General features: G+C 38.6%; 1 protein-coding gene and 1 pseudogene across 8 annotated transcripts; both read left to right on the top strand.

Moving 5' to 3' along the window:
• Positions 1-4,768: 4,768 nt before the first annotated feature.
• LOC113038263 (rap guanine nucleotide exchange factor 6-like) lies at positions 4,769-79,003 on the top strand. 8 transcript variants are annotated; one of them, XM_026195551.1, is made up of 31 exons: positions 4,770-5,276; positions 15,973-16,043; positions 16,398-16,454; positions 18,621-18,704; positions 21,476-21,545; positions 24,497-24,604; positions 45,508-45,636; positions 47,491-47,668; positions 48,814-48,950; positions 50,396-50,554; positions 54,372-54,524; positions 56,279-56,443; positions 56,527-56,634; positions 57,058-57,261; positions 57,352-57,460; positions 58,977-59,220; positions 63,090-63,247; positions 64,268-64,282; positions 64,582-64,822; positions 65,831-66,217; positions 66,970-67,181; positions 68,217-68,340; positions 68,712-68,735; positions 69,478-69,695; positions 69,989-70,171; positions 72,082-72,219; positions 72,498-72,608; positions 73,440-73,614; positions 74,646-75,061; positions 76,002-76,247; positions 77,887-79,003. In XM_026195551.1, exons 1-31 carry the CDS (start codon positions 5,208-5,210, stop codon positions 77,907-77,909), a joined length of 4,716 nt encoding a protein of 1,571 aa, XP_026051336.1. In that variant the 5' UTR covers positions 4,770-5,207; the 3' UTR covers positions 77,910-79,003. The 8 variants fall into 8 exon arrangements, with proteins under 8 accessions (XP_026051341.1, XP_026051336.1, XP_026051337.1 ...); XM_026195556.1 differs by lacking the exon at positions 76,002-76,247 and having other exon boundaries at positions 4,769-5,276; XM_026195552.1 differs by lacking the exon at positions 64,268-64,282 and having other exon boundaries at positions 4,771-5,276.
• Positions 79,004-82,904: 3,901 nt separating this feature from the next.
• On the top strand, positions 82,905-94,483 carry LOC113038262 (GTPase IMAP family member 8-like; annotated as a pseudogene).
• The last annotated feature ends 27,413 nt before the right edge of the window (positions 94,484-121,896 follow it).

The following is a 121,896-nucleotide window of genomic DNA, read 5'->3' as shown; positions in this document are numbered from 1 at the left end:
GGTCTCACATCTGTCCGATCAGTGTAGTTTAGTACGCACTGGTCTCACATCTGTCTGATCAGGGTATTTTAATCACACTGGTGTCGCGTCTCTCATCGATCAGTGTAGTTTAGTACGCACTGGTCTCACATCTGTCTGATCAGGGTATTTTAATCGCACTGGTGTTGCGTCTCACATCTGTCTGATCAGGGTATTTTAATCGCACTGGTGTCGCGTCTCTCATCGATCAGTGTAGTTTAGTACGCACTGGTCTCACATCTGTCTGATCGGTGTAGTTTAGTACGCACTGGTCTCACATCTGTCCGATCGGTGTAGTTTAGTACGCACTGGTCTCACATCTGTCCGATCGGTGTAGTTTAGTACGCACTGGTCTCACATCTGTCCGATCGGTGTAGTTTAGTACGCACTGGTCTCACATCTGTCCGATCGGTGTAGTTTAGTACGCACTGGTCTCACATCTGTCCGATCAGTGTAGTTTAGTACGCACTGGTCTCACATCTGTCCGATCAGTGTAGTTTAGTACGCACTGGTCTCACATCTGTCTGATCAGGGTATTTTAATCGCACTGGTGTCGCGTCTCTCATCGATCAGTGTAGTTTAGTACGCACTGGTCTCACATCTGTCCGATCAGTGTAGTTTAGTACGCACTGGTCTCACATCTGTCTGAACAGTGTAGTTTAGTACGCACTGGTTTCACATCTGTCTGATCAGGGTAGTTTAGTCGCACTGGTGTCGCGTCTCTCATCGATCAGGGTAGTTTAGTATGCACTGGTCTCACATCTGTCCGATCAGTGTAGTTTAGTACGCACTGGTCTCACATCTGTCTGATCAGGGTATTTTAATCGCACTGGTGTCGCGTCTCTCATCGATCAGTGTAGTTTAGTACGCACTGGTCTCACATCTGTCCGATCGGTGTAGTTTAGTACGCACTGGTCTCACATCTGTCTGATCAGTGTAGTTTAGTACGCACTGGTCTCACATCTGTCCGATTGGTGTAGTTTAGTACGCACTGGTCTCACATCTGTCTGATCAGTGTAGTTTAGTACGCACTGGTCTCACATCTGTCCGATCTGTGTAGTTTAGTACGCACTGGTCTCACATCTGTCCGATCAGTGTAGTTTAGTACGCACTGGTCTCACATCTGTCCGATCAGTGTAGTTTAGTACACACTGGTATTACATCTGTCCGATCAGGGTAGTTTAGTACACACTGGTTTCACATCTGTCTGATCAGGGTATTTTAATTGAACTGGTGTCGCGTCTCTCATCGATCAGGGTAGTTTAGTACACACTGGTTTCACATCTGTCTGATCAGGGTATTTTGATTGCACTGGTATCGCGTCTCTCATCGATCAGGGTAGTTTAGTACGCACTGGTCTCACATCTGTCCGATCAGTGTAGTTTAGTACGCACTGGTCTCACATCTGTCCGATCGGTGTAGTTTAGTACGCACTGGTCTCACATCTGTCCGATCAGTGTAGTTTAGTACGCACTGGTCTCACATCTGTCCGATCAGTGTAGTTTAGTACGCGCTGGTGTCGCGTCTCTCCTCGATCAGTGTAGTTTAGTACACACTGGTCTCACATCTGTCCGATCAGTGTAGTTTAGTACACACTGGTCTCACATCTGTCCGATCAGTGTAGTTTAGTACGCACTGGTCTTACATCTGTCTGATCAGGGTAGTTTAGTACACACTGGTCTCACATCTGTCCGATCACTGTAGTTTAGTACGCACTGGTCTCACATCTGTCTGATCAGTGTAGTTTAGTACGCACTGGTCTCACATCTGTCCGATCAGTGTAGTTTAGTACGCACTGGTCTCACATCTGTCCGATCAGTGTAGTTTAGTACGCACTGGTCTCACATCTGTCCGATCAGTGTAGTTTAGTACACACTGGTATAACATCTGTCCGATCAGTGTAGTTTAGTACGCACTGGTCTCACATCTGTCCGATCAGTGTAGTTTAGTACGCACTGGTCTCACATCTGTCTGATCAGGGTATTTTAATTGAACTGGTGTCGCGTCTCTCATCGATCAGGGTAGTTTAGTACACACTGGTTTCACATCTGTCTGATCAGGGTATTTTGATTGCACTGGTGTCGCGTCTCTCATCGATCAGGGTAGTTTAGTATGCACTGGTCTCACATCTGTCCGATCAGTGTAGTTTAGTACGCACTGGTCTCACATCTGTCCGATCGGTGTAGTTTAGTACGCACTGGTCTCACATCTGTCCGATCAGTGTAGTTTAGTACGCACTGGTCTCACATCTGTCCGATCGGTGTAGTTTAGTACGCACTGGTCTCACATCTGTCCGATCAGTGTAGTTTAGTACGCACTGGTCTCACATCTGTCCGATCAGTGTAGTTTAGTACGCGCTGGTGTCGCGTCTCTCCTCGATCAGTGTAGTTTAGTACACACTGGTCTCACATCTGTCCGATCAGTGTAGTTTAGTACACACTGGTCTCACATCTGTCCGATCAGTGTAGTTTAGTACGCACTGGTCTTACATCTGTCTGATCAGGGTAGTTTAGTACACACTGGTCTCACATCTGTCCGATCAGTGTAGTTTAGTACGCACTGGTCTCACATCTGTCTGATCAGTGTAGTTTAGTATGCACTGGTCTCACATCTGTCCGATCAGTGTAGTTTAGTACGCACTGGTCTCACATCTGTCCGATCAGTGTAGTTTAGTACGCACTGGTCTCACATCTGTCCGATCAGTGTAGTTTAGTACACACTGGTATAACATCTGTCCGATCAGTGTAGTTTAGTACGCACTGGTCTCACATCTGTCCGATCAGTGTAGTTTAGTACGCACTGGTCTCACATCTGTCTGATCAGGGTATTTTAATTGAACTGGTGTCGCGTCTCTCATCGATCAGGGTAGTTTAGTACACACTGGTTTCACATCTGTCTGATCAGGGTATTTTGATTGCACTGGTGTCGCGTCTCTCATCGATCAGGGTAGTTTAGTATGCACTGGTCTCACATCTGTCCGATCAGTGTAGTTTAGTACGCACTGGTCTCACATCTGTCCGATCGGTGTAGTTTAGTACGCACTGGTCTCACATCTGTCCGATCAGTGTAGTTTAGTACGCACTGGTCTCACATCTGTCCGATCAGTGTAGTTTAGTACGCGCTGGTGTCGCGTCTCTCCTCGATCAGTGTAGTTTAGTACACACTGGTCTCACATCTGTCCGATCAGTGTAGTTTAGTACACACTGGTCTCACATCTGTCCGATCAGTGTAGTTTAGTACGCACTGGTCTTACATCTGTCTGATCAGGGTAGTTTAGTACACACTGGTCTCACATCTGTCCGATCAGTGTAGTTTAGTATGCACTGGTCTCACATCTGTCCGATCAGTGTATTTTAATCGCACTGGTGTCGCGTCTCTCATCGATCAGTGTAGTTTAGTACGCACTGGTCTCACATCTGTCCGATCGGTGTAGTTTAGTACGCACTGGTCTCACATCTGTCTGATCAGTGTAGTTTAGTACGCACTGGTCTCACATCTGTCCGATTGGTGTAGTTTAGTACGCACTGGTCTCACATCTGTCTGATCGGTGTAGTTTAGTACGCACTGGTCTCACATCTGTCCGATCTGTGTAGTTTAGTACGCACTGGTCTCACATCTGTCCGATCAGTGTAGTTTAGTACGCACTGGTCTCACATCTGTCCGATCAGTGTAGTTTAGTACACACTGGTATAACATCTGTCCGATCAGTGTAGTTTAGTACGCACTGGTCTCACATCTGTCCGATCAGTGTAGTTTAGTACGCACTGGTCTCACATCTGTCTGATCAGGGTATTTTAATTGAACTGGTGTCGCGTCTCTCATCGATCAGGGTAGTTTAGTACACACTGGTTTCACATCTGTCTGATCAGGGTATTTTGATTGCACTGGTGTCGCGTCTCTCATCGATCAGGGTAGTTTAGTATGCACTGGTCTCACATCTGTCCGATCAGTGTAGTTTAGTACGCACTGGTCTCACATCTGTCCGATCGGTGTAGTTTAGTACGCACTGGTCTCACATCTGTCCGATCAGTGTAGTTTAGTACGCACTGGTCTCACATCTGTCCGATCAGTGTAGTTTAGTACGCGCTGGTGTCGCGTCTCTCCTCGATCAGTGTAGTTTAGTACACACTGGTCTCACATCTGTCCGATCAGTGTAGTTTAGTACACACTGGTCTCACATCTGTCCGATCAGTGTAGTTTAGTACGCACTGGTCTTACATCTGTCTGATCAGGGTAGTTTAGTACACACTGGTCTCACATCTGTCCGATCAGTGTAGTTTAGTATGCACTGGTCTCACATCTGTCCGATCAGTGTAGTTTAGTACGCACTGGTTTCACATCTGTCCGATCAGTGTAGTTTAGTACGCACTGGTCTCACATCTGTCCGATCAGTGTAGTTTAGTACGCGCTGGTGTCGCGTCTCTCCTCGATCAGTGTAGTTTAGTACACACTGGTCTCACATCTGTCCGATCAGTGTAGTTTAGTACACACTGGTCTCACATCTGTCCGATCAGTGTAGTTTAGTACGCACTGGTCTTACATCTGTCTGATCAGGGTAGTTTAGTACACACTGGTCTCACATCTGTCCGATCAGTGTAGTTTAGTATGCACTGGTCTCACATCTGTCCGATCAGTGTAGTTTAGTACGCACTGGTTTCACATCTGTCCGATCAGTGTAGTTTAGTACGCACTGGTCTCACATCTGTCCGATCAGTGTAGTTTAGTACGCACTGGTGTCGCGTCTCTCATTGATCAGTGTAGTTAAGTACGCACTAGTCTCCAGCAGCAGCTCGTCATGTGAATGTTGTTGAGGCAGCTCGAGGCTAAACTGAAGTCATGGGCTGTCGCTGGACGCTTCAGTTCGGAGGATCTTATGAACCTCCGATTATTTATGATGTTTTACCGTCACGAATGGAGAAATTCGCCAGGAATGAAGGATTGTTTTTTGTCAACTTTGGCTGTTTCTGATTCGCGCTTCCCTTCAACAGCACGTTCATCAGCGATTTCACTTCACTTCACTTCGCATGCTAACCGAAGCTAACTCAAACCAGTGCCAGATTTCCCGGACTCTCCAAGGGATTCATGATGTCATCTTTTATTTTATTTAATTTCACTTTTTATATTTACTTTATTTTATCGACACACGTGAATATGTGAAGTTTTTATATCCGGAAATCAGATAGTTAATTATGAATTCCTCAGTGGATATATCGCTGAAGAAAGCGCTGAAAACTCCTCCGACACGACGAACGGCTGAGGTAAAAACACACAGAAATACTTTTTTTTCACTACAGATATGACTAAAAACCACTTTAGATTGTCTATAACTGGCGCTAAATTGTGAAATATAAGCACAATGAGGCTTATTAGTTTCGATTCATGACTCAATAAGTAGATCAGTGGTTCAAGATTCATAAACTACGTTAAGTGACTCGTGCTCGATGTTTGACCTTATATTTTTGACTGTAGCCGTTCTGTTGATTTGTTTGGGGTTTCTAAGTGATGTTTTTTATGAGGTTATAAATGTAGTACAATGACAGATGTTCTGCTCCACAGACTGATTCTCAGTGTAGTGCTTCATTGCTGTTTTTGATCAGTAAACATTAGCTCAAAGTTTGAACTTTTGAAAGAAGTTACGTTTTTCATATGTCTCTAAGTGTCTCAAATGTCTTAAATCATTTATAAATGACATAAGTCAATGAAACTTTACTGTATTACAGCTGTGCAGTCACGGGATGTGTCTTAAAACCTAGTGAGCTGACTAACTAGACATCGACTAGCATTTCAGGGTCTAAACAAACCTTTTTTACAGACTAAGTCTGGCTCACGGTGTTAAAAGCATGTTGTACGTTTGGCTTGAGTTATCTCAAATATCAGTTCAAAGTGCAAAGGTTTGTTTTATTACAGAGCTCAACAATAAGATTTATTTTCAAGCAGCCAATAATTGAGATGTTCACTTGCCCTGCCAAAATGATGACAGGGTTTCTGTGCGTCCTAAAAAAAACCTCTTAATTTGCCCTCCCACAAGTTCTTCAGTTAGAGCAGAAATTCTTAAATTCACCAAGTCATCATGGAATTAAATAATGCATGCACTGCAATAAACGAATATCATCCAAGTAAATATATCTTGATTGAAGAATCTTTACTGATAAAAAAACAGCAAATTTTTGCAGTGCAATCAGAAGGTAGAGTAAAAGTTATTTCCATTTTATAGTTGTTGGGATCAGAGCTATTCAATCCTAAAGCTATTTCTTTTAGTAAGATGTCTTGAAAGTTGTGTTTTCAGTCTTTGAAGTGTTGCTAATACAACTCAGTGTGTACTCTATAGACCAATTCAGAGTAGACGTCACAGTTAAGTCACTTGCAGCTGCGCGCATATTGGTTTCAGAAAAACACTGGGAACAAGTGGAGATAAATGGGTAAAATCCATGGAATAAGAGAAATATATATATATTTGTGCATTTTGATGTCAAGATCAGAATGCAAATAATTTTTATAGAATACTGTAGTGAAAGACGCCATTTGAAGCTAAACGCTGATGTTTAAATGGACATATTTTGGATGAAAACTGCTATGATTACTCTACTTTTTAAGCATACATTTGATTTAAACAATAGGTCTACATAATATTCACATTTCCTGTTCAATGATGTATTGTATTAGCCCTACAAACCTTACTATTAACATTTTTACATTATATTTATTTAGAATCTTGAAGTATCAGAATTTTTTATTATTATTAATCTTTTATTCCAGTTGAAAACCATCATTTTCTGGGGCTAGATAGTCTCCGCACACAAGAAACGTCATCCCTGTTTGGGATCTGTAAGACTATCCCACTATCTAACATCAAGTTCACTGAAGAACAGTCCTTATCGCTGAGTGACAAGCTCTTGTAATATGCAGAAAACATTCTCAAAAGCACATCTAATCAATGTAATCTGCAATCTTTCTAAACATAACAATTTTATACTGTATCCGTGTATCTGTAAAGGCTATTGGCTCCTGGGTTTTCTGCAACCATGATGCGCGCGCATCCTGAATGTTTACAAACCCTAAAATTGGTCTATAGAAATATCCATTTAGAGACTATTGACGTATCGTGTTCCCTTCAGTTCATTCGTTAAAAATCTTGGTCTTAAAAGATGCTTAAAAAGTTTTAAATATACCTTCATAAAAAAATGTAGGATTAAATAGTTGTTTTTTATTACAGAAAGCTGGAAATTATTATTATTATTATTATTATTTTTGTTAGAAATTTTTTTTTCCAACATTTTTGTAATTTAAAATAATTTGTTGCTTTACAAAAATCTGGACATTATCTATATTGCAACTACATCAGTTTAATAAAATGAGTGCATGCACTGGATTGATGTTTTCAAGGCCATTTTTGTTATTTTAACCAAACCTCATCTGTGTTAACCGGTTAGAAATCATGCTTTCTGTGACATATCAGCAGGATTTGCAATACGACAGAAAACCATTGCCTTTGCAATGTGCTAAAAGAGGTTTTTAGTGGCAATAAAAGGGCAGCTGGCCCAAAACTGTGCCAGCCTTGTTGTCGAGTTTGAAAAAGCAGGTCACTTCCGAGCCACTTTTGGGAAGTGAGTCGTGTGTGCTTCACCGACAGCTTTCTGCCAAGCTCATGTCTTTCTCCAGAACAGCGAGTGTGTGTTTACAGGTAGCATGCAGCGCTGTGGATGTGTGTGTTTTCTTTCTGAAGGTCTGAGTGCATTGAAAGCTGCTGATCAGAATAACAAACACAAACTGCTCCAGCTCTCGTTGCTCTGATACCAAGTTTCCAGATGGGTCCAGATGGGTGTGTGGAGTATTACGTAAGAGCAAAACAAATATTCCTTGTCTCAATTTCCATAGCATTATGCCGCCCGGCTCTCGTCCCTCAGGCTGCTTTGCCTGATGGGAGTTTGATGGTGCGCTCCGATGTAATGAACTACTAAAGACAGTGCAGACTCGAAATGCACGTTGTGGCACAAATAAACTGATCAGAATCCAGCAGCCTATTGCACAAAAGCCCTTGATGGACAGGAAATCCTCAGTGATAATGCACTCAGAAGTGCTGTCTTAGCTTAAGGGTTTTTCTGCAGATGTTTCGTTTCAATTTGTGCTAATGTTATTAGTGTGGATGGTTCAGTTTAAAGCAAGATTGTGTTTAAGTTTAGCAGGCTCTTGTGTTCGGACTGTATTTCTCAATAATACTTTTGCACGTGTAAAATGTTTTTTAATTAATAAATAAATTCCTGTTCACCTTTAACTGCCAGAAAATTGTTCATAACTTTGTATGACAAAATCAGTATGATTTTTGTCTCGTTTCTTTTGACGTGTGAGACTGAAGTTCTGAAGTTTAGCTTTAAAGCATGCAAATTAATTTAAACCGTAACACTTGTACAATTTATTAAAAAGTGTATATTTTTTTAACAAATGAGATTTAAAACAAATTATAAAGGGAAAACGTTTTAAAAAACCTTTCATTATTTTTTAGACAAAATGCTGCAAATTTCTTTGTGGAATTGAAATTCCTTATATATATATATATATATATATATATATATATATATATATATATATATATATATATATATATATATATATATATATATACAAACAGTACAATTTTAAAACCCTCCCAAATCAAATAAATAAATAATTAAAATACAAAACGGACAAAATGCATTTAAAGCAAAAACAAAATGGTCTGAAACTTTTAGTTTGATTAAAATATACTAATTAAAAGTTCTGAATGAAAAATCATTAGGATATTAAGTAAAGATCATGTTCCAAGAAGATATTTTGTACATTTCCTACCATAAATATGTCAAAACTTAATTTTTGATTAGTAATATACATTGCTAAGAACTTCATTTGAACAACTTTAAAGATGATTTTCTCAATATTTAGTTTTTTTGCTCCCTCAGATTCCAGATTTTCAAATAGTTGCATCTCAGACAAATATTGTACGATCCTAACAAACCACACATCAATGGAAAGCTGATTTATTAAAAATTAACACTTAAGACACTTAAGTTTTGTGATACAGGGTCACATATTACATTTTTTCGTTGTTCTCTTGGAAATGCACAGCTTAAGTTGACCGTAGTATCAGTTGAGTTAGGATGCAGATGTAAATGAATGTTCACACAGTGTGTATAAAAGCACTGAGTGTCTAATAGGGCCGGATGAATAATCAAAATAAAACCCAAATCGTGACACAGCTTGGTCTGATTATGAAATGGCGAAGTCTGTGTCATCCGTCAGGCTGAGGCTGTAAACTGACTCCATGTTGAGCCACAGTGTCATGAGGTCATGCATGATAAAAGACAAAACCAACAGAAGAGGACAGAGAATGAGGTCAAACCTGAAATGTTAGTTTTGCGTTGTTTTGCTCTCGAGGCATGCTGGGAATGTGCGTGGCTCTTTCTACAGAACTTTTTGATTCATCGTGGAGTTCTTATGAACCAGTTTCCCATTAACTACCTCACAGAAACTAGAAACTAATGTTACAAAAGATCTATATTTCACATTTTTGTTCATCAAAAATCCTGAAAAATAAAGTATTTTGTGTTTTCCACAAAAAAATCTAAAACGGCAAATGTTTTTTTTAGCTTTGATAATAATCAGAAATGTTTCTTGAGCAACAAATCAGTATATCAGAACGATTTCTGAAGATCATGTGACACTGAAGACTGGAGGAATGATGCTAAAAATACAGCTGCAAATCACAAAAATAAATTACATTTTACAATACATTTACACAGAACAATTATATTTAAATTCTAACAATATTTTAAAAAATTACTGTATTTTTTTTGATGAATAAATACAGCCTTAGTGAGCAGAAGAGACTTCTTTCAAAAACGTTTGAGATCAGTAAAGAAGCATCAGGTCTTCTCTGAAAGCAAAGACTCTTATTTTGAAATGGCGTTTCTCAGTGCGCTGTGATTAAAACTGAATCAGTACTGAACTAACTGTTGTGCTGCAGATTCTGTGTGAATGAAATCAGAGGTGCATTAAACACTTCTGACAGTTGGCGTGTGTTTCTAAATCTGATTCATTGTGCCTGTAACTCTTGTGTAAATGCATCAGGCAGCATGAAGATGAGTCATTTAGGCTTTAACTGAAATATCACCATCATTCATAGAGAAGTTAATAATGAGCAGAGCACTGCATCGTTACATGCATCTGTTTTAGTGCTGGATTAGCATGAGATGGTAATTGTTAGGGCTGCATGATATTGGGAAAAAATCACATTGCGATATGAAAGAAAAAAAATTATTACCAGATGAATTTAATAGCTCTATGGAAAAAAAGGAGAGTTGGTGATTGGGTCAATGAATAAATAAATATTCACCTTTTCTTTGTATTTAGCCTTCATACAAACAAGAAATGTGAAATCACTGTCAAATAAACATCTCAGACTAATCTTATTAATATTAATATCTCTAACTTCAGACTATAGGCTTTTTGAACAGTAAAATCTTTAAAGTTTTTTCATAAAATGTCTTTTGCTCACCAAGCCTGTATTTATTTGATCCAAAATACAGCAAAAACAGTAACTCTTTGAAATATTTTTACTATTTAATATAACAGTTTTCTATTTGAAAATATAATTTATTCCTGTGATTTCAAAGCTGAGCTTTAGCGTCATTACTCCAGTCACACGATCCTTCAGAAATGTTTTGCTGCTCAAGAAACATTTATTATTGTTGAAAATGGCTGAGTAGAATTTTTCAGGTTTCTTTGATGTAAAGAAAGTTCAGAAGAAAAACATTTATCTGAAATAAAAATCTTATGTAACATTCTAAATGTCTTTATCATCATTTGAAAGTAATAATTTCTATACTTAAAAAAACGCTTAAATAGTAAAAATATTTCAGATTTTTTAAGCTTTTGGTGTAGTTTGAATCAAATAAATGCAGGATTGTTGAGCAGAAGATAATTCTTTAAAACAAAAAAACATTAAAATCTTACTTAACCTTTGACTGGTAGTGTAGGCTGATTATTCTTATAGATTGACTGCGATTATGAACAATACTAAAATATGTATCGTTCAGAGGCAAGATGAAAAGAAAATACCATGTAAACCTTTCGAAAGAACAGTGATGCATGATTTTTGCTGATATCTAATGTGCCCATATTTTTTCAACTCATTTTGTCCGATGCCGATACCGATGTTTGGAAACAACACCAAGTCTCTCCAGCCCAAAAGTGATCCAAAACAGTGAATCAACTACAGAAATTACACATACACTACATCTACAGCTCACACACATAGGTGGAGTGTGTATAAGGCTGGCAATGGAGACTTGGGACAAAAATGCAACTAAATTGGACAAAAATTAATTACAAAAAACAAATTAAATCTATTACATCTGTTGCCAACAATGTGAAAATGAACAGTGTCGATTGTGGCATCAAATTAAGATCTGCTCATGTTGCACCATATTTAATTTTAGGCGTTTTTAAGGTTTCGCGCATTTTAACCAATCACGTACAATTCCGTTGAGCTTAGGAATGCAATGGCGAATCAGAGACGTTTCATTAGTCATCGCTGTAACTCATCAGTTTTGAGTGCACACGCTAAATTCTGCAAATTCTCTCATCATGAACAACAAAGTGCAGGTGCGCATAAAATTTAAGTAAGAGATTCATTTCACAGTGAATACAGCTTCAGTGATTATAAAGATAGTTTTTTTTTTGAGAGCTTAAACTCGCTTTAGATCAAAGTTAGTGCTAATGTCACCGTGGAAAGGAAACGTTATACCCTAATTATCTAATTATCAATTTCTAATGTTTTTATTAAATTGTAATCACGTTAAATACAAATTCAGTCCCATTAAACATATTTTATGAACCACCTTGTGACTCCGTATTGGTGGCTTAGAAGATCCCGTAAACTCGAAAATATGTTCGAGTTTTTTTCCAGAGTAAAAATCAAGTTTCATTACCATCTGAAATGCACTCTGACTTATATTCCAGTGACATATGAAATAATAAAATATATTTTCAAACGGCGTAGAAATATACACACATAACATATCAGTTCAGAGGGGAACTAAAATACATGTTTATCACGTTCAGAAGGTTTATAAAGGTGTTGTTTTAATTTAACTCATTGTAATAAAACAACTTCAGAACGAAATGCAATTGTGACATATATGTTTTTCCTCTCAACAGTGCATTTTTATGGGAGTTTTTTTTTTTTCAAACAAAAATAACATTTAGTATTTGGCTTTTTTTTTCTCCAGGTGACACATGAAACATAATGCTCAGTGGGTTTAACAGCCAATTTGCTTTATATTGTGTCATGAATTATATTTAGGCCTGTTGCAGCACTAAACAGCAGATGTTTTCCACAAACGCTTTCTCTGATCGAGACAGGATCAATGCTTTAATCTTAAACTATAGCACTGCAGCCTGCACACAAGACATGGTTGATGTCAAGCTGTTCTGCCCGATCCTGATCATGCAGTGCATTGTGGGAGCAGACTGTGACGAGTCTGAGCATGTAAGGAGTGTGTGGTATGCTTCTTCTGTTTCCCATGTCATTCAGCGCACTTGAGCGGTTCTTGTGCCCCGCGGCTCTGAAGCATCTGCTTCATAGTGTGTCAGAAATGTAGGTCTGTCCCGCTCTCTCTTCTCTCTGACAGTGAGCTGACACGCCACAGTCTGAGTATTTAAATGAATTAAGTATAGCAGGGTCTTTCGCTGAATTCAAGCTGGATGTCACAGCACTGGTCATGTGATCGAGACCAATCACAGATATGCTTGCCTGACGGATGAGTTGGGAAAGTCACGTGATGTGGTTTCACCATTACGTCTGCAGATGAGCAGGGATTGCGTCACTTTCCATCTTCTCCATAGAGGCGGGAAGGTTTGTGTTTCCTGTTTGGTTGAGCGTGCCCTCTTGACTTTCCATGCCACACGTCACTTTCTTTTCGCCTATTTCTCTCATTCTTCTTCTTCTGATGAAGATCAGTGCTCGCGCTCCTCACCGTGAGTGTGATTTAGTTTAACAGAAGATGAAGTCTTGATGGAAACACTATACATGACCAGCTACATTCATGCTCGCAGGGCATTCTGGGTGCTTTCTTACCGGTCCAACTTCTGCTTTCAGTGCGCTTATGTGGTTTTTCGACCTATTTTATAGTCCAGCAGGCAAAACTGGAGCTTTTTTGATTTGTGTTGGCTTTCTTTTCACAGTTAAGTGATAGTGTTTGGAAAGCTCCCGAATGATCACGCTTGTAATGCCAGTCCTTCTTTTAAAACCTGGTCTTGTGCTTTCATTACAGTTCACATATTTTCTTTCTAGCCATATATTATATACAAAAACAGGTTTATTAACAACATTTGGTTTAATCATCGAAACACAACTGTATGATCTTCTTTTAATTTAGTGTATTCATAAATCAGTTCATTCAGTGGCGAACAATATTTCTACATGTTTCGTATATAATTTACAAATTACAAATCTCTCTCTCTTTCTGTCAACTTTAAGTGCATCTTGAGTTTTACTATCATTCTGCTATTACACAGACACCGCACAGATATATATAAAAACACATATAAATTAGTGATCAAACTATACATGATTTGATTGCATTATGTACCTGTGTTTTGATATCACAGTTTCGGTACAGCAGGAGTAAAAAAACAACAACATTTCTTTTAAATTAAACAACGGTTTATTGAACAAATTGCTACAATTACAATTTTCTTTGGGATAAAAATCAACCTCAGCTTCTTCTCTAAACTATAGGGAGCCCTTTTACATCAGGTTAGCCCAAACTTAAATTAAAATACTATTTATTTTCAACTTTAATAATCAACACTCAAATTATAAACGTGTACGCAAACATGTAAATTGCACTTAATGTATTTTTTCAATTAACTTCTAAATGTTTCTATATGTTGTTGTGTATGTAATCATTTAATTTATTTAACTAATTTAGACATGTCTAACAGGTAAAGTCAAATATAATAAAGTATATAGTCTAATATTTCTCAAAATGCTCTTTTCAGGGCTTTCTCATTTCTCTTATAGAGCAATCTGTCACGCCACATCAAAGAGCGCCTTTAAAAATAAATTATGATTGTTTGGTACACATGCGTACCGAACCGAAAGACCCATACCAGAATTTATTAATATATTATATTTAGTCATTTATCAGATGCTTTTATCCAAAGCGACATACAAATGAGGACAACAGAAGCAATCAAATGTAGTATTAAAACAACTACAAACAGATCCAAAACTAAAACTGCATAAATACTACCTATACACATAAAAAAAAGAAATTAAGTAAAGATGACAAATGCATACAACAAAATTTCAAACCTTAACATTTAAATGAAAAAAAAAAAAACTATTCAAAATACTAAAGAACGAAAGGTAAAAGAGTATAATAATGATTTTAACATAAAGACACTAAGACAAACACCAAAAAAACTACTACATATGTGTACACATACACACACACACACACACACACATATATATACAAATTTATATATATATATATATATTAAGTCATTTCCATTTAGTTTGTTAAAGTATTAAAATAACTCAAATTAAATTAAATTAAAACATGATAAATAACCTATACAGACATAATTAATTCAGACATAATTTAACTGAAATTAAAATAGATAACAAATACAAATAATACGAATGAAACAACAGTAGTTTACAGTAATCCTAAAAAATAACACTGACAAACACACATGCTAAAAAAAAACTACTTATAGTAAGAAATGGTTATATATATATAGAAAAAAGCAAAATAAGAAGTAGGGAAGGGGAGAAATAAAGTGATACTCATGTGCACCATTACACCCCAATACTCAATATACACAACAGTGTAATATCTACAGTATACAATAAAAGAAAAGATGTTCTGACGACTGTATGTAGACGTAAACACACGTTTCTCTGGGAAGCAGTCTGCTTGTCTGGTGCATGCATGAGGTTACTTTAATCAATCCCTACAGTCCTGTGGCACAACAAACTCCAAGCAGAGTCCAGGATTGGTTTCATTTAGAGTCATGAGTAGATGTTGTTTTCAGTTCAGATGTTTGTTCACTTGTCCGTGTTTCTGAATGGATGTTTTGTGGTGCAGTGCACAATGGCAGCTCTGTCCAGTCATGAGCTGAAGTGTGTTACGGTGCTGGAAGAAGCGTCCTCTGTTTGCTCATGTCTGTGCTGTTTGATCGGGTTTATTTGGGCTTTGCCAGTATTTCCATGTGGAAATGATGTAATCAGATTACCTTTTCCAAGGAACCAGCAAAGTAACATAGTATTTTTTTTTAATATGGAAGACTATATCTGAGTTACTGAATTACTTAGTTTTTCCCGTGAATTGACTGACAGCCCTCCTGTTCCAGTGTTGAGAGAAATCAGGAAATCTTTTCATCATGCATTTTATAATGGCAGCTCATAAAGGTTTGTTTGAGCTGCGCCCTCTACTGTACAAACCTGAATTTACATTCTCTTCAGCCTGGCGTCTTTTTGTTAAATCTTTGGTGCGAAAGGACTTTTACATGTGCCAAAAATATAATTTTTTTTTATTTTAGAAATAAGCAATCCACCCCAGCCCACATGAGAAAACATTATGCATTTCTTTCCATAAAAAGTAACAAAGTAGTAGGGAGTAACACAGTATTGTAATGCATTACTTTTAAAAGTAACTTTCCCCAACACTAAACTTGATTTATTTAGTTGTATTTCAATATGAATATGTTTTAGAAAAGATGAGTTTCTGTAGCTAATGCACACCACTGTCTGTTTATATACACCGATATATACACCGTCATATCTTCATCACAGATACAAATAATGTCAATCCGATCAGCCGATCACAGTGTGAACGAACGGTCCTGATGCTGATCTGAGCTGAGAGAGCGTCAGGTGTCACTAATGTGTGTGTTTGTCTCGTGTAGGACCTGAACACCATCTACACTCATCTGTTCCACATGGATGTGCTGTGTCACCTCAGAGAACATCAGCTCAGGTGAGACCGACTCAACAGATCAGTAGCAGATGCATCAAATAATGCCCTCAGGAAATGAAATCGGTCAACATTAGGACATCAGAATATTAGGCCGATGTGATCACGCTTTCTTTAGTTTGGAGACCAATTCCCACTGTTAACAAATTGATTTTGCACTAATTAACTCTTAATTTCCTGTTTATTAATAGTTAGTAAGCTAGTTGTTAGTTTAGGCATAGGGTCGGATTAAGAGCTCTAACATATGATCGTGCAGAATAAGATTGGAAATCTTTGACTAATTGAATGCATCCTTGATTAACAAAAGACCAGACATCATCATCATCATCATCATCACAGCTTCTCTCTGTGTTTCAGGTCCATGTGCATGACGGCCAGGTACGAGCGCTATGATGCTAACCATGTTCTCTTCTAGTAAGTACACCTCTGCATGTTAGTAGTGTTGCTGGCACATACTGATAGAGAGCAGGTTTATCACCTTTGCCTAAAACTGAAACCATTTAAACCATTGTCATTGCTTTGTTTATGTTTCGTTTATCTACATATATCACGTATATACTTTTTTCGGTTTCTCCTTTTAAATATAGATGAATATAGACTATACAGACACTACTAAGTACTAATACTAATACATTTTTTACAAGGCATGTCACAATGTGATGCATGTGACAAACATCTTCCCAAATTCATAATGAGAATAATTTATTAATCTGCTTTTGTCAACAAAATAAAAGCTGCATCATAAATGTTAGTATTGTAATTTTACTGTTGTTCAGTAAAATAAAATAAAGTGAGACAATAATAATATTTACAACAACTTCATTAACCCTTAAAGATCTAGAACATGTGTGGGGCGCCTGACACACCTGCACTTTTCTTTGTTTTTCAGACCTATTCTAGCAGTCTGAACCAATGCCATATATCATTATGAACAGGAGAACTAACAGTTTAAGTTTAACTTATTTAGAGTCTTAATGTTTTCTCATGCAAAAATGCAAGCAACAGTTGGGTGTTTTTACTGTGTACTCAAACAGAAACTCCTAAAGTTTGGATATTTTTCTTTAGAAAGTAGTGTTCTGGGTGTTTTACACTTTACATTTTTTTTTTTTTTACCAAATAATTTTTTTTTTAAATATACCATGCGCTTTTAAGTAAAAAAACCATTTCATTAACTAACAATAGCGATGTGTCCAAAAATCATTTTAATGAGTAAAGAAAATGGAAAGAGTGTTGTATGATAACAAAACCAAACAAAACAAGTTTTTGTCTTCTTCTGAGAAATATATTTTCAATCTGAGTATGAACAATAAACACAAATTATGCAGCATATAGTAAAAACATCTGCACAAATTGTCTTCAACAATACAGTGCAAAAACAATGCAGATGATTCATAAACTACACACAAAATGAGTGAGAAGTATTCAGAGTGCAACACAAAAAATAGTGGAAACTACTTTTAGAAACGATATATTTATATAATTATTTACACATAATATAAATGATCAATCCGCTGACTATAATCTGCGTCAGAATCGATTTTACCGGGACATTGACTAGCGACCCAAGACATAAATCCCAGTGCTTTATCAGACATGTACCACTGTTTCATCCTTGGTTTGGATTTGTTTTATGTCAAAGTTCTCTGTCATGTTTTTTTTGTGCTTTTTCAGAGAGTTTTCTCATGCAAATCTGTTATTTTGTGTTTGTATTCGTGCACTTTCACTTTGTTGTATGTCATATTTCCAAAGAAATATGTTAAGTAGTAGTTCAAAAGAAAACTTATTGGTTGAATATGGGAGAGTTTGAACCAATCTGGGCTCGGGGGTGGGACTAAGCATCAACAATCATTTCTGTTTGGCTCAGAGGAACGAAAGCATTGGTTTCTTCTGACGAATCAATGTGGTCAAAATGTGATGATGTAATCATGTAGACTACGGCGCCTCTGAATATATCCAAATGAGAGAAACATGGAGAATCTGCTTTACATCACTTTTTAAAGCATTCAGATTGGATTAGCGGTTCAAAAGTTATTAAACATAAAAAAACCCAGTTATTTTTAGCCGTGGGCGGCTGTATCGGTCTTTGAGGGTTAATACATTTATTATAACATTCACACACATTTTATAACATTTATTATAACATTCACAAACAGATATTTTCTAATGTTTTAAAAGAAGCAAGGCTGCATTTATTTCTACAGTAAAAATAAATAAATAAATAAATAAATAAATAAATGCCTGATTCAAGAAGCGGGTTTCAAAAATGTATACATTTTTAAGTTACGTTGTGATTTGTTGGTATAATGTCTGCTAGAATGTAAAAAAAATTTCAGTGTCATGTAAATATTTTTAAATTGTTATTGTTTTGTAAAAATTGAAAAGCGAGACAAAGTTTTTTGGAAATTGGGGGAAATCCTTGAAAAACGGATAATAATTGGAAATTGCATGAGATTTGATCCTCACATGTAAACATCATCATTATGGTCATGATTATTGAGAATACTCCCATTATTCGTATGCATGTAAAGGTAGACTGTGGCAGTAAGATACAGCTGAAGTGTGACTGTGTTTGTGTTCCAGTGCTGACAGCATCTCCTCGTGCTGGTTCGTCCTGCTCTCGGGCTCAGTGCTGGTCAAGGAGCACATGTATCTGGCGCGGTGCTGGTATGTACCTCTCCTCACTCTTCCACACGTGTGTGAGCTGCATGCTGAGGTCATGATGTCATTGGTGTTATTTGTGTCGGCTCAAACAGCAGGAGTTTCACTTCCTCTTTACTCGATCCAGCACCAGACTTCCTGATGGTTTAGAAAGTCATCTTACTACTAAATAACAAGATTTTATTTCAGACACCATTTTTATTTCATGTGTTATTTTGAAGAAAATTGGGAGTATTTTTTTTTGTGTGTGTTTGCAAGAGTTTGACTTTTGATTAATTACTTAATAAAAGTTGTTTTTAGTTTGCGTTTTTGGCCAAGTGCTTCCTGAATTTTAAGTCCCATTTAAGCCCAGGATTTTTTTTTTGATGCATCACTATTCAAAATGTTAATTTTTTTGTGTGTTTTTTTTTTAAAGTGTTAGTGTACTTTTTTAAAAACTTTTATTCTATACATTGCGTCAAAATTGCTAAATACCCAGCTTAGCAAGTTACAAGCAAATGTAATTATTATTATTATTATTATATTTATTATTGTTGTTTCTAAGGCAGAAATGTACTACTGCTCTGAAAAATAAAATAAAAATTGTTTAATGATAAGTCAATTTATTATTTTGCTCTACACTGTTTTTACTTTAATAAAATGACTATTTATGTCTTAATTTCCTCACTTCGGAGAGATAAACCATCAAGCTTTTATTCTAGCAGTAAGACCTTTAATAGGTTTATAAATGCTTCTCATTACAAATCTGTCTAAAACGCATGAAAGCATTAAATGCTGTAATCATCTGTCCACAAAAATATTGGAAATTATATGAATATGAAAAAGTATAACTGGCATAACGGATGCAAATTAAACTCACAGCACATGTCTATATGTGACTCCGGAGAACAGAAGCGGTCTGGAGTCTCTGGGTATATTTGTAGCAATAGACAACAATACATTGTATGGGACAAAATGATTGAAAAATCATTAGGATATTAAGTAAAGATCATATTTTGTAAACTTCCTACAGTAAATATATAAAAACTTCATGTTTGATTAGTAATATGCATTGCTAAGAACTTCATCTGGACAACTTTAAAGATGATTTTTTAGCTCGCTCAGATTCCATATTTTCACAGGAGTGTTTGTGTTCATTGTGGGTGTGTTTTGTCCTGAAACAAGGGAAGTGTGTGTGTGTGTGTGCCCTGTGTGTTTGCTGACCTCTGCAGGGGTCAGGGGCAATGAGGAATGCAGAACTCATGCCGCTAGAGTTTTCCAGCTGTGTGTGTCATGAGCACAGACAGACAGGAAGCGGCCCTCACCCCTCACTACTGTGATCAGACCCCGTACACACACACACACACACGGAGACCACAGCACAGAACCGGGAAGTTTGCTCATTGATGAGCCGTTTCCCTTCAGGATTCCAGAATTCATCCTTCTCAAGTCTCAGAGCATGAAATCAGGATTTCTCAGAACTAGGAAGCTGTTCTGCCAGACAGAAGAATCTGAGTGGGAATGTTTCGGATGCTTTGAGCCGGTCTGACTGCATTGCTTTCGCTCTCTGGTTGAAGCCGATAGTTAGAAACTCTCATCTGAAACACGCCGGGCTCCTGTAGCAGCGCCTGATTCGTTCTTGAGGGTGTGAGTGAGCTGTTCGTCTCTGTCAGCACCTCGTCGACTCGTCTCTGTGAGTAACAGTGGTTTTTCTGTGACTTCTGAACTCAGATCTGTGTGTTGTGTGAGGAAGCTGTGCTCACGTGTTGTGTAGCTTAAACTGTAATCTCTGGCTGCTGGTGCTCTGTGGGTCCGGTGTCAGAGCTCTGGGTTGTCATGTACACACAGCATATGTCATAGTCAGTAGTTCATTAAGAGTGAGAACGGGACCTTAAAATGAAGTGTAAAATAGCAGCACACACTCTTCAGCAAAACACACATCATGTCTGGATGCATGCTTGCATCACAATAATAGACACCGATACTAGAGAAGGCTGGAGACGGAGGGATTCAGGAGAGTTTGCGTGAGACGACGCTGGCACTGAAGCTGCAGTACTTGTGCTCGTCCACAGAGGGGCGCGAGCGATCTCTCACTGAGAGCCGGGACGCTTCTGACAGCTTCGTGTGACAGCAGGGTTCAGTCTCGCTGGAGTGTGAAGAGATGTCAAAGCAGACCTGACCTCTGACCCCCTCTGGCTCCACTCACTCAGTGATGACGCTTCTGCACTGTGATCTGAGAGCACAAACTGAGAGATGCATTTTCAGTTTAAAAATATATTTCAGTGAGCTTTACTGCTAACAACAGCAGAGCTTGAGTTTCGGTGCAGGATTGCAGGTATTGCGCATAATTCTCACAGTTTCTGCACGCTTTTATGTGCAACATCATATTAGATCCATGCATGAGGTCTTAAAGAGACAGCAACCTAAATAAACCTGCATCAGCTCTAGTCATCAAAATTAAAACAAACAAACACAATGTTTTACTTTACATGTAATGAATCCAGAATATATTAAAGTTCCACTTTTTAAAATAAGTTACAAAACAATTACTTTTTCACAATATTCAAATTATTATTTTTTTTTTTTTGATACGCCTGTTTATTTTGGCCAGTATTTTTTTTTTTTTTTTTTGTTCTGTTACTGTGGATGGTTCTCTGACTACTGCATTGAACAACTGTTGTACTGATGACCATGTGTTTCTCTCTGGAGGGAATGAATGTGATTAAGATGTCAGTTTGAAGTGATTTATCCAGAGAGGTTCATGCTCTTATTTCCTCTCTCTGTTTCTGTCACTGCAGTTTTGGGACGCAGCGTGGAGGACGCCGAGGCTCTGAATGCATCACTTTAGAGCCGTCTGAGATGATTGTGGTGAGTGGCATGTTAGACGCATCTCCTCTTGCACCATCCATCTGCTCCGGCCTCAGACTGACTGAAACAGACGTCCAATCACAACATGCTTTCTGAATACACACAGTGCCTGATCTGGCGCTTCATCAGTGCATGTGACAACTTCCTTTTGGTTTAATTGTAAATAACATGCCGTTGAGTGTCTGAAAACATTACATTCACTAGGAATATATTTCTATAAATTTTAATTGCAGCATGATTCAAGTAACTTTTTCTTTATTAAGCCTCTATAGCTAAAGAAAATTCTATTCCAAGTGCACCACACATGAAGTCAACGTGATGTAAATGTTAAACAAATCACTTGTTAAATATCTTTGCAGAAAAGACTCATGAACTACAATTGCATCTTGTACAAACTTGTATTTTACGTATTATTTGTTTAAAAATAATATATTGAAAATGCTTTTAAAAAATACTCAAAAGTCTAGGTAATTCAAATTCAATAGGACTGAATATAATTAACTATAAATGTTCTGTAAAACAACAGCATGATGCAAACATGAAATATCACACACACATGTTTTAAAACACTTCCATGTTTTAATTTTAATAGTTAATGTCCTTTGTTTCCAGAATGTTTGCTTAATTTTCAGTAATTAAAAGATAAATAAAATTCATGTTTTATGCCTTCATTTGATAACTAGAAAAATTAAAAAACACAACAGGATTTCTGAGGGGGAAAAAACATTTCATAAATTAAGTTAAATAATTACTAATTGCTAAAACACAGAGTTAGGTAAAAATAAAACATATGATGAAGAAAAAATTGTAACACTTTAGTATAGGCTCCAATTCACACTAATAACTAGTTGCTAATTAGCATGTGTATTATTAACATATTGGCTGTTTATTAGTGCTTATAAAGTACATATAATGCATGACATCCATAATCCTACCCAATACCATAAACTTAACAACTACCTTATAAACTATTAATAAGCAGCAAATAAGGAGTTAATTGAGGCAAAAGTCATAGTTAATGGTTAGTTAATAGTGAGAATTGAACCCTAAAATAAAGTGTGACCGAAAAAATAAAACATTTCACAGGGCCCTAAACGTAATTTTTGTTGAACTTTTAATAAATTGATGTGAAAATGTATACATTTCTTGATTTTAATTAATTAGACTTGCATTTTGATTAATAAAATGTAATTTAACCTTAAAAAAAGGGGGCGGGGGGGGGGGATGAAAATGGAAAAAACTGAATTTGGAAAAAAATCTAATTTCACAGGGCCCTACGATATGCGCTCAACTGAATGAGCTATACCAAACATTAAACGTTAGAATATATCTAATATTATACCCCTATTAATTTAAGGCGGCTCAGTTGATTGGACGATGTGTTTAATGTAACAGCACTGTAGCGTTTCACAGTCTGTCTGCGTCATGAGAATATTGTGGTATAGTTTTTTACAGCCTGTTTACCCGTGTATCTCTCACACACTCATCCAGAGCCAAACACCCAGATGCATCTTTCCTGTCGTCTGTCCCCTGGATGCTTAAAGCTGTATGTCAGATTAATGGCCTGATGGATGAGCGTTCTGCTCCGACATGACATCCCGTCTCTGTCTTCACTCCATGCACCTCCTTCATAGGGAGCACTCACACTCTGACAGATTACACTCCTACATGAAGCACACAAGACTAATGGCACAATAATTGAACATTTATTAACGCCCTCAGTGCACACGTATTGACTGGATATGTCTATTTTTATTAATACGTTTCAGTAGAAACATCAGCATTCTTTCGACTCATCCACTATGTAGCATGGATTTTCTTGTGATGCATTCTGGGATTGCATTTTGTCATTTATTAATTGAAGTGCAGTCTAGGTACGCTATGGTTTGATACACACTTTAATTACACCAATTCACCCGATGAAAAAGCCTAGCTTTGTTTTACTGTCTGTCGTTAGATGAATATAGTGCAATTTTAGGATAAAATCAATATGGCAGATGCTTTTTTTCCTCCATAAAGCTAAACATTTTACAACAGCAACCACACCAGAATTTTATTTTAAAGAATTACAATAGCAAAATTTCACGTTTCCTTAAAATGCCTAAAATCAGAGCTATTTTTTATTTATTATTAATGAATATCTTCTTCTGTATTTTTGTCTTGTTTTCCAAAACCAATATCTAAACATCCTTAAATACACATACATTTACTTGAGATGCAAAATTAACATATGAGGTGTTGTTTTCTTAGAAATTAAACAAAATAAAGTGAGTTAATGCTTAAAAAAACGAATATATGTTAATATCTGTTTTCCCTTTGAATTAAGTCGATTTTTTAAGCACATTGGCAGATATTTGTTCTTGTTTAAATCATAAACTCATTTCATTTCAATCAGTTTCTCAGAAAACAAGACTTTATCTGTCATTTTCTTAAGGAATTGTATATTGATTTAAACATCTTTAAAGATTTGCAATGAAAAAGACAAAAATACTGAGGAAGAACTGAGGTTTTTATTTAGTGTATCAGAAGAGACAGCTATTTCATATTACTTATGTTTTGTTGTAAAAAAAAACCCACAAACAGCTTATGATGTGATATGCAAGTGACTGGAAACATGTTCTTAAGACACACCACCAGTGCGTGAAGTTAAACACTGGCTATATTTACAGTTTCAAACACAGCACGCTACACAAAGGGCTCACTAGGGATGTGGTGCTTCTCCTCGCAGGGGATATTTGTGTATTTACGGCTTCCTACAGGAAGCTGTGGCTCTGCTGTGTGACTCTCGCCAACTCCGTCTCTCCAGCACGACAAACGTTTGTTTCGTTCGTCCCGTGTAGCATGTAAACGGCGTCCAGATGAGTCTCCTGCGCCTCCACAGGCTCTCCGTGATCTGGAAGAACTGGATGTTCAACCAGGAGGCTGACGTCTCTGAATCTGGCTCTTTACAGGTGGAGAACGGCAGCGAGAGCGACGACGCGGCTCTGCAGGGAAACTCGCGCCGCCGCGTCCACACGGTGAACGCCGGAGGAGAGCGCCAGCTGATCGTAGACGCCACGGTAAGACGCCACACCATCATTGACTTCAGTCAGATTGATTTCTAGTGTTAGAATTGGAAATAATATGCTGAATTCAGCACGTCTGAGAAAGTTGTGTGACGTTCTCCTGGTGTTCTGGGGAGTTTCTTCTCCTGATAGCATCAGTAGCTGTCAGTTAGGCTTCTCAGTAATCGGTTGGACACACTCCTCTGTTATCTGCTGCTGGTAGTTTGTTAGCAGAGGCCGTGTAGACAGCGAAAGACTGTCATCTTGAATCTGTTGTTGTTCTCTCTGTGCTGATGTCATGTCCTGTCGAAGGTAAGCGCTCAAACTCTTGCTGTGTTCCAGTTCGCCTACTTATACTATGCCTTAAAAGTATGTCCTCTTTTGTGAAGAAAAAGTACGTGCTTTTGAGTATGTAGCAGAATAGTTAGCAAGCTTTGGGACATGCTTCTTCATCATAACTGCGTCTCTAACAGTCGCCCTGTGGTTTAGTTACGTGCGTCTGTCACTGTTTAAACAGCACTGTCACTCATCTCGTCACAGTTAACATCATCCACATTTCATTTAATACCGTACTGGAGAGAAATGAACAGGCATGTTGATCTGCCAGTCACCCGTCTATCATGACCATGAAAACTCTCCTCATATGTTTGCATAATGCATATGCATTTAAAAGTTAATGTCCAAACGTAGAAAAGTTCACAGTGTAATGCCAAATATCATTAAATAAGTATTTTTTAATCAGGTTAGACATTGATTATTTATCTCTCTGCTTGTCTGTCATTCTCGCATATCCGCCATGTTTGTAGTTTTTAAACACTTTTTAAAATGTGTGTTTGTAGTTCTGATCGAATCCTCGTCCATCGCGCAATGTGTTGCGCATCCATCCGCACTTCAAATTTTTATCTCTACTAGTAGACCATCTGGGCATATTCTTCTCTACATATTATGATTTGGGACATGCTAATTATATTTTCGAATACTATTTAGGAAGTATAGTATGGAAATTGGGACACAGCATATGTTGATTCTGTGGAAGTACTTCATGCTTGTCTCTCAGCCGGTCAGCATTCATGGGGCACATAAGCACATGTTTATTGTAAGAAAGCATGTAAGGCGACTGTGTTATATTTGAAATGCTCATTTCTAAGGCCTCTAAATGATGAGCACAATCATTGATAGCTGTTAAACCTCACAGTTTACTACATGCCTTCTGTCTTTTTGAGAGTTGGAGGCCTTTTAGTATAACTGTACAATCTTCAGCTCGTGCTTTTAATGATTTATATAAATTAACATAAAAATAACTTTGATATTGTTAGTAATATTTTAAGATGAACACCTGCTAGACTGAAGCAGCTTGGCTTTACTTGATTATAAAGACATCATTTTATTTTATTTTTAATCAGTGACTGTCAAATATGATCATCATGTTTGTTTGTTCGTCTCTTAATCATCATTGTATTGCATTGCATTGTGTTTTGATCATCAAGCTAAGCATTTAATTATCATCTTACTAAGACTTTATTGGAGGTATAGAGTGACGATTGATAATGATATCTCTTTATGTAAACATAGAGATTTCACTGATTTATATCAACATCTGCACCAAAATTGCAGCTTGGGCCTCTAAAAAAATTGAGTTTTTTTTTTCTTCTCCATATTGTCTCTATATCATACTATATGAGCCATAAGAGCCTGATGAATCAAATATAAATTTTCATCAAAACACATATGCAAACTTATTGCACACACACAGAAACACACACACACACACACACACACACGTATATATAAATATATATAGGGCTGTAAAGTGATTAAAACATTTAATCTAATTAATTACATGATGTGGTAATTAATCCAATTGGACACAAATTAATCAAACATCAAATTTGGCAGAGAAATTACTCCCAAAGGATAATTCAAAGTCGTTCAAGCATCAAATAGACATTACAACAAGTAGCTTCAGCAAAAATAATTTTATTTGATTCAACATAACATTTATTACACATACTCTTTTGGACCATGAGGGTGAGTAAATAATTAGTCAATTTTATTTTTATAGACTTGACAACATTGTCTAAAATAATAAAATATTAACTTCTTATTCACTGAACTTAGTGCTGGGCGATATATCGAATATTAGCGATAGTATCGGAAAAATTTTGACGACGATTTGCACAGCACTTGTATGATATTGTGATATTGCTTACATATACCATGTGAGGTAAATATGGGCATATGAGGTAAACGGGTAAACATATATATATTTTGTCCAGAGGTGTTGTATTTCTAAATACTTACTTTTCCTGGTCTTACAGGGTTAGTAATGCTTGTGAATGCTGTCTCAGAGTCTTAAACACTGTTAGAACGATAAAGTTTTGGTGTAAAGTGATGGATGAGGTTTATTTTATGTAAATGCCCCTCTGAATCTCCTGCGGCTCGGTTGTTTTTATTTGCATTAGTAAATGATACATGAACGCTGCAATGTTGAAGAGAAACATAAGTAAAAACAAGATACAAAAGGTGGAAAAAATCAGTAAAACAAATAATTATAATAAATTCAGTAAATAATAACAGTAAAAATTTAATTATACATGTGCTCACACATATAAACACACACACACACACACACATGTTAATCAGTAGTTTCATGTATTAATGTGTGTGTGTGTGTGTGCATGTGTTGTTGTTGTTTTTTATCATTATCATAAATCTTTTGCAAGTTTTTGGAGACTTGCACCTGATGACTTGCTGACCTCGAGTCTGCTGATGTCCCCTCTGTGATGACATTAACATTATAAATCTATTTTTAAAATCACTTCACATCACAGAAGAGTTATATTCAGTCGATTGAATGCACAAGCGTGTGTTTAGTGTATTATTGAGTGAGTGAACAGATAGGACAGGGTAGTGTGGGTTAACAAAAGGCTCAGTTGTTATGTGTAGTGAGACGGAAACATGAGAAAACAAGAGCAGAATGCAGGTTTGTGGTTCTGTGTTTCCTGTCAAGTCTGCAAGACGTCTGGGCCATCGATTGACAGTCAAGCCTCGAAGATTCACCAGACTTGCTGTGTTTCTCCAGCATCTCTTCCTCCATTTCTCATGAAGAGCTCAAGGTGTTTCCTGAACTTACAAGATCAGAAGTCTGCAGAGACGACTGTACTTCAGACTTCCTGAACCGTGTAAACAGCAGTTGTGTAACAGTAGAGTAAAGCCTCTTTCACTCTGCGATTCTCGAAAATGTGTCCTGTGATTTGTCCTGGGATGCTTTGATTTTGGTTCAGTCACATTGCAATAACCAAAAATAGCCAAACAGCAGAATAGAGAGCAACTATATGGAAAGATATAGAAATATTATATAATTCAGGGTATCCAGACTCAGCAACTATGAGTGTTTTGTCTGCTATGTGGATGTAAAAATATGTTTATTGTTTAATGTTTATATAAATGTTTAGTTTTTTTTTAGTGAATTTTTCTCGAATCCTTTTTAATAGTTAAACTCTATTTTATTAATCAAAAAGCATTTCTTATTCAAATCATAAAATGTAGAAATTTTCACATTGGTTTATTAAAAGTTTACCAAAAATTACGTTTAGGGCCCTATGAAATGTTACATTTTTTTCTCACCATATTTTTCATTGTTACCAAATTCTGTGTTTTAGCATGTCAAATTATTTGAATGCATAAAAAAACTTAATTTATTACATTTTTTCCTCAAAGTAGCCTTATGAATTTTATTTTTTTTATTTTTTTATTATGAATTAAAAAAAAATTCTGGCTATCAAATGAAGGCATAAAACATTTAATTTCATTTATCTTTTAATTATTGAATATTAGGCAAACTTAATTTTTTGGCAAACAAAGGGGGTTTACTACTAAAATTAAAACCTGGAAGAAATGTTGTGTGATTATATTCCTTAAAAAACAATCTTTGTTTCATTTTAGTAGTAGTAGTAGGATATGTACATTATACTGAAAAATAGTAATTGGAACAATGTCTTCAAATCAAACCAGACTTTTATTTTGACGTGTTGCCATGAACACCTTTACAGTTCTGTGCATGTGATATGACACTAGTTTTACTCAAATGAAACGGTCAAATGCTTATGAAGTGACTCTCGGAACAGTTTTGAGGATGTTGTTTATGTGTTTTACATCTTCATTCAGTGAGACAGCAGACGGTAAAATTACCGTGAGCGTCGTGCAATGTGTGTAATAAACAAAACACATGTCTACCCCATTCATTAACACATGCAGGATTCAGGTTTAAATCGACTACTAGTCCAAATCGCGATTTTATTTCAGTGTAATGAGCTACTTTTGATTAATTAATAAAAAATGTGACAAATTCCATGACATTTCACGTTAAACTGAATTCCGTTTTTATGGCTGGATCCCGCGATTCCGTCAGCGTTTTCTGCATTGCGGAAATCTAATGTGCCTATGCATTTATTTGATTAAAATTTCTGAAATAAAAACAGCAATACTATGAAATATTGCAATTTTCAGTTTTCTATTTAAATATATTTGTATTGTAATTTATTCCTGTGATCAAAGCTGAATTTTCATAATCGCTGTCTTCGGTGTCACATGACCCTACAGAAATCATGGTTGATTTATTGTTAATGTTTTTTGGGGTTTTTTTGGAACCCTGTTTTTTAGGGTTCTCTTATTAATAAAAAGCATAAAAACAGCATTTATATAAAATATAAATCTTTACTACCCTTCAAAAATTTGCGGTCAGTTATTTTTTTATTTCTTGTTTTGAAAGAAATTAATACTTTGATTCAGCGAGGAAATGTTAAATAAATGAAAAGAAAGATAGTAAAGACTTATATAGAAACATTTCTGTTTTGAATAAATGCTGTTCTTTTTAACTTTATTCATCAAACAGTCCTAAAAAAAGTAGGTTCCAAAAAATTTTAAGCAGCGCAACTGATTCCAACATTGATAATAAATCAGCCTATCAGAATGATTTCTGAAGATCATGTGACTCTGAAGACTGGAGTCATGATGCTGAAAATACAGCTTTGCATGACAGGAATAAATTATAATATAAAGTATATGAAAATATAAAAGTTATTTTAAATTGCTATAATGTTTCATAGTTTTTTTTTCTGTTTAGATCATGTAAATGCAGCCTTGATGAACATGCATGCACATGAAACACTTTATCAATTTGCTAATTATGAAGGAAGCACTTTGAATCAGTTTCTGCTCACAACTAAAAAAAAAGGCATAAAAACTTCATTTTCCACTAAAATATTTTAGCGCTCCAGTTTATGGAATCTCAATGCAATTATAAAACGCTGGTCGATGCATCAGTCGGTGTTTCTAATATCCTTGTATCAGAGGCGGCCCGGGGCCTTCCTTCAGTGTAATGAAGTCAGAGCGACCTTAAACTGTCAAGCTGTGCACGTCTTGTTTCCTGTGCTTGTGCTCGAGAATCAGTGTTGTAACGATTGACTGTGCTGCATGAGAAGCTTCATGTGGACTCGTGTGAGGGAGCATCTCTCTAAAGATCTACATTTAGAGGATGACATCATCCACTTACAGCAGAGGAGATCTCTCAGGATGGATGGTTTTCACTCTGCCGTGTGTGCTTTAGATCCCAGAACACTCTACAGGAATTGTGTGTGTGTGTGTGTGTGTGTGTGTGAAGAGCTGGAAGAATAGCAGGAAGTGGAGGGTGAACCCTGCAGACGGTAACTCCCTAATACTGGACATTGAGTAGATCCTGTAAAAATGGTCATTTTCCCTGGAACACAAACTTTGGAAAAACGTATTACAGTGAATGGAGTCTGATGTGTTCACACAAAATCATCATATCAGCAGTCCACACAGTTCATGTGCTGTTTTCCCAGTGTTTTTGTGAGGAAAACTTACTTAAGGAGTTAACTTACTTAACTTACTTAAGGAGCAGCGTCCAATTCTAGAACAAGTTATTTTGTTTATTATTTTATTTTTGTTTTATTTATTAATGTATTTAATATTTTATTTATGTTTGTCTGTTTAAATAATATTTTGATCTGGTTCAGTTGGACTACTCTCATGAACTCTCACGAATAAAAAATAAAAATAAAAAGTAAAAGTAAAAAATTTAATTTTAACCAGTAGCTCATTCTTTTTGGAGGCACTATGTTGTTATAACAAAATTATTATTATTATTAATAATAATAATAAACAATTTAACAATAATAAAAATAGCATTATTGGTGTTATTATCAACAAAAATAACATTATTATTATTAATAATAATATTTATCATTAATTATTATTAATTAATAATGAATCATCATTTATTCTTAATTTATTTTTAAAAAAGCAGGAACAGTGCACACACATGCAAAAATCACAATCTGTGTGGTTTTATAATTTTGATAAGATTGAAAGATTTTTCATCCTAAATATCTTTCATCACATACAGTGAAAGCTGATGAGAGCTCTGCTTGTTTACATCAGAGATCACATGCTTCTTTCACGCATTATACAGTGGTATTGTGCATTGTGACGAGTTGATGGGAAAAGAATTCTTAAAATGCAGTCTAATTCTGAATAATTTGTAATAAATAATTATTCTCTTTATTTAGAAGTGCCCATGATAACAATATAGTGCTTATTCATTACCGTGATATTTCGCATCACCGAACACTGGCACATGTCTAGTTGGACAACAGGTTTATAAATGCTTCTCTAAGTTGTTTGAAGCGTGTGGCTTTTTCAGATGCACATTATAAACGACTCAAACACAGCACTTGCAGAAATCAAGCAGCATTTACTACTGTGCATTTATATATTTAATTAAAATCACACTGTCTAATATTTGCGCCAGTTTTAAGTGCAAGTTATAATAAAAATACATTAATCTTCAGCATGACGCACACTGACTTTTGTGTTTGCTGAGAATGATCAGGGGACAATTAATATCCAGCGATGTCATCCACTTGATTGCAAAGATACTATTTAAACTGAACCGAACTGGATGATGATATTTAACTGAAAATTGAGTGCTTAGTATTGTCATTCTGCATTATTGACACAGTATGTTCCTATTTAATACTGTACAGTGCTTTGACACAATCTGTATTGTAAGGATAAAAGGAGGAGTGATGATAGTGTAAGACGAGAGAGGAACAGGCTGGACTTTGTTTTGTGTTTTGTTTCTGTTTGTGCATGACAGGGGCTTTTCTGTGTTTATTTTATTATTAACGTTTTATTTAAATGTCTGTCGGTTCCCGCCTTCTCCATCCCTTGAATCCGAACGTTTGTTACAGAGGGCTTGTTTATGCAAATGACTAACCTAGATTGCTTATTTAAAATATTCTAAGTTCATTTGAATTCATTTAACGTCATAATTTGTCACATTAATGTCATAATTTGTCACATTCGAATGAGGTTAAGAACAAATACATATGCACAAATTTTGGTTCTCCAGTGATTAAAACTGAATAAGCTCCAGTCATTTTACTGACTGCAGAAGCTTTTAATGAATTGTAAAAACATTTTGATTAGTTAACTTCATTTGATTCTGTTTTTCTCTAGTGAGCTGCTAGCGCATATTTTGATTAGCATGAAGAAGCTGATGAATACCAAGCCTGCGGGTGAGGTATTGTCTGGTGCTCTGAGTCCCACCGGCTTGTCACTGTCACTCCTTTAAAAGCCACAGAAACAGCGAGAGCCGTGGGCACACAGACAGTTACAGCACAGCATCATTAGTTACAGCACAGACGCATTAATCAGCCGTGAGACGCCGCTGTCCTCCAGCACTGATGCACTGTGTGTCTTAATGCTCGAGCCATGACACTCAACTCTTACACACTCCGTCAGACAGGAAGCACGTCCTGTGTGTCTTCTGGTTACGCTCTCTACAGCCTCACCGCAGGTCTGTTCATGTGCTCAGTAAACATGGATAAACAGGTTTGCAGTGGGATAGTTCATACAAAAAATTTCTGTTTACTCACCTTGTATAAGATTCTTAGATCTGTTTCAACATTCTTCAAAATATCTTCTTTTGAGTTCAACAGAAGAAAGAATCTAGAAAAACTTCACGGTGAGGAAATGAAAATACATTTTGGGTGAGCTATCCTTTTAAGTTTGTCACAGTTATTACTTTTGACTGGTCATATAAATAATTTAGTGGTGACAAATTATCAATCGCAATCAAAAATAAAACTTTTTGTGTACATAATGTGTGTGTGTTCTGTGTATTGTTGTCACGGTACCAAAATTTCAGTATTCGGTACCGATACCAGTGAAAATCCACGGTTCTCGGTACAAATTTCGGTACCAAAACAAAACACAAAAATATGCAAAAAATAAAATATAATAAAATATTTTTGAAAAATGAATTCCTCTCTTAGGTAACCTAAATGTTTGATCATGCATTTTATTTTTGTTTTTACAATTATGTAATTGTTGCACAATAGCTTACACAGTTAATATATATATATATATTAGGGGTGTAACGATACGCGTATTCGTATTGAACCGTTCGGTACGAGGCTTTCGGTTCGGTACGCGGTACGCATTATGTACCGAACGGTTCGTTGGACTAATTAATTAAATTTGGAAAATAAAAAAGGTGTGTGAAATATAATGTTATGCGTTCAACAAGGTAGCCCAATAACCCAAACGACGTAACAGGCAATGCCCCTGACACCCCCGAAGAAAAAAAAACACCAACTTATATGTTTATGTTAGGCTACTCAGTCAGGCGCTCGCTCACTCAGTACGCGCTGAAGGCTCGGTACGGAGCCCCGCACGTCACCTGTAGGAGAGAAAAAACATCAATCCGTGGCGACGGTTTTGCAATCCGTCCCCTCAGTTTATAAACCGTGCTCATGAATTAATAAACTGTTCACTCGGTTTAACAAATCGTACCCAGGATTAACAAACCGTGCCCACGAATTCCCAGTCCGTGCGTTTAGATAAACCGTACCCTCGGTTTTTGAATCCGTACCCACGAATTCATAATCTGTGCGCACGCTTTCGCAATCCGTTCCCTCGGATTTGAAAACTGACACGCATTTTACACTTAACAGTGAAACATGCATCTAACTCCGGCAGGTGGGGTGAGGTGGGTGGAGCTTAGTATAATAAAATCACAAAAATAAGTCTTCATGTTAAGAAAGAATTGTACACAAGCATTTCCAAAACTGTCCAAAGGTTATTTAAAAATAAAGCAATTCACAAATTATTTTATGACAAATATTTTTACTGTCTTGTACTCATTTATTTAGCCTACAAATTAAAATTATAAAAAATAACTTTATTTTTATTTGTATCATTATTATATATTATTATACAGGTTATGCATAAGAATCTTTTATCCAAAATAACTTACAAAAGAGGAAAAAATTACTCCAGAGTCAGTCACAATGCCAGGTTTATTGCACAATAATAATCAAGTGCTATTATAGATTATCAGCAATTGAACAAGATTTTAATGCGCATCTTTCTTATTAAATCTTTGTATTCCACCTCGTACTACACTTGATAGAGAATCACTTAAGACACTTTGCTGTAAACCTATTCCACATAATAATATTCAATAAAACTGTATGTTAACACGTAGGAGTTTGCTGCATGAATCCGTGAGTACGGTTTACAAATCCGAGGGAACGGATTGCGAAAGCGTGCGCACGGATTATGAATTCGTGGGTACGGATTCAAAAACCGAGGGTACGGTTTACAAAATCTAAGTGCACGGATTGGAAATTCGTGGGCACGGTTTGTTAATCCGTGGGCACGATTTGTTAAATCGAGTGAACAGTTTATGAATTCGTGAGTACGGTTTATAAACTGAGGGGACGGATTGCAAAACCGTCGCCACGGATTGATTTTTTTTCTCCTACAGGTGACGTCCCGGGCTCCGTATACGGACATCACCGCAGCGAATGGTGCATTTACGTTATAGCCGCGGATATGAGACCTTACTCTGTAGTGGAAAACGCAGGTTTTAAGAACATGCTTAATGTAATTGAGCCCCATTACAATATTCCTTCACGAGCCCATTTCAGACAGACCGTAATTCCTGCTTTGTTCCAAAAAACATAAGCCCAAATAGAGAACCAATTGAGTAAAAACACACTAAATATAAAGAGTTATAGAGTTCCATATAAAAAGAGTTACATCTTTGTATTTGTTCATAACCACTACAACAATATTACATTTAATTTAAAAAAAAAAATTTATAAGGAGCTATTTTTGTTTTATACAGTATGCTGCTAAGAAAACACCATAGAAGATGGGTAAAGAATAGCTCCATCATTGTTCAATGTAAAAAAACACATACTTTGTTAGTTTTAATAAATAAAACATTTTTTAAAAAATCAAGGAAATTTATCTGCCAATTTTTTCTTTTTGCTGTATCTAAAACGTACCGAACCGTACCGAACCGAACCGTGACATCAGTGTATTGAACCGAACCGAACCGTGAATTTTGTGAACCGTTACACCCCTAATATATATATATATATATATATATATATATATATATATATATATATATATATATATATATATATTAGGGGTGTAACGGTTCACAAAATTCACGGTTCGGTTCGATACGATACACTGATGTCACGGTTCGGTTCGGTTCGGTTCGATACGTTTTAGATACAGCAAAATGTAAAAACATCTCAACTTTTCAGAATGCCGCAAGCGCACCGCGGGTCATGTGACAAGAACCAACCAATCAGCTTCATCCTTTCCCGTAACAATGTTGAGAGCTCAGCCAAGATGAAGGAACAGCTGATCATAGTTGTATATGGATTGCAATTTTGAAATAAATTTAGTAGCAGAGCTACTGCAAGCGATTTTTAGAGCTGCAAATCCATTTATCCTTCGCTGAAATTTCCGCGTCTCATGGAGAGAGCACGTCATTGTTGCTTAGCAAAGACAGACGCCTCATGAGCGCTTCTGCCCAAGCGCTTTGGAAAGGAGGAGAAAGACGCGCTTAGCGTTTTCCATGCGTTTTTAGGCACGATATGTGAACGGCCCCTAAGGCGCTCGCTCACTCAGCACGCGCTGAAGGCTCGTTGCAAAATGTCGAATGCATTTAACAGACCAGAAATATAAGATCCTAAAATAACCAACAGGTCTGGTGTTTGGGTTGGATTCCCTGTAAGCTATAGTGTCTAAATGCTGCAGGGATAGTTTGCTGCGTGCATGTTTCTCCTTTTTTTTCGTCTTTTCCCAGATAGTACTGACGCATATATCCCAGATATTCCCGCTGGTGTTTTTTTTTTTTTTTTGTATTCCCGCTGGTGTACCCTGTCATGTTGCAGATGCGACATACCGTTGTTTTTTTATCCACCACTCTCTTGCCATCACCATTATAGCTTAAAGGGAATCCAAAGTGCACCCAAACACCAGACCTGTTGGTTATTGGAGGATCTTCTCATTTCTAGTCTGTTAAACGCATTGGCTATTTTGCAACGAGCCTTCAGCGTGTACTGAGTGAGCGAGCGCCTGCTGAGTAGCCTAACATAAACATATAAGATGGTGTTTTTTTCTTCTTCGGGAGTGTCAGGGGCGTTGCCTGTTACGTTGTTTGGGTTATTGGGCTACCTTGTTGAACGCATATCATTATATTTCTCTCTCTCTTTTTTTTTTTTTTTTTTTCAAATATAATTAAATACTCCAATGAACCGTTCGGTATACATAATGCGTACCGCGTACCGAACCGAAAGCGTCGTACCGAACGGTTCAATACGAATACGCGTATCGTTACACCCCTAATATATATATATATATATATATATATATATATATATATATATATATATATGTATATGTAAAATATTAAAGGTGCAGTGTTTTTTCCCCTGAACACCCTTTTCTGTGTGTGTGCATTTGTGATTTAAATAATAAAGAAATTATTTCAATTAATATAATAAATATGCATATTCTGGATAAATATTTGCATCTCTTGTAGCTGCAAAAAAAAGTACTTTTACATAGATGTGGAATAAAATGTAACCTGAGGTGTGATGCGTTGATGCTGTTTGCAAACTTTAAAATGAACTGCACCACCACTGCATTGCATGCCATTTCTGTGTACACTTACTGTTCCCGTTTGAAAACAGGTACATGTTGAGTGTTCATATCAAATACATACAGTGATGTAAGCGTGCAGAAAAGCCATCTTGGGATTCCGCTCTCAAGTCTTTCCCGTTACGTGCTGCGTCTCTGATTCTGATCTGTGCCTGAAGCGAACCAAACTGAGGGATGATAAGCTGCTCAGTCCTCGGGAAGCTCCATGTGCTGCGCTCCCATTGGCTGCCTCTGAAACAGATGATGTCATGTTTCAGCTTCTGAGGCGAGCAGGCATGGGATTCAGACGCACTTCCCATTACATCTTCAGAGAAGAAGCGAGAGCCTCAGTTGCAGCTGCAGCGTTTTTAATGCAGTGTTTTGCATTGTGTTCCCAGCCTGATTATAGGCTGTCTTTTCCTTATGCCACTGCAGAAGTGCACATAAAAGAGAGCAACAGATCACGGTGCACGTTCAGAAGGAATACATTTATATAATGAGCGGATTTCACCATCCGTCTCCTCCAGCAGTGATTTATGCTCCCCGTGTGTTTGTGCACAGTGGAGTTCGCAGAAGACGCTGGCTGTTGTCTGATCAATAAAGACGCTCGCGTTTCCTCTCTTCTCCTCCGCGCAGCCAATCGCTCTAATGCAGTCCCCCCATCCCACCCCACCCCTCCCAGCACAGGTGATGTCATGCTTTTCTGCCGAGCTTCTCTCCGTGCCTCTCACTCCTAGATGTGCCGTCTTCAGTGGCAGAGCGTCTAATCGATGTATGTGTCTCGAGGGAGAGTCTCCAGCCAGGGATGCACACTCGGAGGCTGGATGAAGCAGCGGGACGGACCCCAAAGCCGGATTCTGCAGTATTCCCCAGAAAGCGTCTGCATTGGGCTTGGTCTCCAGTGCAGCGCGGGACCAGAAGAGTTTTCTGCACTCCTGGAGTTGTGCTCGTGTGAAGAGGAAGTCTGTGGGGTGCTGATGGGTCTGGACGGGGTTCTGTAGGAGTGCACAGAATCGAGGGCTCATTTCTGGCGATCCCTGGTGACATGGATACTGCGTGATTCGCTCGTGCTTTGAAATCACGGCCAGGTCGAGTGTTTTTTTTATCGTTTGGATTCTCAGAGGAACTCGCTCTTGCTTTTCTCGTTCGCTGGAAAGTTTCCCTCTCTTATTGAGACATGGCTTTCCTCGTCCGCTGCTATGCCAACTGCTTGCAGCCGTGGTCCTCCAAAGTAAGTGATGTCATATACGTGGTGTCTGTTGACTGCGTGTGTGTTGATGCTTTGCTGTGGATATGCATGCGGTTTTCTTTTCTTTCTTCATGCATCTGCTGCCAGAGACAGTTCCCTGATTCTCATGAATCGGTGAAGGCTTGAATGCATCCCATTTCACAGAATATCCTGCATGCAGTCAATGTCAGAAGTCAGATGTGTAGATGACACAGTTTCACCATTTCTGAGCGTCTGATATTACTGTACGTGAACGTCTGTGTCTCTGTCATTTCTGAGTGTTTCCCAAGCACTCCTCATCTGCCATTGTTCAGTCAAACTGATAGTCCCACCCCAAACCCGCTCAAATAAACAGAACAATATTCTGAAAGCATCGCAGTCATACGATTTCACTCATCATCACGAAGTCAAGCTGCCGAAGAATAGAATGCATGTTAAGCAAAGCACACGTTCAATAAGAGAACCGATGGATTTGATTGGATGTTGAAAAGTGGGCGTGTCACACAGTGGTCATTGATTATGAATGATTATGAAGAATAATATGCTAAGTCAGATGCGTTTGTGCTCTGATGGATTTATAGAGGATCTTTCCCACCTCTGAGCCGGAGACAGAATAAATTGCATCAGAAGTTCACCAAACTCTGTTTCAACATGCAGTCAAGCCCAGACTTTACCAGCACGTGTCTGATCTGCGGTCGCTGGACACATGCAGTCTCTTCAGTGATGATTCATGACAGGAAGCCGCTCTAGTTCTGATGCTGGATGTGAATGTGTGTGACAGGTGTGTCTGCCTGGTGTTTGCCTTCATTATGAAGCTCACAGGCGTCTGTGCACATTCACTTTTCACTCAGCTGTTACTCATTCACTAATACTGTAAACACTGAGACTATTGTATGTGTTTCATGCATTTGGTAGACTAGGTCTAAAAAGAAAACTCAATCTCATAATTGACTTGCCCTTGTGTTGTCAGACCCGATCGACCTGCTTTCTTCTGTGATGCACAGATGGAGTTTAGCAGAATATAAGCAAATTATAATTCACTTTCGTTTTGTCATTGTTGAACGCAACACAATATCAACAAAATAATGTATTTTTATTGCAATCCTACATAATTAGATGATTAGATAAAAATAATCATGAAAAAAAATGCAGATACGACCTAAAGTTACTGAGACATTAGGGGCCATTGACAAAGAGCATGTTTTTTTAATTGGTATCCTAATTATATAAAATGTGGTCACATTTTAGTCTGGGGACCATTTCTCACTTTTAATAGCTAACTAACTAACTATAACTTTTACTCAATAAGCCCATAATTTGCTGCTTATTAATAGTGAGGTAGTTGTTAGATTTGCTATGGGATCATGGTCATGCAGAATAAGATATTATGTGCTTTATAAGCACTAATAAACAGCCAATATGACAGTTATATGCATGCTAATAAACAGCTAGTTAATATTAAGAACTGGCCCCTAGACTAAACTGCTATCCAAAATGTGCATAAAATTCTGCCACCAAAAAAAAGGGTCAAATCCTGGAGGGACTTTAATATAGTGAAAGGCTCTGATGACTTACATTGTCAATCTACAATGTAAGTAGTTCAAAGGTCACGTTATTTTCTAGGGCTCGCGAATCGCGATACGAATCGTATCATTGAACGGTTCTTTTTCCGTCATTTATTTCTCTTTTTGATTCTGTTTGCTGTCTTCAAACATACATTTCTTTTTCCTCTCCATTCGTGATTTACAGTTGACGTTCAGGAGGCTTGCTGTGATATGTCCAAACTGGAAGATCTCCATCATTCATAATTCATGAGTCGATAATTGGCCTTCAGCTTTGTGTCTCGGCTGCACTTTCCAGCTCCATTAGTGTCCCGGGGTCTGGCCATCTTTGAACTTGGCAGCCAACCGCCTGGCCGTGTTATTAAAGGCCTTCTGAAAGCTATTTTCCCCTCTATCCTGTTCATGGACGAGTGTCAGGGTTTAACTTCTTGAATGTCAGGTGCTTTCACGTCCTGTTGGAGGCTTTCTTCTCAAGAAGACTAGTAAGAGCCTGGACTGACAGTCTTCAGTCTATCAGCTCCGTCATATACTGTACAGCACCACATGCATTCACAGCAGTGTTAGCTCAGCAGTAGAGTTACTTTCTCATTATTTGCATGTGCTTTTAAATGTTTCATTCGCACGCTGGTCAGACCTGTGCTTTTTCTGAGCACCTGTCAAAAAGCGCCTTATTATTGAACTAAGTTATCATTTGAGCAAATACTGTCAAGATAACACAAGGTTTATATGTAGACACAGTTGGTTATGTCTAAAATTAAAGTAAACAGTTGAGAGAAAAATGTATATGTGCCTGTATATTAGCTGCATGAAGGTCTTAAAGGGACAGTACGCCTATTAAACATGCAGCCTACTGTCATTACTGTCAAGGGATAGATCCAAAAACCACTTTTGAGTGAGTAAATGGTGGTATAAATATTAAACACTATGACAAAATGAACAGACAGCTGACAGAATTTGTATTTTTGGGGTGAACTATTCCTTTAACGTTAATAAAACAACAAAACATAAAGAGAAAAATCTCTCACTGATCTTAACTGAAGAAATGTAATGCAGCTGTTTAGGAATCAATTTATATAGTGTTTTATTTTTGTATTTGTTCATTCAATTTCTTGAATGCTTCTGCTAAATACACCTAAATAAAGCACTGTTTTATTGCTATGTGTAGTTGTAATATATATCTTTGTTATTTAAAAATAATAATAGGGGAATTAGTTTGGCAGTAATGCTCAGACAACTTGCAAAATAGTAAAACCAACATGACAAAGAATTGTGATTAAAATCGTGAATTGTGATGTTTCTAAAAAACATAAAACAAAATTTGGTCGCACTCTAGAGCCCTTAATATTTACATTTTAGTCGGTTTCTCACACAAAGCTACTATATGCAGTTACATGTATGAATTTAGCAGATGCTTACATCCAGAGCAACTTCCACTGCATTGCATTCAAGGTATACATTTGATTAGTTCCATTTTTAAATAATTTTAGTTAATTTTGGTTACATTTTTCATAATTTAGTTGTGTGTTTGTGCCATTTTTATTAGCCTTGTTTGATTTCTATGTAGTTTATATATATATATATATTTTATTGCAGATTAATATCTTGTAGTACATCAAGCTAAACTTGGAAGAAAATAACAAAAACGTATACAAATAAATAATAGTAGATGGAACATGTTAGTTTTAGTTCCCCGTAATAAATACTTTCAGTACGAAGCGACTGCAGTGTAATCATGTGAAGATGGAAATCTGATACATGACTTAACAGAAATCCCATCCTGCTTGTACTTCACACATTAGGTTAGCCTCCGAGTCAGAGTCAGTCGTGATATGTGAATCCATCATTACACTTCTGTACATGCACCATTTCTTATTTACCAAGATTTTGGAGGCTCTGACCTTTGTTTTTGTTGTTTTTCCAATGGTCACGCCTTCACTCATAGATTTTCCTTCAGATCTGGTGTGTAACAGGAAGTGGAGGTAAGCTGCTCTCTCAAAGTGCAGCATTTGCCTTGACTCATAATTTAACGATGGAACAGAACGTGTCGAGGCTAATGCTGAGTGTATTGATCCCAATCGTCTAACCTTCCTGTCCACCTGACACCCTAAACCTCCCAAGATAGAGCAGCTAAAAGCTCTCAGCATCTGTTGGAATAATATTCGTTTTAAAGTCAGTTGTCTTTTGCTTGCTCTGTGAAACGACTCTACTTGTAAAGAGTGATGCTTTTGACTAAATAGTTCACAACAGCAGCAAGGCAAACTGTAAAACCCATTGCAGAAAGACAAGCCTGTTCTCATTAGGAACATGGTTTTCTCAGTTAAACATTGGCCTTCAGTTCTACTGTGTCCATTATACTCATCTGTTTCCATCAATATACGCTTGGTTTTTCGCTCATCTATAGAAGGACAGTGTTGCCTTTATAAAACCTCCACAGCAGACACATGCTGTGTGTACTCGGTGTGTTCGGGACGCATCTGTGATTCCCATCCCGAATCATTAGCTTTTGATCTTCCTAAACTTGTTGTGTGAAGGCAGATGGGATCGGATCAGCTTTGATCATGCCATTTATGCGTGACGTCATGCAGTTGATTGTGTGTTCAGGTTGGGGGTCTGACATCGAGTGTCTCTGTAAGGAAGAGCTTGTGCTTTGCTTGTGGAGCGTACGGACAGGGCAGGGTGCCATATGAATGCTCTGTTCACAGTGTTCACATGGTGTAGGTTGGCACCTTGTTTGCCCCTGGATAGCACTCTCTTAAATACAAACACACCATCTGTCCGTCTGTTGTGCCCATGCAAAAACGTTCTGGCGTGAGGAGTTGTTGTAGGTGCTTGCTGGGGTATTGCTATGCAGTTGCATAGATGTAGAAGTTGTTTTTACTGTAAAATGTAGTTTTCTTTTTCCAATAAATGAAGCCCCTTAAAGGGATGGTTCACCCAAAAATAAACATTCTGACATCATTTACACTCCCTTAATATGTTCCAAACCTGTTCGAGTTTCTTTAAAAAAGATATTTAGAATAATGTTGGTAAGCAGTTTCTGGTCCCCATTTACTCCATAGTATTTGTTTCCATACTTATCACTTAGTAAAGTAGCAGTGCATTCTCCTCATGTCTAGTGTAATACTGTGTTTAGGGGTGCTTGTGTTGGTTTGGGGAGATCAGCGTTGGTCTGGTTCGGTCAGTTTAACAGGGTTCGTACAAGGTGCTTAAAGTGCTTGAAGTACTTGAATTTGACTTTTTGAAATTTAAGTCCTGGAAAACCCTTGAAAACAGTCATATTAATGACGTGGTAATTGAAAAGTGCTTGAATTATTTAAAGGCAATATTTATGAATTTACAAAGCAATTTTGAAGTGTATATTTTTTTTCTATAAAACAAAATTAACGCTCAAAATTAACGCCTCAGCCCATCCCCCTCCTTCTACCCGCCTTATTCGTTAACTCGCTCGTTCTGACATCACTTACCTGGAGCACATTTACGAAATGGTAAAGAGTAAGACGAAGAAATGCCGGGGAACATGACATGACTTTCATGTTCTCATACTTAGAGTTGCCACAGTCATTGAATACTTTAATGTGCTGTACCTTATTTGTACCATCTTGTTTAATTTTTATTCATCTATTTTCCTTTTTTAGAATTTAAAGTAAATAAAGTATATGTTTGATAAGTGAGACCTCTGATTGTAGTCCTTGAAAATCCCCCAAATAGTGCTTGAAAAGTCCTGGAAAGTCCTGGAATTTCATTATACAGTATCTGTACGAACCCTGGTTTAATGCGTGTGCTGTGGGTCTCTCCTTTGCTGTAATAAGATTAAACATGTGCTGCATTGATCATAGCTGCATGCTGCAGGGCTCATTTATGAGTGGTAATCTATGAAAAAATATGATTTAAAATGGGGTATCAGTGATTTTATAATGTCTAAATATAAATCCAGAAGCAAAACCTATAAGTGAGTTGAATGAGCCCATTAGTGCCCCTCTTCTGCCATCTAGTGGTTATAACGGTATTATTTATATATATATATATATATATATATATATATGTGTGTATGTGTGTGTGTGTGTGTGTGTGTGTGTGTGTTTTTGCCTTTTTAGCTGTTATAGTGCCAAAATTTTCCCGATCTCAATAAAATTGTGCATGCTTTTTTGTTGTTGATTGTAAAACCCTAGGACCAGTTTCCAAAAATAAGTTTCTCAAAAAAATCAGAAATAGCCAAAAATGTACGCACTTGAACCCCTAATAATAATAATCCACACTGAATAATAACAATACCACTGTGAATCAAGCTGTTCAGAGATGCCGAAAACATGAGCTGCCCATGTGTAAATCAAAACGTTTTATAAATGAGAGTTTATGACAAATGCTTCGTCAAAGTGATATCGCACAACACACGGATAGAGACATTATGTTGTTATGAGAAGTGCAATTTTTATTTTTATTAATTCTGAAACTGTGACGGGCTGCTCAACTTGTACATGTGAACTTTATTTACACTTTAATTCAGGTAATGCAGCTTGACATTTCTGCTTTCAAACTCTCTGTCTGCCGTTTTACCCGTTTTACTGTTTTATTAAGGGAAGCATTTGCCCAGGATATTGTTTTCACTGGCATCTGAGGGCATTTTTTTATCTAATACTAAACCATCGCTATCATCAAACCTATTAAATGGTGTGGGCATCACACACACATCGTCCTGTTGAAGTGTTGGTCAGTCTGGATGTTATCTAGTCTAGACGTGAGCGTGGTGGGACGCATGAATAATTCAGTGGAGTTCCCACAAGGACAATGTCCCATAAAGCCTCTTCATAAAAACATATCTTCCTTCTTAATTACCCGCAGTGTGTATATCTTTGAGGATTACACACTGTTTATGTGAATACCATGCATCTCCATCCAGGTGAGCGTGCATCAGTGCGTCAGTGGTGTGTGAATCCTGGAGTCTGGCTCATTCATATTTAATCTCCCGTCATCATTAATTGAGGAGCAGGGGAGAGACCCTCGTGTGAGCCAGCAATTAGCAGCGCCTCTCGTTTGCCCTTATGCCTCTGTTAGGAATCACGGATGCCCTTTACACAGCTGTCCGTCCGGCTCATTCACAGGATGAAAGGCCTGACACACATGCACTCTCATCTAAAGCTCCTCTGTTTAACCCTTCATCAACCACGTGGTGATGTTACATGGAAGAATGTAAGAAAAGATGTAACACATCGTCATTTATGGTATGCATTTGATTCAAACACTTTCTGCTCTATGTGTGTGTGTGTGTGTGTGTGTGTGTGTGTTGCTTCTCTGCCCTGCTATAAATGGAAAGAGCATCAGATGATGGTGTTTATTCAAACAAACAGTGAAACACTTTTGCTCAAACACTGCAGGAAGCGAGAATGACTTTTGCATGAATTATTTTTATCCTGTCACACATTTGACTTTGAGCGATCTAATATACCTGCTTGGTGACTAAAAGTTTTTTTCATTTCATCTACATATATTATGATTAATCAGCATGTTAAGAGCATTTCTTTGTAAACAATGTTGTACTTAAAATTATTAGCAGATGGCTTTGTTAACTTTGTTTTCTATTCAAGATGAGAGCATTTGGATTATGTATATTGTTTGTTTTTAGCTATATTTTAAGCAAAATATAAAAATGACGTAAAAATTAAACCCTGAAGCTCCATACAGTCTCTTTTCTCAGTCACATGGGTATCCAAATATATATATATATATATATATATATATATATATATATATATATATATATATATATAATACACTTATAAAACATCTGATCTTAGCTTGTGATATTCATATCTAATTGGGCAACTTCTGAAACATCAGTTGCTTTGGCTCTCGGGGCCCAATATCCTTATCTTTGCTCTTTAGTATTGTTTTTTCTTTTGCAAAGCACTGCTGCTGCCCAGATAGAAACATAGAGGAAGGAAATCTAGACTGCGTTACACTGCATATCTTAATGCACAGAAATCAGATCTGATTTCTCTTTGGTTTTCTTTAAGGCGAACACTGGTCACTCATCAGCTGCACTGTAAATGATGTCCTCAATTCAGCATTTCTCACTTCCTGTCTTGTCTGCACAGCTTCCTGGTGACCTCAGCAAGATGCACCTGACAGACCACGCCCACCAGCAGATGCACATGCCGCCCAGCCAATCAGGATGCAGCATCGCCAGTGACTCGGGGAGCAGCAGCCTATCAGACATCTACCAGGTACAGCCACTTCTTCTCCTGATCACCTGAAGAGCGCTCAGTGCTCAATTTAAAAATAATTTACAATTCTGTGAGCATTTTTAATTGATCAAACCAATTATTGAATCAGTATTTTGAGCTGACAGTTTAAGTATTTAAATTGTGGAAAAATAACTTTCCCATATGGCAAAAAAATAATATTTTTTATAATATTTTTTTTTAAATAGAATAAAAAAATGTATGTGAATATATTTTTTATTTTTATAATTGTATATTTACCAATATACTTGTGTGTTTATATATTTATATATATATTTATATATATATATATATATATATATATATATATATATATATATATATATATATATAATTTTTTTTTTTTTTTGGAAAAATGACACTTTACAGTGTGTCATTAACATTAGTTAATGTATTAATTAACATGAACCAACAATGAACACTACATTTATTACACCCTTTATTAATCTTTGTTAATGTAAGTAAATAAAATAGAATTGTTCATTATCTCAGTTCACAGTGCATTAACTAAAGTTAGCAAACGCAACTTGAGATTTCAATAATGCATTAGTAAATACTGAACTGAACATTAACTAATAATAATAAAAGCTGTAGAAGTATTGTTCATGTTAACTAATGTAGTTAACTGATGATACCTAATAAACCTTATTGTAAAGTGTTACCAAACAGATATTTTAAAAGCATTCAAATATATATTATTCCCTCCGTATAGTTAAATTCAAGAAAATACATTCACGTATTTCACATTTGAAGAAAACTGTTCGCTGTCTGTAACACGCAAAAACAAATGCCACACTTGAATAAAAATAAGTAATGTGTAATAGTGCCATATGTTTTCTAATTCAGTCAGCATTTATGTTTGATAAGTTTAAATGAAAAGAAGACATCACATGGAGTCTCTGTATGAAACACACACAAGGAGCTTGTGACACGCTCTGAGTTCTGGTTCCTCTCTGACTTTCTTAGTAATTTGTGTATTTTCTGTCCTTCCTGTCTCAGCTCCGCGATCTGCAGTTCCTTTCAGACACATTTATCTTAACAAGCTGGATTTCTCAATGAAATACACAATGAAGAATTAGATTTCCACTGACAGAAGAATAAGATTTTCATAATTCTGCTCATCTGAAAATACTGAATGATATCAGTCATATATGTACATTCACTGATTATGTGCAAATGTATTTGAACGGCATAATGCATGTGATGATTTAAATACTGGTGAAATTAGATATTTGACAACACTTACAGAATCAGATTAAAGTCTGAATCCTGACAGTGAATACGAGGTTTATGATTAAATATGAATCAGATGAAAGGGAAGATGCATTAGGAGTGCGCCAACTCCCTCTGGTGTTCACATGTGAGATTTGGGAGAACAAACTGCTCTTGTGAGTTATATATCACATTGTGTGCATGCATAATGTGCATTAACATTGTCATTTTACACTGCTGACTATTCATAGGTTTGGATTAAAGAACACATGTAAAATATTTAATGTACTTAATAAATGAAATGTCTGATGTCTGTTCCAGAACAGCTTCTGTATGTTACACTCATTCCTCTTCATTACACACATGCACTATAAGCCAATAAACACACAGTCTACGAGATGCATTTTAATATCTGCAGCTCTTCACATGCAGCTCTTGACAGGAAAGCATGCAAACACAGCGCTAGAAGCAGTCAATCTCGTGAAAGTTTCTCAAAAGTCCCTTCTTCGCAGAGATTAGATTGACATTAATGAGAAAGGAAGTGCTTAATAGCAGTGAAAGCATGGGACAGAAGCCTTTCCTAAAACTGAGCAGCCGCAGCCAATGCTGTTTGTTCCTCCGCAGGCCACCGAGAGCGAGATGGGAGACGTGGATCTGTCCGGTCTGCCCGAAGCTCCTGTGGACTCGGAGGAAGAGGAGGAGGATGAAGATATCGAGCGCTCCTCCGAGGCTCTTCTGGGCAGAGATCTGGTGCGAGAGTGTTTGGAGAAGGATGCGGTGGATCGGACCGATGACGACATCGGTAACGCTCGTGCTGCTTGATGAAGAGAACAGGAAACAGGGTTTCTGTTGATATTCAGTTCACGTTCACCCTTCCACAAATTGAGGCCTAAAAAAGAGCAGAAAGTCTCAGATTGATAAAGGCTAGGCATTAAATAGTGCATGCATTGCTTAAAATTAATACCCATGAAATGAATGTCGTCTTCAGTATTTTTGCATTGTTTTCGGATTCATATATCTAAACATCCTTTAAATCGGCTGCATTTATTTGATCAGAAATACAGAAAAAAACAACACTCTGAAATATTATTGCAATTTAAAATAACAGTTTTCTATTTTAATATGCTTTAAAATATATTTTATTTTATTGATTTTTCATCAGCATCTTTACTCCAGTCTTCAGTGTCGCATGATCCTTCAGAAATCATTTTAATATGTTGATTTATTATCAATGTTGAAACAGTTGTGCTGCTTAAAAATTATTATTATTTTTTTTTTTGGAAATTGAATTTTTTCTGTATTGTTAGATGAATAAAAAGTTTTAAAAAACAGCATTTATTCAAAATATAAATATTCTGTAACCATATAAAGCACCGTTTAAAAGTCTGGGTCAGGTTTTTTTTTCATTTAAAAAAATAAATAAATGAATACTATTATTCAGCAAGGATGTGTTAAATCGATAAAAAGTAATAAAGTGATAGTTAAGACTTATTAGACTGTTAGAAAGTAATGTATTTCTATTATTAATCATTTATTAAAATATATTTGTAATTAACATTTTTATAAGCTATTAAGCTTAGACTTTATTTTTATTATTTATTTATTTATTAATTAATTAATTTTTAAACTTTGAATTATTAGTACTTCAGCTCATTGCCTGCTCTTCGGACCCTTATATTTGGAGAACATTGACGCATTGTGTTCCCTTCAAGTCATTTCTCAAACTTTCTTTACTTGGTCTCAAAAAAACTCTTTAAAAAGTTTTACATTTACTTTCATGAAACCTTAAGAAACCCTCTTTTACTGTTCTTTCTTCAAAATCAAAAATGTCACAATGCCAAACAGTGCTAAAGGAGTTCATTTACTGCGTGCACAGTAATCACTTCTTGTGTTTTTTAGTCCTAATGACAAGCAGACATCACACTTTCACTCACATGTCTCTTACAGAGCAGCTCCTGGAGTTCATGCATCAGCTGCCGGCCTTCGCTAACATGACCATGTCCGTCAGGAGGGAGCTGTGTCGGGTCATGATGTTCGAGGTGGTGGAACAGGAAGGCACCATCATTCTTCAGGACAAACAGCAGGTAGAGACATGCATGAGAGCATCACTAGTATAATACTAGTAGTGCTGGTAGCTTTCATCGATTAAATTTAAGCCTTGTTTAAATGCAGATGTATGGCATAAAAACAAATAGACGTCTATATGACGGCACCAAAACTGACCAAACATTGATCTGTGATGATCTGGCGTTCCTTTATTCGGAGATCTGTTATTTTAGACCAGGTCGGTTTATTTTTAAAGCAGATTTCATACACATAGACGTGATTAAGAGAAAGAAGCGTAGACGAGTCGGTGGTGACACTGTGTGCTTTGTTTTGTGTTAAGTTAAGCAGTCTGTCATGAAACCGAGCAATTATGTTGATAATTACTCTTTGAAGCACATCATAAATGAGTTTCAAGAGGAGCTGAGAAGGGAAGCGCACAGAGACATTTATCCGTGTTATTTGTGTGTGGACACAAATAACAAAGGTCAACAAGACAAACACACTTCTGTGCTGATGAGAAGGAGACAGAAAGACATGGAGTGGAAGGAAAGGTCAAGATATTTCAGCAGATTCACACACACACACACACACACACACACAAACACACACTGAACGGAGCAACTTTATCTTTTTGGACTGGGCGATATGGCCAAAAAATATTATCACAATGTTTATTTCCACTTGATACAATATTGATATTTAGCACGACACACATTTGTAAATAATGGGGAAGGAAATGCTTTCCATGTTCATTGTGAATGAATGTGAAGATAAACTGTTCACAATTTAATTTAGGGCCCCATGACATCTGTTTTATTACCTCCTAAATTCTGTTTTCACTTTTATTTTTTTACTGGATGATTCAATACACATTTTAAAGTGGTGTCTAATTAAATGCATTAATAAAACTTTAGTTAATCTTGTAAAATGTAACGAAAACATAATTTACAACAAGCATTGCATTTTTTTTTATTTTATCAAATAAAATGCTGCACAACCACACTGTATAACTGTATAAGTTAAATTCCTTGATTGTTTGATATTACAAGTATTATTATTATAACTTGAGATTTAGATTTTAGTATACATTGTTAATATATTTCTGTCATAATTTCTTCAAGTTAAACTGGACTTTTATTTTGACAGGTTGATGTAAAGGTCTTTCAGTTTCAGTATGTATTTGACAGTAGTTTTTCTCGAATGAAATGGTGAAGAGCTGGTGAAGTGACTCCCAGAGCAGCTGTGGAGATAATGTGTTTGAATTCGTGTGTCAGATCAAACTGAGCCATTCATTTGCACAGAGACATGCAGAGTCGCATTTATTTCTGCTGTTAGCTGAATTCTTATTGAGTTTATCATGATCCATGGAAGGCCACCTCAACTGTTGTTCACCACAATGACAGCGTCTGTAACAGCTGATCTGACATGCATAAAGCTAATTTGACGTCTGTTGTGTGATCATAGTGCACTGTTGTGTTTGCAGCTGGACCTGTGGTACGTGATCCTGAATGGTGCTGTAGAGATCAGCTATGGAGATGGCCGGATAGAGATCCTGTGCATGGGCAACAGCTTCGGGATCTCGCCGTCTCTAGACAGACAGTTCATGAACGGGGTTGTGTGCACAAAAGGAGAAGACTGCCAGGTGAGAGCAGAGCATGCATGCACGCTCATTTCTGCCACGTGAGAAGAAAATCATAACTATGCGATGCAAAGTCATGATTTTTTTAAATGCATTATAATAATAGTTTCCCTATCAACTGGTCACAGTGCATAACACCGCTAAATGCTGCGTTAAAGATGAATGCGCAGTTAGATGCACATGGCAGTACACATGAGAGATGGTCTAGATGAAAGCGCACATTCACTCTCTGACAGCAGATGGCGCTAAACAGCAGAAATACAGCTTTTACCCTGGAAACCCCGTAAACAAAACCACTGCACTGCTTTCTAAAAGCGTATAGATGCATATCGACCAAATACTTAAATATTTAGACTTAATAGGCTGTTTATTAAAAAAAAAAAAAAAAAACATTTTACTGGACTACCTAATATCTAATTGCCATTGAAAATGTTCAGATTTTTAATTGTTTGGTCAGACTTTAGGCTACATTAAGGCTCTTAATTAACATTAGCTGCCAATGAACAATTCTTCTTAATATTCATTAAACTTAAGTAATTTAAATATTTAATAACACGTTAAAATCAAAAAGTGCAACTGTGTTATTAATTGAACTAATAGCTGTATTTTTTAACATAGATTAATAACTTCACTTACAAATGTAGCTATTACTCAATATTAATTGTTAATGCATTAATTAAGATTAACGATTAATTAGATCATATTGTAAATAAAAAATTTAGACATACTAAGTTATATATATATATATACATGAATTATAAATAAATTATATTTATGTACTATGAGATATAATTATCTTGTAACTATGAGATAAAAATGGTCAGTTTTAAGATAAAGTTGAAATTATGATATACTTTGTATGATTGATGAGTCAAAACTATGACATATTAAGTCGTAATTATGAGATAAAGCTGAAATTATACTATTTCATAATTATGAAATAGAAATTATGAGTTTTATATATATATATATATATATATATATATATATATATATATATATATATATATATATATATATATATATATATATATATATATACACATGTATATGATGAATTATATCAATGTACTACGATATAATTATCTTGATGAAATGATAAAAAGTCAAAATAATGTCATATTAAATACGTGCTTCCAAACCAGTAAAGCCATCTGTGGTTCATTTTCTTTGCACACAAAACGTTTTTTAGTAGTAGCTTCGTAAAATTACGTTTAAAACTCCTGATATCTCATGGACCATTTTAACGAACGTCCTTACTATGTGCCTTGACCGTGGTAGGACCCTTGCTGTCTATGGAGGGTCAGAGAGTTCTCGTGTTTAATCAAAAATTACTTCATTTTCCTTCCAAAGATGAAAGAAGGTCTTACAGGTTCGGAACGACACGAGGATGAGAAATTAATGACAGAATTTTCATTTTTGAGTTAACTATCCCTTTAGGTTGTAATTGAGATAATGCTGAAAACATTACACACTGTCACAGTTATGAGATAAAAAGTAACAAATTTGGACAGATAAAAGACAAAATTATGACTAAAGTCGAAACTAACATAGTTGTAATTATGAATAAAAAAAAATTAATTTTCAGACAAGTCAAAATTCTATTATGACATAAAAATACAAAAGCAGGGAAGATATTTTGAAAGTCATTGGGGTCCAAACAACTTTGACATTTTGATCAACATAAGTGAATGTTCATTTTTGGGTGAACTTTCCCTTTAAATGTGCAGCACAAACCACCTTTGTGAACTTCTCATTGGTCTGCATCACAACGCACATGTTAAAAACACTCTCAGTTTCACAAACCCTCCCAGTTTCCATCAACATCCTCCTTTCTTCTTGAAATAAAATGTTTGCAGAAGTACTAACCCTCAAGTTTATCCAAACCTGAATGATTGAATAATCCTGGAAATTTTGAAGAAGCTGCATCCTAAAATCTTCTGAAATCACGTAATAGCTTAGTGTAAGGAACTGACTGAAAGTTAAATAATAAACAAGGCCATGGGAAATGCATGAACCAATAAAATCCTAACCTTGAATGCAATGCAAGTAGCTTTGGATAAAAGCGTCTGTTAAATGCATTAATGTAATGTTTTCTTTTTTCTAATGATGCATTCAGTTGCATGTTACATTACATGAAACACATATGAAATATAACACATGAAAGTGATATATTTTCAATTCAAAGTCAGTTAGTTTGCATCCCTGTATATAACTGTCAGGTGTTAAATATTTCTGTCATGAAGCGGACATCTCATACACTTGGCATCACACTGGAAATCGTGCTTAACATCTGTGAACAATTGACTTGATTGGCCATCTCAAACAGTTTGACATTGACTAGTTATTATACCTTTATTTAACCAGGAAGTCCCATTGAGATACAGAATCTCTTTTACAAGAGACACCTGGCCAAGTTAGCAGCCAAATCACAACAAATGCATACATAACAAACACCAAATTAGATTTTCACAATAAATATAAAAAATACAAATATAAAATACAATGAGACTCTTAAGAAAAACAAGAACTGTCTCCATCACAACACTCTTTACAGTAGTTTTAAATTCATTTATGGACATAAGGGGTTTCTAACTTTAGCTCTTTTTGTAGATTATTCCACCCCTAAGGCAGTTTTTCCCAATTCGGTTGTAACTCGTGGCACATTAAAAAGCAACCACTTTGAGGAGCGTAGCTGATAGGTACCAGAGCAAACAGAGAGGAGTTACAGAGGTACAGTGGAAATTTGCCAAGTATAGCTTTATAAATAAAGATATACCAGTGCTGTGGTCTACGAATTTTAAGTGATGTCCATCCAACTAAATCATAAAGAATGCAGTGATGGGTAAGAGACTTTATATTTGTTATGAATCGTAGTGATGCATGGTAAACTGAATCTACATGACGCAGGATGGAAAATGCAGCATGCATGTACATTATATCTCCATAATCAATTACAGACAGAAAAGAAATAGCTTCCACAAGTTTCTTCCTAGCACTTAAAGTAAAGCAAGATTTGTTTCTGTAATAGAAGCCGAGCTTGACTTTAAGCTTCTTAACTAAAGCAGTAATATGTTAATTGAAGGAAAGCTTATCATCTATCTATATCTCCAAGTACTTGTATGAAGACACTCTCTCAGTTGATTTCCCATCTAATGACAGAATGCAACAATTGTCGAGTAGCTGTGCTCGAGCTTTTGAGAAGACCATAACTTTGTTTTCTGTGTATTTAAAACCAATTTTAGACTCAATAATGTGTAGCCTGAAATGCAGTCTGAAGTTCCTGCACTGGGTGTAAACCACTGTATCATCAGCTTATAAATGTAATTTGGCTTGAACATCTCTATCCAAATCATTTATTAAAAATTGAAAACAGAAAGGGTCCTAGGATTGATCCTTGACTAGTGCCGGTTTCAACTTAACAACAAACAGATCAGTGCATAATAATGTCCAAGAGATAGGAATATAAAATGTTGCGGGACAGTTTATCTATATCTGATTATTGGTCATTTCCTGTTAAATGTCTTCATATTCACACTTCATTGAGTTCAATCAGAGTTGGGAGTGTCACTCAGTTCTATGGTCAGGGTCCGAATGCAAATGCCTCCTGATATAGCAACACCGCTGATTCCCTAAAATAAAGTCTCCACCTCAACTTCCTCTTGCGCCATGAGTCCGGCGCTCACGCACATCCTCTTACACACGTTGCACTGAGCGCGCTCCACTCATGAGTTGGTGCTTTGAGTATCCGTGTGTGGTGCAGACTAACCTCCTGCTCTACTATCAGTTCATTGCTCTTCCTCATGTTGTTGTGGACCAGTTTGTGTGCATCGCACAAGAGGACTACTGCCGCATCCTCAACCATGTGGAGCAGAACACGCACAAGGAGGAGGAGGAGGGCGAGATCGTTATGGTGAAGGAGCACCGAGAGCTGGACCGCAGCGGCACCAGGAAGGGCCACATCGTCATTAAGGTGAGGAAGAGTCACTCTAGTTTAGAATCGATCGTTGTTTTGGGCTGATGTTGTAAGATCTTGTCAGCTGTCAGTTTAATGCTGCTCAAAATGATGTGGCAAAAATATCAAATGACGTTTGAAAAAGAAACATCACATCGAGACACTAACCTGAGGTAAAGCCTTGGATTAGATCGCCCTTGATCACATCAGATCAGGGGTTAAAACCTGGCTTAACGTGACACTTTTTATGCTTTATCTTTATATCTGTATATTTCAGTTTCAGTACATATCTTTGAAGGCCGTGAGCTATTTCTCCATTTCAGCAGCACTTACATACAACAAACTTGTTCATAGATGTATATAACACCTGATGTACTGTATTTAACATTTTATTCCTTAAAACCTGAAGAGGATTTTTTTTTTCTGTTGACAGTATTTTTTGATCCACGGAGTGATAAATAGATGAATCCAAAATCCTCTGTGCAAAAACCTTTAATATATCAATAAAATGATACAAGAAATTTATGCAAGGAAATATATGCAAATGAATGCATGCATAATTTAATTAGATAAAGTCTCCTTTATATATTTAAACATGACATTTCTAAAACTTGTAATACAAAATGTAATGTCTTAATAAGCTGTGATTAATCAGCTGGAGAAGTACGGTGAAGTCTGGTAGTTTACCCTATTGACCCATGCTGGCTTGGGTTTCTGTGCGAGTTAAACTAGACTGGACTTTGCAGCCTGAGCGTTCCCTATTTGTCTGGAATGAAGCAGAGCTTCCCATCTTACAATGACTGCTCATAATATCCAGGGACCTTCAGTTACTCTTGATTCTAGAAGTCTATCAGACCTGGAAGACTTTGGGCCTGTAATGTTATTTCTGTCTTTATTAATGTTTGTTCATTTAATGCAGGGATTCCCTGTCAGCCAAATCATAAAAATAAGGAAAGGTTACTATTCCAATAATATAACGATTTGCATGTTTACATTTCTCTGATATCGGTTTATGGTCAAACTGACATGCAAGAATAAACAAATATAACATAAGTGTTTTAAGTGTCCCACTGCAGTTCTTACATTAAGCCAGTTTGGGAAACTCCCGGTGTAATCTAATGTTTAATGCATTTTATGATGTTATTAATGCAAATTAAATATAATCTCTTTCTCCAAGCTTTTTGATGTCAGTATGTTACATTTAATAGTAAGTAATACATTTCCTAAAATGAGTAACTTAAGCCCCTTTCACACTACCATTCCGGCAGATCTCGGCGTCAGCGCGGAAAGTGAGGAACTAACTAATTTCTGCTTCATTACAGTTTTCACATATGTTTTCATCGCGAACGTTGATCTTCCTTCAAAACAACCGGTAAAAGAGTCGCGTGATAACGCATGTCATCACTTCGACACGGCATTAGATCTGGCTTTTGTTCACACAGCGCTCATCCCGGGTTGAACCCGAAATTGTTACTAGGTCCCAGACCCGGGTTCAATGCCGGAATCAATCCCGGGACGTGGTTGCTTTCACACAGAAGGTGACCCGGCAATGTTCCGGCAATTTGCCGGGTCCGATGTGCAGTGTGAAAGGGGATTTAGAATATGTTAACAACTACAATTTTCATCATGTAATCTGTAATCAGTAACAAACTAAATCAATTTGTAACGCAGCACTGTAACAGACCTTAGCATCCGCATAGAAACCTCCCTGTCTGCAGGTTCCTGTCTGCATGCGTGCTCTCTATCATGTGCTCTTGTGTTGTTTGTATCAGGGCACACCTGAGCGTCTGATCATGCACCTGGTGGAGGAGCCGTCAGTGGTGGATCCCACTTACATTGAGGACTTCCTCCTGACGTACCGCACCTTCCTGTCCAGCCCCATGGAAGTGGGCAAGAAACTTCTGGAATGGTTCAAAGTGGACAGTCTCAGAGACACGGTCAGTATGTGTGTGCATCAGTCTCTCTGTTCCTTACAGTGTTGTTTTTGTGGTAAATAATGACATATTTTGGGATCTGGCAGGTGACGAGAATCGTGTTGTTGTGGGTAAACAATCACTTTAACGACTTTGAGGGCGATCCGGTCATGACTCAGTTCCTGGAGGACTTCGAGAAGTTACTGGACTCCTCGGTAAGTGTCGACATCAGACGAACCCAGACAGGTTTCCTACAGTCGAGTAAAAACATTGACATATCAGGGAATCCTAAAATAGGGTTTTCTAGACCTGGAAAAGTAGCAAACTTTTTGGTTGAATGAAAATATATTATAGTATATATACTCCATTTATATTATAAAAGTTACTTTTTGACCCACATAGGTAGGACTTAAGTACATCTTTCACTCAGGCACTTCAGGGGACCTTTAAAGCACAATAAAGGTTTATTAAAACCCCTTCAAGGCTAGTTATTTCACTGAGTGGCTATCTTCAAGACGCCTCTCAGGCAGCTATGTCAGTACCAGAATATTTCCAGATTAGGAGCATATGTACAGTATCATGTATAAACAAGAGTGGATATATTTCCTAAATATGCGTTTCATTGAACTGTGTCTCAGAAAATGAAGGGGCATCTGCGTCTGCTGAACATCGCGTGTGCTGCTAAAGCTAAGTGTCGTCAGATCACCCTGCAGAAGCCGTCCAGAGAGTCTCCGCTGTTCTTCACCCTTCAGGGCGGCAGCGAGCGCAGCTTCGGCATCTTCGTGGAGACTGTGGAGGAGGACAGTAAAGCGGCAGAAGCAGGGCTCAAGCGCGGAGATCAGGTACAGATTACAGGAGCTCTGCTCTGCACTGAACAACACTCACCGTATAAATATTTCAGCATGAACACAATGCGCCTCGTCTGTCCTCAGATCCTGGAGATCAATGGGCAGAACTTTGAGAACATCTCGTACTCCAAAGCCATGGATATCTTGAAGAACAACACACACCTCTCTCTTACTGTGAAGACCAACATCTTCGGTACGTCACAGAACATAAAGATCGTTCTTATATCACAATACTTCTTCTTGCTGATTGGCTGACAGATGCTATGAGGTGTTGAAATAGTTTCCTGATCTCGGACAGTTTCTTGAATTTGAGAAAATTAGAAGTTGCCTTTGAATAGGATTCTTTTAGTATGTTTGTGGAAGCATCTAGTCCGATTGATAAGTAGCTGCTAATTTAATTAAATGCAACAAAAAAAAACCTGAAGCATCACAAACATTTAGAAAAACATTTGGCTAATAAAGCAGGGTTTCCACCCCATGTGTGCAAAAGATTAAAACGATCCCTTATGACAATGAAAGTTCGAATTGCTGTTGTATTAAAATAAATCAAATTACTTTTTGATATGCATCTTACAGCTTATTCAGTAAATGTGATTCCATTGTAGTTTAAGAGCATGTTTGCTTGTTTTGTCCTTTGTTTTGGAGGTCCTCTTATATTAGATTAACATGCAGTCGTGGTTAAACATCACTTATTTTCTCATAATATACATTGCATTGTTCTCACAGAACGGGCGCCTGAAACAGTCCGTTCAAGGATCAGTGTAAAAATACATTTAGCCACTGACTCTTCACATCCTCATCCTTTCTTCCTGAAAAGTGGTTTTGCTTTCACAGCACAGAAAACAGTGTCTTCTAGACATGAGAGTGACACAATCACTGACGACTCATTTCAGGCAGTTCACAATCGACTGATTATTTTGGAAGACGATTACTCCGTTTGTTGTGCACTTTGATCTTTGACCTTTTATACTCACAGACAGAATGGTAAATATCTGAAAGGTAACATCCAAAAAAGATTGGGATGCACCGATATCACTTTTTTCAGAGCAAGACTTATACTTTCATTTTTGGTAATCACCGATACCGATACCGATACCGATACCGATACTGATACCTATATTTCCATACCACCTGAAAAAAAAAATGTATATTGGGTAATGAAACAAAATTATTATAATAGTAATAATATGAATCATGTTAGTTGGCTTAATTTAGCAAACAGATATTACCTTCAGTTATTTCCACACTTAATTATACCTGTTAAAATGTATAATATAAGCTTTTATTACTTTCACTATATACATTATACGAGTGCACTTGTACACTATTTTGGTGATGTAATTTGTGTCATGCGCAGTGTGCAGTGATGCATTATGCATTATGCATTATGACATTAAGACAGTATGACTTTCTATAAAGCTGCTACAAACCCGGTGTATTGTGAAAAGCTGTATACAAATACATTTGGTAACACTTTACTTGAGGAACCAATTCTCAAAGTTAGATAGTTGCTTATTAGTATGCATTTACTAACATTGTTTGTTAGTACTTCTGCATGAGGATTTTTTAATCCCTTAATCCATCCCATGCCTAAACTTTACAGCTATCTCACTAACTATTAATAAACAGCAAATTGGGAGTTTATTGAGGTAAATTCATAGTTAATAGGTGCAAACTGAAGTGTAACCAAGATTTTGACTTTGTCGCAGTTTTTAAAGAGCTTCAGAGCCGCGTGAGGAACGAGAAGAAGAACGGCGGTCCTCACATCCCTAAGATTCAGGAGAGGAAGAGCAAATGCTTCTCTATCCCGGATCTGCCCGGTGACTTGGAGTTCCCCTCGGACAGCAAGAGCCGCAAGAAGTTAAAGGCCAACACAGTGTCTGGAGGACGCAACAAGATCCGTAAGATGTTGGAGAAGACCAGATTCAGCATCCTGCCTCCGAAGCCCTTCAGGTAAAGACTTGTTCTTGAGTGGATGTTGGTTTAGAGTCTAGTTGAGTTCACGTCCTCTCCTGAGCCTCCATTAGTTGCTTATCGCCTCATGACATGTTCATGACACCATTCCTCCATCACTCTCAGTGTCTCTTGAGGCGTTTCACTGCATGACATTCTCACACTCTCACAGGGTTTAAACAGACCTCCATCCATCCGTCAGTTTGGTGTCTCCACAATTGAAACCTGGTCACCACTGGAGCTCATGAAAACATTTTACTTATATTTCATCCCACAGTCATAAATCAGAGACTTAAAGAGTTGTGCTATTATTTTCATGACAGTTAAGCAGATTTTTGTAGTGAGTCCAGATTAGTGCTGTCGAAATAGCTGAAAAACTAAATTAAAATTTTGTACTTATAAATATTATCAATATTCAAATTTAAAAGGAATGATTTATGAAAACATTTGGCTACTCTTTTTTCAGGCCATGAAGGTCCACCGAGCTAAATATTATTAATGCACTTATTATTAACATTATTAATGCATTTATTCAAAGCAATAAAATAACACATCTTTGAAAAAAGTGCATAATGTTTAAAATTATGTTTATAAACCATATATAATTAAGTTGCTTAAACAATTCATAAAGTCCACGTGTTTGTACACCGTGTGAAAGTTCTTGTTTCCTTTCATTTTCAAGACCTAAGGTAAATTATCCATTGTTGTTTTCTGTGTTTTAAAAATAATGCAAAGAATAATAATTAAAATCTATTTAACATTATACATTTACATTTATTCATTTAGCAGACACTTTTATCAAAAGTGTGTAGGTGTGTGTGACGGAGTGTGAGTGTGTGTTTGTGTTCATGCTTCACCTGAGTGCTTGATGCTTGTAGTAGTTGACGTCACGTGTCTTCTGTTTTTATGACTGCTTCACTGCACAGGGGACTGTTTGGGTAAGAGACACCTGCTCAACACACTCTCTCTCTCTCTCTCTTATGTAAAAATCATGAAGGCATAATGTTGGGAGCAGTGCAGCACAAACTGCCAGAAGAGATCGTTTGCGTGAACATTGTGTTTCATGTTGTTTCATCCTCATCCCAGGTGTCTTATTGTGCATGTTCACAACACACGTCATTGACACGGTTCCTGTGTGTTCATACGGAGTTGCATCACATCCTAACCAGGCACAGCATTTCCAGTAGCCAATCAGAGCATGACGTTTCACATACAGCTTTGGGGATTTTTGACTGGAGTCACCCAGCTCAACATAACCGATATCACATGCCTCTAACATGTTGACTAAAGCTGGAAATGATGAGGAAGAGAGCAGTTGTCTCATGTCGTGCCTGTTTAGGTGTTGTCTGTCATTGGTCAACATGTTTTCCTTATGTAGATGAACAGTGCAGTGTCACACTTCCTGTGTAGTAGTCATTCTTTTCACTTCCTGTTTCTGTGAAATCACCAGCACTGTTTGTCACAGGACCTGACACCATAATATACTACTACCATTCTAGTGTAATACTCTGGTAATATTCTGACTGTGTGGTATGTCTGATTTTACTCACACACACTTTCCGATAAATCTCCATCCGTGTGTGTGATACTCATGTGTGCGGAAGCCCATTTCTGCAATCCCGAAATGTTCAGTCTCAGAATCGAAATGGAGTTTTGAAACGTAAATCCTGGAAAACAAATTTATGAAGAAGTGCTTGAATTTTTGAAAAGACAATATATATATATGAAATTAGTGTTTAATTTATTTTAATAAAACATTACCGTATTTTTCTAAACGAATGTAACAATGTGGCCTGTCTAATATAGTGCCATGTAACATGAAAAGTTTAATTGACTGGCATCATTATGACTTTATATGTAATATTTATTCTCAGACTCAGAATTTGTACTTTATCATGATTTGACTTTTACCTCGTTCTTTTTTAACTATCTATTTCAGACTTTATCTCATAATTATGCCAGTTTTTACTTATCTTGTGACTTTTTGTCTTATAGTTTTTGACTTAGTATATCAATTTATCTCTTTATTTTTACTTATAATAATGGCACAGCATGTCATGACTAAAATGTCTAAATTTCGTGTGTCCGTTTATCTCATTATGTTTATTAACTTACAATAATGACATGGTATGTCATGACATAATTTTGACTTTGAATATTTTGTTTTATCTCATTTTTTTCCTTTTATCTCATAATTAAGATATAGTATTTAATTTCAGCTAATCTTGTGAGTTTTTATCTCATAATTTTGACTTGGTATGTAATTTTATCTCATAATTATGGTATAGAATGTAATTTTACATTTTATCTCCTAATTCAGATTGTGATTTCCTAAAGCAGGTGTTTTGTTGTGGTGGGAATGGGCTTGCACACGTGTATCTGAGTTTGGGGTGATCTTTGTGCACTTGTGATGATGTTTCCTGCAGTATCAGATGTGTTGATGAGGATGATGTCATGGAGTCGAGTCTGTCTTTTCTCTTTGCTCTGAGAGTGAGACAGAAGCATGTTAATTGGTGTGTTTGTGTAAAGGTCAGCGATTGATTGGCGTGGAGTTTACCCATGAGACAGCCCTGTTTCCTCTCGTCTGAGACCTCATGTTTTCTTGCCCTTCTTTTGCTGCGTTTGCCCATCTCAGCCTCGTGTCTCATTCATTGATTGTGTGTGTGTGTGTGTGTGTGTGTGTGTGTGTTCATTCTTTGTTTGTGTCTGTTAAGAGTGCTTTCACTGAGGCTTTTGGCATCACAGCTTTTACTTTGCAGCATTTCTCCAGCTCACATTCTTCGTATACATCGCAACAGATGAATGCGTGTGTAAACAGAAAAAAGATTCATCAGTTCTGTTACTCCAAGACTTTCTCTAAAGCATCTTCACTTTTCCTTTGACATCACTTAAGGTTTTCTGGATGATGTTAACCAGTTGTAAATCCACTTTCGGTCTGGCTCATCCCGTTCAGTCAATCAAGTGTGAAAACGGCCTAAATTGTCCATGTGAAGGGTTTCTGCAGGTCTTAAAAAGCCTCAATTCACCCTTCCACAAATTAAGGCCTAAAAGGTCTTAAATTTGAAATGTATCTAAATCTTAACTTTCAATGTATCTCATAGTTACGCTTCTTAATTAAATGTTTCACGCACTGCAAAACATGCATATCTTCCACTGTGTTTTTGTCTCATTTTTCAGTAGAAATTAATGTAGTAAATGTAAACTTTATTAAATCAAGACACATTTACTTGAGATGCAATTTGACCATATAAAAGTCTTGTTTTCTAAGAAAATTAATCGAGTTTATGCTTAAAAATAGAACAGAAACCTGCCATTGGGGTATGAAAATTTGAATAAGGTAGATTTTTCTGAGCCAGTTGGCAGATGTATGTTTTTGTTTTAATCATCAACTCACTGGAAGCAAGACTTGTGTCATTTTAGTTCTCAAGTAAATGTATCTTAATCTAGGGATGTTCAGATATTTAGACTGAGGTAGCATTATTATTATTATTATTATTATTTTTTTTTTTTTTTTTGCAGTTTGATCAGAAGGTACATTAAAAGTTATTTTCCTTATTTTAGTGGTTTGAAAAAGAGCTATTCAAGCCATACGTTTTTTTTTTTTTTTTTTTTTTTTTTTTATGGAGTATTGGAGATCTGTTGGAAGTTGAATTTATTTTCAATGCTAATAAAAGAAATTGAAATTTAGAGATCATAATGATGTATTGAGTTCCATTCCTTTTATTGCATGAAATCTTTACTTGGTCTTAGAAAGCTTTTAAATTCACCTTTGTAAAACCTCCAGGAATCCTAACATGTGTGTGTGTGTGTGTGTTTATTGACATGCAGTGTTAGTGTTGGATGAAATGCATGTCTCTGTGTGTCTGCAGTGACAGTGGCATGTCTCAGTCTCAGGACGACAGTATCGTGGGCACTAAACAGTGCCGGCACAGCGTGGCTATAATGCCCATCCCGGGCAGCCTGTCGTCCAGCAGTCCTGACCTGTTTCAGCCGGCCGCCAGCGCTCTGGACTTTTCCAACCCCTCAGGTAAGACGTCACACCATCAGAGCATAAGTTCAGCCTGATATAATGACCACAGACATGTGTCATCGTATGGTGCAGGACCTGAAGTTAAACTATATTATTTCCATATTAAGTGCTCATTTTAGTTATGCAAAAATGTTTTATCACATGGAGGGTTTCTGAAAACCTTGTGCATGCAAATAGAGATATAGTTAGAATATATGAGGATGATGGGAAGGATTCCTGTAAATGTTCAAATGAAAGCTTGCGGCCGGTTTCAGATCCTCTTCACAGGATTGTGGAAACCAGCTGAAGGTAAAGGGATAGTTCCACCAAAAATCATTATTTTCGTCATTTACTCAGCCTTGTGTGGTTTTGATCCCGCATGCCCTTCTTTCTTTTTCAGACCACAAAAGGACACGCTTGTCTATATAATGGCAGTATATGGTAACAAGCATCAACCTTTTTTTTTAATAGATGCAGAAAGATCCCATGTGACACATGCAGCATATTCCAAGTGTTAAATTTAACATATTATTTAACAAGTATTCTGACTTTTGTCTTTGTGTACAACTGAAAAATCAAGAGTAATAAAAATGTGACATGAAATACGAATCATGTGCTTTCTTCTCTCAGGTAAATACACAGTATCTCAATATCTTATACCCCACAAACACTTGAAATATACAGCGTGCGTCATATAGGATCAATCTGTGATACATTTGCATCTTTTTTTAAAAAGCTTGATGCTGATAACCATGGACGAATATGTATGCAGTTTGTATCGTTATTATTTAAAAAATATCTCCTTTTCTGGTCCTTAAAATCAATGAAGGGCATATGGCATTAGAACAATACAGGGGTGAGTAAATGATGACTTTTCTTTAACATGCAGCGAGATGTTCAGTACAAGAGACGTTCGTAGCGTGGAGGCCATCTCTAAATTAGTTGTGATGTTTCCTCTGGTGGATCATGTGATCTGGAGTGTCATATATCATCTCTCTCTCTCTGTCTTTACTCTCTGTGTTTCTTGGCTCCACAAAGTGGCTGGTTTCTACTGTAAGTACACCCGACGTACACGTTTTGAACTCATTTGCATGTGATCATGGGTTTGTGGCATGAAATGTTTCACTCTCATTGTCCAAAAGCATGTGAAAATGCATGTGCGATAGATTGCATTCCAAAGCAATAAGACTTCATCTTCAAATAGTGTGAAATAGTGATCTGAACCAAACATCTCATCATTGAGCCATTGACCTCCCCTTTCATTTCAACCTGAGGTTTAGGCACGGCTTTGAGTGTGTGCATCTTCTCCTGTGTTGTGTTTAACTCCATCTCTTTCCTCTTGACACTAACAGACGTTCAAGATCAGGTGATCCGCGTGTTCAAGGCCGACCAGCAGAGCTGCTATATCATCATCAGTAAAGACACCACAGCTAAAGATGTCGTCTCGCAAGTGGTCAGTGAGTTCAGCCTCATCGCTACTGCAGAGACCTACTCGCTGTGTGAGGTTTCTGTTTGTCCTGAAGGATTCATCAAACAGCGCCGACTGCCCGACCAGCTCTCAAAGCTAGCGGACCGCATCCAGCTCAACGGCAGGTAAGCAGAACCAGAACTGAACTAGCACCTCGGCCACAAAACACTGTGTGATTAGACTTTAGTGGACGTGACCAAAAAGACACTATATTAATAGGGTAATAGGGTATCATAACACAGATTTCAGTGCCTCACTTAGATGTCTGAGTAGTCGACTTGGAAATATTTTTCCTCTGGTTCTCCGAAACGGTCTTAAGAAGCATCATCACTAGCCACAATTTCCTTACTGAGAAAATGCATGTGAATGCAAGTCGGGAAGCTCTAATAATGCAACAAATATTTCACAATCGAACTTAAAGACACAACTCAGGAAATAAGTGCATCCGAGGAGCACATGAATGCAGTAATTACACTTGCTCTGATGGCAGCATGTAGCCTACCGCGAAGCTAAATGCGCATAAATAAAAATTGCCTAAAGCTAAACTTCCCCTCTAATGACTTGCAATGAGAAGCGTTTCTAAACTTGTTGTCCAACAAAAGAGAACATTATAACGTTTTTACTCCACAGCATCAGTCATATGCTTTCTTTTGTGCTCTCTGATGTAGCTTCTTGTCACAGAATGAGGCAGAAAATGTTCTATACTGTAAAAAGGCTATGTTGATTAGAAATAGATTATAATAAATATAATTTATTATAATGAAAATACCAGAGATAGCTTCTCTGTTGAATAACTTTTATATTTTCTGTTTACTCCATTACGATAGCAATGACTTGCCCATATGAGGGATTTCCTAGAACGCCATTAGTTCTGTTGCTCCTGTGACACGTGTGTGATGTTTTATGCACGAGGGCGCCCTCTGGCGTCTAGTATGAATGAAACAGACATTAAATGCGTTTATCACGCTATTGGCTTATAAATCATATTTTGGATAAAAAATAAATTTAAGTATCGCATTATGCACCGTTTAAGTCCCGGTATCGTTTAAAAATAACAATTTGGCACCAGTATCGTAAAAAACCCAAACCATGCCCAAACCTATAGTAATCCCATCATTCATGTGTTTACTCAGGTACTACCTGAAGAACAACATGGAGACCGAGACGCTTTGCTCTGATGAAGACGCTCAGGAGCTCTTGAGGGAGAGTCAGATCGGGCTCCTGCAGCTCAGTACTGTGGAGGTGGCAGCACAGCTCTCTATGAGAGACTTCAGCCTGTTTCGTAACATCGAGTCCACCGAGTACGTGGACAACCTGTTTAAGCTGGACCCCGGCGGTGGAAGCGGCAGCTACCTGAAGCAGTTCGAGGAGGTCATCAACCAGGAGACCTTCTGGGTGGCCACTGAGATCCTGCGCGAACCCAACGCACTCAAACGCATGAAGACCATCAAGCACTTTATCAAGATCGCTCTGCACTGCCGCGAGTGCAAGAACTTCAACTCCATGTTCGCCGTCATTAGGTGAATCTCACAAACTTCTGTAATAATCAGTGATGCTCTACATTGCACAATGAATCTCGTATTTACACCGTGCACACACTTGGTTTATTATAATGAGAGGATTAACAAGTGCACAGTACTTAGCTCTTTACAACAAAATTCTGCCTAAAACCAGGCTCACCCTACAGGAGTTTAAAATCCTAAACTATTATGAAATCTGGTTGCAATCTTCGCAGATTTTCTCACCCTCAAATCTTAAACATGCACACACTACAAGACATAATTAAATAAAATTGACTGGCTACAGTGCTGCAAAGCATGTTGTAAAAAGAAACCTTTGACGGTTTTCCAGAGTGTAAAGACATACACACTGGACTGAAGCATTTGCAAAATCTGTTTTTCGCAGATGCTAATATTAGTTTCAGCAGAGGGCAGATCGGGTCACTCACATTGGTGTGCCTAAATATTTATATGCATGCAGTAATTTTCAATTCGTAATTGCAAATGAGATGATCGCACTTTAGAGTCCTCTAATAGCTATTTCTGGACAAAATAATTCATAACTGATAATTTACTCAAATTATCATGTTCAAAACTTGACATGCTCTTGGCTCCCTAGTGTTTTGCAGTAGTTGTGCGGCTTCATCAGAACATAAAATGCATCTTTAATCTCTCTTATTTTGCGACTGGTTAAAGAGTTGGCAGATTCTGTAAGAAGTGACGTTGAAGAACCGTGCGTGACGTTCATGTGCTGTGTTTTATGCATTCTTCAGTGGTCTTAATCTGGCTCCAGTAGCTCGATTGAGGAGCACGTGGGAGAAACTACCCAGTAAGTATGAGAAACTCTTCCGTGACCTCCAGGACATCTTCGACCCGTCTCGCAACATGGCCAAATACCGCAACATCCTGAGCAGCCAGAGCGTACAGCCTCCCATCATCCCCCTGTTTCCAATGGTCAAGAAAGACCTCACCTTCCTGCACGAAGGTCAGTAGGTCACGTTTACTTTCTCAAATACACATGTGCAGTGCAGATTGCTTTTAAATTGTAGTTTTTAACTGATTACAGATCACATGATGAAAACTGTTTATACAGTTTGTAACGTAATCTAGGTTACCGTATTTTATAAGACTATAAGTATGACTTTTTTTTCATAGTTTGGCTGGTCCTGCGACTTATAGTCAGGTGCGACTTATCAAAATTAATTTGACATGAACCGAGAGAAATGAACCAAGAGAAAACATTACCGTCTACAGCCACAAGAGGGCGCTCTATGCTGCTCAGTGCTCCTGTATCCTACCAAAAAAGCATAGAGCGACCTCTGGCGGCTGTAGACGGTAATGTTTCTCTTGGTTCTTAGTTCTAAATAAATGCAACTTATAGTCCAGTGCGACTTATGTTTTTTTCCTCGTCATGACGTATTTTTGGACTGATGTGACTTATAGTCCGAAAAATACGGTACTTCTTTTTTTAGGTAATGTATTTTGACAAATTTTTTGGACTACTTTTTTTAATATCTAATTTGTTTCTACACTTACCATTAAGTGTCAATTCAATATAAAAAAAACGAGAAAAAAAAGATCAACGTCATAAAATGTATTAAACTTAACTTCCCGAACTTTGCCAAACTGGGCTTAATGTAAGAACTGCTGTGGGTTGGCGAGTTGATAAAAAATTAACAATTAAACAATAAAAATGTAAAATAAAAAATTATTGAAACACTTGATCACTAAAAGTAGAAATATTTTATTTGTTTCGCCTGCATGTCAGTTACCATTAACTGATATCAGAGAACTGTAAACTTGGAAATTGTTAAATTATCGAAATATTTTAAGTAAGGATTTTATTTTAAGGAGTTTGGGTGACAAAAACGTTTGGGAATCTCTGCAATACATAAACAAACATGGGGGTCATAGACAGATTACTTTTGGATCCACATTACATGTAATCAGTTACTACCCAGCTCTGCACATGTGTCTGCATTGTTAAAAATACTTTTCCGTCATCTCTTATCTTTCTCAGGTAACGACTCGATTGTTGACGGCCTGGTGAATTTCGAAAAGTTACGAATGATCGCCAAGGAGATCCGAAATGTGGTGCGCATGACGTCAGCCAACATGGACCCAGCGCTCATGTTCAGACAGAGGTGACGATTGCAGGCATTTGCACACATTGTTCAAGCTCTTACTGGGAATGATTCACTTTTGTTTTCTTTCTAATGGTATGTTACTCTTATGGGGAAAACCCGTCACTTACACAGTGTGTGTCCAGTCAGACCCCGCTCACTTTTCACAGTCCAGTCAGATAAAATCACATCCGTTTTATCCTTCGTTATGTTTTTATTTAGATGTCAAATTCATTCATTGCCATCAAGTCACTTGCACACATACAGCAGATGTTTTCTCTCTTTCTGTGGTAGGATCAAGTGTAGTCTTTGTTGGTGGTGCTTTCTGTCTGTCTGAGTGTTTCTCTCTTTCTGTTCACCTGTATTCTGCCTCTCATGGGCTTTGCTTATAGGAAGAAGAGGTGGAAGAGTTTAGGGTAAGTGTGCTGTCCTGCATGTCCTGAATGTGTCCTGACCGTTAACCTGGACACACCAACTCCTGCTACTCTTCCATCCTCTCTCTCATCCTCTAAACCATTGATCTTCACGTAACAGATCGTGGACGCCGGTTTTGATTTATTCATGCATTAATGGAACTGAACACGTTGCATGGCCGCATTACGCTGCAGTAGTCATTGTTTGCTCAGAGTGTTTCATATTCACAAATAAATGGAAGGACTTTTACAAATGGAGTTCTACAAATACAAAAAGTATTTTATAAGTTTGGAATAAATAAGATTTTAATGTTCTCTTGTGCTCACCAAGGCTATTTATGCTAATTTATTTGATTTAAAAATTACAGCAAAAGCAGTAATATTGTGAAATATTATTACAATTTTATGTAACCATTTTCTATGTGAATATGTTAAAATTTTATATATTCCTGTGTTCAAAGCTGTATTTTCAGCATCATGACTCCAGTCTTCAGTGTCTACTTTTGATCAATATAATGCATCCTTGCTGAATTTTTATTTTATTTTATTAAATCCTACTTAGTGTACATGCAAGAAGCTCATAAACTATACATGAAAAACAAGACTGACAGAAATTCCACTTTTGTGGATGCTACTGTCTTTTTTCTGTTTGTGATTGTCCTCCCATTTACTAGTGAGCATCAGTCCATAGGAATGAAGCAGATGTTTGTCAGCTGTTGTTCTCACTCCTCGTCTGCTTCCTCAGGTCTCTGAGTCAGGGCAGCACTAACTCAAACCTGCTGGACGTTCAGGGCAATCACAAGAAGCGCGTGCGCCGCAGCTCTCTGCTCAACGCCAAGAAGCTGTACGAGGACGCCCAGATGGCACGTAAGGTGAAGCAGTACCTGGCTCACCTGGAGGTGGAGACGGACGAGGAGAAGTTTCAGATCATGTCACTGCAGTGCGAAACGGCCTACAGCACACGTGCGTACTCTGATCAGCAGCCTGTGCTGAATTACTGAGCCTCTTGTGTAAAATGGTTTGGGTTTGTGAATCTCAAATAGGACTGAGTGTGTAGGAATGTGGTTGGTTGTGCACCTGCGCACCACTTATTTGCATCCCTTACTATAGCCTAGCATTTGAATAAGCTCTTCAGTCACGTTAATAAATGTAAGGTGACCATACGTCCTGGCTAAGCTTCCTAACTTGCCTAATAAATTTGATACTTGCTGAAGGTTAATTAGTGAAAAGCAAGTCTTGTGTGTGTTCCCCTGCAGTGTCTAAGTACCCGAACGAGCGGCGGTCCCCTAAATCAGACATGTCCTCGGTGTCCCTGCGCTCCTCCGGTGTGTCTTCAGCCAAGTCTCAGAACCGTGTCTCTCAGGTGCTCCAGGTTCCTCCCGTCAGCCTTTACCCTCTGCGCAAGAAGAGCATCGCCAAAGACCTGTCTGCTTCCTTCGGTACGTGGCCCATCACAATCTTCCTGAAGTGACAGATTACACACTGAAGCTTATTTTACTTTTCCATTTTTCAACATAAGCATCATTTCCTCTGCTAAATTTAGACTATACAAAAAGATACAAACACAAAACTAGGGATGTAACGATTCACTCAACTCACAATTCGATTCACGATTCGATTAATTGAGGTTCTATTCAAATGAGATTTAAGACAAATTATAAATTAAAAGTGTCATGTTATCTTTGCGTGGACAAAATGCTGCATATTTCTTTGTGAAATTGAAATATAACTATAGTTATATACTAATATAGGACTGTTATTGCTCTTTTGTTGGTTTGGATTGCTTCTGTTGTCATCATTTGTAAGTCGCTGTGGATAAAAGCATCTGCTAAATGACCAAATTTAAATATCATGTAAATAACAAAACTAAACTGAAATTTTAAAACAAACCCCAAATCTAATAAATAAGTAACAAAAATAGAATAAATCTCTTCATATAAACAAAATAAGGCTTTGTCTGTGCTCTTTCCACTTAAAATTAACTCAACCACTGCATTTTAATAATGATCCAAACAAAGATGCTGCATACTTGCAACATGTGCAGTTTTTAATCTAAAATAGACTGTATAGTTTAGAAATTTAAAGCAAAAACAGAATAGGTTGTCTTCAGTTTTGTGAAACTACACATTAAAATATCTTTATGAAACAGAAACAGCAGACGAGTTGAACGAGACGCAGATTCACTCTCTGCCAGCAGGTGGAGCTTAAAGCGTTTCCTTGGTTACTGCTGTAAACAAATCAAGCCTGCACTTATGAACTTTAATATGCATTTTAGAGAGAAAAAATACCATCTAAACTTTTCTAAAGTTAGGTCCTCTCAGACATGCATTCATATAAACTCGTACACCTAAATGAATCACGATTTGTTTAGCATTTCAAGCGATTTGATTCGATTTTCAACCAGCTTGCGGTTGAATCGTTGCATCCCTACTTATTACTTTTCTTAAGACCTTTATACTATACATAATTGAACATTTTATAAATTAATACATGTTTAAAGTAATTCATATGCAGATTATTCATTTTGAGTTACACAGGTTTCGCACAAGGAGCTTGAATTTGGCTTTTAGAAATTCAAAGTCTGAAAACCTGAAAAATTGGCTTGTTTTGTTAAAAAGTGCTTAAGAGTGCTTGTAATTAACAAGGACTATTTGTATGCTGTTTTTACTCAAGAAAAGAATTGTTGGTAAAGTTTTGTGATTATATAATATGACATTACCCCGGCAAACTGCCTTGATTCAGAAGCAGTGATTTGACTGATATGAATTATTGAAGTGAGTTTATACTTGAAACAAACAAACAAAAATCTGTCAATAAACAGAACAGGACAATAAACGTAATCCAAAGATAAAAAGTGTTTCTGTAGCTCAAGTGGTAGAGCACTGCATTACCAAGCGCAAGGTTGGGGGTTTGATTCCCCAGGAACACATGATAGGTAAAAATTGATAGCCTGAATGCACTGTAAGTCGCTTTGGATAAAAGCATCTGCTAAATGCATAAATGTAATTTATTTCCAAGTAGGAGGTGAGAAAAATCCTAATTTTGAGTTGTCTGAAATGCATCATAAACCATGGGTCACGCACATCTTTCATGTTTGTAGTTTTTTTTTAAACACGTTTTATTTGTGTTGGTAGTTCTCAACCGAATCCTTAGCAAAAGTGCAATGGATTGAGCCCAATATGATCATCCAGGGAGTTGTGGAATACTCTTTTCAATATACTATGCTTTGGTACACACTTATTATACTATTTAGGATGGATAGTATGATTATTGGGATGCAGTGTATGTCGCTAGCAGCTCAGGAAGTGATCATGGTTTCAGTGGTGTGTGTGTCTGCTGTGCTCTTCAGCTCCCAACTCACCTCAGACGCTGAAGAAAGCAGCTGGCGCAGCCGATGACACGAGCCTCAAGAGACCGGAAGACACGTCCAGCGTCTCGTCCCTGCACTCCAGTCCCACCATCTCCCCACAGGGATCTCCTCGCAAGGGTACGACCCCGACAAACCTCCACTCACCTGAATACCAGACACTGGAAAACTAAAACACAGGGCATGGGATTTCTAGCATAAGATGAAATATAAAGATGAAAGCTGTTTATCCTCTCTGTGTTCGACTATGAGCCATAAAGGCCTTTTTTAAAATGATTTTGTCAAAAGACTCACTAAACTGTGTTTCAGTTTTCTGACTATTATTTCAAGTGTTATTCATGTTTTTTAGTGATATTCAAGCTTCAGTGTTTCTGAAATATTCCCATCATTCCTCACAGTGGGCAGAGCTCCCAGACAGAACTTCGGTCAGCCGAACCTGTCGGGTTCGTCCTCGTCTCTGGCCAGCGAGGTCGGCGTGAGGACGGCAGGAGGACGCTCGGGTGGCATAGGTGGGGCTTTCCTTCAGAGACAGATCCTGAGGATGACCTGTCAGAGCGGCAGACAGGAAGAGAGCAGACAGGGACAGGAAGAGACACGCAAGCGTTTCAGGTCCCCCTTCAGACTCTTGAGAGACAGGAGCAAGTCCAGGGACAGATCTGGGACAGTGAGACAGGATGAGCAGCAGGCAGACAGTCTGAAGACAGACAGACACAGGAGGAGGACAACTGTGTGACTGGTCACGATGAGCCGTTCATGTTCCTCTGCATCAGTGTAGTTCAGCCAGAGAGGAACACCCTGTAGTCAATTATTCACACACACACTCTTTCAGATTTAAATAATCTAAGTTGCATGTCAAGAAATGTTTATATTGGCCGATTATGTTGAATGTGTGATTCGGTCTGAAAACCGTCAGTGTTGCTGTTTCACAGAGGGTGAGTGAAGGAAGACCGGAGTGAAGGATCAGGACCGGATGCCTTCATGTGTCATAGTTCAGTTTCTCTGTAATGATCAGACTGTTAGTTTTCCATCAGTTGTGTAATAAAGGCAGAAGTTTGCATTGCGCCGTTGGGTCTATGTCATGCTCAGCGCTGAGAAAAAAATTTATATTGTTAGTAATATTTTAAGATGCACACTAATGGACTGAAGACGATTTGTTTACTTGATTATCCAGAGGTCATTTGTTAGAAAAATCAGGGAGTTATTTCAGTGAAGAACATTTATTTATTCAACTCTCAAGCATCATTGCATTGCATTGCATTATATGTGTTGATCATCAAACTAAGCATGTGAGAAGTGACGGCAGACGCGCTGATCTTCTGTCTCCTCTCTCTCTCTCATAGGTTACGCACTCTTGCCCTCCGGCAGATCCGACCTGTCCGACTCCAGCGAGATCTCCTCTCGCTCCAGCATCGTCAGTAACGGCTCCGTGGACTCCATGCCCACAGCGCCCTCCATCATCGTCCCGTCTGAGACGCCCACAGACGCTCCAGCCGACTGCAGTCAGCCCGGCACGAGGTACAAGCGTATCCCACAACACCTCAGAGCGTCTCGAGCCAAAGCAGCTTGATCTGAATCACTTCTGCTGGAGTCATGATGTCTGTGCTGTAGTATGAGCAAACAATCTCAGGGGTTCATTTAAAGATTCAGCTTAAGGCCATAAAAAGAATGAAATATCAGGGTCTTAAAACGTCTCAATTAACCCCTCCACAAATTAAAGGGATAGTTCACCCAAAAATGAAAATGTGATGTTTATATTTTTTCCCCCAGGGCATCCAAGATGTAGGTGACTTTGTTTCTTCAGTAGAACACAAACCAAGATTTTGCAGTCTGTTAAATAATGTCTTATAATGTCATTGGTTGGGAATCACAAACAAAACCAAATTAAACCCTGCGTCTCGTGACGATACATTGATGTGTAAAGACATGAAACGATCGGTCTGTGCAAGAAACTGAACTGTATTTATAATGTTTTTCACCTCTGATGCACTGCAATGTCTGAACTGTCCTGAGTGCACTTGCGTCTTCTTCTTCAGCCTGCGTGTGAGGTGTCTTCTTCTTCTTGCTTTACGCCGGATCAAAGACTTATAATTGCTTTACCGTCCCCTATCTCTCAAGTCAACACTCCTAATTAAGATTGACGATAGAGTGGCAATGGTCCACTTCAGAGAAAGGGGGCGGTAATGCACTTATAAATCCGCCGTAAACTGTTCATCACATGAATGATAAGAACATTATTTATTTATTTATTGCTTCTGTTGTCGTTATTTGTAAGTTGCTTTGGATAAAAGAGACCGCTTAATGACTAAATGTAACACATTCTATACACAGATTTTTACTAGTAATGACAAAATCTTTTAATTATCTTTTTTTAAACATGTGATTATCCTCTTATAACGCTCAAATGCTAATTTGTGTGTATTGATAAATTAGTATATAAACCATGTGTACAGGGTATATTGAGTAAAACAGAATATTTTAAACGTTCACCATGTTTCGCAGCTGAATGCGGGTAATTGTTTAGTCACTGTGCTTTTCTTTCGTCCCAGTTCATCTTCAGCCGTGAGGGATCCCAGCTTCCTGTTCTCCCGCAGCGCAGAGGAGCTGACGGTTCCCGAACAAACCTCGGACAGCGGCCGCGGGAGCTGGACCTCCTGCTCTAGTAACTCTCACGACAACCTCCAGACTCTTCCAGCCCAGCGAGCTCTGGACCTGCTCAACCATCGCCACACGCCCCTGTGCGGCCCGATCGCAGAGGTGGAGATCAGCCCGGGTTTGACAGAGGACAGCAGCTCCAGAGACGGATCTGAGCTCGGTCGGTCCAGACAGAGCTGGACGTCCTCTAGTTCCCTGTCGGACACCTACGAGGGCAGCTACAGCACCGTCAAACGCAAGACGCAAGATCAGCAAAGCACAGACGCTTCGTACAAGACCGTCACGTCCAGCACGGAGAAGGGACTCATAGGTGAGATCTCACTGTCCTCTCGTTAGATGATAAATGTGCAGCTCTTCTGGCTCGATTGTTTCTTAAACCACTTAAATCAGTAGAAAGGTTTATCCAGGATGTCCTGGGCTTTCCACAAATAGGGCACAACTGGTGTCACGTAACCATGTGAAGTTATATCAAAACGTCATTTTTGATTAGTAATATGCATTGCTAAGAATTAATTTGAACAACTTTAAAGATTACTTTCTCAATATTTAGATTTTATTTGCTCGCTCAGATTCCAGATTTTTAAATAGTTGTATCTCAGACAAATATTATCCTCCTAACAAACCATACAGCAATGGAGAGATGTTTCAAAGCTTTAAAAATGGTTCCTTATGACTGGTTTTGTGGTCCAGGATCACATATGTGTTTAACATTTTCTAAATAGAATTAGCACTCACAATAGAAAACTATGATCCTTTATTCACTTATATTAATGACCAGAAGCATTCAGCTGTTAACACAAAATTGCATCCCTTGAATAACAAAGGAACATTCTGTAAATTGTAAACATTCTCCTCGAGTGACCGCAACTATTCAGTCCTGTCAGCAAGAACACGATTAAACGACTATATTTATATTATTGAATGTCATTCTCAGTAGCTAGAAACTACTTCCTAGTCCCTATGACACATTCTCCTGTATTATATTAATTTCATCTTCTTCTATAAGAAACTTATTTTACTGTAGAAGTGTTCTGTGCCCTGTTTGTGTCGAGCGGCTCAGGTTTAATGCAGTTCTGCTTGTGTTGTGATTGGTGCAGCTGTGTCAGTGTCTAAGTGAATGTCTTTTTTGATTTATGTACCCCTCTTCATTCATTAATGTTTGCTTTGTGTCTGTGTCTGTGTTGTATGTTTCTGTGCTCCTTCCCCTTCATCATGTCACTTCCTGCACCTCTCCGCCTGCTTCCTGCCAGTGTACTGTGTAACGTCACCCTGCAAAGACGATAGGTTCAAAGCGCCGCCCCCGACTCCGCCGGGGTACCAGGGCCTGGCGCTGGGCGACGCCGTGCAGGACGGAGGAGTCTTGCGGCCGGCTCACGTAAAGCCGCCCGAGTATAGTGTGGCCCTGCAGAGGTCCAAGCTGCGACACAGCCTCGCCGAGCCCAGCCTGTCCAGAACGCCCAGTGTTACTCTCCATTCTCACGCCGATAGTGAGGAGGGTATGTGGTCAAAACCTGCAGGACAGAGACACACGGCTCGCATTTCACCCCTCCAGCCAAACAATGAAAAAAAATATGATTTTTAACTACTTGTTAAGCTGATATTAAGGCAGGACACTACATAGTTTTTTTCACACATTTGTCAATTTTCTGATTTTGGGCTATTTGGCTTTTTGTAATGTGTTGTTTCAGACTAAAGAAAAGAAAGCAACTAGAATACCTTTTGAACTCTTTCCCCATCAGATATTTTTTTTTAAGGCAACAATTTTTTATTATTTTCACAAAATGTTAATGGCCCCCGGAATATGTTGTTGTATGAATATCTGAACATGCATCATGTTAAAAGAAAGAAAAAATTATTCTAGCTTCATGCATTTAAAAAAAAAAAAAACACTTGAATGTGAGTAAGTTTCATTTAAAGGAAAAAAAGAGAGAGAGAGAGAGAGAAAATCATTTTTTTATCAGATTACATCTGGATCAGATTCAGACAGCCCCAAAGCTTCATTATCCTAAACACAGTCCTTCCTAGGTTGACATTTCACTTGGTGTAGTCAGACCCGTTTGATTTATATGCTGTTTGATGATCGCATTATTTTACATATGCATCTGCTTACCCTGCAAGCAGTTTTGGCCCAGATCCAGCCCACCTCTGGCCCGCATGGATTTCATGCGGGCCAGATGTGGGCCGGATCTGGGCCAACACTATGTTGCTGTCTGGGTACATTTGTGAGCTTGTTTCTGCTGCTGCTTCATGGTGTTTTGTCCAGAGATTCAGTGCTCTTTCAGAAGATGTGTATTAGCGCCCCCTACTGTAAAACAGGGGAAACACAGAAAGCTGGAGAATTCAGTCAATGGCAGGGAAAGAATTAAAGACCCCTTTGGTGAAAATCCAGGTTTAAAGCAACACATTATTTCTGCTATTGTAGGTATCGATACATAAAAAGCATTACAATTCTGATACATGGACTTTAAATTAGATATAATTAAATAAATTAGAATAATTTACCCTGCCTCCTCTTCAGAATCAGTTTCTGTTTCAAGCATACTGAATATGGCTGCAGTTTTGCCACTACTACAGTTAACTGAGTGAAAGTGGAGAAGGTAGTCTGAGCTGGAGTGATTGGGTGGTAACTGGGGCTAATTTGCATATTTTAATATACTTAAGTATTGAAAGTAAAAGTACAAGTAAATGCAAAATGGAAATATATATATATATATAATAGCATTTAGATGTATTTATTTTACACAGTTTAATGTAACTCAGAGTGGACATGGATGCATTTAACCTGCAGTGACAAATGCCTAAATGATGATTTGGTTTAAACATACAACATAAAATACTGAAATTTGAAATGTTTTAAAATATGAAAATAATTCTAAATGTGAAATTAGCACAGACCCTAAATGATATGTTTTTGTTCAGCTAGTGCACAAACTCCAACAGTCCAACTGAATCATCGTACAACACAGGCTTTATTTTACACAAACTGTCAGTCCTTTATCTTTATTTACACAGGGGTGAAATGTGTCCTGGAAGTGTTTTAGATGCCGTCGGGTGTGAATAGTGTTGCTGTCAGTGTTGAAGAAGCAGTGATGGTTCGAACTCAACTTCATGTGCTTGTCCTCTTGTGTGTTTCAGATGAGCAGGTTTCTGCTGTTTGACCGGACGTCTGTGCTTCATGGACACTCCTGCTTTACACTCCAGGTACTCTTCAGGTTTGCAGCATCTTTGAAGTCATTCAGTGACAAAACAAGTCTATCCTTGACCAACTGGAGACGGATGTTTTCAGTGACCGGTGAAGAAAGATCTCTCAGCATTGAAGCCTCCTCCGTCTCTCCAAATGCTTCCTTAAGCTGACATCTTGATTTTCTCTCACCTGTCATGATTTGTTCCACTCACCATCCACTCAGTTCCTCTTGTTTGATAGAGCATCACACCGTGTGCATGCAGCACCTCTTGCATCCAACACAGATCAAATATGCTTCAGAGTTAAACCTCTATGGTACTTGAACGATGCACACTCTTCTGGTTTGTTTGTGAAGTGGAACGAGCTTTGTGAGATCAGGACGGTTCGGTGGCGAACGCTTGATTTCACCATATGACGTGTTTACACACATTCTCTGTTTACAGTGTTTCTTCTCGCTGAAATGCGCATTGTGCTGCGTCTGCCTGTTTTTTTTACGCAATAAGGATGGTGCGGATGCGTCGTCTGATTTGTACAGTCTCAGCTATTGGATTTGCTACTCCTGTCGTTGTACATAGTGAACGAGATCGATACTGCTTGTCAAGGGAAAATATATTTATATGCTAGATGTGCATTTTCATTCCTTGTTAGCTGATGCTCTTTAAACGGGACATTTTGTATAGAATGAAAATGGTTTCATAGTCGTTGCTTTCTGTAAGCAAGTAAATACATTTGTACTTGAACTAAACCTTAGATGCATAGGGTTGAAATGAAACAAATAAATGTATTATATTAAGGGACATAACTGGAGTATTACATTTTTATCATTTACTTTACCTGTATGGACCCAGATGCTTTTCTTCTTATTTTTAGTACGTGCTGTTTTGCTACGAACAGCATTGATTGTATTAATGATATAGAAGTATAATTTTTTTTTTTTATTCATATTGTTGTATGTTTTGTTGTAAATGAATGTTTCCGATCATGTACAGCTGAGAAGAGAGTCCACTATATAAACTGTATTTTCACTATTTTGTTGAAATAAATCTGGGGTTGTGATTGCTCCTGTTACCGGGCAGAAGTTCTTTGTTTCTCTAAACTCTCTATCGAAAAACCTTTGATAACTTTTTGCCAACATGGACTGAAGATGATCTGAGACAATTTTGGTGAGTTCGAAAAAGTAGGTGTGCAAAGAAATTAAAAATGCCACATGAAAATCGAATTCGACCGAATGTGACATACTGTAATTGTATCAATGCATTCTGGAGGATCCAAGGAATCTATCAAGACCAGATTAATTAAAATTGAGTCACCTCCTCCCAGAGGGGGTTAAGTGACATTTACTCATGTAGAGTAACCCTGAGGGGCCCTACTGCACATTAGGGCTGCACGATATTGTGCTATGACATTGTGATATTTTAAAAATGACATTGTGATATTTTAAAAATGACATTGTGATATTTTATTTTTCTGCGATATATATTGCGATATGAAATCTTATCAAATTTTTTCTTACAAAAATGGGGTGAGCACACTTACATTCTCATTTTAAATTATTTACACATTGACACAATCGTATCAATTGATTAATATGCGCGAGAGAAAGAGAGAGCAAGACATCGCTCATGTTGTTTGAAGACGGTGAGTGTGCGGGGGGCTCGCTTGCTCGCTCTCTCTTTCTCTCTCGCTCTCTCTTTCTCTCTCCCTCTCTCTGTCTCTCTCGCATGCGCTCTCTCTCTCTCTCTCTCTCTCTCGCTCTCGCACGCTCTCTCTCTCGACACTGAACCGGGCCTCTCAGTGCCATTACCCATTCAAGGTGAGAACACGGGAGGAAAACAGTTTGACACGGAGGCTATAGAACCTTGCGTACATTTTGGAAGTTGCACAAGCCTGCAGCTCTGCAAATGTCTGCTAGCGAGGCCCCACGAGCCAGCGCCCGGGATGATGCAACACCCCTGGTGGAGTGAGCACTTAGCCTGAGCAGACAGGTTACACCTTTTTCTTCACTGGCCAAGATGATGGCATCCATTATGCAGTGGACCACTTTCTGCTTGGAGACAGCTTTCCCCTTCTGCTGTCCACCATAACAGACAAAGAGCTGTTCTGAGGTTTAATACACATGCTGTCGCAGTGAGTGTACAGGACAGAACAAAGCTAGGGCTGGGTCTGCCTCCTCCAGGGGACACTTGCAGGTTCACCACCTGGTCCCTGAATGGAGTGGTAGTAACCTTGGGTATGTAGCCGAGACAGGGTCTCAGTGTTGCACTTTAATCAGCCGGCCCAAACTCAAGGCATGATTCATCAAAATCCAAAGAAAATATGCCAAAGGATTCCCCATCTCTGAGAATGCAGATCTTTCCTCCGAAGAATCAGCCAGGGAGGGGCTGTCACGAGGAGCATGAGTTCCAGGAACCAGGGGAGATGCATATTTGCGCAGGGCTGGGGCCAGCTGTGTGCCAGTGCATCCAAACCAAGCATTGTCCCGTTAGGTAGTAGAACCATTGGCAATAGATGGTTTCTGGAGATGCAAACAGGTCTACCTGAGCAACTCCGAACCGTCTCGAGATCAGCTGATCAGCTTTTTCTATGAGAAAAAACTCACCGCTGCAACACCGTGACGCCCACTCTCTCTCTTGCAATCACTCGAAGAGGAGAGCAGTAGTGAAGCACCATTGCTATGCTCCGGGAGCGAAAAGATAAATAAATGCGGTGCACCTGCTGCCTCTTATACTCACACGGTGATCAGCTGCAGCTGGATGCAATAATCGCATGCCAATGTGCATTGGCTCTTTTTGTTTTCACTCAAAGTGGATTGGTCTCTCTGGTGAGATCCCAATTCGTCAGTCATCAACGATGTGACGTTGAGAGTGACAGACTGAAAGAGAACCCTGTGCAGCTCTTTTCAACAGCATAACATTATTTTGCCTCCCTGGGTGGGCAAAAGCATATTCACTACATCAGCTACCAACTTGTTAGATGTGAAGTAAGACTATTATTGTTATTCTGCTCTGTTATTCCCAACAAATGATTAATTAATCTATGACACAAACTGTTTTTTCACTCAACTACATTACTTAATCTAATCTTTTTTTTCCTGATGCACTAACACTAGTTACTTGTTTATTGATTGCAGATTTTTTTATTTTAATCCTTTACTTCGTAAACCTCTTTTAATGTCTTTTTTTGATTCTCTCCTCTGATTCAGATCTCCTAGCAAAATCTGTCTCTCAAAGTCCATATTAATTCAATGCAGTGCAATGCACATCTCATGTAAAAAAAAAAAAGAAAAAAAAAAAGACTCTATTACTTTATTTACTTAAATTATGTGTGACTTTTGAAATTTGTTAATGTTGTTTCCAGTTCTACCATTAATAGCCATCTAGATTAAATTTGTTGAAGTCCTTTCTCTGATCACCACCGGAGGCTGATCAGCAGGCCATGCAAACGATTTTGAAACAAAGCTGGAAATCTGTGCCCTTTTTTTACATGTCATTCCCCATACTTTTCACAATTGTTATTAAATATATCAAATACATTATCAATACAGAATACTTGCAAAACCTCTACCCTATCATTTCAAACTCAGGCAATTGTCATACAGAATAATATGACTATAAAATGGTTTTTCATGTATATTAATATACATATATTAACATTCGTAATATTACATCCTAATACCTGTAATTTAGGGCACAACCATAGTGTGTGTTACAGAATGGAGAAACCTGGAAAAATGCTGTGCAATTTTACCTTAGATAAGAATAATCTATGCAATGTTTTAAACTGAATTAAATTATACCTTACATTAATTGAACAGGTAAGTGTGTTCTTCTTCCCAGCTGTCTGAATCGATCTCTAAACCTAATTCACACTCCCAGGCCTGCTTAATTTTGGCTTCATGTTTTAACAGAATACTATAGAAACATGACACAGATCCCCGATGCAAAGGATTAAACATATTAATTCAAGTACATTGTGTTCTGTCATCAAATTATTATTTGACATCTTCCTTCCACAAAATCTCTAACTTAAAAGTAGAAATACTGATATACATTTTTTTTTTTTTATCAAATGAGGCAAATGTCCCATCTATATAGGGTTATTTAAAATTCTTTGAATGCCGTTCTTCTCCCATTGTGTAAAACTTGAATCAAGCAAACCAGGAGAGAAGGCATGATTCTGGCATATATTATCTGTGTACATGTCAGGAACCATTAAATAGGCTGTAATCTGTTTCCATATTTTCGGGGAGTTATTTATAATAAAGTTATAATCATATAAGGCCGGGCCAGTTCTAATAGGACTATTAAGAAGATCAGAATGAGATGTCCTGTTGCAAAATGCTTGCTCCATTCGAAACTAGGACGGATCTCTATCTGACTCGGAAGGCTGCTTTCTCCACCATGTGAAAATGAACTTAGATTAGCTGCCCAGTAGTAACATTTTTTAGTTTTGCATAAATGTTACTTTGATGTTCTCACATTCTTATAATTCCACACAAAATAGTACAATTATTGTGTCTAGTTGCTTAAAAAACTCAGTGGGATAAAACAAGGGAGTGCCTGATAAATGTACAAAAATCAAAGGAGTACTAACATCTTGCCATTGACATGGACAATGTTCTCCAGGATTCAATATTTGTTTTCAAATGATCTAACATTCATTGATAATTTATCCTAAGCAGATCTTTAGGTTACATTTTAGAGTTTTAATGAACTGTCTGGGTTTTACACACATTATCAGTTTCCCCACTATCTAATCCTGTAGCATCTCCCTTTTCTGGAACTTCATTCTGTGTTCTCTATTCATAAAAGCAGTCAGTCACATAGGCCAGAATATCTTACAATTACAAAAAAAAAAAAAAAAAAAGGAACTTCTTCAAATGTTTTGTATAGGATATCAAATATTTCATCACACATGGTAATATTATTTACTCCCACTGAGTCAACATACAGTGACTGGTGATGTGTCTTTTCACTCCACCCATTTCGTTAGAAGTGAAAGTCAAATCAAACTTCTCTGTAGAGTCTACAGCACGGTCACCACAAGGAGAGCGAGAGAGAGAGATAACATTTACACAAGCGGCGAAAGTATGGAAGACAAAAATAGAAATTCTGCAAGTCAACATTCAGGTCAGTGAAAATATATGCTTTTATTAAACTTACATGCAAACCAACAAAGACATTTTGTGTGTAGTACTAGGCCTACGCAGATAGTTTCCAGTGTTATTCTAGACGAAGACTAACGTTGCCTTCGAGTCTAACAATAAAAAAACAACACGAAGCAGAAGTTATAGAACTTTAAACTCAATTTAAAAAAGTGAAACGTTTATCTGATTTATTTTGTAAATAGTATACTTTTTAGTATGATGTTTAGTGAGTTTGGTGTTTTAAGGTCTTGGACCGCAGTAAAGATAGTTTGCGGTTTGATATTCAGATTTCTTTTGGCTATAAATACGCAGTGCGCTGTCATAGACATGCAAATAATCATTCTCCATGATTTGTGAATTCCGGTGACGCTGTCCTTTGGGCCGATATTAGTTTTTTTTTTCGTAGTGACTTAATTGTATAATGTCTATAGCTCCGAAAGTTGGACACTTAGAGACTCTTCTAGCCACATTAAATGTTTTCTTATAACGGTTTTATGGGAGAAAAAGGCTTGGCGTGTTATTAAACGCGTAGCATTCATATTCTAACAGCTCATCTGATTTTTTTTTTTTTCTGTAGATAGTACACTTTATTAGTATGATGTTTAGTGAGTTTTAGTAGCCTAAATCCTCCTTCGGTTGACATATGTATTCATATTCGTATTTATAATCATATTCACGGCCTTCTATATGTGTTTTTAACAGTTTTTTTTTTAATATAATAATGTTTTATTTTATTTATTTATTTTTGGGTTCAAGCTGCATACTTTTTCCTTTTTCATGTGTAGTGCTGCTAAATTAATGCATAATTTGGATTATGTTTTGTACAACTGCTTTCTACTTAAAGTTAACATTATTATACATCAATTGAATCCATGTTTATTATTATTATTATTATTATAAAGAATGATGGAATTCAGTCACATTTTAATAGTTTTAAGTGCAAATGTTACCATTCAGTCTGTACATGCTTTTGTATGGTGTATCCTGCTTATGTGAAAAAAAAAAAAAATCAAAATAAAGTGAGGGGGAAAACATATTAAAAAGGACAAAACCAAACTTTTTTTCATGTCATTTCACTGTTTCATTCTTTAATAACTGCATGCCAAAATCATGAAAATTTTTATCTTTCTCACTCTATAGTCATATTTGAAAATTCATAAAAAATAAAATAAAATTGTTTTCTGCTATCACCAGACTCTTGCTGTACACATACATAAGTACCATTGTGGTCATTTTCATATCCTTTAACTTTATCATTATTTAATAATTGCATGCACAAATCATGAAAAATGCTTTATTTCTCACTATGCAGTCTATTTTAATTATTTATTTTTGGCTGTTGACTGTGTATTTGACATTATGTTTGGCTTAGTGAAGGTTTTGGTAATTTTCATTCTACCTTGTGTGTTTCGGTGTCTCTGTCTTGACATACAACATGAACGTGTCATGACTGGTGAATGTTTACAAATATTAATATGTTAATTTAAATATACATTTATGTAACCTTTTCCAATTTAATATTTTATCTGGTCTACCAGATAAAACTTTCAGTGTTGTTATGTGTTATAAAATGTCAATTTTAATGTACTTTTCCATTATCACTAATCTCATGTTATTGTCACTATCCAGCAAGATCATCACGGTCAGAAAGGTATTACTGTTATTATAGTGATTACTAATTTGTATATTGTGGTACATATCTTCATTGGGGTGATTGGTAGAATTTCTCAACAATTCAGCAAGTCAATCTAGTATTCCATCCAAAATGTTCTATGGCATTGTTCTCATTTCAGAAGGATTTTCTTTATATCTTTCAGTGCGAATGTATTTTACTACATTTTTTAAAAGTAATGAAAATTAATGTACAAGTTAAGTTTTAAAACATGAATGTGGAACTGAATGTGGCAAGACTGTTGAGCTGCACAAGCAAGGCTTCTCACAACGCGTTATGGGACAAGTGGAAATATATATACAACAGCAAATAGAAGTACCCACAATATACAGTGTATATATATATAAGAATAAACACCTTTTCAGCATCTTTTCAAGATCACTGGACTCAGAGATCTTAAAGTATATATATATGTATGTGTGTGTGTGTGTGTGTGTGTGTGTATGTATACGTGTACACATGTGTGTGTGTGTATGTGTGTTTGTGTGTTTAAACACGGTGGTCAAAATTATAACAACACTAGAATTTTTACCAGCTAAAAATAGCTTTAGCAATTATTTATTTTGCTGTGATTAATTCAATTATTTATTGTGTCAGCAGGAAATATCAGTATACATTCGCAAATATTTATTTTGCCATTAACTGTAATAGTCCACTGAGATTTTTGTCTGACAACAGCGAGTGCTTTACACAGAGATCTAATCTTATCATCATCAGTCTGTCTGGAGTGACATGAAAAAACAGAACAACCTGAGACAGACTCGATCAAGAAGAACTGTGGCAACATCTCTAAGATGCAAAAAAAAAAAAAAAAAAAAAAAAAAAAAAAAAAAATCCTGCAAAGCTACAGTACTGTTAACAGTTTTAGGCACTTGTGTAAAATAATTTAATGTGTAAAAACATTAAATCAACATTTGGTGTTAGCATCCTTTACATTTTTAAAGAGTTTTTGCCCTCGGTGCATTCTTTTTAGGTAGCTTTGCATGTTGTTTTATAGAGGGGTAAATAGCATTGGACAGGACTTTGGTAAGCAGTTATTAAAAAATTATACAGCAAAGTAAAATGACAATCACTACAGGGGACCTAGGGAAATGTAGAACAAGAATCTGTTGGAGTTTGCAGAAAACGAATTGAATTGAATTTTATAAATGTCTTTACAGTGAGGCATTAGATTGCATTGTTCATGATTTGGTAAGCAATTATTAAAGAATGAAACAGTAAAGTAAAATTACAATCACCACAGTGGTACTTGGGAACATGTAGAACAAGAGTCTGGTGAAGATTCCTGAAAACAAAGTATGAATTTTCAAATAGGACTATAGAGTGAAAAATATACTATATTTCATGATTTTGGCATGTAATTATTAAGGAATGTTACTGTAAAATGATTTGAAAATCACCACAGTTATACTTAGGGATGTGTACAACAAGAGTCTGGTGATTGCAGAAAACAATTTGATTAGATTTTTTTTAAAATGAATTTTAAAATATGAATGTTTAGTGAAAAAGAGAAACGTCTTGGTTGCGTATGGTAAAGTCTCAGTTATGTATGTAACCCTTGTTCCCTGAAGGAGCTAACGGAGACGTTACGTCAGAAAGAGACTGATGAATGGGATCTTGCCCGAGAGCCCAATTACCTTAGAGTGGTTACAAAACGAGCCAATGGTACGCCGAGTACCTTGGTCTATGGTATTTGCATCACAAGCTCCACCCCACAGAGCGGGTATATTACGAGCAGCGCGACCAACTCGCATTTAAGTCTTCACTGAGGAGCCAAGCCCAGAGACCCGGCCGTTCAGCGGAACAGCAATGTGGCAAGGGTATGTAACATCTCCGTTCCCTTCTACAGGGAACGAGAATTACATATGTAACCAAGATGTTCCCTCTCAGTCAGTCATGTTCTACTTTACGTCAGAAAGAGAATGATGAATGGGGTCCCTTACAAAACGCTACATGGCTTCCAGTGACGCGTGTGCGGGAGAGCACCCTGCTGTGAGGCCAGCACGAGTGAGGGCCTATAGCTGACACGGAATACACTGGGTAGCATATTCCAGCCGCACATACGCTAACAGGCTGCCTGCTCGTAGGAGGACTTACGAAGGCAGTTATCAGCCAAAGGTGGTGATACACATGAACTCTGAGGTACCCAGCCCTTAGGGTGGAAGTTTCAGTGACAGAGCTGGCAAGGTGCTTGCCAAGGGAAAAACACATGCTACGAAGAGACTTACTGTGGACATACACACATGGGCTCCCTCTGCGACTTTCGTAAAAGTCAAGCGGAGACAGAGCCAACCCGAATGGGAGTACTTTTTACTACAATGCCTGAAGAAACTGAAGAAATGGTCTGTGTTGGGGAAGAATGGAGACATTAAAGTACGCGTCCTTCAGGTTGATTGCTGCAAACCAATCCAATGGACGAATGCATTAAAAAAATCTGCTGGGGCGTTAGCATTTTCAATGGAAGTTTTTTAAGAGCTCGGTTCAAGGCACGCAAGTCCAGGATTGGCTGTAACCCACCTGTATTCTTGGATATTATGAAATAGGTGCTGTAACAGCCGGACTTGTCGGCAGGAGGGACCGGCTCTAGCGCGCCCAGGAGCATCTTTGCCCACCATTGTTACATGAACACCCCGAAACCTTGAGGGGATGCCAGGCGAACTGAATCGCATAGCCAAGCCTGATCATTCGGATGAGCCAGCGGGATGGCCTGGGGAGCTCTAGCCAGGCTCCCAGAAACTGATCCAGCGGGGTCAAGGGAACTACAGTGTACCCACAGTGGGGCAGCGAGGTGGAGCAGACAGGTCCCTTAGTGGGGGCAGAGTGCAAGAACTCATCTGACTCCAAGTAGCAAAGAGGGAATGAGAAGACCAGGCATTCTTGAGCTGGCATTGCATGGAAGCTGCCAAGGGGAGAGGAGAACAAGAGTGGCGTTCGTGGCCCCTTGGGACCCGGAGGTAGAGGAAACAGCTCTTAGTGAACAAAGTGTTCTCCCCCGGCCCTCCTCCAGGGAAACGAGTGATGAGCTGACATCCCCAACTCCGGGTCAACCGTCTCAGGAACGCCACTTGGCCTGACGCTTGGCAGGTTTAGGTGCAGAGACGCTGCGACCGGAGTGAAGGCTGCTGCTGTGGTCGAGCGGGAGTGGCGGAGAGCGCAGGGCGCTGCCCTTTGACGCGAGAAGGCTGAGGCGGCACCTCTGCACCTCTGCCGCCAATGCAGGATGGCCTCAGACTGCTTCTGGGTGGCAGAGAACTGCTATGCAAAATTCCCTACTGAAGAGGCCAGCCTGGGAGACCGGGGAGTTGATTCAGATCAGACTCCCTCATGTCTTCCAGGGTCAGCCATAGGTGGCGCTCACTGCTTAATTTGTAAATTGCAAGGTCATGGAACAAAGCAGGATAACGGATCCAGCATGTGATTACAGGAGGGAGAGGTAACGGAGCACTCGCGCAATCACATTGCTGGGCCAGTTTAAGTGATTTTAAGAGCGTGCATCAATTGCATTTAAGGTCTGTAAGGTCATGACAATGCCATGCGATTTTAAAACAACAATTTCCATGCCTAAAAACTTTTGAAAAAGTTGTGGAATTTTATTTTTCAAATCTCTGTGTAATAGTGATATTTGATCAGGTCCTACATTTCTGTAGTTTTAATAATTCTCGCAGGTTTCAAGTTTATAATGAGGTAAATCCCTGCATTTATTCAACATAGCTTGTAGGTTTGAATAATAAAATAAATCCACACAAACAAGATTCAATCAGTCGTTCGAAACCATAAACTCTCTCGGAGCGCGCTTCTCATCAGCACATCTTGTCTGCACTTCAGCGACCTGCTGCAAGCTGCGATACAAGCCTCACTCGCATTTCGATCGGGACAGCTGACAGAGCTGTCACTTGACTTGACTAATCGGGTAATTGTTGCATTGTCACAAAAGTTTTAAGTATTTTAAGCCATTTGGTACTCGGGCGCTCCACATGCTGTTAGTTTGTTGAGTTTAAGCAACCAAATACATACAATATGATGTCTGATGGTTGTTGACAAACAAAACAGTTTTATGGCACACTCTACTAAAATACAGGGGGAAGGAAAGAGTAATCTATAATTAAACAACACTGTGTCATCAGTGTTTGTCTTGTATCAGACACGTGCAATTAACATTAGGCTATATAAAACAAGCTCAAATGGAGTTAACAAGGTCTTTGGCTGGCGAATGAGGAGATCTGTGTTTTGTCCGCATCTGAGGCAAGTGCAGTGCAGTGCATTTTATAATATCATCGCCCTTTTAAAGGCTATATAACGTTTATTGTTGCTTAGTTTTCTTGTTGTTTAGTAAACTTGAGCTTGAGGATCCAATGGCGTAATGAAGTTTTACTGATAAGCTCTTTTAAATACTTATCATTAGTTAAATATTTGCAAAACCCTCTGATTTAAAATAATAATAACAAATTATAATAGAGATATGAATTTTGGTTAATTTTTCACAACACATATCGGTCTTCCATACAGAAACGCCACCCCTCGAGGAGGGGGATCCGGCAAAATGAGGTGCTGGATCCAATTTCGCAGGTTCCGGATCCGGCTTGATCTGGCACAAATTAAGCCCTGGTGGTGCTCCTGGACCACCAAAGTGGACATCACATGACCTAAGGAGCGTGAAGTAACCTTCGTCGCCCAGAAAGCGAGATCGGTAGCAGTGCGTGCCTCCTGCAAAACCCCTGGGTCAGCACTGCCCCTGTGCAGCTCTTTGAGTGGCTTGGCCTGGTTGACTTGAAGGGTGGCCATGGCGTGCAGAGCAGAAGCGGCCTGACCCGCAGCTCTGTAACCCTTGGCCACAGCGTGGATGAGAACTTACAGGCCTTGGAGGGAAGCTTGGGACCACCATGCCATGCGGAGATGCTCTGAAGACACAGTTGCATCACAACAGAACACTCCACTGGGGGAATCCCAGCATACCCCTTGGCCACTCGAGGGCAGTGATGGCGGAGGAAGCACAAGAATGGTTTCGGGCAGTTAAAGGTGCCCTCAATAAACTGGTCACTTCCTGGTGCACTTCTGGAAAATACTAAACGGGGGGTGCTGGCAATCAGCATGAGCAGCCCCCAGGAACCAATCATCCAGCCTCGAGCACTCGAGGAATCCAGTCAAGCCCGATGCACTCAGCTGTCAACTGGCAACGCTGGCACTCCTGAGGGAGGCAACTCAGCCGAATTCTCATCTCCCGAGGACTCAAGCCGGCCTTGTGATGCAGCGCTCGATATAAGGTCTTCCTCCTGAGCCCCCCGAATGAGATGTCAGAAGCCTGAAAGGGTTCAGGAACTCATACAGAAACTTAGCTGGCTGCGGGGTTTGTGAGGGGGGTCATGAGGATAGATATACGATTGCACCCAGAAACACATGGGCTAAATTATGTCTTTAAAAAGACGCAAATTCAACCTGTTACTCTTTTGTGAGAGAAAAAGCTCTTTCAGTGGGGCTGAAGCGCTCAGGGGAACGTGGGAGGTAACTGCAGGAAACCCAGATGAACCACTGAATTTCGCTGTCACACCAACACCAGCTGACTCACTTGTAAACACTCCGGTGAAAGCAGCAAGCGATGTGCTTGGCTCCAAAGTGAAAGCTTGAATGCGAGTTGCTCGCGCTGCTCCTTATATACCCACACTGCGGGGCGGAGCTCGCAATGAAAATTCCGCAGACCAAGGTACTCAGTGTACAGCGTACTTGTTTTGTAACCACTCGAAGGTGATTGGGCTCTTGGGTGTGCTCCCATTCGTCATTCTCTACTGAAAGGGAACTCTCATTCCCTGAAGGAGGGAACGGAGACGTCACGCCGGTGACCAACTAATTGGGATATCGCTTCTATAAACCAATCTACTTTGATTGCAAACTAGTCTAGCCAATACACACTGGCATACAATTATTGCATTCAGCTGCTGCTGATCACAGTGTGAGTATAAGGCAGCAGCACAGCAGCAGAAGCACAGCAGGTTTTTGTTGAAGAGCCGTTCCAGTGACCTGGTGGCTCAGCAGTGGTACAGCAACCGTGGTGATGGGACATGATGTCTTCGTTCCCTCCTTCAGGGAAAGAGGGTTACCATATGTAACCGAGATGTTCCCTTTCAGTTGGTCACTCTTGACGTCATATCGATGACCAACTAATTGGGATCCCTACCAAAGCGCCATGGGTGCTGCCCCTTACAGTTCCCTGTGCGAGCTGTCTGCGCCCCTATTAGGTGTAGGCCACGTAACAAGTAGTTCCGCTCACCATTGTCAAAGCACTACCGTCTCGCTTGGAACAGGGAAGCTGCGGAAGCAAATACACATATAGCATCTATTTAGGTGTATATTGAGAAATTTGAGGTCATTAAAACTTACACTAACCGGGGCCTTTCTGTGCCACTTCCCATTTGAGGTGAGAACACAGGAGGAGGCCGGATCTACACGAAGGCTATAGAACCTAGTGAATGTGTTAGGGGTTGCCCAGACCGCAGTTCTACACATATCTGTTAACTCTTTAAGTTGAGCTCGCAACTTTAACGGGCAGGGCCCACCATGAAAAGCCAGTGTTATAGCATCCAGAATCCAGTGGGCCATCATCTGCTTAGAGATGGCATTCCCATTCTGTCTGTTTCCATAAAAAACAAAGAGATGGTCTGACGTCCTGAAGCTTTGTGTCCGTTCTACGTAGCATATGAATGCTCGGATGGGACAGAGCAAATCCAGGGCTGGGCCTGCCTCCATCACGGGCAGTGCTTGCAGGTTCACCTCTTGGTCTTTGAAAGGTGAGGTGGGAACCTTGGGCACGTAGCTGTTCCGGGGCCCCAGGATTACGTGGGAGTCACCGGCTCAAACTCTAGGCACAAATTGTCAACTGAAAATGCATGCAGGTCCCCTACCCTCTTGATGGAGGCCAGTGCAAGCAGGAGCAGAGTTTTCAATGACAGAACTTTAGCTCAACTGAAGGCAAGTGATGTAGCACTAGAGTCAGGTCCCAAGAGGGTATAGACAGGGGCCAGGAAGAATTGACCTTCCTGGCCCCTCTTAGGAACCTAATGACAAGGTTATGCTTACCTAAAGACTTCCCATGTATGGCGTCATGGTATGCAGCAATAGCGGCAACCTGGACTTTGAGGGTTGATGGAGGCAACTGGAGGAGATGGCAGGCAAGTTGCGACATCCGACGGGAACACAGACCACCTTGTCAGTTGAAGTACACAATGTTCACTGTGTTGTCTGTTGCCTCGCAAACAGCCTTTGAGGCAATTCAGTGCAAGGCATACTGCTAACAACTCTAGGCAGTTGATGTGCCAATGCAGCTGCGGTCCCGTCCAAACCTCTGAGACTGCATGCCCATTGTACATGGCCCAGTGGTGGAGGCATCCGTGTAAACCACAGCATACCTGGAGATCTGCTCTAGGGGCACCTCTTCTCAGAGGAATGTAAGAGGCCAGTGTAACTTGGACCCGGAGAGTGCCGCGCTTCCATGGCCACCTCTGGACTCGGCCATAAAGCCAGTGCTGGACTGGTCTCATATGTAACAGGCAGAGCGGTGTAAGTGCTGCTGGGGCCACCATATGCCCCAGGAGCCTCTGATAAAGTTTCAGTGGGGCCGCCGTCCTGCCCTTGAACATATTCAAGCAGGCTAGAACTGACCGCGCATGTTCCTCTGTGAGGCGCATTGTCTGTTCGACCAAATCCAACTCTATACCGAGAAAAGAGATCCTCTGTATCAGTGAGAGTTTGCTCTTTTCCTAGTTGACCCGAAGGCCCAACAGGTTGAGATACTGGAGCACGAGGTCCCTGTGCTTGCACAATTGAGCCAGAGATTGAGTCTGCCTCCATGCAGACGACAACAGCTGATTGGTTATAATGCATTGTGCATCAAAAGTTCCATTGAATAATGGTTCACTTGACTTTGGAATATTTAAAGACTTCAAAAGACTAATTTCTAATTTAGACTAAAAAGACTAAATACTAATTTAGAATAGAAAGCACTTGCAAAAAAACATTTTATTTCACATCAGGAGGGTATGGATATCTACACAAGAATAGACGTCTGAAATATACGGCTATAGCAGTAATGCATTTACAGTCGCAGCTAATTAAAGTGACACGTTCTCTTTCTCAGACCAGGAACATCTCAAGAAACAGATGGAAATGCAGGAAGAGATGAAAGGACTGATACAAGAGATTGCTAGAGAAAGTTCAAACATTGGTAAATATTAACCCATTTTTGGTACCTTTTAATTCTGAGAGATTTCAACTTAAAAAGGTAAATGATATGATATGATATATGTATATAAGTGATAATCTATGACTTGGTGTTCATTAATTGGAAGCAAACAAAAACTCAGTGTGTAAGCAAACCACCCAACGCCTGGCCATGGTACCATATCCATGGTATATTGGTATATATTTTCCATGACTTTTTCAGTTTTAGATATTAAACTGTTAAAATTAAGTGACCTCACACAGCATGTACAAGTTATTCAAAATGATAGGGACCCTGGTTCTACAATAGAAAAAAAAGTTGTTGAGGTGGCAAATAATGTTCATTAATTATGTTACTTATGAAAACAATGTTACTTAACTTATTTTATATAAAACAATGCTAATTAACTTTTTTTGTTCTGTCTTATTTTAGTCATTTTAAATCTTCTTGAGGAGTTTTTCTGAGGCCTCATAGTGAGCAAAGGCAAATGTGCTTATCATTTTTTGAAGCGTAAATGACATCTTAAATTCCTCTCTCTCTATCAGATCTCAGGATTGTGCTGCTGGGTAAAACTGGATCAGGGAAGAGTTCAACAGGAAACACCATCATCGGAGACTCTGTGTTTAAGAGTGGTATGTCATCTAAGTCTATTACTAGTAATTGTCAACGACATCTGACAACAGTGGAGGACAGAATCATCTCAGTGATCGACACTCCAGGAATGTTTGATACGTCCATGACTGAAGAAAAACTGAAAGCTGAAACAGAGAAGTGTGTCTACATGTCTGCTCCTGGTCCTCATGTATTTCTGCTGGTCATGAGACTGGACGTGAGATACACAAATGAGGAGAAAAACAGTGAAATGGATTCAGGAGAACTTTGGAGAAGAAGCTACTCGATACACAATCATTCTGTTCACTAGAGGAGATCAGCTGAAGGGACAAACATTAGATGATTTTATCAGTGAAGATAATGATCTCAAGGCTCTTATTAAAGTGTATAGTGATAGATATCATTTATTCAATAATGAAGACATGAAGAATCGCTCTCAGGTCACTGAACTGCTGAAGAAGATTGAGAAGATGGTGAAGGAGAATGGAGGACAGCACTACACTAACGAGATGTATAGAAAAGCCCAGGATGAAATTAAACGGGAGGCTCTGAAACAAAGAGCTAAAGGTTATGGCAGAACAGCACTAGAAGTAATAGGAGGAGGAGCAGTCGTAGCAGGAGTCGTAGCAGTGGCAGGAGGAGCAGGAGCAGTAGCAGCAGCAGCAGGACGAGCAGCAGTAACTGTAGGAGCAGCAGTATTAGCTAAAGCAGGCTTGAGACTGTAATGCACAGTTACTCTAAATGACAAAAAATAAAATAAATATTCTTCTGATAGCTGTATGTGGAGCACATCATGTGACACAGTTGTGCTACCCAGGTTTGAGTCCTTGCCTGTGGTCCTTTTCACAATTATCCTGTTTTGCTTCTTTTCAAATGCTTTCCTGTCAATATAAATGTAAAAAATATGAATATGCTGTTTCTAAATGTCTAATCAGTTTTGTTTTTTTTTGCAAGCACATGCAGATTTGATTGAGGGACTGAGTTGTTTGTAAAACATTTGCAAGCATTGTATTAAATGTTTTAATTATTACATCAATTATAGTTTTCTGTTATAACACAGTTTCTTCTTTGTCATTGGATTGAAGATTATTTGGCATTGCAATTCTTTTTGTTTATTTTTTTAATACGCTTCAACTTCACTTAGTCCCGTTTTTTCCTTAATTAGCAGTGGTGGACGAAGTACACAAATCAAGTACTTGAGTAAAAGTACAGATACGTATAGTAAAATATTACTCCAGTAAAAGTAAAAGTACTCCTTTTTCAATTTTACTCAAGTGAAAGTACAAAAGTACTCAATTTTTTATGTACTTCAGTAAAAAAGTACTGCAAGATAGATGTTTGCAATTTTATATAGGCTACTTAATTAAATTTTATATTAGCACATTTTTTATAATCCTACTGCTCAAAATACCTTGGATTTTTTCAAAATAACCACTATATGGAGTCAAGATATATTTTTGTTGTTGATATGGACTACACTGATGAGAGTGATGTTAACTGTGAAGCTTACACTGTGATGTACCTGAGAGAAAACAGAGATGACCATCTGATTTTCACCAGTAAGAACAAAGTATTTTAAAGTTAGTTGTTTTACAGAACATCAAAGTTACAGCACAGACCAAAAGTTTGGACACACCTTCTCATTCAAAGAGTTTTCTTTATTTTCATGACTATGAAAATTGTAGAGTCACACTGAAGGCATCAAGGGCTATTTGAGCAAGAAGGAGAGTGATGGGGTGCTGCTCCAGATGACCTGGCCTCCACAGTCACCGGACCTGAACCCAATCCAGATGGTTTAGGGGTGAGCTGGACCGCAGACAGAAGACAAAAGGACCAACAAGTGCTAAGCATCTCTCGGGGAACGCCTTCAAGACTGTTGAAGACCATTTCAGGTGACTACCTCTTGAAGCTCATCAAGAGAATGCCAAGAGTGTGCAAAGCAGTAATCAAAGCAAAAGGTGGCTACTTTGAAGAACCTAAAATATGACATATTCTCAGTTGTTTCAAGCTTTTTTGTTATGTATATAATTCCATATATAATTCCACATGTGTTAATTCATAGTTTTGATGCCTTCAGCGTGAATCTACTATTTTCATAGTCATGAAAATAAAGAAAACTTTGAATGAGAAGGTGTGTCCAAACTTTTGGTCTGTACTGTATATATGACATGATAATAAGGCCTGAAGTTAGGAAGAACATTTTAAGGAAAAAAATAATAAAAAAAAATTCATAATGATTTTTTTCCTTCTCAAATCTTGTATGTGGTTTAAAAACACCCCTGGCCAAACGGGGTGCATCTCTTCCCACTGATAATTACTGTAGTTACCATGTTCTGAACATCACATCCTTTCTTTTCTAACCAGATGTAATCTATATTATTTATTTATATATATATATATATATATATATATATATATATATATATATATATATATATATATATATATATATATATATACACACATTATTTATAAAAATTACATCAACTTAGCACCAACAAGCTTGTTAGCTAGACAGTTAGGATCAGCTAACAATATTTACTTATTTTCAATACGATGAACATTCATGTCTGTCTACTCGTCTAGTTAATCCAAACAATATACATATGTATAACGTTACTGTCGATAAACAATATAAAAACAGACGTCACATAGGACATTTTAATAAAACTGTTAACATTACGGCAGCGTTGAATTTGAACGTGCATGAGTTATTGTATTTATTGTTTATTGTAGTTATTGTTTTTTTTTTTTTTTTTTTACCTAAAATTGATGTGTCTGCATCGTCTGCACTGGAGCATTTCAGTGGGCTTAAATAGATCACTCTTTACAACGGATTTAGTTCCCAAACAACTGACAGTTTTGACCTAAATATGATTTTCAGTTACAATAATTAATCCAAAATTTCGACATTAATAACTTACTTTTAGCAACGTCAGACGCACGCGCGCTCACAAGATCTCCCGGTTCTTACTTCTGGTGACTCGCACTAAACGGTTCATTTGAATCAGTGAGTGGTCGACTCCAGAACAGCTGCAATCGGATCATTCTAATTCCTAAACGAATCGTTTGATGTGATTCGCGATCCGATTTAAAAGTTTATTTTGAAAAGATTCAGTTCGTTCATGATGAATCAGACACCACTTCTGCGTGTCGGAGCACATGATATATTATAGGGAGTAACGATATGTTTTATGAAATATAGTGAAGTAAAAAGTACGATTTTATGCTTTGGAATGTAGTGAAGTAAAAGTAAAAGTTGCTCAAAATAAAACTACTCCAGTAAAGTACAGATACTTGAAAAATTTACTTAAGTATGTGGGGAAATCTAGAATATTCATTGATAGAATAGTATAATTGCTATAAGATAATTGTAAGTTAAAAGCTAGACCCCCCCCCCATGTAATAGTTTTTGTAATTTCAGTTATTTTATTAATAATGGTTATTTAATTATTTAGTACATGCATGTCAATTTGTAGTATACAGCTATGTGATGGGTGTCCAGTTGGTGGCAGTAAGCCAGAGTGAAAACACCCCTGAGAAACTATCAGTATTGAGTCATGTTGTACTGTGTGGTACGGAGCTGTTGCGAATGACGCTGGCTGAATAAAAGAACCCAACCAAAACACACGCTCCTTCAAGTGTGCTACAAAATACTGGCGACGAGGATGGGATCGGCGGTGCCGTTTTGAGGTAGTTGTCTACGAAGACGCTGAGCATGGACACTGAGCAACTGCAAGATCAGCTGAGCGCTGCGTTGCTCCGGCTGCAGCTCAATCAGCTGCACGAGGTGTGTGTGTATGTGAAACTGTCAGTGGAGGAGGGACAAACCAAAAGGCACTCGCTGATCAGATTAATAAATGAATCAGTAGAGAATGTTATAGAGACGGAAGATGACGATGTAGCCCGTCAACATGTGTTAGATTTGTTAGAGTTTTCTAGCAAGATGACGCAAAGCAGCGACCGCGCGGTACAAGACTGCAGTGGTGACGCAGACAGAAATTCGGCGGAGCTCGCGCATTTAAAGAGACAGTACACAGAATTGCAGCATCAGTTTGAGTTGTCAACAAATGTGTTAAAAAACGAAATCCAACGTCTGAGTTTGAAAGTTCCTGATGTGTCAAGTCCCCCTGTGTTTTCTGATCATCATCATGCAGTTCCTGAAGTCACTATCCGGCGTGATTTTAAGATTAATGGCCAAATTGGAGAACGTGGTCAGAAAGATAAGCTTTCATACAACAACTTGATGCACCAAATTGATGCTGGAGTGAACAAGGGACACAGAGAGTCTGAAATTATTGATGCTGTGATAAGAGCGGTGAGTCCAGGTATGAGCCTGCGTGATATGCTGGAGATCAAGACTGATTTAACCCTTTCTCAGCTGCGCACGATTCTTAAAGGCCATGTTAAGGAAGAAAGCTCCACAGACCTGTATCATCGGCTGATAAACATCACTCAAGAGAGCCGTGAGTCACCACAAAACTTCCTATTCCGTGCCATTGAGTTGAAGGAAAGACTTTTAGCTGCTGCTCGAGAACAAGATGGAGAAGAACCATACAGCCCTGATCTCATACAGAGAAGATTTCTGCGCGCACTAGGAACAGGGTTATCGAACGATCACATTAAGTATCAGCTAAAAACTTACCTTGATGATCCCACAATCACAGATGAGGTTCTCATCACAGCTATGAACGAAGCTGCAAGTCTTGAGTGTGAACGACAGCAAAAGTTCAAGAAAAATGCCAACATCAAAGAAACTAAAGTCAGTGAGGTTCCAGTAGAACTACGTCAAAGTCAAGAGAGAACGGGTCATGCTGTGGGAGGTAAAGAACAGTCCACATGCACACAATTAAAAGCTTTGAAAACTCCACAAGTCATGGACAAGAAAGACTCTGAGCTTTATGAGGTCGTTAAACAGCTGAAAGAGGAGATCGGAGAAATGAGGAAAGCGATGAGTACTTACCGTTCCACGCAGCCCAGAGAAAGGAAGCGAGGATGCCGTGGATGTCAAGATAATGGCAGAGGTGACCAGTGTGATCATTGCTTTAAATGTGGGCAAAGTGGACATCTTTCCAGAGGGTGCAGGGGACCACCTACAGGAAGAACCGAAAGAGGACACTCAGCTAGCAGTATGGCAGTAACAACTCACACCACACCCTCACTGTGGCCAGAACATCAATATGACACCTTGTGTGATGGCATTAAGCAGCTGGAAACTCAGGAAGCAGTGAAGCGAAAGGAGTGTCCTCTGCAGCATATCAGACCCATAACTACTAATCAGCTGTCCACCAAACATAATGCACAGTTATTGAATTTGATAGGAGAAAAATGTATGGTGAACTGTTTCTTTGATGGTGTAGCAACAAAAGCGCTATGGGATACTGGCTCACAAGTCCGTCTCATGAATGAAAAGTGGCGAAAAGAACATCTCCCACACACAACACTGCGTGGCCTTGAAGAGATCCTAGGCCCTGGAACCCTCACCGGTCGAGCAGTGAATCAAACAGTGATCCCGTTTGAAAGCTGGGTCGAAGTGACATTCAAGCTGGGAACAGACAAAAACACACCATTGGAACTGGAGGTACCTGTATTGGTATGTGGTGACGATGAAGTGGTAGAGGAGCCCATCATTGGTTACAATGTCATTGAGTACCTGTTGAACAGTGGTGTAGAGCGACCTACTAATGTAAAGACCAAAGCAATGAGTACTGCACTATCCTGTGACTGCAAGAAAGCAGAGGTTTTGCTGAACTTAGTGAGAAGCCAAGACGAAGTGTTCAGTGATGGAGTAGTGAAGGTAGGAAAGTCAGTAACAAAAATCCCTGCCCAACAGGCTAGAGCTGTCAAATGTTGCATCAAAACGGGCCCTTTGCTATCTGATCAAGATGCTCTTTTTGTACCGGATGAGTGCGCTAAGTGGCCAGATGGATTGAGGGTGGAGGAAAACATTGTTTGCCTTAAGAGAGGGACCTGTTCACGCATCTGTATTTCTGTGATCAATGATACTACTCATGACATTGACTTGCCTCCACGGGCAGTTCTGGGCCATATACAGCGAGTAAAAGACATCTACCCTGCCGAGGTGAGACCATTGACCGCTAAGAAAGAGGTTGCATTTGCGACTGTTGCTCACACCAGCCAAAGCCTGTTCCAAAAAGATGGTGAACAAGTCAGACAATCTACAGAAAACGCAAATACAATGTTAACGGTTCAAAAAGAAAACCTATGGGACCCTCCTGTATGCATTGATCACCTAAAACCTGAACAGCAGCAGAAGGTGAAGCAGCTTTTAAGGGAGGAGAGTGGTGCTTTTGCTCGTGATGACAGCGATGTAGGATGTATTCCATCTCTCCAGCTAAAAATCCGCCTCCATGATACCACATTCGTAAAGCACATATACATGTCAGTCCCGAAGCCACTTCGCAGAGAGGTGAAAGAATACCTGGAGGATCTGTTAAATAAGGGGTGGATTACTAAATCTAAGTCACCATATTCTTCACCAGTAGTCTGTGTACGTAAAAAAGATGGAACTCTCCGCCTCTGCTGTGACTATCGGGAGTTAAACAAGAAATCCATTCCAGATAGACACCCTATTCCCTGCATACAGGACATGCTCGACAGCTTGGCAGGCAACACCTGGTTTTCAGTCCTTGATCAAGGCAAAGCTTATCACCAGGGTTTTGTAGAAGAATCCAGCCGACCTCTCACTGCCTTCATTACACCGTGGGGACTATATGAATGGGTGAGGGTCCCTTGTCCCTTCGGATTGTCAAATGCACCTGCTGAATTCCAAAGGAGCATGGAGGAGTGCCTGAGAGAATTGCGTGATGAGGTATGTCAACCATATTTGGACGATAATTTAGTTCATTCTAAAACATTTGATGATCATCTTCAGGACATTAGAAAAGTGCTGCAGTGTTATCAAAATCATGGTGTCAAACTAACGCCTCGAAAATGTGAAGTGTTCCGAAATCAGGTACGATTCCTAGGGAGGCTGGTGACAAAAGATGGGTACACGATGGACCCGGCTGACGTTGCTCCTGTCCAAGCACTGAAAGAAAGGACACCTAAGAGAGTAGGTGAGGTGAGAAAGTTGTTAGGATTTCTCTCCTACTACCGATCATACATTGAAAACTTTTCCCGCAAGGCCACACCTCTCTATCTGCTGCTCGCCGAAAAAAAGACACCAACAGGGAAAGTACAGATGAAGCGGAAAATAAAAAGGGAAACATGGCCAAGGACAGCTTGTGTCATCACATCCAGTCACGTGGACAGATGAACATCAAAAGGCCCTGTGCGAGTTAATCGATTATTTATCTAACCCACCAGTGCTGGGATATCCAGATCTGGATGACCCTTTTGTACTCCATTGCGACGCTTCACAGGAAGGCCTTGGTGCGGTGCTTTATCAAAGGCAAAGAGGCAAGTTAGTGGTAATAGCGTATGGATCAAGAACCCTAACCCCCCCTGAGAAAAACTACCATCTTCACTCAGGAAAGTTGGAGTTCTTGGTCATGAACTGGGCTATATGTGAGCGGTTCAGGGACTATGTCTATCATGCACCATCATTCATTGTGTACACGGACAATAACCCTCTCACATATGTGATGTCAACAGCCAAGTTAAATGCCACAACGTACAGATGGGTAGCGGAACTTGCTGACTTTCGATTTACCATCAAATACCGCCCAGGAAAGTCAAATGGGGACGCGGATGGCTTGTCGCGTATGCCGCTGGATATGGAACAGTACATGAAAACCTGTTCAGAAGAAGTGCACCCAGAAGTCATGGTCAGCTTATCTCAGTCGGCGATAGTACAGAGTCAGGAGAGAGGGCCGTGGTTGTGTCCACTTACAATTGAAACTGCGTTGTCGGGAGAACAGGAGGAGGAGCTATTCACTTCAGTTGCAGAGATCCCCAAGGAGGTACTGAGAAAAGCCCAAGAGGAAGACCCTGAAATCAGAGAAGCTGTTACGTATCTAAAAATGAAACCCCGGCCTGTGAACAGATGTCAGGGTAGAGAGCTTTGGGGACTGATGAGGGAAAGAGCAAAATTATACCTGGATGAACATGGTCTCTTGTTTCGGAAAACAGCAACTCGTGATCAGTTGGTATTGCCTAAGACATACCATGAGCTCATTTATAAGGAGTTACATCAAGACATGGGCCACCTGGGAGCAGAAAGGGTGCTGAACTTAATTAGAGATCGGTTTTATTGGCACCACATGCAAAAGGAAGTGGAACATTTTGTCACACGTATTTGTAGTTGCTTGAGAAGCAAGCGTCCAAACAAACTGACCCGAGCTCCTCTGGTAAACATCACCACCACTTATCCATTTGAGCTGGTCTCTATTGATTTTCTGCACCTAGAGAAGAGTAAGGGAGGTTATGAATACATTTTAGTTGTGATGGACCACTTCACACGATTCGCACAGGCGTATGCATGCAGAAACAAGAGTGCCAAGACAGCGGCTGAGAAGGTGTTCGGGGACTTTGTTTTGAATTTGGGTTCCCGACAAAACTGCATCACGACCAAGGTAGGGAGTTTGATAACAAGCTGTTCTCAAAGCTGCAAGAGTACAGTGGCGTGCAAGGCTCCCACATGACACCGTATCACCCACAGGGCAACGGTCAAGTTGAGCGGTTTAATCGAACTTTGCTAGCAATGCTGAGGACCTTACCAGAAACTGCCAAAGCCGACTGGAAGACGTCACTTGCAAAAGTTGTGAATGCATACAACTGTACGAAAAGTGAGGCTACAGGGTTTGCTCCCTATTATCTCCTGTTTGGCCGTACTCCCAGACTGCCCATTGATATTATGTTCGGTGTACCAGCAAAGAACCAAAGCACATCGTACCATGACTATGCTGAGGACTGGAGAAAGAGAATGACAGAAGCTTACAAGTTAGCCTCAAGAGTGTCACACAAAGAGAAAGAAAGAGGTAAAGCTTTGTACGATAAGAAAATACACGGAGCTGAACTGATCCCTGGGAACAGAGTACTTGTTCGGAACTTCAAGGAAAAAGGTGGACCTGGGAAGCTTCGATCATTTTGGGAGGAACAAGTTTATGTCGTCACCAAGAGGAAGTACCAGGATAGTCCAGTATATGAAGTTCGACCTGAACAAGGCAAAGGGAAAACAAGAACACTACACAGGAACCTCTTGTTACCGTGTGACTACTTACCTGCAGAGAGAGAATGTTTGACTGGAAGACCTGAAAAAGAAAACAAGAAAAAAGCCAAGACTGAAAAAACATTGACACAGCAAAATCAAACATTCTGTGATAGTTCAGATGGTGAGGATGATTGGAAATGTCTGGTTGGAGTGCCAGTCAAAAAGGAGTATCAGAGCGTCGGAGAACCTCCAGAACCTCATTCAGAAGACACAGTGATGCTGAACGATGCAGAATCAGAGGTTGAACATGAACAAGGAGCAGGAAGGGGAGAAGACGATGTGTCCTCATCCAGAGAGGAGGCTGGAGAAACTGATGATCCTGAAGAGAGTGACGGGGAGACTCCTTCACAACCTGCCTGCAAAAGAGTATATCCTTTGAGAAACAGAAAACAAAAAAAATTGTTTACTTACCATACTCTAGGTCAGCCTAGTATTGTAGATGGGTAAACTGCTGAATTAAATCACAGTAATTAGTTCTAGTTAAAATGTTAAATTAAGATCAGAATAAGATTGAGTTCATATTTTTGTTTGAGAGAGAAAATAGTTACCATCACATTCCGGAAGAAAACATTTAGTAAATTGTTTCAATGGTGCAAGGTTATATTCCTTCAGTGAAAGTACAGATTCCTGTTGATAAACAGTGATGGTGGTAAAAGATCATGGTGCACAATGATGTCTGCTACAAACACACTGATAGAATAGTATAATTGCTATAAGATAATTGTAAGTTAAAAGCTAGACCCCCCCCATGTAATAGTTTTTGTAATTTCAGTTATTTTATTAATAATGGTTATTTAATTATTTAGTACATTTATGTCAATTTGTAGTATACAGCTATGTGATGGGTGTCCAGTTGGTGGCAGTAAGCCAGAGTGAAAACACCCCGGAGAAAAACCTAGAAAAGAAAAGTTAGTTCACGCGAGGTTTTGAACGAGACTATCAGTATTGAGTCATGTTGTACTGTGTGGTACGGAGCTGTTGCGAATGACGCTGGCTGAATAAAAGAACCCAACCAAAACATACGCTTGTTCATTCCTTCAAGTGTGCTACAAGTACAGGAACGAAGTAAAGCTGCTCCGTTACTGTCTACCACTGTTAATTAGTAACTCATTGACCTTTATACACCCTCTGTTAATTAGCCAATTACTGCATCTATATACTAGTGGCTCCTGATTTATAAATGCCTGTGTTGATGCACAAAGACTGAGAGACTTTGGAGATGCATGATTGGTAAGGTGTGTGTGTGTGTGAGTGTGTGAGAGATGAGCAACGCATGAGCGATGTAAGTTTGTTTATATAGTTTGTCTTTGACTGTCATCTTAAGTATGACTTATTTTTATTCTAATGTTTGTATTTCTATTCTATACTTCCTGATCATCTTTGTTCTTCCTGCTTCAATGGATAAATAAAGTGGTCGTGTGGAATTCACTGGACTGTGTTCTTATAGACACCCCTGCTGGACTCAAACCAGATGTTTTCTAAACCCTAACCTCCTTCACAAAATCTATTAATGACATTTGCCACCGTCTCCTCTTGGTTTGCTAAGCTGGGGATAGGCCTAGTTAATATTTGGCAACATTGACGACTAAATCCCACAGACACTACTGGATTGGAGCTGGACAAGCTGTTTTCTCCAAAGCTGCTTTATAGATGACTTAAACACATTTCATAATTTATTAACTTTTCAAAGTTATTGAACAGAACTGAATCATCAATGTACTAACTTTAAACCAGGAAAAAAACTTTACAACTGTCAACATTAGAATCTCAGCTTCACAAAGAATATCGTGACTTTTGTTTTTGTTAGACAGAGAAATACAGTTAACCTTAAATAGTTAAATTCCTGCCACCAAAATGTTCCTCTGTAGATCACGGATCATGGAAAGCTTAAAAGGTTCTTTCTTTTCACACTTTTATTTATCATATTATCATAATAGGCAGTGTTGGGCAAGTTACTTTTAAAAAGTAATTAGTTACAGTTACTAGTTACTTCTTCCAAAAAGTAACTAAATTAGTTACTCAGTTACAAATTTTAAAAGTAACTAGTTACTTAAGAAAGTAACTATTGCGTTACTTTCAAGTAAAATTAAATTTTAAATGCTCAAATGTGACCCCACCTCTACCCCTCTTTAAAGGAACTTAAAATACATGTGCATGTTCAATTATTTATGATAAATCTGAATAGTATAATGAAATGGACACTTAATACAATACATTATTAACAGAAACATGAAACATTGTACACACATCTGAAGTGAGACTAGCCTCCAATCAAATTCCATGTATGTAGATATTATGTTTATATAGTGGATCAATGCAAATAACACGATAGATTTTTGGGAACTTTTGATATTTCCTTTTATTGTTTCTTTAATTTCTTGAAGGAAAAAGTAATGTATACTTCTATTTAGAGAAGGCTACTGTTGGATTATTTGGGCTCGTCGCCATACCTGTCTCTCGTTGACTGACTGGCTTGTGTTGTTCGTTGTGTGTCCTGTCCTGTCCGACTATGCGTTATGATGGGTTGTTCGCAATTCATGAGCGTTAGTGATGATGGGTCGTTCGCGAATGAGCGTTAGTGATGATGGATCGACTCGTTCGCGAATGAGCTTTTGATGAGTCGTTCGCTATTCGCGAATGAGCCGACTCTAAGAGCCGGCTCTTTTAGTTGAACTTCGGGAGCTGGCTCGCATATCTGAAGAGCCGACTCTATTTTTTTTTTTTTCAAATTTAGCCTATAGAAATTAAATAATTATGTAATAAAAATTGAAATATTATAGTCAAAGTCATTTAAAGAGCCGTTTGTGAGCCGGCTCTTTTCAGTGAGCTGAGTCAAAAGAGCCGAATTCCCATCACTACTATGCGTGCTTTCGAACACCCGCCCAACTCTACCTCTGATTGGCTTACAATGAAATTTTACTCTACCTCAGCCAATCGTCAGCATTTATGTCTTGTCTCGTGCTCTGCCCACTAACCAAGGAAGAACAGTAAAAAAAAAAGATTTGCCTCTCGCTCAGAGATCTAGTTGTTCTGATGAAAAAAAAGAACAGCTTCATCATCTGTTATAGTAACGCGCCGCATTTTTTGGCAGTAACGGTAACGGCGTTATTAAGATGAGAAGAGTAATCAATTAGATTACTCGTTACTGGAAAAAGTAATGCCGTTAGTAACGCCGTTATTTATAACGCCGTTATTCCCATCACTGATAATAGGTTGTATAATAACTTACTGGGAGAAAAAAGGTAGTTCTTTGTGAAATCAGACATCGATCATCCCCATGTAGTCAAAATGGCATGAACCTCTTTTAATAACACATCCTGAAAGATTGGATTGTGAGATTGGTAGTTGAATCCGGCTCCTCATATAAAAACACTGAATATTTACTCAGAGTCACCCCTAAGTTGGTTTATTTACATCACTTACCTTCATCTAATGTAAGTGCAAAACATATATAACTCACTCAGTGTCAGGAACACAACTGGACACACATGCAGGTTACAGTGCTAGACCAATTTATTCAAAAGTCAAAAATGAAAAAACTCCCTCCAACGAACAAAACAGGCCGGGAAATGAGGAAAAAGTGTCCAACAGAAAAATAAGAGACTTCAATGTCTGTGTATAAACACCCGGCAGGGGGCGCCCAAAGTAGTGATGAGGGAGAGGGAGGAACGCCACGGATAGGTGCAAGACGAACGATCAAAACCAAAACAAAACACCATGTGCACAGGAAATGCAGACATATACAGAAACACACACACACACACATCGAAGAACGGGGTGATCAGACAGCGGACATGACACTCAGATGTCTATTTCAAGTTGTGTTGTGCTCTCCTCTTTAATAACCTCCGTGGTGTCTGCACCTCATAAGAAGAAATAACCACCAAAACTATACCATTGTTTTGTGCTGATTTGTGGCACAAAATTTATATTTGTGCTGGTTTGGTGTTTGAGATATATTTTATCATCTTTAAGATGTATATGGTTTATCCACTTTGGAGACATGTGGAGACGTGTGTCTCCCCTATACAAATTTTTTTCACAGCAAAATCACAAATATACTTTACTGTCTAGCATCTTTACACCTTCAACAATTCAACAGTTTACAGTAATATAACAGATGCAAATTTAACACAAGGTTTTTGGTTTCTAGCTCTCACATTTGGAAACACCCTCATCGCTGTTCAATTATGACGTAGCGTGGTATTCTGAGATAGAATGTGTAGATTTGTCAATAACTGACACAATACAGACTGGATTTAACCGAACGTGTTCCTCGTTTATTTTCCTTCTCTCTCTAGCTTACACTTGTGCACACTGGTGTACCCCGACCACTCCCACCTTCCCATGTAACATCACCCTTAAAAGGCTATAGCATTTATCAGCTATGAAATAACATTTATCAACACTACATCCCTTCCCTTAAGCTAACACTCACCAACTGAACATATGACTAAACAGTATAACAGGTAACACTGTAATAACTGTGACGGGCATATCTAACCAGTTACATAGTCCTGATAACGTGGGTTAGGATGGCTAACTCTCCCTGAACGAGTCACTACAGGTTGGGCAGTTTGAGCGACAACACCAGTGGCAGGTGCTTCGCTCTGAGGTGGTGATACTGTAGATGACAAGAGGTTTGTAGGAGGTGATACTGGTGGAAGTGGCCTGTAATCATCTTCTGAACAATCAGTGGACACAGGCTCTTGAACACCGAGGAGCAGACGTCGATTTCTTACGTATTGTCTGCCCTGAGAGGTCACCACATAGCTGTTAGGTTGAGCAGCATGGCCCTGTACAACTGCCAGTTTGTCGAAACCACGAGCCGTCTGCATCCTTACTGTCTGACCCTGTTCGAGGGGTGGAAGGGTATGGGCATTGCGGTCTTAGTATGCTTTGCTTTCCTTTCTCCTCCTGATAAGAGCTGCCTGGACGTTGCTGCATACAGAGGGCATCAGCCTGTCTTTCAGCTCAGGAAGAAAAGTTCTCGTCCGTCTAGAGAGGAGCAGTTGGGCAGGTGATGGCAGATCAGCGCGTGAAAGGTTACGCAGGTGGAGTAAAGCAGCCTGAATGTCACTGTGCTCTCTATGGCATTTCTCTAGCAAATGCTTGGCAGATCGCACTGCACGTTCTGCAAGCCCGTTGGATTGTGGGTAATATGGGCTACTACGAATGTGCTCAAAGTCCCATGCTCGTGCAAAACCAGAAAATTCACTACATACAAACTGCCGTGCATTGTCTGTCATGAGCGTCTGAGGAATGCCGTGGACGGCAAAGTGTCTCTTAAGTTTTGCAATTACAGTGACACTTCTCATGTCAGGTAGGTGGTCAAGCTCGAACCAACCGGAGAATGAGTCCACTAGAACCAAATGCATTTTTCCATGCCATTCAAATATGTCTGCCGCAGTGAACATCCAAGGAAGATCAGGGACATTGTGTGGTTGCATCGGTTCATGTGATTGATGTGGTTTAAGGGCGTTACAAGGTGCACAACGAGAGATTGCTCTCTCTATATCATCATTCATCGTGGGCCAGTACATTGTTTCTTTTGCCCTGCGTTTTGTGGCCGCCAGACCTGGATGGCCTTGATGTAGCTGAGTCACATAGTAACTTTGTAGCGATGGTGGTATCAGGAGTCTCTGTCCTCGAAAAATCAGTCCATCATCAACAACAAACTCCTCTCTCATGGAAAAGAACGGGCGGAGGTCATGTGAGAGCTCTTTGAAGGAGTTCGGCCAGCCATGCATTATCATGTTAACCAGTCTTTGGCATGTGGGATCAGATTTTACAACAGTTCGGAGTTCCTCTGTCCGCTGTGATGAGAGAACTTGAAGTGTCATAACCTCTAGTAGGTCATCCGAAAGGGGAGGGTCAGTGGAGGGGAGATGAGCACGTGATAGGGCATCAGCGACAAAGAGTTCCTTGCCCCGTTTATAAATCACGTTGAGACTGTAACGTTGGAGCTTGAGCATCATACTTTGAAGACGTGCTGAGGCAGTGTGTAACGGCTTTTTTAAGATTGTGATGAGGGGCTGGTGATCTGTTTCCACGGTGACAGGTCGACCATAGATGAAGTCGTGGAACTTCTTAGTTGCAAATACTAATGCCAACATTTCTTTCTCGATTTGGGCATACCGAGATTCAGTTGGCGTTAGGGCGCGTGAAGCAAATGCAACAGGAGCGCCCTGCTGAAGACACACAGCACCCAGTCCATGTTGGGATGCGTCAGCTGAAAGGATGACAGGTTTGGTGACATCAAAGTATTGCAATACTGGGGGACTGGACACAGCATCCTTCAGCTTTTGGAAAGCGGCATCCTGCAGCTCATGCCATGACCATTCCACATCCTGCTTCAACAGTTCACGTAAAGGGCCTGTAACATCACTGTATTGTGGAATGAATTTTGATAAGTAGTTGGTCATACCAAGAAATCGTTGTAAGGCCTGTTTGTCCTCAGGTTTTGGCATTTGGCGAATAGCTGTGGTCTTGTCGGGGTCGGGTTTGACGCCATGAGCAGTCAGGAGATGGCCTATGTAGGAAACTGAGGTGACACGAAATTTGCACTTGTCGGGGTTTAATTTCATGTTACAGCTGCGGATTTTGTGGAGTACCTGTTTCAGTCGCTCATCATGTTCCTGTAGTGTGCAGCCCCAGACTAGTATGTCATCTACCACAATTTGACATGGTTGTGCATCAAAGAGCTGCTCCATGGATCGCTGGAACACTTCACTGCCGGTGGAAATTCCATACGGCATGCGCAGGAATCTGTACCTGCCAAAAGGTGTCATGAATGTGGTCAGCTTCGAGGATGCCTCGTCCAAGGGGATTTGCCAAAATCCACATTTTGCGTCGAGAATACTGAAAACCTTGGCACCCGGCATGTCAGCGATGACCTGCTCAATGGTTTTCAGTGGATGGTGGGGCCTTAGGAGTGCCTTGTTGAGATGCACTGGATCTATGCAGATCCTTACAGAGCCATCTTTCTTTTTGGCAGCGACCATGGCAGACACCCATTCAGTGGCTTCGGTTTCAGGGGTGATTACACCCAATGTAGTCATTCTCTCAAGCTCTGCCATGACTTTCCCTTTCATTGCTATGGGCACTTTCTTAGGTGCACAGACAGAGGGCGCTATTGACATGTCTAATCGCATGTGATAAACAACAGGCAGTTTGCCAAGCACTGTGGTGTCAAACAGATCACTGAACTCTTGTACCTCTGGTTCTTGGTTTTGTACAGCATGCACATGTGGTCCTAACTGTATCAAACCCATAGCTATACTGTCTTGCAATCCTAGTAGTGGTCTGACATTGCGATTTACCACATGGAATTTTAGTTGGCCTTGTTCGCAATCTAGTATCGTTGTGCCCTCAGTATTGATGGTTTGCCCACCATATGCAATAAGATTGACTTTTTCAGTATTGTTTATGTGAGCTGAGGGTGCGATGAGATGTAACTGGTGGGCGGATATAACGTTGCACTTGGCACCTGTGTCCACCTTTAGTTTCAATTGGCCAAGCCCGTGAGTCAGTTGCACTGTTGTGAATATTTCACCTTTCTGCGAAACATCATCCACTGTCTCACAATAGAAGGTGTCCTCAGGGGCATCCAGATTCGTGCCTAATTCATTCACCCGATTAGGCTTATAGTTTCTGAATTGTGCAGTAGTTTGTTTGGGATGGTAATCACGAGTTTGTGACTGTGGCGCCGTTTTGTATGATGGAGTTGATCTACAGCATATTGCAAAATGGTTCCATTTTCCACAGTTGTTGCACTGTTTATTGAAAGCAGAGCACTTGAGTTTATCAGGGACGTGATATCTGTTGCAATTGATGCAGCGCTCTTGTATTGCACATACTTCAGTCTCGTGTTTCAGTTCTTTTGTGCTCTTTTCAGATTGCTCATATTACAGGCATATATTAACTGCAGAGTCCAACGTCAGGTTTTTTTCGCGGAGCAGCTGTTTCCGCACGCCGTCACTTTCAATCCCGCAAACTATGCGGTCACGGATTAGCTCATCATTTAAAGTTCTGAAATCGCATTTTTTTGCGAGTAACTTTAAAGTGGAAACATACGACTGAATGGACTCACCAGGTTTTTGATTAGTCGTGTTGAAGACGTGTCTGTCCATTATAATGTTCTTTGTGGGCAAGCAGAGTTCTGCAAACTTTTTCAGTAATACTTCGGGATCTTCTCTGTCCTCTCCCTCTGCAAATGTGAAAGCCTCGGATTTCTCCACAGCGTCCGGGCACGCTAAATTCAGCAGAGTGTACGCCTGCACCTTTTCCGATTTGTCTGATAGACCAGCATTGCAATATATGCGCCATTCTTTTTCGAATTTGCTCCAGTTGTCAGCAATGTGCTCGTCGAAGATGAGCGGATCAATACGGCGGAGACCTTGTGCCATGTTCGACCTCTTCTGACACCATGTAGATTTGTCAATAACTGACACAATACAGACTGGATTTAACCGAACGTGTTCCTCGTTTATTTTCCTTCTCTCTCTAGCTTACACTTGTGCACACTGGTGTACCCCGACCACTCCCACCTTCCCATGTAACATCACCCTTAAAAGGCTATAGCATTTATCAGCTATGAAATAACATTTATCAACACTACAGAATGTATTCACTGATGAGTTCTTCAGAATCTGGGCAAAAGCAGTATGTCCAAGGATTTCTCGCCTTCTATTTTAAGAATAATGAGGTTTCAGACATATTACTCTTTTCACGTACTGTTTTTTCTGGCAAGTAGGCATATTTAGAAGCAACTTCAGCCATGAGTTTTTAGGGTGGGAGAGAGCACTGTTCATTCACTCCCTCCAGCTACAACTCCTGCCAGCACTGAGACTCAAACCTGCGACTTTTGGGTTACAGGTCCAACTCTCTAAACATTAGGCCACAGCTGTGAACTGTATTTACACATTTGTGTCTTTGATATGAATATGAATTGACACATTTGTACATCTTGAAAATGTCAGTTGTATTTTTACACATTCTTTGTACATTTAAATAAAATATTTTTAAATATATTTGTAAATGTGTTATTTGCATATTAAAATAAAATCTGTAATTTACAACAAAGTAGTTTCACAATATGGTTGTATTAAGTAATTTTTAATAAAAAAATTGAAGATTTTAATTGAAGACTTAAAGATTTTAATTGAATTGTCCAGTAAACAATCATCATTGTTAATGGAAGATGAAGAAAAAAAAAAAAAACATGATGACAACCAATGCCTTAGCCCTTTAACTGTCACCACCCATTTATTAAATAGGCATTAAAGTGCACTATCCAAACTAAAATTGCTGTAATTTATGAACACTTTGGAATATAAACATAAGGTGGGTCTCTTTTTAAAGAAGAAAATTAGCAGATTTTGGCATACGTTGAATTTTCAAAAAATTGAAGTATCAAAAAGTTATAGAAGTTTAAATGTACTGTAAATATATATTATAAATATATATATATATTTTTAAATAATATGCGCTATATTAATTGTATTTTATTTTATTTTATTTATTATAAATATTTTACATAACAGTTTTAATTCTAAAATTGGTATAAAATTAAAGCCTTGTGTCTAAATAAGTTATGGTATAAATTTGAAGTTGATATGAAAAAAATTGAGTTTCCTGTGAGATTTTATTTAGGGCGTCATACCACACACAGCCACTGGGAGTCATCAAAACTATTTTGAATTTTTCATAATGAATTTTTCTCTAGATTTCTCTGTGAATTTTACTTCTATCTCAAAATAACCACCAAATATGAAATCCTGAGTCTCAGACCTTTCCAATTATATGTTTGTTGCCAAGATTATAAAAAGTTTTTGTTCTAGAAGACCGTAATGCATTATGTTTTATGACACTTGGCCCTGCCCACTAAGGGGGAGGTGACCGCCATTAGATTTTAAAGTACCATTTCCATGGTAAAGCAATGTCCGATTTCAAAATGGTTTTCACAAGATGAATCTTGGGCTTATAAGCTTTCAATTGATATATGATTTATGATGATTACTAAAAGATTTTATAGAGAAAAAGACAATAACAAAAAAGAGTGCCAAGCGTCCCACAGGTGGGATGGTGACAGTTATGGGGAAAACCAAGAGGAAACTATGCCTTTTTAAACATGTCACAGGCCGACATATGTCCACTGAAAATCTAACATCTGACAGTCTTGTCCAAACTGATGAAAGACCTCGCCTGGCAGTACACAATGCCAAGAATCATGTTTTGGCAACTCCAAAGGGGCGCCATGGTATAGTGCCCAACAAATGGGTAAAGATTAAAAAAACTGATGTGTCACATCGCACAAGAATAGAGATGGGAAAGACCAATTAAAGATCTTTTAGTTCGCCCAAAAATGAAAATTATGTCATTAGTAACTCACCCGGTGAACCGTTTTCTTCAACCGGTTTATTGAATCGAACTGTTCGAAAGAACTACTGGTGATCCGAACACCGATGCAACCGGTTCTTCACTCGTGAACGAGTCAGTCTATTGTTCGTTATCTGGCTCGACTCGGTGTTCATCACAGCAGTTCAGTCAGTGTACGGTTTGAGTGCATGCATTACTCCAGGATATTGGTTTGTTTGAACTCAGAGAGAATGTCAGCCACATTAAAAAAGTTAACAGCTTAAGTCATTTGTGGATTAATGCGTATTAGAGATGCGAACCGTTTAAAACGATTCAGTTAGATTTGGTGAACTGAATGATTCGTTCGCGAACCGGATATCCTGCTTTGATATGAACTCTCTCTCACAACAGACACGGAAGAGAAGACAATGCTGAATAAAGTCGTCATTTTTGCTATTTTTGGACAAAAATGTATTTTCAATGCTTAAAAAAATTCTAACTGACTGTAACAATGAGAAACTCCACATACATCGGGAAGAAGGAGGCAGGAACCGGCGCACAATCAAAAACGCTTTAATATTCAAAATAAATACAAAACGGCGCACCAGCCCCTCACGGACGACTGGTGCGCATAAATAAAAACCAAAACATAAAATAATGTCCCAGGCCTGGTCCTCTCTCGTCCTTCACGGTCGTCACTCCAGTTTTATATCCTTCCATCTCCTACGTGGGACTCGATACTAGCGGTGGGGCTCAGGTGTAGCTCATCTCCAATCACTACACCTGGCCTCACTCCTCGTTCCCACGCCTCTCGGCCCCGCCCCACTCGCCACATACCCCCATCGCCCCTCGCAGGCCGGGGGGTACTCCCGAGACTGCGCTCTACTCCCCCCCCCCTTCCCTCCGGGGGAGACCACTCACGGGGACCTGCGGGAACCTGGGGGTAGGACAGACGAGGCGAGAGAAAAGGAGATGGAAGGAGGAGCGACAGGGACGAGAGAAAAAAAAAAAAAAAAAAAATCCGGTTCCCAGACGCACTGCTGCTCGCCCTCCACCGGCTGGGTGATCTCCTCCGCGGTGCCCGGCGGTGGCACTGGACGGCCCTCGGCGGACGGCACGACACTCCTCCGCCGCCCGGTGGACGGCGACGGCTCCTCCGATTTTGGGCAGCGGCCGGAGTCCCCCGTTCCCTGCCCCTCCGGATTCCGTCACGGAGGCGGCAGGCTCCGGCCCCCTGGCGAACGGCGCCGACTCCTCCGCTCCCTCACGGACGGCAGCCGCCCCTCCCTATCGTGGGCGGTCGGCAGCGAGCTCGCCCGTCCCTGGCAACTCGCTCCAGCCCACTGCCTCGAGCGTCCATGGCGGCACACATACCTCGCCAGCTTGAGGGCACCGCGGATTCACCACAGCGGCGAGGGATCTTCAGCAGCGCGTCCCTCCTTCTCCCGGGCTTCGGCACCACTGTAACAATGAGAAACTCCACATACATCGGGAAGAAGGAGGCGGGAACCGGCGCACAATCAAAAACGCTTTAATATTCAAAATAAATACAAAACGGCGCACCAGCCCCTCACGGACGACTGGTGCGCATAAATAAAAACCAAAACATAAAATAATGTCCCAGGCCTGGTCCTCTCTCGTCCTTCACGGTCTTCACTCCAGTTTTATATCCTTCCATCTCCTACGTGGGACTCGATACTAGCGGTGGGGCTCAGGTGTAGCTCATCTCCAATCACTACACCTGGCCTCACTCCTCGTTCCCACGCCTCTCGGCCCCGCCCCACTCGCCACACTGACCCTCTGATGATGATGGACTACTTTGATGATGTTTTTCTTACCTTTCTGGACATGGACAGTATACCGTACACACAGCTTCAATGGAGGGACTGAGAGCTCTCGGACTAAATCTAAAATATCTTAAACTGTGTTCCGAAGATGAACGGAGGTCTTACATGTTTGGAACAGCATAAGGGTGAGTTATTAATGACATCATTTTCATTTTTGGGTGAACTAACCCTTTAAGGCACAGGTAAACAATGAGTGGATTGATGTTATCTTGCCACAATAGTTTGAACCAAATGGCCCATATAATCAGCCTGTTAGGTCAAGATCAGATCAATGAATGGGCTCTCTATGGGAGAGATCCTATCAGGTCATCATAAGGTTATACTATCATTGCCTCTCCATGGGGTGTTATCGTATTGTTTGTAGCACATTTGTTAACAGGTATAAAGGTCTGGTCTCACAGACAGTACCTTGGATTAAGAATGTTTGAAGGATGACATGCTAACATCACTGCTGACGAACTGCTACACTTCTACCTTCAATAAATTCTTCTCGACAAAAAATTTGGTCAAGCTTACTTATTTATGAAATAGAGAAATCTAGTACATTGGCGAGCCACCCAAACTACTGTTGAGTCAAATATAGCAACATCTAACAGCTGGTTCAAATTTTTTCAAAATTAAGGATATATTCTCCTCTTTCATGGTTTGTGGCAAATTGCCTTTTACAAATAAGTCATTCAGCATATTTAGTATAGGGTCAAATAATAAATCTCTAAATTCTTTATAAAATTCAGTACTAAGCACAGGGCCATGTGTTTTCCCAACATAGTCTCACTCCCTACTCGTCAAATGTCTGACGCATGGTCAAGGGATCTGGCCTCACTTTTTTTGACGCACTGGGTATACCTTTGGCGTTATTTTTCAACGTGCAGGTTAGTCCGATAGACTTCTATAGAACTCAGCAGCGTTTAAATTTGACGTCTTGGTTCAGCAAACCGCAACGACACGGAATAAATAAAAACAAATAATAGGCTACAAAAAATTATATATGACAGAGATCGTTTTTATCTGGCCCTCCAACTTGTTTTTGAGGTTTAAATATTCTCGCAATCTGATATCAAAGTGGTCTCTGTGCAAAGGCTTAGCGCGTTCATCAGTGGTGAGTTTAACAACGCTCAACTGCAGGTAAAACAGCATTCAGCGGTGAGTTTGACCAAAGCAACACTCAACGCTCTCGGTCACGTGACGTGCCATAGACTTTCAATATATTCATTTCAGGTTCAAAGATGTGAATTTGTAGTAAAATCATGGTAACCACGACACGTACAATAGTAAACAAATTAAATTTGAAGTTAAAACCCAGGAACGGGACATATACCATGTTTTTACCACAGTAGCTGTAGTTGTACTATGGTATATTAATAATCAATACAATAATCATCAAACTAACTTTGGTTGTACAACTGTAATGGTCGTTTTTGATGTGCTTTTATATGACAGATATCACACATTTACTGTACCATGCTTTTGATACCTTTTTTATGTAAATCCAAAAAAAGTAAATAAATTAAAGGACACATTTTTCCCTTCCTGCAGTTCATTCATATCAGTTTATATTTTAAATATTTTGCTCACAAAACATTATTAAAATTCTGTTTCTATTTCTATTTTATTCTACCCCCTCCCCCTTTCTTATTTTTATTGTTATGTATTTTTTTTTAGCTGAAAATATATAAAGGAAGCAGTCATCCCTGTGGTGTTTGTGGAGAGGTATTCCTTCAGAAATGGAGAAGACAGAAAGCTGCGGAGGCAGGCATTTGCAGCAGTAAGTCTGTGCAAGTTTTACCTTTTAATTAAACTGCTGTTATAAAATGCACAGCATTTGTTGTTTCTTAAACTTTTGCACTGTCCAAATACCCACACTTGCCATCTTTGCACTTGACCAATCGATTATTTATTTGACGTATTTCCTATGTTTAGGCCAAGTGTTCGAGTGAGCATGGTGACCACAAGTGTGTGTCGGACTTTTCATGACCTGATGACTGTGTTTCCCAATCCTGATCCTGGAGAACCCCAACACTGCATGGTTTTGGTGTCTCTCTTATATAACACACACACTTTTGAGGTCTTGGAGTCTTCACTGATGAGTTGAATCAGGTGTGTTTGATCAGGGAGACATCTCAAATGTGCAGTGTTGGGCTTCTCCAGGACCAGGGTTGGGAGCCACTGCCTTATGGGACACACTTAAGTGTTTACAGAGACTTTTAGTTTTTATTTTATTTTGATTATTATTCAACTTTGCATTTTAAAATAAATTAAGTGAAAAAAATATTTTCAACATCTAATTATTATTATTATTATTATTATTATTATTATTATTATTATTATTATTTCACATACATTGTGAGGTTTCCGTGACCCCTTGTGAGATCTCGACAAAAAGTCTCACAATTTATTCCAAAAAATGATGCATGATGGGGTACAGTAAGCCTGGTATAGAGCTCCGGAGTGGTATTGGAGATAGTGTGGGTTTAGTGTGCATTAAGGGCACTGCGCTTTGGCATTATTAACACTTGCGCACTACTGATAACAGTCCTGTTAGCTTGTAATAATTTTTAAAATAATTAATATGAATATAGCTTGTTATCAATGACTTGCTTTTATTAATGGATGAATTTAACATTTAATTATACAGCATCTTTACAGAGGCTGTATTAGTTACACACACACATACACACAGTAATGTATAAGATGCATGTAATGTAGTAATTTTTTTTTTATTTCTGTCTTACAGGATTGTGTGCAGATAATGCTATTCTTCTTTTTTTCAGAAGTTTTTGGTGAGCCAACCCTCACAAACCTTCCTAAAAACTAAAAGAGCTATTAGTGAGTCTCAGTGAATCTTGCCATGATCAGCTCTTCCCAGGTACATTTGTTTAGAATATTTTTGAATCAACATTTACTCATCAAATGCTCTGGTCTGAATCTTATTTTAAATTAACTTAATTATATGTTTAATGAGCAATATTAATTGCACACAGAGTAAGTAGATATTATCTTGTTTTTCAGAAGAGAAGGAAGACCAAGGAAATGATTTGCTCAGGTTGAGGAATGAAGACGGCCATCTTGTGCTCAAATAAACAGAAGTCCTCTGGTATGTGTGTGTTGAAGCAATGCTGTCTTATGTGTTACAGCACTTTATGATTTTTAGCTCACAGGACTGTTCATCTCAGCCGTAATTATTCTTTCTATGTTTTTATTCTTAATCATTTTTTTATATTTTTTTATACAGCTATTACAATTATAGCATGTTGGCAAAGTGTGACTGGAACATTTTTAAATTTTAAGTAAAAAAAAAAAACACCACCTGTTTGTCTTAAATAAAAGAATACAAGTTTTATAAAAGTGGTTTACATTATTTCATTGTTTCATAAATGTTTTGTTATAAATTGTGGATTGATAGTTGATTGGTTTGAAGCCAGGCCTTACACTGCACAGACTAAAACACATTTGTGAGAGAAGTCAGGAACTTTGGAGAAAGATTCTAGAGGGAAAAAAGACCTTTACTGCAACAATAGATGAATTATAGAGACAAACATTTCTGTCACATGCTAAGGGGTGTCTCATGAGCAAGTCCTTTGCCTTAATTCTTGCAGAATTAAATTTTTATTGCAGTATTTTAATTTGTACAGATGATCTCATCAGCCAAATGAGGGGTTTTGACCAAGTGATGCTCTTGAAAGGACTGAAAGAAGAGGATGTGGTAAATTGTCTTCAGAGAAAAAGCTTCTGAAAAGGTCTTAAAGCAGCTTGAAGAATGGTAAGTGTACAGTACTACAAGGGTCATAGTTGCTCACCCTGCTAAAACCACACAGAACATAAGCTGCGCTCTCTGTCCATTAAACAACTTCATCTGGATTGTTTGTTTCACTTTGACCAGGTCTGGGATCTTAGGACTGAGAGATCCTCTGGCTGAGAAAAGGCTACACCACATCAGTGCTGGACATCAACCACAAACTGTTTCCAGACACGAGAGAAGAAGATCATGATGGGGAGATGAAACCAGTTTAGATGTTATGATAAGGAATTATTATTTTCTGGAACAGTATCACATGTCTTATAAGTATCACATGATCTGTATCACAGTTGACTGAATGGATTATTTTTACTTTTAAGGACATTTCATCACTCATCTGTGTGAACTGATTAATTTATGATATTAATAAATTTTGATCCATTATTATTTTCCTTGAATCGTGTTTGTCTTGAAGCTACTTTATCAACTTCATAGTCTATGCTTCAATAAAATTAATATGGTGAATATTGTGTGTTGAAAATTCTTGGTAAATTCATAATTTTACTAGATACTGTAGGCTACTATGTGTTTATTCTACACTTAAAACTGCATATTATTAATTACCAGGATTATTTTTTTGCTTAAACATTAATGACATCTGGAACAACGATACACCAGAAAGTTATAATTGTATATATTTAATCACAAATATGCCTTTTTATATATATATATATATATATTTGCTTTATAGTTACAAACACTTGAGGGATAACTGAGAATGTAGCAGGAATGATTAACGTGGATCTTGTACTGTATTAAAACCAAGAGCACACACATTACTGATGTTCAGCACATGAGGAGCAAGAAAAGGGGGTGAGGAGGACATTTTACACTGATTGTTGCTAATTAGTTAATATATATAGTATTCTGAGTACTCCATGAATTCTTCCTTGTGTAATATTGAAGTATCACAATGTGTATAAATTGTCCTTGATTACGGCTTAACAGTGGGGAATAGATAATGGCAAGTTGTTGCAGGTTTATCCATTATATTTATTACTGTTAACTTCAGAAATAAAATAAATAATCTATAATTTTTATTATTAAATCATTTCTTTATAATTTTTCCATGTTTCATCAGATGGCCTCACCATGTCCTGTCAAAAGCTTTACTGCTCATGACGTAAGAATAAAAAAGGTTGGTCTGTGAAAACTGTCAGATATAAATGTGACTCAGCTCAGATTGTTGTCCATGATGAGCAGAATACATATATGTAGGTTTTACTGCCCTTCTACCCCCAGGGGCCCAGTAGCACCCCCCGGAAGAGCCCAAAACTGTACATTTGAAATGGCTGTAAATCAGAGTCCAGTTAACGAATCAAAGAGAAAACCGGAACGATTATTACTTATGCTATGCTGATAAAATAGTTTTCAGAAATAAATGGAAATGTTTCATAAAGCCATTTTAAATATTGCTCATTCTAAAATACCAAATTTCACTCTTTCTTTCAATTATATCATAGAGGTTTACACAATGAAACTATTTATATATCCAGTTTTCCATTAAATATATTATTTATTTCATTACGTCAATAAAACGATTTAAACTACATTACCCACAAGCCTCCGTCGTTCTATTTATGGAAAGGCGAAACTAGGGGCTGTTTTTTGTAGTTCGTTGAAGTTATGCTTAGGGTTAGGGTTAGGATCTCGCTAAATAGGTTATTTTTCTCAACATAGCAACCCTTAATTGTTGACTTAATATATTACTAATGTGATAATAGTAGCAAAACGTACTTTTGTAACATGATGCGCTGTTTAATATGGGTTAAAGGATAGTCCAACCACAGACAACCCTGCGGTGACAAGGGACATTGACAGCCAATGATATCAAAGCTGAGCAGCGACGTCACGCTTCCTTATCCATTTATGACAGATGTCTTTCGTTTTCTCGGCTGAAGGGATAGATTGATTAACAATCAATAACATTTGCTACCTATTAGATTGTGTTTTATTAACGTCTACACCTTCCTCCAACAATAATGCAAATGCTCTAATTATTGTTTTCAGCTTGACAAAAATTGGGCAATATTGATGAGCACATGGTCAGCATTCGCAGTTCTATCTAACCAATTCCTCTCATTAAATTTTTATTTTTTATTTTTTCAAAGACAGGTGCATTTTCAAATCAAATGAGCAAAATTAGCTTCTAACATTTACGTAGTATGTTATGTTTTGTTTTAAAGTTATAAAAAATAATTCACTTTTGTTTTTCTGTGATTTGCCATTCTTTTACCATTTGAACTCTAGCAATAAAAACAGAGTTCAAAAAACTGATTCAAAGACAAAGTGCCCATATAACTGCACTGCATCCTCTGTCAATAAGCTTGTTTTTGCCACTATGAAGAATAAAAATACTTTGCAATACTTTTATTAAAAAAAAAGAAAAGAAAAAAAGTAAATACAGATAGTCTTTCAAGGAACACTGGTGAATGTAATTAACCAAACAGTGATACAACACACTGTTTCAAACTCAGAAAATAAAAACCATGAAGACATGCATGTCAAGTGTGCAATATCATCTATAAACCTCCATCAGCACAGCATCAAATAAACACTGATTGTCCGAACAATGGAAGAAAGATAACGTTCAGGAAAACAAACACCTGCTACATAAAAATGCAGAAATAAAACTGACGATAACATCATTGACTTTATGACTGGAACTAGGGGATGGCTGTGCATGAATACGTCCTTTACGTAAACTCCTGATGAGAACTGATGTTTGTTTTTTTATGATAAAAGCACCAGAAATAAAGTTTACCGTATGAAGCTTGAAAAAGAGAACACAATGCTTTATCAATATAAAAATACTATTTTCAACCATTGTTTTGATCACTGGTTCTGTATACAATATATGGGTTGCTGGAAGGTCACAATGTATTCATTATAAGCTTAGAACTAAAACAAAATTGCACTGCAAAGTCTAAACACTGATCAAGGGAGCATTTCTGTGTGTGTTGGGGAGATAAGGAGTTAAAGAGGTGAGTCCTTGTGCATGATCGAGAAGAACAGCATTTTATCCGCAAACAATCCTGAAAGACAGAAAGGAAGGAAATATTATTACATGCTACTTTTTTTTAGACCATAAAAGCAGCCTCTGTAAAGATGCTGTATAATTATATGTTAAATGCATCTATTATTA

Source organism: Carassius auratus, chromosome 21 (genome assembly GCF_003368295.1).
Source record: "Carassius auratus strain Wakin chromosome 21, ASM336829v1, whole genome shotgun sequence".
NCBI classification, from domain to species: domain Eukaryota; kingdom Metazoa; phylum Chordata; class Actinopteri; order Cypriniformes; family Cyprinidae; genus Carassius; species Carassius auratus.
Note: the sequence above shows the minus strand (reverse complement) of the source record. Positions and strands in the feature narration are given on the sequence as shown.

What these genes read in the sequence shown, in the direction of transcription:
- LOC113038263 (XM_026195551.1), top strand. Translation starts at nt 5,208, where the DNA reads ATGAATTCCTCAGTGGATATATCGCTGAAGAAAGCGCTGAAAACTCCT. An exon ending in AGGGCCACATCGTCATTAAG is followed by an intron (nt 54,525 to 56,278) that starts GTGAGGAAGAGT and finishes TGTTTGTATCAG; the next exon opens with GGCACACCTGAGCGTCTGAT. An exon ending in TCCATGTTCGCCGTCATTAG is followed by an intron (nt 66,218 to 66,969) that starts GTGAATCTCACA and finishes TGCATTCTTCAG; the next exon opens with TGGTCTTAATCTGGCTCCAG.